At 35.8% G+C, this 141,728-nt stretch overlaps 15 protein-coding genes, 3 long non-coding RNA genes and 2 pseudogenes across 24 annotated transcripts in view; 9 read left to right on the top strand and 11 right to left on the bottom strand.

The window, feature by feature from the left end:
- LOC125185617 (fructokinase-2-like) overlaps positions 1-1,704 on the top strand; it is a 2,664-nt gene extending 960 nt beyond the window's left edge. Inside the window, exons 2-4 of the mRNA XM_048082174.2 lie at positions 734-1,066; positions 1,151-1,267; positions 1,347-1,704. Coding sequence (XP_047938131.1) covers positions 734-1,066; positions 1,151-1,267; positions 1,347-1,481 — 585 coding nt within the window. The 3' untranslated portion in view covers positions 1,482-1,704. The remainder of the gene's footprint in view (positions 1-733; positions 1,067-1,150; positions 1,268-1,346) is intronic.
- A 4,006-nt stretch (positions 1,705-5,710) lies between these two features.
- STO (B-box zinc finger family protein) lies at positions 5,711-7,767 on the bottom strand. Its single transcript, XM_048126807.2, has 3 exons — positions 7,182-7,767; positions 6,302-6,610; positions 5,711-6,146 (listed from the first exon to the last, which is right to left on the bottom strand). The coding sequence occupies exons 1-3, from the start codon at positions 7,362-7,364 to the stop codon at positions 5,916-5,918; spliced, it is 723 nt and encodes a 240-aa protein (XP_047982764.1). The 5' UTR covers positions 7,365-7,767; the 3' UTR covers positions 5,711-5,915.
- A 10,445-nt stretch (positions 7,768-18,212) lies between these two features.
- On the bottom strand, positions 18,213-19,384 carry LOC148933332 (uncharacterized). Its single transcript, XM_089059823.1, is given in 4 exon segments — positions 18,213-18,421; positions 18,627-18,962; positions 18,964-19,223; positions 19,318-19,384. Coding segments are annotated over 4 exon segments (762 nt in total). The 3' UTR covers positions 18,213-18,322.
- Positions 19,385-19,609: 225 nt separating this feature from the next.
- On the bottom strand, positions 19,610-23,140 carry LOC148933331 (uncharacterized). The gene is made up of 3 exons (XM_089059822.1): positions 20,889-23,140; positions 20,494-20,817; positions 19,610-20,408 (listed from the first exon to the last, which is right to left on the bottom strand). The coding sequence occupies exons 1-3, from the start codon at positions 23,138-23,140 to the stop codon at positions 19,610-19,612; spliced, it is 3,375 nt and encodes a 1,124-aa protein (XP_088915948.1).
- An 8,163-nt stretch (positions 23,141-31,303) lies between these two features.
- On the top strand, positions 31,304-32,157 carry LOC148933330 (uncharacterized). The gene is made up of 2 exons (XR_016134442.1): positions 31,304-31,642; positions 31,819-32,157. It is a non-coding gene; the product is annotated as an uncharacterized LOC148933330 (long non-coding RNA).
- A 3,673-nt stretch (positions 32,158-35,830) lies between these two features.
- Positions 35,831-39,296, bottom strand: LOC125223208 (putative transcription factor PosF21). Its single transcript, XM_048126231.2, has 5 exons — positions 39,099-39,296; positions 37,977-38,665; positions 37,356-37,488; positions 36,845-36,929; positions 35,831-36,400 (listed from the first exon to the last, which is right to left on the bottom strand). Exons 2-5 carry the CDS (start codon positions 38,654-38,656, stop codon positions 36,060-36,062), a joined length of 1,239 nt encoding a protein of 412 aa, XP_047982188.1. The 5' UTR covers positions 38,657-38,665; positions 39,099-39,296; the 3' UTR covers positions 35,831-36,059.
- Positions 39,297-40,904: 1,608 nt separating this feature from the next.
- LOC148933329 (uncharacterized) lies at positions 40,905-48,053 on the top strand (annotated as a pseudogene).
- Positions 48,054-48,637: 584 nt separating this feature from the next.
- Positions 48,638-50,483, top strand: LOC148933328 (uncharacterized). The gene is made up of 2 exons (XR_016134855.1): positions 48,638-48,839; positions 50,095-50,483. It is a non-coding gene; the product is annotated as an uncharacterized LOC148933328 (long non-coding RNA).
- A 5,664-nt stretch (positions 50,484-56,147) lies between these two features.
- On the top strand, positions 56,148-62,455 carry LOC125219962 (3beta-hydroxysteroid-dehydrogenase/decarboxylase-like; annotated as a pseudogene). The gene is made up of 12 exons (XR_016137074.1): positions 56,148-56,568; positions 57,141-57,230; positions 57,323-57,456; positions 57,537-57,707; positions 57,971-58,087; positions 58,173-58,252; positions 59,007-59,196; positions 60,279-60,396; positions 60,773-60,947; positions 61,276-61,432; positions 61,838-61,904; positions 61,992-62,455. The product of XR_016137074.1 is annotated as a 3beta-hydroxysteroid-dehydrogenase/decarboxylase-like (transcript).
- Positions 62,456-65,236: 2,781 nt separating this feature from the next.
- SKIP16 (SKP1/ASK-interacting protein 16) lies at positions 65,237-68,500 on the top strand. Of its 2 annotated transcripts, none has more exons than XM_048127154.2 (5): positions 65,237-65,606; positions 65,939-66,661; positions 67,033-67,251; positions 67,372-67,478; positions 68,208-68,500. In XM_048127154.2, the coding sequence occupies exons 1-5, from the start codon at positions 65,403-65,405 to the stop codon at positions 68,284-68,286; spliced, it is 1,332 nt and encodes a 443-aa protein (XP_047983111.1). In that variant the 5' UTR covers positions 65,237-65,402; the 3' UTR covers positions 68,287-68,500. The 2 variants fall into 2 exon arrangements, with proteins under 2 accessions (XP_047983111.1, XP_047983112.1); XM_048127155.2 differs by having other exon boundaries at positions 65,478-65,606; positions 65,943-66,661.
- Positions 68,501-68,851: 351 nt separating this feature from the next.
- LOC125219423 (S-adenosyl-L-methionine-dependent methyltransferases superfamily protein) lies at positions 68,852-71,171 on the bottom strand. Its single transcript, XM_048121397.2, has 5 exons — positions 70,861-71,171; positions 69,785-69,927; positions 69,522-69,703; positions 69,291-69,404; positions 68,852-69,213 (listed from the first exon to the last, which is right to left on the bottom strand). The coding sequence occupies exons 1-5, from the start codon at positions 71,092-71,094 to the stop codon at positions 69,086-69,088; spliced, it is 801 nt and encodes a 266-aa protein (XP_047977354.1). The 5' UTR covers positions 71,095-71,171; the 3' UTR covers positions 68,852-69,085.
- Positions 71,172-73,070: 1,899 nt separating this feature from the next.
- On the bottom strand, positions 73,071-77,222 carry LOC125222774 (apyrase 2-like). Its single transcript, XM_048125576.2, has 11 exons — positions 77,062-77,222; positions 76,727-76,779; positions 76,184-76,617; positions 75,341-75,469; positions 75,179-75,235; positions 74,994-75,086; positions 74,628-74,833; positions 74,347-74,438; positions 73,810-74,024; positions 73,538-73,727; positions 73,071-73,449 (listed from the first exon to the last, which is right to left on the bottom strand). Exons 2-11 carry the CDS (start codon positions 76,746-76,748, stop codon positions 73,334-73,336), a joined length of 1,554 nt encoding a protein of 517 aa, XP_047981533.1. The 5' UTR covers positions 76,749-76,779; positions 77,062-77,222; the 3' UTR covers positions 73,071-73,333.
- Positions 77,223-79,658: 2,436 nt separating this feature from the next.
- On the bottom strand, positions 79,659-81,205 carry LOC125219021 (large ribosomal subunit protein eL38z/eL38y-like). The gene is made up of 3 exons (XM_048120864.2): positions 81,115-81,205; positions 80,057-80,240; positions 79,659-79,869 (listed from the first exon to the last, which is right to left on the bottom strand). The coding sequence occupies exons 1-3, from the start codon at positions 81,115-81,117 to the stop codon at positions 79,847-79,849; spliced, it is 210 nt and encodes a 69-aa protein (XP_047976821.1). The 5' UTR covers positions 81,118-81,205; the 3' UTR covers positions 79,659-79,846.
- A 2,496-nt stretch (positions 81,206-83,701) lies between these two features.
- LOC125219167 (uncharacterized) lies at positions 83,702-87,529 on the bottom strand. Of its 2 annotated transcripts, XM_089066623.1 has the most exons (12): positions 87,512-87,529; positions 86,460-86,660; positions 85,533-85,720; positions 85,382-85,442; positions 85,249-85,297; positions 85,012-85,066; positions 84,857-84,944; positions 84,682-84,800; positions 84,482-84,607; positions 84,309-84,402; positions 84,064-84,218; positions 83,702-83,964 (listed from the first exon to the last, which is right to left on the bottom strand). In XM_089066623.1, the coding sequence occupies exons 2-12, from the start codon at positions 86,647-86,649 to the stop codon at positions 83,905-83,907; spliced, it is 1,185 nt and encodes a 394-aa protein (XP_088922749.1). In that variant the 5' UTR covers positions 86,650-86,660; positions 87,512-87,529; the 3' UTR covers positions 83,702-83,904. The 2 variants fall into 2 exon arrangements, with proteins under 2 accessions (XP_088922749.1, XP_047977022.2); XM_048121065.2 differs by lacking the exon at positions 87,512-87,529 and having other exon boundaries at positions 86,460-86,727.
- Positions 87,530-89,980: 2,451 nt separating this feature from the next.
- On the bottom strand, positions 89,981-92,911 carry LOC125221156 (uncharacterized). The gene is made up of 5 exons (XM_048123281.2): positions 92,767-92,911; positions 92,626-92,677; positions 92,411-92,518; positions 90,252-90,888; positions 89,981-90,148 (listed from the first exon to the last, which is right to left on the bottom strand). Exons 1-5 carry the CDS (start codon positions 92,909-92,911, stop codon positions 90,128-90,130), a joined length of 963 nt encoding a protein of 320 aa, XP_047979238.2. The 3' UTR covers positions 89,981-90,127.
- A 3,587-nt stretch (positions 92,912-96,498) lies between these two features.
- LOC148933327 (uncharacterized) lies at positions 96,499-97,768 on the top strand. The gene is made up of 4 exons (XR_016136992.1): positions 96,499-96,587; positions 96,673-96,752; positions 96,874-96,954; positions 97,480-97,768. It is a non-coding gene; the product is annotated as an uncharacterized LOC148933327 (long non-coding RNA).
- Positions 97,769-97,905: 137 nt separating this feature from the next.
- LOC125218911 (uncharacterized) lies at positions 97,906-99,503 on the top strand. Its single transcript, XM_048120715.2, has 4 exons — positions 97,906-98,080; positions 98,299-98,308; positions 98,399-98,436; positions 98,988-99,503. Exons 1-4 carry the CDS (start codon positions 97,952-97,954, stop codon positions 99,132-99,134), a joined length of 324 nt encoding a protein of 107 aa, XP_047976672.2. The 5' UTR covers positions 97,906-97,951; the 3' UTR covers positions 99,135-99,503.
- A 2,913-nt stretch (positions 99,504-102,416) lies between these two features.
- LOC125185106 (uncharacterized) lies at positions 102,417-106,770 on the bottom strand. Of its 4 annotated transcripts, none has more exons than XM_048081588.2 (7): positions 106,216-106,770; positions 104,807-104,906; positions 104,535-104,597; positions 104,049-104,136; positions 103,527-103,609; positions 103,220-103,281; positions 102,417-102,869 (listed from the first exon to the last, which is right to left on the bottom strand). In XM_048081588.2, exons 1-7 carry the CDS (start codon positions 106,371-106,373, stop codon positions 102,761-102,763), a joined length of 663 nt encoding a protein of 220 aa, XP_047937545.1. In that variant the 5' UTR covers positions 106,374-106,770; the 3' UTR covers positions 102,417-102,760. The 4 variants fall into 4 exon arrangements, with proteins under 4 accessions (XP_047937545.1, XP_047937542.1, XP_047937546.1 ...); XM_048081585.2 differs by having other exon boundaries at positions 104,535-104,627; positions 106,216-106,769; XM_048081589.2 differs by having other exon boundaries at positions 104,807-104,897; positions 106,216-106,763.
- A 9,706-nt stretch (positions 106,771-116,476) lies between these two features.
- Positions 116,477-117,995, top strand: LOC125219794 (uncharacterized). Its single transcript, XM_048121861.2, has 5 exons — positions 116,477-116,714; positions 116,837-116,908; positions 117,055-117,135; positions 117,387-117,443; positions 117,771-117,995. Exons 1-5 carry the CDS (start codon positions 116,543-116,545, stop codon positions 117,866-117,868), a joined length of 480 nt encoding a protein of 159 aa, XP_047977818.2. The 5' UTR covers positions 116,477-116,542; the 3' UTR covers positions 117,869-117,995.
- Positions 117,996-118,996: 1,001 nt separating this feature from the next.
- On the bottom strand, positions 118,997-123,653 carry LOC125223515 (putative GPI-anchored protein At1g61900). The gene is made up of 8 exons (XM_048126692.2): positions 123,361-123,653; positions 122,558-122,690; positions 121,289-122,140; positions 120,323-120,568; positions 120,202-120,216; positions 119,533-119,673; positions 119,392-119,439; positions 118,997-119,305 (listed from the first exon to the last, which is right to left on the bottom strand). Exons 2-8 carry the CDS (start codon positions 122,589-122,591, stop codon positions 119,211-119,213), a joined length of 1,431 nt encoding a protein of 476 aa, XP_047982649.1. The 5' UTR covers positions 122,592-122,690; positions 123,361-123,653; the 3' UTR covers positions 118,997-119,210.
- Between the last annotated feature and the right edge of the window lie 18,075 nt (positions 123,654-141,728).

The raw sequence follows: 141,728 nt of genomic DNA, 5'->3' as shown, positions 1-141,728 counted from the left end.
GATACAATCTTGCAAATCGAACAGCCCTACTCTCGTTGTCCCCTAAAAATAGATATTCATTCTTTTTAGTCTGTTGCTTAAAAATAGATGCTTTCTTGTTTAGAAAAAAATAAATTTTTCTATAGTAAGATGAGATTCATTTTTCACTAACTCACTTTTTTCTTCTCTTACTTTACCAATTTTGTATTAAAACTAATTCCATTTCAAATATATCTATATTTCAGGGACAAATATTTTTTCATTTAAAGTACAAAATAAAAATCTACGACTACTAGTACTTAGTTTTGTAAATGAAATTAGCTTAATCTTCTGACCTCGATCTGATTTATCTGCAAAAAGAAATGTACTACGATGGATACGAGTAACAATATGTAGAGTAATGTGATTAGGATAGCTCTTTCTCACCCACAAAATTGGAACAAGAAAATAAGGAACTACTACTAATTTGTCTTCATCTGTGCTTTGTTGAAATCTGAAAAAATCTGATTCCAATGATATAGATAAGCACCGACTTCATTTGTAATTTTTCTGGAATCTACATATATATGGGACATCAGAATATTGGTGAAGCATTTGTCCTTGCATAGAAAGGGAAATAGTATAGGAAAAAAATGTGGGGAGTGGTGCTATATTCCAGCAATTAGGCCGCCTAATTCTAGCACAATTTGATTTACAAGTCATTTATTGATGCAATGGCTAATTAATTGTAGTACTAATTATTTGTTGAGGGCAGGGCAAGATTTTCCACTATGGATCAATCAGCTTGATTGTGGAGCCATGTAGATCAGCCCACATGAAGGCCATGGATGAGGCTAAGAAAGCTGGGGCATTGCTGTCATATGATCCCAACCTCCGCCTTCCCCTGTGGCCGTCTCCCGAGTACGCCAAGGAGCAGATCTTGAGCATCTGGAACAAGGCGGACCTGATCAAGGTCAGCGACAACGAGCTCGAATTCCTCACCGGGAGCAGCAAGGTTGATGATGAAACTGCAATGTCCTTGTGGCACCCCAACTTGAAGCTCCTCTTGGTCACACTCGGCGAAAAGGGATGCAATTACTATGGCAAGGTAGGCTACCATTCAATTAGAAAATCAATGGCGCGAGTGGAATCATCTGACCTAAAATGTGTGTTGTCGTTTGTTGGAATTTAGAACTTCAAAGGACATGTGGCCGGCTATGGTGTGCACGCAGTTGACACCACCGGGGCAGGTGATTCTTTCGTGGGAGCCCTCCTCGCGAAGATTGTTGATGACCTTTCCATCATCCAGGTAAAATCCGCGCTACTATGAATTCCATCTTATGCATGTACGATTGTACGACTATAAAAGCTTTTCTTCCCTCGTGTAGGATGAGGCCAAGTTGAAGGAAGTGTTGAAATACGCCTGTGCCTGCGGCGCCATAACCACGACCCAGAAGGGCGCCATCCCTGCTCTGCCTACCCCTGCCGCCGTGCTTCAACTTCTCAAAACCGGAGCAAAATAGGCACACCGTTTGAGTATATTACAGTTTCATTTTGGTTTATTAAGAGTTTTGAAATTGGTTTAACTATGAACCCTTTTTTTTTCTTTCTCTTTTGCATTTCTCTGTATTTTTTCTTGAGTTTATATTTCAATGATTTCACACAAATGCTGCTGAGGCATTTCTAAATTGTGAGTTACTAGTTTCATAAAAAATAAAAGTGGCAGCACATACATTTTTATGCGAATTACTTTCACCTAAACAATGTGCATCATTCATCGTTTGATGTTTACTCAACCATTTCTTTGATTACAAAAAAACATTAACTGACCATCACTATATCTAATTAAAGGAAAAACATGAAAAAAGTCATCAAATATATAAACCAAACATCACCAAATCAGAAACTATACAAGTCAAGTGATTATATGAACAACAGCTTACTAAATCATTTAGGGCATGTTTGGTTGCCAGGATTCTGTCTGGAAAAGTAATCTGATTCCTTAAATTTTAAATTCTTGTGTTTGTTTCAGTTTTTAATCAAACTGGGAAAGTAATCAGAATCCGAGAACAAGGAAAGTTAGTACAATTTTCCAGGATTTTGAATCCTAGCTTTTCTTAGTTATTCTTTTTCCCAGTTTTAGGATTCTTACATATATAATGCAATATAGTATAGTTTTTATTATTATTATTATTATTCTTATTATTATTATTATTATTATTATTATTATTATTATTATTATTATTATTTACAATGTTTTAAAAATAATTTTAAATATAAATCATACTACTTAATTTTAGAAAATAAATAACTATGATTAAATTTATCATAATTATAACTTATTTTATAATAATTCATAATAATAATTAATAATTTATAAAATAATTAAAATATAATTATATAATATAAATCGTATGATAAATAATTATTATTATTTTTATAAATTAATAATTAATCAATAAAGTTATAGTATGATAAATAATTATTATTATTTTTATAAATTAATAATTAATCAATAAAGTTATAGTGTAATTTTCATTTATTAAATTTATTCACTTGTAACATCCTCAAATATTATAATTATAATACTAATTATTATTATTATTATTATAATAATAAATGAGTATAATATTTCAAACTATAATTATATGTATTATTTTATATTATGATAGATAATCCATATTTAAACTATGTAATAATAAATATAATAATATAATTATTATTATTTGTAATTAATAGTTTATTAAGAATTTTATATTATTATTCTTTTTTATAAATAAAAAATAATAAGTATAATTTTAGTTTGGTGTTTAAATTAAATATAAATTTAAAATCTTGATATTTTCCAAACACAGGAAAGTAAAGTTACTAGGAATCATATTCCCGGGATTCATTTTCCTAGGAATCATTTTCCTTGCCAACTTTACTTTCCCGTCAACCAAACATGGCCTTAATGCTATATCAAATAAGCTCGTTAGTTTCATTGTTCCGTCTCAACGATATTAATTTTGCTCGGATCTGAAGGTTAGTTTTCCCCAGTTGCAAAAACGAAGTTGAAGATTGTTCTAACAGCTGCACGAGAAAATACTAGTAGTACTAATGCATGGACTAATAGTACAAAACAAAACTTCCATGTAAGATTTGCTCTAGATATATCTAGAGTCCTATTAACCACAAATTCACCCTTAAAGACCGAACTAGAGACCAAATTAGCGCCACTCATTTTTCTTAATCTTATGGTTATGATTAATTTATAATTAATTTAATATTTTATTAAATAAAAACGTTTTTTTTTTAGATTTTTTAAAAAAAATAAATTTTTTTTAATTTTTTTTAATTTTTTTTAATTTTTTTTAAAAAAATTAATTTTTTTTTTAATATTACTTCATTCTGTTAGTTTATTGCTTCATTTGTTCATGCTATTACTTTATTCTGTTAGTTTATTACTTCATTCCGTTAGTTTATTACTTCATTCAGTCATGTTATTACTTCATTCCATTAGTTTACTTCATAATGTGTTATGACATAATTATCTTTCAGTTGGATTTAGGGTTATTACTTCATTCCGTTAGTTTATCACTTCATTCAGTCATGTTATTACTTCATTCTATTAGTTTAGTACTTCATTCTGTTAGTTTATTACTTTATTCAGTCATGCTATTACTTCATTCCGTTAGTTTATTACTTCATTCAGTTATGTTATTACTTCATTTCATTATTTTATTACTTCATTTCATTAGTTTATTACTTCATTTTATTAGTTTATTAACTTCATAATGTGTTATGACATAATTATCTTTCAGTTGAAGTAAATTCAGTATATAATGAATGCGAAAAATTACTTCATAACATACATTCATTTAGTTCATTATATAGTGAATATTGTTCATTATTTACTTCAGAAAGTTTTTATCGAATAAAAAAAAATTTACAAAAATTTTTAAAAAAAATTGAAAACATTTTTATTTAATAAAATATTAAATTAATTCTAAATTAATCATAATCATAAGATAAAGAAAAATGAGTGACCCAAATTTGGTCTCTAGTTCGGTCTTTAAGAAGGGTTCGACATTGATCACAACTCTATCTTTCAATATTTAATCAAATACAAAAGCTAGTAAACTTTGCTAGAACCAGTGTTTTAAAAACCGGACCGGACCGGCCGGTTCGACTGGTTGGACCACGAACCGGTAAGTAGTAACACCACATTTACCACTCCACCACAATGCTTTGAGTGATATGATATGAACATTAACCAAATTTTTATATTAAACATGATAAATTTTTATTTACACTAACTTATAATCCAAATTTAATAAATAATTATTAATTATATTATCTATAACTATATTTAGCACTCACTAAATTTTAATATTATTTATACATAATAAGTTATACATAAGGTTTAATATTTTTATATATTATTAATTGCATTTTGTTGTTTATTGAATCTTAATGTATATAGTATGCATTTACATTTTATATATATGTTATATTATTTCTTCAAATAAAACATATTTTGAAAAAAAAATTGAATTTTATTTGTTTTTATCATAAAATATCAACAAAATCTTAGTGTATTTAAAATATATTTTATTATAAAAAATATTAGTATAAATTTAATATTCAATATATTTTACTACTATTCTTTGTGTAATATATTTTTATATAAGTATACATGATGTTAAACGTGTTTTAGTGATAAATTATTAATTACATTTATTATTCATTATTTAATATATATTTTATATATTATATATTTAATTATATATGTTTATAATAATATTCTGGTCGACCAGTGGTTCGACCAGTAAACCGGTTGAACCAGTGAACCGGTAACGACGTCGGTTCGCCGGCCGGTCCGATTTTTAAAACATTGGCTAGAACTTAATAGCTTGATGTTGAATACTCAATGTGTTACTCCATTCACCTGAAATAGTCATCCATTGATAGACATGCTAAGCAGATCACAGATCAAGCTGATACAACACTGCAAGATATATTTATGGTATATAACCCTTTACATTAATGGAGTGAAAACTAATTTAAAATTTTATATAAATATATTGAGAGTCATCAAATTACTCTAGCTCGATTTTTATTGAGCAGTTGGACTAGATGAATGGTAGTAGTTCGGATTAAATTTTGCATGAGGTCACTCAGTGTTAATTTATTTATGAGAAATTAGAGTGGTGATTCGTTTATTACTAGTAGCAAATTGCAATAAAAGACATGTAGAGTTTGAAAATTGGTTGGCCAGAGTATAGAATAGAGTGATATAGAACAAAATAATGTAAAATATTTTTAAAGCTTAAATCAAGTATAGAGTCTAATATTCATTTTGAAATAAATTAAAGCTTAGTAACTAACTGATACAAATATCATAATCTAGTAATCTTTAAGAGTTGCCAATATTTAGCACAACACTTAAATCAGACGCGAACATGCACAAAATTATTAAAATTGGGTCAAACCGTGTTAGTTTTAGTTTTACGAGTGATATTTTCTTTGTTCCAATCAGGTCAAAGAGGGGTTGTCTGTGTCGGAATGCCTTCCACATTGAGGATGCTCTTAGTTTTACAAGTGATATTCTCTTGGATGAATTTAACTCAATAGTTCTGGTCTTAGACAAGCCATATGGATCAGTCTTGATTTTTCTCTATGACAGGGTTGACATAAAATCTAACTCAACAACAAAATCTCAAAAGAATCAAGCAAAAGAACAGAAAAAAAAGGGTAGAAAACTTAGACAAAAAACAAAAAGATCATCTCCTACAAAGATATAAAGTACTAACAAATGATATAAGTGAAATATGAGAAAAGGGGGTCACCAGAAACATCATTCAACTACATCAAACATGCAAGAAATCTCATTTACACACTACAAATATGCCTAACCAACTATATATGAGTTTTTGGTTTGAGAGTTAAGACATATTTTTGTGATCATCAAGATTTCAACCAAGATCAGGAACGGTGAAGAACTCCTCATCATCATCAGGAACTTCTATTCTCGGCTTCTTGTGAGGACTGTACGATTTCGGTTGTCTGAAAGAGATCATGCTACTTAGCTGAGACGTCGGAAGCTGAGGCACCTCTGCTGCTGATAAAACCTCCGGACATACTTGCTCGCCAAAGTAGCTAATGTCCGTGAGCCAGTCGAGCTCAGTGAAGTCTGGCTGCTCCTTCTGATCAAGACAAACGTGAGCGATATGAGTGAAACAGGCGGTTTCTACATGAATGAATTAGTATTCTTGATATCTAGTGTGTTATAGTATTAATTAAAAATTTATTTTTGAGTTGAATTTCTACAATAATCGCTAAGAAAAGTGGATATTCTTACCTTATCTGATGGAGAGTAGTCAGAAAACTGCAGCAGTTCATCAACACCCCACGACGAAGATGTGAGTCCAGAAACATGGAGTGGGGTGGATTTCTGACCAATTTGTTGTGAGATCGATTTTGGGGGCTTCGGGTCCAACTCACTCTTGACATCACCCTCGTTGCAAGCGTTTCCTAAAGCCACTCTGATCCCAGTTGCTAAGAAGCGTTGGTGGTTTGCAGCACGGCTGTTGGCTGAATGGATGGGCTCGTCGCAGTCCTTGCAGAAGAGGGCTCTGTCCTCGACACAGAATATGAAGGCCGGCTTGTCCTACATGTGGTCAAGCACAAGTGCAAGTTAGCATGTGGAGCAACAGAAAGGCCGTCTTTACAGAACACCGGATTGAAAACAAAGATAAAATAGTAGGACATATACAAAGCATTTCATTTGTATGAAGTAGTTAATCATGCTTGTTGATAAAAAAAAATAGCTTAATATCCAATTTTAAGGTATGATTCTTTGCAATACATTGATTACATCTTGAAGATCTGTGTAAAATTTTAGATTAATTTGAAAACACCTCAAAAGTCTCCTTTTATCTTCACTTTGTAGTATTATCACATCATTTTAACAAAGCAAATCATATGCAAATCTGTGATTAGAGAAAAGATTATGGTGCACAAATTAAGGGCCATCAACTCATAGCTCCCACCTAATCAAACAAGCCAATCTTACAAATCAAACAACTAGTTAATCAAACTCAATCTCATAAATATATAAACATAGAGCTTTGTAGCTGCCACGTCATCACAAAACAGAATTGAAACCCTCAGCATCAAAATCATACAAATTAAAGCAAAAGGGATGAACTAATTAGTGCAGAAAATCAAGAATTGCATACCTGGCAAATATCACAACGAGGGAGCTTGTTGGAGAGGCACTGAAGCAGAAGCCTCTGGTGCTTGCTAGCAAGCTTGTTCGCAGCGTGAACTTCGACGTCGCATTTCGCACACAGCGCCGCCTCGTCAGCGCAGCAGATCACCGTCGCCGGCGCCTTCTCACACACATCGCACTGAATCTTCATCTTCTCGTCTCTTCTCCGCTCAAAGATCAGATTTTTACAGCAACCCTTTTCACAATATGGACCAAAAACAAAATCCCATATGCTCAAATCCCTCAAAATTGATTCTTTTGCAAAGAATTTCACTCACAAACCAGATATTTGATGAGGGGTCTTGTCAAAGGTCAAAAGGGTGTATTATCCAGCAAAAGATATTCCGATTGAAATCAAGAATTGAGACAAGGAAAAGCTCAAGTAACTGAACTGTTTTTGAAAAAAAAGGGGAGAAACTGAGTTAAAAGGAAGAATCTTGGAAGGAAGAAGAGAAGCCTTGTTGATTGGGGGAAAACTGAATTGGAAGATAAGGCTTTAGATTTCGCGTATCAAATGCTAGAACGTAGTTGAGACAGCGCGGCACTACGTCGGAAGAGAGAGAAAATGGACCTTTTGCATGTGTGGCTGTGAAAGAAGGATGATATTAGTGGCCTGAATTGATTGATATTATTTTAATAAATTTATGGAAAATTTATTACTTTGTGATTCATTTGCATGGTCAATTAATTGATCAACCCTACTTGCACACATTTATTTATTTGAAGGAGACATGGGGAGACTTGGTTCAATCTAGATTGTAGGATTTGGATCTCTCAACTCTTTGGGGATGATGAGGATATGATATATTTTAGTTGGGTTTTTTTAGTCTAAAATTGTGGTTAAGTAAATTATGAACCACACAGTTGAAGATATTTATTTAGAAAATGAGAAAAATAAAGGATCTTTGTGTTAATATAAATAAAAACTTCAATAAAAAAAATAATTGTCATAGAAATCCAATACTCCATTTAGGAAAGTAGTCATTGTGTGGACATGTGGAAGAAAGACAATCTCACCATTAATGGATAACCTAAAAAATGAGCAATTATACTTTTGATTATACTATAAGGTTTGTGTTAAAATGACAACCACCCTTAAAATGACAACGTGACAATGCTTATACAGCAATATTATAAACGCTACACAGCAATATCCAACACATTAGACAGCAATCTATAGATTGTTGTCTAATGTGTTGGATATTGCTGTTCAAGAAAAATTGTTGTTTAAAGACCACAAAATTGCTGCCCGTCTTTTTTGGTTTTTTTTTTTTTTTTGCCACGTGGCAGCTTATTATTCGTCCACGTGTACAAATGATTGGCTAGAAATGGTGGTATGGTGTTATTTTAAGGGGTGGTGGCACCCTTACATGCCCCTATACTATAATGTATATTCATGCACACTTAAATTATCTTTTGCTTATTACTACTATTTTGCATTATATATATATAGGAATGTGTTAATATGACAATTCAATTTAAGATGACAACATACCACTAATTATAGCCATCCGATCTTGAAATCCAACCGCTATAAGCCTGCCACGTGGCAAACTGAATTAATTAAAAAAAATTACGGAAGGGTATATTAGAAAATCAGATTAGAATCAGTTTCTCTCGCCCTTAATTCACGTATTTCTTTATTTTCAGTATCACAAAATCGCGTTCAATCTGGAAGGAAGATATTCACGCAATCGTTGTATCAATCAATTCATTCATCACATTCAATCTTCACGACAACAACATCAGTGAATTATGTCCTTCAATCACTGTAATTCGTTCTCTAAATCCAGAACGAATCATTCAATTCGTTCTCTCAATTTCGATGATCAAATCGAATCCAGAACCGCAATTCGAATCAAATCTAGAACGAATCCTTCAATCAGTGCAACAATACGATCGAACTTCAATTGGTGCGGAGATTGATGATCCCGCTCCTCCTCAATTGGTGAATTCAGAAACGAATTACATTTCTCTGAACTTGCAATTGCATATTTGTGTTACAATTGCGTTGGTGAATACTAATTGATGTTCAAATTCATTATAATTCATTTATGAACCCATTGATTGCTGCTCATATTCGTTTTGATTTGTTTTTTATTAAGTTCTTATGGTCATACTCTGTTTTTTACGAGGTTGCTGCATTATGTAGTACATATTGCATTGTTCTATATGGCTAACTGCATTCAATTTCAGGTTAGGAAAGCAGTTCTGCAAGCCGATTGGTGTCCATGAAGGAGAAGGCCGTGAAGCTAAATTACCCCTAAACTGCAATATCATATACCTTATTCAACAATTCGGACTCTGTTTCTAATCTTAAATCAGATCCGTCCAAGGTCGTGAAGCTGATGACCAAACCATTGCGTCGTGTGGAAAATGTGGAGAAATGTGTCCTCGTGACTCTATGAATTGTGGTAGAGGAATAAGATAGAACTTAGTTCGTTTCGAAGTACTTGAAGATCGTAATCGTATTTGTTTTTTCCTTACTAGATTGCAGTTTAAGTCCATGAATATTGCATTGTTATCACTCAGTATTTTCAAATGACACATTACTTTATTGAATTTGTTCATGATGTAGTTTATTGGAACGATTGCAAATTGTTCTCAAAGTATAGCTTACTATTGCTTTGTGGTGTTCAGATTTCACTTAATTACATTATTATTTGCACTACATGATACAATTAAATAGCTTGGGAAGAGTCTTTTGATGGTGATAGTGCGATCATTGATTCATTTTCAGCTGGAATTGAAGAGCTTGGGAAGAGTTTTTTTGACAAAAATCCTTGAACTATCTTTAGCTGACAAGCATAAAAGTGTTGAGTATTTGTATTTTCTCAAAAAGCCGATTGTGGTTGAAGTACAGATACCATCAGTTGCAAGTGATTATGCAAGCCATGTGGTGTCCATGAAGGAGAAGGCTATAGTTGAACAACAAACCATGGTGTTGGTGTGTAAAAAATGTGGAGAATTAGGTTACCATGACTCTAGGAATTGTAGCCCACAAAAGAAAAATAGAATAGTCATTTTGTTGTACTTTAGCCATTTTTAAGTACAAATTTTTACATTACCAGATTGCAGTATTGTTCATTAAATATTGCAGTATTACTACGACGATATTGCAGTTTACTTATTATTTTAATAAGTTTTGTTCCTAATTTAGTTTAATGAAAGGTTGCAAACCATACTATTGGCTTCGATCTATTACTTTACTAATTTCACACCACAATAGAATTAATTATTAATTTTATGCTATTGTTTCCAAGTTGCCGTCCATTTCAATAATTAATGTAACTTCAATAATTTTTAAGTACATATTTTTACATTACCAAATTGCAGTGTTACTCATTGAATATTGCAGTGTTACCACGACGATATTGCAGTTTACATATTATTTTAATAGTTTTTGTTCCTGGTGTAGTTTAATGAAACGATTGCACAACACTCTATTTACTTCAATCTATTACTTTACTAATTTCACACCACAGTAGGATTAATTATTAATTTTATACTATTGTTCGTGTTCCCACATTGCATTTCATTTCCGTAATTAGTGTTTGTTGACGAGAGCTATTTCGTTTGTATCGAGATTGCAGTACACCGCTATATGAGTTTCTGTGCACCTAATAACTAATTGTTGTATAATTTTATGACGTATTCCTTAGTTAGATTTAATCTTAAGCATGCAAATATTTTATAAGTAATGGACATCAAAACAACTATGGAAGAAAAAAAAACAATTCAAATTACATCACCAACATTGTCTACATCATAATAAAACCACCATTTTTCAGTACGAGCAACTACCAAATATACATCAACCAAATCAGAATTCATGTTCAAAACACCAAGAGTTAACATCAACTTCGTCGATGTGCTTGCAATCAGTCTCAGGCCCTCCTATAGGTAGGCCACAAGCTAATGGATTGAAATAAGCTACAAGCCAATACCCGAGTCTCGGAGGTATGCAATTCAATTTGAAGTTGATTAGGGCACCAAAGCCATTTCCATAATATCCCTCTTCTGCTTCAAGTTAAGTATTCCATGACATTCACAGACAATTCCGGCTCAGGGCCTTCACCCCCTTATTTACTTTCACCAAAACTACAAAAAACGAAGAGTATTTCCATCATGATAACCAAATATTGAAATATTGTAAATGATGCACTGCAATATTGTAAATGATACACTGCACTATTTGATGATAAACATACTGCAATATTGTAAATTATGCACTGCAATATCAATATCACATACTCCCTCCGTCCCAAGATAAGTGACCTACTTCTTTTGGGCACGGGATTTAAGGAATGGTATTTAAATAAGTTAAAGTGGAGAGAGTAAAGTATGAGAGGGGGAAAAGTAGAGGAGAGAAGAGTGAATAAAGTAGGTGGAGAATAAAGTAAGAGAGATGACTTTTTGCTAAAAATGGAAATATGTCACTTATAGTGGGACACCCCAAAAAGGAATACAAGTCACTTATCTTGGGACGGAGGGAGTATTTAACAAGCACAACTCAGTACAGTTTAGGCATGCAACTATACAAATTTGTAAAAGATGAAATATATGAAATTGGAATTGCAAGATGCACATCATAATACACATGAATTCAAAATAGGGTACAATGCACTACACAAAATCCACAAATCAGTCAGGGCACAAGAAGCATAGAGTAAGCAACATAATTCATATTCATCAATGTTTTGTAATAATCAAAGTTTAGTAATACTTAATATAATACATAACTCAGAATTTTCAATAGTTTGAGAAAGCAAACAATTGGGTCATGGATCGAAATTGAGAAACCAGACATTCAAAGAATAACCACAAACATGCAATATATAATGTATTAGTATGCAATCATAAGACATGCTATTTTTCAAAACAAACATGAACAAAACAAAATAGAATAACAAGCCTACCAAAATGAACATAAATAAACAAAATCTGCTAAATTAAAGTAATTAGCTAGCAGAAAAAACAGAAAAGAAAAAGAATCAAGCACAAAATCCACAAATCAGATAGCAAGCAAAAGGCATACAACAAGCAACATAATTCAGATTCATCAATGTTTAATTATCAATAGTTTGAAAGAACAAGCAATTGAGTCATGAATAAGGATTGAGAAAGCAAACATAATTAGAAACTAATCGACTCAGAATTGAGAAACACAAATCCTCCAATTGCGCCACTAAACAGAGTAACTCAGAAATTTACATAGGTGTAGTCGGAGAAACAAGCAGCTAAACTCCGTTCACAATCGCCAACAAAAATCCTTCGTTTCGCCAAGCAAATCCCTACTAATCGTCGGTGAAATTGGATTTTCGAGGGTTTCCTTTCGATTCACCGTCGCCGTCCCTTTGTAATCGCGATTATTCACCGATCGTTGATGGCAATTAACTTTTGGTTTAAGATCGCCGATTCTCGAAGTAGTTGCGGCTGGAATTCGTCAATTCTCGAAGTAGTTGTGGCTGGAAATCGCTGATTCTCGAAGTAGTTGTGGCTGGAAATCACCGTTTCACGGCGTAGAGGCGGAGGCGGCAGATTTTGTGTGAGATTTTCAGAATTTTAGGGTTTCTATCGATTGTTTGAGGGTGGAAGAAGAAATAATTGCGGCATAGAGGAAGAGAGAAGGAGAGAATGTAGAGAATGGCGTGATTGTGAGGAATATCCCCCAATCTGATTTGATTTTTAAATTTATGAAATGACCAAAATGCCCCCGACAGCAATTCGTAATACATTAGACAGCAATCTCGTGAAACTTAATCTTGGGCGTTGGATTTCCAGAACCTATAGCTGATATTAGTAGTAGGGTGTTATTTTATCTATGGTGGCATCATAGTGTGCCCCTATATATATATATATATATATAACTAAGTTTGATATTAAAAGCTACAATGTTTCATTAAATTATATAGTTATATGGAAGGATTTAGACAAAACACAAATATCATATAGTAACAATTTGTTCGTTTTTTTGCATTATGCTTTCTCATATACAGAAATATATATCCCATACCCCTTTTAATAATAACTTCGACTTGTGAAGGGTATTTGGACTTTGGTCTTCCCCAAAAAGGAAAGAAATTTGATAAATAAATTAAATATAAAATTATGCAAAAAGCTTATTACACTATTGTTGCGTGGTTCGTTTTTCTTCAATTTAATTTTATAAATTTTTTTAATCTACTGTATTATTTATGTGAGTTTTGTATTTACTGTGATATTCGCTCTAGACTGGCAAGTAGCACGTCTGCGTAAATCTCGCATTTTGTCTTTTTCCAATTTATTCATTAATAGTAGTACTAGTACTTTAGTAATTTATATTTACATTCCATGTGGATCTACACTACAAAAATCTTGTGATTTAGCAACGGACATTTCCGCTACTAAATAAGTTAATTCCGTTGCTAAATCACGTTAGCAACGGATTAGTAGCAGATAGTGTCCGCCGCTAAAAACCTTGCTGCCAAATGGCTTGCAGCATACACCATCCGCTGCTAAGTTTTAGCAACGGATTTCCGACAAAGAGTATCCGCTACTAAATGGTGATCAAATCAAAAACGAAAATGAATCAGGTTTAGCAACAGATATATCCGTTGCTAGTACTAGCGGATCAGTAGCGGAGTTAGATTAGCAACGGATATAGTCCGCTCCTGGATTATTTTTATTTTTATTTTTATATTTCTATTCTGTTGCTATTCCGTTGCTAATTTTAAAATTATATTACAGAAAAATTATTTTATTTCTTATCCAGTTACGGCAACCTGTTTACTACAACCCAACATTTCAACAAATAAATCACAATAATTCTTTGTAGCAAAAGATAATAATAGATATACTAATAAGTATTTTGAAAATTACATGAAGTTCGATGCTGTCATAACTCTAAAATATAGATGATAGTGAATCTCAAAAGAGTCAAACTCATAATTCTTCAGAATCATGACTACGAGATTGAAGCACAGAATAACTCGAGTTGTGGGACTGATGGGACATGAACTGGTCCATCTTCTCATATAGAATCTTCATATCCTCTTCTAATTTCATTCTCTTCTCGCGCTCTTCATTGAATTTTTCTTCCATCTCTTCAAGTTTGCGGTCCACTTGATGACTTGTCCCTCCAACATTGTGGGTAGAGGAATTATCTACAAGGCATGGTCCGAGGTCTCCGGTTCCAACCATCCTCCTCTTTTTGTCGAGACGGCCTCCCATAACTTGATTTACAAAAATATCATTCAAGTTGGCATTCTCGCCTTGAGCAGCAGCAAGCTCTTTGACCTTCGCCTAGTTAATATAAATGAAAATAAATGTTATATGAATTATCAATTGAATATATCTACATAATGCTAACGTAATACTCTAATACTATTTATATAAATTCTTAATTTAAAACGATTAGTTATTAAAATAAAGTCGCTACAACAACATATGCATTAATTCTTTTGTAATAGTCACATGAAGAAGTTCTTATTCTGCCTAAATCTTGGAGAAAGTTCAAAAGGTTAATTAAGTGTAGGTAAAAGATTAACTAAATCATAACATAATCACTTTTTCTGTGGGTTCAGAGCTAGACATAGCAACCTTGAAGCTTGCACCATTCTATAATGTAAAATGTTAAGTACGATTTGCACCATTGTATATATATATCTAAATACATATATACATATTTATAACTTACAGCTATATCGGCAGTCCTCTTATATGTGAATTCCCCATTCTTGCAATGTAGTGTCAAGAATGATTCATACGAAACTTCAGCAACGGGAACACCTTTTTCTTTTGCCTATTTATTAAAAATATAATAAAACAAACATTATTGCCAAATGAATTTCATATATATATATATATATATATATATATATATATATATATATATATATATAACACTTACCAACTTTTGAGCTTTTGATGCAACTGAAGTTGAGCCTCCGTAATTCTTACTGTATCCGGTTCCGGGACCATCGGGCTCGGAAAGTCTGGCCTTTTTTGCAAGTATCGATTTATGCATCACGTCGGGATCCTTCCAATGCTCTAGTAATCCTTTCCACATCACTTCTGATACGTAACCCGGTCTTGCTTTATTAGGAGCGTTAAACTTTTTTAAGCTGGTAATAAAGGACGAGAATCTGATTGCAGCTTTCTTTTTCCAAAGGACCCACACCTCCTGCTCCCATGAATCGGGCCAGAAATATGATTTCTGTAGAAAAATAAAAAATAAAAATATATTTGTAGGCAATATCCAAAAGTCAATAAAGCAATTCAAAATCAGAACACAAGTGAGAAAATACATAGATGTGTAAAATGCTATGCAAATGAAATTTAAAAACAAGAATGTAATCAAACTGTACAAATCAGATAGTATTACATTTGCTATATTTGGAAGTAAACCATGTCAGTAACATAAACAAATCAATTAAAATACTCCAACCATCCAAAAATAGTACGTAAAAGTCAAATCTAAGGTCTAAACAAACTGCACATATATGCACATTCTATGATTGCAAATGCTGTAAAAATTGTACTCCATATTCTCACACACCACACATTATATCAATTGCAAATAATCACCAATTTCAAATCTGGATTCTTGATTTATGAATCTGCTAAATTAATCAAACTAATACTTACTCGAAACTCCTCAAAGTAACCATTCTTAACGTCATCTGGGGTTTTAGCCCAGGTAAAACCCGTTGGATTTCGGATTTGGTGAAATGATGAGGTAATTTTACTTGCCATTTGCCAATGGGTCAATAATTTCCTACAATATTTTAATATTAGTTAATATATAATAACAAGAATCTTAATTAATAGTCAACATAACAAACCCAGAGTGCGGATCCCTTTCAATTTTTATCCTCCTATCAGGCACTACATGGTCATCATCTTCCATGTCATCGACATTCTCGTGGATGTTTCGTTCGGTTGATCTCATTTGAGAGGACTCGCCGGTGATAGTGTGATGGCCACGACGATGATACATATCTACATCACTGCAAAAACATAAGTGAACATTAGTAAATATTCATGTGTTTCTGGTCAAGCCACTCCCCACAAGAAAAGAAAGGAATAGAAATAAACTAAATAGAAAAGAATTGCAGCGGCAGATTGCAACACTGCAGCAGTTCATAATTCAACTCTCTCATAATGTACTAAAGTTCTAATCCCTAGTGTACTCTTCGGATGGCTTTTTAAACACAAAACATCATTCTAGTTAACCAAAAACTAAAATCAGTAAGAAACAATAATCATAATTAAGCAAAAGTGCCAACTAAACATAAATTCCCCAATAGAATTGATCGAACAAAAACTATAACCCTTTTGCCATACATTCTAAAATTGGTGCTTCTCTTTGGGAACACTCATTCACAAGCAATGCAAAATTTAGATGAGCACTGCGGGAAAGATAGAGATAGGGAGAGGGGGAGAAAAAACCGTGAGAGGAGAAGCAGGGATGCGGAAGATGACGACGAGGAGGCCTCGTCGGCGGCGTCGAGGAGGCGGCGGCGGCGTCGAGGACCCAGCAGTTGCGTTGAGAGAGGCAGTGGAGTTGATGCGACTTAGGAGGAAGGCAGAGTCGTGCGTTGCGTTGTGGTGTGAGTTGGGTTAATTATATTAGTATCTAATTAATACTCTAATTATGTTCCACAATTTCCAATTGATTTATACAATCTTCTATCGTGTTGACAAAATCAATAAAAGAAATAAAATATAATTTTATTTGCAGCTTAAACAAAAACATCAGCTAATTAAATGACATAAAACTAATTAAAAAATTATTTAAAAATTGTATATTTGTTTTGGATTTGATCGTGTGAATATTTGTTACAAATTTCTTTACGTCACTTATTTTTATTGCTATTCAATTAACAAATCTAATATCATAAATAACTCAATTAAATTTAAAATTTAAAGATATTATACACATATATAGATTATGGAAAATATTAAATTTGAACTTAAATGTCTACAAATTTAAGAAAAATATATTATTTTATTTAAAAATTGTACTCCCTCCGTTACATGATAGTTGAGTTATTTTTCTATTTTAGTAGTATCGTTTCCCTTTTTAGCAAAAAGCAACATCTTTTCCCTCTACTACTCAATTCATTCTCTTACTTTATTAATATTCTCTTTACTTTTCCCTCTTACCTATTTTATTATCTCTTCATTTAATATACTTTAATATCTCTTCCTTAATATCCATAACAAAAAAAAATGACTTTACTACCACGGGAAAATATTTATTTTAGATAAAACTCAAAATCATGTGAAAATTTGTTATGAATTTCCTATGTCACTTCTTTTGTATTACTACTATTAAGTAATAACTAAATTAATTCATATATAATTCAATTAAATTTAAAATTTAGGGGTATTTTGTACGTGTACAGTTTATGTACGTTTATCTTTATTTGGATAACAATAAACTTACATAAACTTACATAAATACGAATTAACTTAAAATAAACTATGCTAATCATTCCGTAATAATTTAAGAAAATATTAAATTTTAAATTAAATATCTTCAAATTAAAAAAAAAATTATTCTAACAAAAAATTGTATATTTATTTTGCAAATGCTGTAAAAATTTGTATATCAAATGCAAATAATCACCAAATTCAAATCTGGATTCTTGATATATGAATCTGCTAAATTAATTTTGAATCACATTTGTTTCATGGGTTTAAACTATAGTATAACAATCTGAGCTATATGAATATGAATAAAAGAATCGGAGAATTTGGGAAGGTGAACCGCACTATTTTTGTACTAACTTTTTTTCCTAACGTATGCAATTGATGAACTTATGAAATAAACTAGGTAATCTATCAGATCAAAATATTTCTTTAAATGGAAAATAAATTTTAAAATACTATATAAGCAAAACAATCTCTGCAATTACATAAACAATAATCTCAAATCAATAAATTTTTATGACAAAAAGTAAACGAAAAAAAAAGTGAAAAGCAAATTTTATGCTTATAAGACAATTTCCTGCGGTATCCGCACATTTCGGTTATTGAGAAGCAGAGTTGTGCGCACAACCCATACACCAACTCATTAAAGAGCCGATTTAACATTCCAAACAGATCAGACCACACCAATTCCTATTTACTTTCCTCCTTTTGTCCTTCCAATACAAACTCAACATACAAATTTTTCAGAGCTATTACAACTGTAGTGATCAGTGGCCCCATTATTGCTCCCTGCTAAAGTGAAGCAAACAGCAAACATCATTTAACAGATCATCTGTCGAAGATCATCTTACATAGGATGTTCCATAATCATTGTCTAAACGATGCATGATCTGATGTAGTTTAACAGAGCTAATGAAACCATGGAAAGTGATGTTGAATTGTCTATCAAAGTATAAGTAACAAACAACAGCAGACAAAGACAGAAGTAAACTACCTCCAATGCAGAGTCAAACAATGTCATCCCACCGATGATGCTGAGACCCGTAAGATAAGCACTATGACCAGGAATATCCTCCTGTATCTCTATAGTTCCATACTCCACAAGCGCAAGATGAATGATGGACAACGTGATTGCCAATAAATATCTTCCCTCGAACACCAACTGCAGCGTTGCTGGTATTGTCGAGATCCAATGGGGAAACAGAGGCAGCAAACAGCTCACAAACGCCATCACAGTTGACATATACAAAAAGTGTATTGAGAATAATCTGAAGATAAGCCAAGTCATGCATCCTTGATAGAAGGCAATCTCAACGGTTGCTAACAGCTAGAACTCCCGAGATGGCCTTATCCAGCACTTCAACACACCGGTCTCTTGCAGAAGGTGTGATGGGGAACATATATATCACTTGCTCGGTAACTCCACCAGACTCCGATGTGATCAGATAATACAACACCCAAAAAAACACCATGGATTGTGAAACAAAGTTGAGCAGCCCTGCAGCACCGGAGAGAATGGAGCTCCAAACCAAGAACACTAGCTTAGCGCTTCCACCTAGAACAGACGTGCTACTGACGGCGTGATCACAAACTGCTTGATCCCAACGACAAATTCAGTCATGTTATACTGCATTGCCAAGGAATCAATCTGATCCGACACAGTCTCGTAGAGCTTGGTCGAATACATATGCACCGGAAAAAATAGGAAATAGATATATCAAGAACAAGATCAAAGGGATATATATTTGACATATACTACTGTTATCAAAATTTATGCTGATAAAAAAAAATCAAGTACAAGATCAATGGATTATGTGGAAGTTTAAACTATAAATTTCATTCATTTAGCAAAATCCACAATGAATGCTAGTAAAATAAAAAAGAGAGAAAAAAATTATCCATATAGTGAAAAAAATAAAAACTGACAGCAACAGCTCCTGCTCTAGAATCATCATCTATATCTCATACATTATGATATTACTCATCATCTATATCAATATTTTCATCATCAGAAAATACTATATCTTCATCCGAAGGGTATTCATCAACATCATTGATATCTATCATCCCACCATTTGGATGAAGTATTGGAGTATCATCACCAATTGCTAGATTCATATCTAACAAAGGCACAAGCATTTCATCCTCTTGGAACGGTGGCTCTATTGTTGATGTTGTCGGGTTCGGAAGTTCAACCTTAGACCTTGCTTTCACCTTACACACTTCCCACCAATCCTTTTTTACCTGATTCGTGCTAGGATACGAGCAATAATACACTTGGGTGGCTTGATTTGCTAAGACAAATGGCTCATACTTATTATACTTACGCGTGTGGTTTATAGAAACCAATTTGAAATCCTTATGAACCACTGTCCCAGAAGTTGATGGATCAAACCATTCACATTTAAATAATGTGGTCCTTTTGATTGGCATACTAGGATAATCTAACACACAAACCTCAATCAATCGGCCATAAAAATCCATCTCATCAGTGCCAAATATTTCACCCTTTATACAAACTCCACTATTCATAGTAGCTCGACGTGACTGATATGATAGTGTATGAAATCTATACCCATTAATAACATATCCATGATATGTTTTAACCTCTAACAAAGGTCCTTTGGAAAGATCCTGGATATATTTGTTCACATCATTCGGTGGCTGACATCTTACAAATCTTTTGAACCAATCAGCAAATTGTGTGTCAACAAGATTTCCTAACTCAGAATGTGATAGCCTTGGATTTGATCTTATCATTTCATCTTCAAACAATCTTTCAAAAAAAGTAAAAGAATACGAGTTAGATATTTACTAGTGTGCATTTGAAGATAAAATTAGGAAGATACGATATTACTCACTTCAGATATGTAGTTGTGACCTCAGGACAATTGAGTAGAATGTATGTATGCGCAGCATTGTATTCTCTAGTATCCATGTATCTAACTGACATTTTCCCAAGTGGGCGTCCCGCATGTTTGAAAACCGAAATAACATCGGGCCCCTCAAGAACACTATTACTTTCTCCGCCATAATTACGAGGCTCGTTCCTTATCTTTGTTTTCACATGATCCTCGAAATAATATGAACAAAATGTAGAAACTTCTTCTACCAAATAAGCATTGCATATGGATCCTTCAACTCGTGCTTTGTTCTTGACATTGTTTTTTAACCTCCTAAGGTACCTATAGGACAAATTATATAAAAATATTTTAAGATATTATATTTGTATGTTTATATAAATATCAATTTATACCTCTCAAATGGATACATCCATCGAAACTGAACTGGCCCAGCAAGACGAGCTTCATCGGCTAAATGAACTGGCAGATGCTCCATTGAGTCAAAGAAACTAGGTGGGAAAATACGTTCAAGATTGCACAAAATTATTGGAATGTTATCACTTAGCCTACCCATATCTTCAATTCTTATTGCTCTAGACGTCAAGTCCTTGAAAAATAGACATAACTCTGTGATAGCCTTCCAAACATTTTGAGGAAGAAGTTCACGAAACGCAACAGGTAGTATGCGTTGCATGAACACATGACAATCATGACTTTTCATTCCAAACATCTTTAGCTTCCTCAAATCAACACATCTACCCATATTAGACACATATCCGTCTGGAAATCGAAGACCTCTGACCCATTCACACAAGACTTTCTTTTCACGGTTGTCAAGGGTGTATGAAGCTTTTGGAAACTTCCCAGTCTCCTCGTTACGCTTTAATTCAGGTCTGGCACAATATTTATCGAGCTCTTCTCTCGACTTTGATGTGTCCTTAGTCTTCCCTTGGACGTTAAGCACGGTATTAAATACATTATCAAAGACATTTTTTTCAACGTGCATTACATCCAAATTATGTCGAATCAATAGTTCCTTCCAGTAAGGGAGATCCCAGAAGATGCTTCTTTTCTTCCATCCAGATCTAGCACGACTTGAGACAATCTTGTTCATGTCATTGAAGTCATCCATCACTCTTACCAAACCTAATGTATCTATCTCGTTCAAGATTTCTTCTCCTGACTTTGGTTCTGGTGGGCCATCTAGGATCATCGTGTTTTTACGGAATGCTTTTTTATTCTTTCGAAATGGATGATTAGTAGGTAAGAATTTTCGATGATTGTCAAACCATGATTGTTTACCACTTCTCTCTAAAGTAAACGCATCAGTGTTTTCCATGCAATGAGGACAAGCTAATCTTCCAGCTGTACTCCATCCAGACAACATAGAATATGCTGGAAAATCGCTTATGGTCCACATCAAAATTGCTCGCATTTGAAAATTTTGCTTCAATGAAATATCATAGGTAGGCACACCCACTTCCCACAATTGTTTCAGTTCATCTATTAATGGTTGTAGAAAAACATCCAACTTATCTTTAGGATTACGCGGCCCGGGAACTAACACTGTGAGGAACATGAAATGTTCCTTCATACATAGCCAAGGAGGAAGATTGTAAGGTGTTAAGATAACTGGCCACGAGGAGTACTGTTTCCCTGATTGGCCAAATGGTTGAAACCCATCCGTTGAAAGTCCTAATCGCACATTACGGCAATCTGAAGCAAATTCGGGGAATGTATTGTTAATGTGCTTCCACGCAGGAGAGTCTGCTGGATGTCGCATAACTCCATCATCAGTAGATGAAGAATGCCAACGCATTTCTTCAGCTGTGGCTTTGGATGCATATAGTCTTTGCAATCGAGGAGTCAGAGGAAAATAATACATCTTTGCTTTAGCCACCTGTTTGTTTTTATCCGCTATAGAACCAACATTTTGGTCTTGAAAGCGTGATTCGCCACAATGTCTGCATGTGTGTAACAAACTGTCGTCTCGCCAAAAAATCATACAATTATTTGGACAACAGTCAATTTTTTCAACCGGTAATCCTATGCCACGCAATAATTTTTTTGTGCTATAAAAGCTATTTGGCAATAAGTCATCATCACTTGGAAACCCTTCTTTGATCAGTTCTGTGACTCGATCATAACATTTCTCAGGCCAATGAAACTCTGCTTTCAAACTCATTAGTCGAACCACATATGACAACTGTGAATGTTTCTTGCAACCAGGCCACAACTCATTATCAGCAGCATTTAGCATATCATAAAGTTTCTGCGCATCAGGATGCGGTGGCTCATCCATGTTCTCATTGTTAAACTGAGGACCGGCAGCATCTAAAACCATCGTATGATATGTGCTTGGTGCTTCATCATTTATTTCCATACAAGAATTTCTAGTTGATTGGCTTGATGTTTCACCTTGGAACCTCCATATGTGGTAATTCTTTACAAAACCAAACTTAGAAATGTGAAATCGAACATCATCTGTCGATCTATATAGCTTATTATCGCACTTTCTACACGGGCACTTAATTTTGTCATTATCCATATAAGCTGGTTTACTCCTTGCAAATGTAATGAAACTTTCAAGCCCTTCTAAAAAATCAGGATTAAAACCAAAGTCGGGATGGTACCGCCTATACATCCACTCTCGATTTGAAGTCATTATTATATTTCCTGATCAGTAATTCAGAGCATCATATTAATTCCTAGTCAATAAGGTAGGCATGTTGTACAAACTCTTAACTAATTAGCATTCAAACACATAATTTATCAAGCTTAAAATAGAAACGATCAACAGTCAAACACATTAAATCAGAATGTAACATCAAGGCCACGAAATCACCTCACTTCAAAGCCACAAAATCACCTCACTTCACAACAAATTGGGTCGGTGAAGCCGACAAGGCTTCACCCCAAGCCTAACCACCATCTACACCCTAAAGCATGTTTCTATAAACAATTTACTCAGTACCATTACCACTATTTTCATCATGGTACAAAAAAACATAAACACAAAAGATAAAGATGCTAACCTTTGTGATAAACTCTTCTCTCAATCTGGTGCAGTTCTAAAATGTCCCAAAACAACTTAGAAGATTGAAGAGGCAGATTGCAACACTGCACAGTTTAGAATTCAACTATCTCATAATGTACTCAAGTTTTAATCCATAATGTACTCTTCGGATGACTTTCTAAATATTACCAAAAACATCTTTCTAGTAACCAAAAACCGAAATCAGTAACAAACAATAATCCTAATTAAGCAAAAGTGCGAATTAAACATAAATTCCATAATAGTATTGATCGAACATAACTTATAACCCTTTTGCCATACATTCTAAAATTGGTGCTTCTCTTTGGCCTTATTCAAAACATGAGGGAACACCACAATCACAAGCAAGTAATTGAATATGCAAAATTTAGATGAGCACTGTGGGTAGATAGAGATAGAGATAGAGAGTGGGGGAGAAAAAAACCGTGAGAGGAGAAGCAGGGATGGGCGGAATACGACGAGGAGGAGGAGGCGGCGGCGGCGGCGGCTTTGAGGACGCTGCAGTTGCGTCGTGAGAAGCAGTGGAGTCGACGGCGTAGGAGGAAGGGTTACAGTCTGTTCTATGTGGTGTACGTGTGATGAGTGAATTATATTAGAATAATTAATACTCTTTCCATTAAAATAATTGATTTATATCAATCTTATATATCACGTTGGAGATATAATTTTATTTGTAGCTTAAGCAAAACACGTCAGACAATTAAATGACATAAAACTAATTAAAATATTATTTTAATTAAGAATTGTATATTTGTTTTGGATTTGATCGTGGGAAAATTTGTTATAAATTTCCTTATATCACTTCTTTCTATTGCTATTCTATTAACAAAACTAATATTATAAATAATTCAATTAAATTGATAATTTAAGGGTATTATTCGCATACAAAGTTTATGGAAAATATTAGTAAATTTTATCTTAAATATCTACAAATTTAAGATTATTTTATTTAAAAATTGTACTCCCTCCGCTCCATGCTCCATAATAGTTGAGTCATCTTTCTATTTTAATAGCTAATATGTTCCACCATAGTAAAATCGTTTCCCTTTTTAATAAAAATCAACATCTTTTCCTCTTTCTCTTACTTTATTAATGTTCTCTTTATTTTTCTCTCTTTACTACTCCACTTTATTATCTCTTCATTTAATATATTTTGATATCTCTTTCTTAATATCGGTGACAAAATGAAATGACTTTACTACCGCAGAACGAAGGGAAAATATTTATTTAAGATCAAACTCAAAATTATATGAAAATTTGTTATGAATTTCCTATGTCACTTCTTTTGTATTACTAATATTAACTAATAACAAAAATAATTCATATATAATTCAATAAATTTAAAACTTAGGGGTATTATGTACGTGTACATTTTATGTACATTTATCTTTATTTGGATAACAATCAACTTACACAAATTGTACATACATAATCAAATTTTTTCAACATTCTCCATTGAAAATAGATTTATAAATACGAATTAACTTTAAATAAATTATGCTAATCATTCCGTAATAATTTAAGAAAGTATTAAATTTTAAATTGAATATCTTCAAATTCAAGAAAAAATAATTATTCTGACTAAAAATTGTATACTTATTTTGGATCAAACTCGAAATCGTGAAATTTTGTTAATTATAAATTTCCGAAGTAACTACTTTTGGATTGCTTTTAATTAATAATCCCTCCATCCGTGAAATGTTGTCCAGTTTTGCTATTTCGGTCCGTCCGTGAAAAGTTGTCCATTTTGCTTTGTTTTTTTTTTTCATTTTTGTACATGGACTCCACTTTCCACTAACTCTTTGCACCACATTCTATTATAAAACTAATATATATGTACGAGACCCACATTCTGCTAACCCATTTCAACTCACTTTTCTACATATTTCTTAAAATTTGTGCTGATTCAAACTTTGACAATATTTCATGGACGGAGCGAGTAACAAAACTAATTCATAAATAATTCAATTAAATTTTAAATTAAGTGGTATTATTCTAGCAGCAGAATAGTAGCGGATATTTTCCCTGCTGTAACATACTAACGGATAGGAATCCGTTGCTAAATTTATTAATTTCAAAATTTTGATTTTTTCAATACAAAATAATAATAGCAGCGGATATGTCTGCTACTCTTTTCTAGCGGATGCAAATCCGTTGCTATATTCATTAAATCTTTTAATTAATAAATAAATAATTATTAGTAACGGATTTATCTGCTACTAATTACTAGCAGGCACTGATCCGCCACCGTATCCGTTACTAAATGTGGCGCGCTGTTATGCCGCCAAATATTAATGAAAATCCGCTACTAAATCCGCTACTAACGATGGCGACGGACGTTCCGCTACAAAGTCCGCTACTAGTAGTGTCAGATCAGAGTCCGCTGCTAAATTCCGTTGCTAAATCGCGAAATTTTTGTAGTGCTAGGTGTATATATGGAGTCGTATGTAAGGCGGTATTTTTTCACCTTTTCTTGCAACTTATAATAATTCTACAAAGATGACAGAACATCTTGTAAATATATCAAATTCAACGGTAAATTATCTTCTTTCTTGAAATGAGGCAAATAATTGTGTAGTACTATACATATTTCATGCAAGGTTAAATTAAATGATGATTTCAGTTCTCTTTAAAGAAATTAGCTGAAAATTTATTTTATAATAGGATATAGTATGATCCCCATAATTTTGATCTCTGGTGAAACGTCAGCATCATCAAACAATATTTTGGCATAGCTATTAATGATGTACAATAAAGTGTATGGTGGTGAATCACATTTTGCATTTACAAGCTTGGCACAGCTGTTTCAAGTGGACACCACACCACATCATATATTGAAAGACTCACATTTTTATTAGGGAGTGGTGGTGAGAGAATAAAATATCAAGATGACGTATTGACGACTTGTATCCTTCAAAGCCAAAGAGTAATTAGTAGTACATGATAAATAACAAACCATTTTGTTTCATCAAATACCCATTGATGAGGCCCGTTTAACACTGTATTTGAGTAGTGGGCTTCACTGATTAGCCCAATATGCATTGGGCTATGATAAAAGAATTATGATCAGTTAATAAATATCTTAAATTGATAATTGGCAACTATGTCAGCATGAAGACATCTAGATGTCAACTAAATGTAGTTGATATACAAATATATTTGTGTTACATCCACTATATAGCCACTATATAGGTGGTTGACAGTTATCAATTTAAGATAGTTCAATTTAAGATAGTTGTCAACCTAATAGAACCCTCTAAACATAAAATACACACATATATTTTTTATAGATGACATTTTAAGACTTACATATATGAATAATACATCCATACAAATATGTATAATATATATCATATCAATATTGCATGCAAGAAGAAGGCTTCTTTGTGGATTTAAGGTGTGGAAGAAAACACCTAAAAGCAACAACTTCACCACTTGTTCCACTCCACGGGCAAGCCACCGTCACCCTGTAAACCCTAACTCCAACCCTAGTTCGAACCGCGGACCCGGCCTGGCGGCTCACACCCTTGAAAGAGCTCTTCATCTTCTGCTTGAAGGTGTCGCTGTTGGCGCCGCCATTGATGAGATGGTAGCTGCTCAAAACAACCCTCCTTGCCTGCAAATATTCGCCATCGCGACGCCCAAAGCTCAGGCTGTTTTCTCTCTCGAGAAGGATTTCATTCTGTTTTTGGGTTGGAGGAGAGATCATTGGGCCGACTTTGTTCTTCCTCAACATCATGTTTGGCTTTGGGAGAAGCAATAGAAATTTCAGAATCTTTTCCTTTGCCTTGGCCATTGCTCTACATCTTTCACACAATCTTGCGTGGTTGTATATATATACTGAGTTTATTTCAATTTAGTTGAATAGTAGTTGAATTTTCGATTTGACACAATATTATCTGTTTTGTCTTAGGTTATGGAGTACTATATAAAATCATCTTTTTTAATACTAGCTACGTCGTTGAGTGAAATAATTATATACTCTATCCATCTTCCAATTGCAATAACTTAGATGGGTTTTAGGTGTTGAATAATCAGATATTGAACATTGGAGAAGATTGTTTATTCACTGAATTATATTTTGAGGATACAATGTATATTGGTATTTATAGGGCAAGAAATATAAATGCATCTAGGGACTAGACAACTTGGAACTCTTCATTATAAATACTATCTCCCCTTTCCAATAGGTTGGGAATTCCTAATTCTCTTTCCAACATCCTTGAGACACCCAAATTCTATTTCCAACACTCCCCCTCAAGTTAAGTAACGGGATTTCCGATACTTAACTTGCCGAGTGCTACTGAGAAATCTCTTGCACCAACTGCCTTTGTCAAAATATCTGCGAGTTGATCTTTGGATCGAACAAATGGAAATTCAACAATTCCTGCCTCAATTTTTTCTTTGATGAAGTGTCTGTCAACTTCAACGTGTTTTGTTCGATCATGTTGAACTGGATTTTCTGATATACTGATGGCAGCCTTGTTATCGCAGAAGAGCTGACATGTTTTCTGTGGTAACAATGCTAATTCCTCCATTAGTCTTCTTAGCCACAATACTTCTGTCAATCCATTCCTAATTCCTCTGAATTCTGCTTCTGCACTTGAGAGTGCCACAACTTTCTGTTTCTTACTCTTCCAGGTAACCAAGTTTCCGCCAACGAATGTAAAGTAGCCAGAGGTTGATCTTCTATCAACGGGATTCCCTGCCCAGTCTGCATCTGTGTACCCATGGATTTCTAAATGATCATTCTTCTTGAACATTATACCGTGATCAAATGTTCTTTTTAGATACCTCACTATCCTTAGCGCTGCTTCAAGATGTTCATGTTGGGGTTGATGCATGAACTGACTTACTATACTGACTGCGTATGCAATATCAGGTCTAGTATGAGACAAGTAGATTAATTTCCCAACAAGCCTTTGGTACCGCTCTCTGTCTGTTAGTTGAGCACCTTCCTTGATCTGCAAGCCATGGTTGACAATGATGGGTGTTTCTGCTGGCTTACAATCCACCATCCCTATTTCCGCCAATAGGTCAAGAATATATTTTCTCTGGTTAATGAAGATTCCTTTTCTTGATCTTAATACTTCTACTCCAAGAAAGTATTTTAGTGCTCCTAAATCCTTCATCTCAAATTCAGTTGCCAAGTTTTTCTTGAGTTGAGCAATCTCCTCTTCATCATTTCCTGTTATGATCATATCGTCAACATAGATCAGTAGGCAAGTAATCTTATCTCCTTTCCTCTTTAGGAACAATGTGTGATCTGCGTTGCTTTGTTGATAATCATATTTCTTCATAGCCGCACCAAATCTCCCGAACCATGCTCTTGGAGATTGTTTCAGTCCATACAGTGTCTTCTTTAGTCGGCACACTTCTCCCTCTTTGAAGTCTCCTTCGAAACCAGGAGGGCTCTCCATATAGACTTCTTTCTTCAATTCTCCATGTAGAAAGGCATTTGTAACGTCGAATTGATATAAAGGCCAATCTTTGTTTGCCGCAACGGAGAGCAATACTCGAACTGTATCCATCTTGGCTACCGGGGAAAAAGTCTCTGAGTAATCCACGCCATAAGTCTGAGTGTATCCTTTTGCAACCAATCGAGCTTTGTATCTTTCAATGGACCCATCTGGTCTTCGTTTAATTGTGAATACCCATCTACATCCTACTGCACGTTTCCCTTCTGGGAGCAAACATTTTTCCCAAGTGTGGTTCCTTGCCAGTGCTTTCAATTCTATTTGCATTGCTTCTCTCCACTTTTTACTCTTCATGGCTTCTTCAACTGACTGAGGAATCTCCTCTTCCTCATACAGTGCTTCTTCAAAAGCCTTGGCCATTTTTGTCAAGTTTGCCCTGGCTATATTCCCAACTGAATATCTTGCTTTCCCTCCCCTTTCCGGCGAATATCTTTTGGGTGGGACACCACGATTAATCCGTCGAGGTAGAACATATTGTCCAGTATCTCCATCTACTGGGTAGCATTCAGGAGAATTATCAGTAATAACAGGAATTTCAATTGCAGTATTGTTTACCTCAGGTATCGGAGGGGTTATCGGTGGGTCACTGCGCTCCACGGGTTGTATATTGTTCAAGACTTGCTCGGGGGCAATATTAGCCGGCTCAGTTGGATTCTCAGTAGGATCCGCTGTGTATGGCATAGGTGACCAACTTAGGAAGTCAATCATATTCTCCTCCCCCTGACTCGTAAGTTGGGAACCATAAAAGAACTCACTTTCCAAAAATTGACAGTTCATTGTGGTAATGATCTGTCGACTGTTAGGGTCGTAACATCGATATCCTTTCTGGTTTATACCATATCCCACAAACACACATTTAAGGGCACAAGGAGAGAGTTTGGTACGGTCATTTTTGGGAATATGTACAAATACTGAACATCCAAAAACACGGGGTTTTAGAGATAAAGTAGATGGGACTGTGGCTAAGGAAGATAAGGCTTGGAGAGGAGATTTCATGCTTAGGGTGCGAGTAGGAAGGCGATTGAGAAGGTAAATGGAAGTAGCAACAGCTTCTAACCAGAAATATTTTGGTACCTTTGAATCAAGAAGGAGAGCTCTAGTCATTTCAAGGACAACCCTATTTTTTCGCTCGGCTACCCCATTTTGTTCAGGTGTATAGGCACAAGATGTTTGATGTAATAACCCTTTTTCGGCACAAAAAACTTTCATTTTTGAGTTCACGAATTCCCCACCATTATCGGACCTAAGAATTTGGATCTTAGTTTGGAACTGGGTAAGAATCATAGAGTAAAAATCGACAAACTTAGAAAAGACATCGGATTTATTTTTTAAAAAATAGACCCATGTCATTCTAGTGCAATCATCAATGAATAGGACAAAATAACGGAACCCATGTCCCCCAACAATAGGAGACGGACCCCACACATCAGAATGTATTAAAGAAAACACAGAATCAGCTCTAGTATCAGAAGAAGGAAAAGATTGTCTATGACTCTTAGCCAAAACACAAGTCTCGCAATTAAAAGCCGAAGTCGAAACAAGACCAGGAAATAAAACTTTCAAATAACCTAGAGATGGATGTCCGAACCGCCTATGCCACAACATGGGGTCCTGTTCTGAAGTTCCTTGAGCTAACATCACTTTGCACGATTGAGCAATCTCATCCACATAGTACAACCCGTGGTTCTCAGTGCCACGCCCAATAATTGCTCCCGTCCGAATACCCTGTAAAACACAAAATGTAGGATGCATCAAAAGGGTGCAATCAAGTTCCTTTGTTACTTGGCTGACAGACATCAATTTTTGGCACAGAGATGGAACATAAAGACAATTGGACAGAGTTAAAGATGGAGAAATTCGAATAGTGCCAGCGCCCTCCACCCGAGCTAGTTCTCCGCTGGCAGTTTCAACATATTTTCGCCGTGACGTTGTTAAGCTACATAAATCTGCCAAGTCATACGTCATAGTATCAGTAGCACCGCAATCAAAAATCCATCTTTTATCTTTCTTACCCCCAGTAGACTGTACATTACACAATCGAGCTATAGAAGAATCATCCATGGTAGACCAATTTTTATGTCCTAAAACAGGATTTAAAAAACATTGGTTGGCAGGTTCGGATTTATTTGGATTTTGGGGTTCAGTTTGGTAAGTATTGACTGAATGGGGCATTTTTTCGAATTTTCCGGAACTTGGGGGGGTTCTGGGTAAAGTATGGGGGGGATTTTGTAATAAAGGGGACAAATGAGGGTTTGGGATTAAAATCCCAAACCCAATACCTTCACTTGCGTTCCCACACCGCGCTCTTGCTATCTCCACCGTCGCCCCCGCATCGCCATCGCCATCGCCTTCGACCGTTGCCCACCACCCACCTCCGATTGGCTCTTCAATCGTCATTCTGGGGTCGTTGCCGGCGTAGGTAGCCTTTTGGCTGCCCGCCGTGGCGACGGCTCCAGTACTTTCCTCCCGCCGGTAACCGTGTAGCTGTGGTGGCTGCTGATTCCGGGCGTGTGGTGGGGCTGGTGGTCTGTTCTGAGTAGGTGGTGGTGGCTGACAGAATCGAGCTCCAAGGCCGGCCCCAATTCTTGCTTCCCCTGATTCGACGGTCGGTGTAACCGACGGCTTCCAAACCGCGGTACGCCTTTCTTGTTTGACGATGCCAAAAGCTTCGTCAGCTGTTGTATCATCCCCAAACTTGAGGATTTCTCTCTGGAGGCTGTCGTATTTGTTGTTGAGGAGTTTGAATCCTATTGAAACTGATTCAATTGATTTGGCCATTTGAATTGGATATCACTTGATTTTGGTTAGCAGGTTTGAGATTGGAAAAAAAAGGAACCGTATATTGCTAGATCTTGGCCGGAGGGCTGGAAAGGTACTGAACGATGATGAAGAAAAATTCTGAGTTCGAGCTTTCTGATTTTGGATTGAAAAAAAAAAAAATTAGGATCGAAACATTGCTCGTGATACCATGTTGAATAATCAGATATTGAACATTGGAGAAGATTGTTTATTCACTGAATTATATTTTGAGGATACAATGTATATTGGTATTTATAGGGCAAGAAATATAAATGCATCTAGGGACTAGACAACTTGGAACTCTTCATTATAAATACTATCTCCCCTTTCCAATAGGTTGGGAATTCCTAATTCTCTTTCCAACATCCTTGAGACACCCAAATTCTATTTCCAACATTAGGTGTTTATCAATATTAACTATAGTTAAAATGTCAAAAGGTAATAGTATAATTGATTATAGTACTATATAAAAGTTGCTTGATTGAACAAACTTCCTGATTTTTTCAGCCATTTTACCATTTTCTCATTAATTTCAAAATGAGCGCATATAACTTCAATGAATTATATTTTATCCGTACGTCTCAGGTTAATTTATTGACTAATTTGGTGGTTGAACCGTTTCTCGGAAATTAGTGAAATGTTAATCCCATTTTAAACAATTTTTAACATTAGGTTGGTAGTTTTGGTTGCAACCATGCATCCATACTTTATAAGACCAATCGTTCCAACGTATTTGACTATTATTTACAAGTAATATTGACACGATATCTCGTACAAGAGTTAGAACGATCATAAGTACGGAGTATATCTATTTTGATGTGATTTAGTTGCTGACATAAAATGATACTCCTTCCATCTCTTATAATCTACATTTGATCTGGTACGGGTTTTAATAAATGTAATAAAAAGTGAGTTGAAACGTTAGTGTCATGTGGATCCTACTTTCATATATTAATTTTATAATAAAATGAGAGTGAGAATGAGTTAGTGGAATGTTGGGTCCACTACCAAGAATGGTAAAAATGAAAGGTGATAATTTTTAGGGACGGACGAAAATAAAAATAAGTGACAAATTTTCAGTAACGGAGGGAGTAAAATCCATGGTACGAAGGGTCACAGTCTCAAGTATCATATTCCTTCCGTCCACCAATATAAGACCATATTTGACTGGATACGAGTTTTAAGAAATATAGTAGAAAGTGAGTTAAAAACTTAAAATGGTTAGTGGAAGGTCATTCCTACTTTTATATACTCCATCTGCCCCAAATGAAACATTTTCCTTTTTGAGTTGTCCCAATAAAAATGAAACATTTCCTAAAATAGAAACACCACTATCTATACCTTTTCTTCTCTCTTACTCTACTCTCTTTTTATTAACTCACAAAACAACACCGCATAAAATCTCTTGCCGAAAACCAAATGTTGCATATTTATTGGGACGGATGGAATATTAATTTTATAATAAAATATGAGTCAAATGAAAAGTTTATTGGTGGACGGACGAAAATGGCAAAATGAAAAGTTTATAGGTGAACGAAGGGAGTAGTAATTCATAAATGTAATGTTAATTTAAGTTGTGCTAGCAAATAATTCAAATTTTCTTAAACAAATTAACTTCAAATTGTGATAATTTACTCCTCCCTCCGTCCCATTTTAAGAGTCACATTTTGCCATAAAAGTCCATCCCAGTTAGGGCATCCACAATGGGACGCCCTAAGCGACGCCCTATGCACCACCACGTCAGCATTTTATCCTCCTCCTATTCCACCTGCAGAGGCGGACTATAGCCCGCCCTAAGCATTTTTCTATTATTTGAATATTTAAATACTTCAAAATTTGGAAAACTAACTTCATTTCATTAAAATTCAAACATTACAATACGAAAAAAAAAAACTACAATTTCTCAACGGCGGCGGTTGCGGTTCCGGTTCCAAACTTCTTCAATCATGTCGGTCATGAGCTGAGTATGGTCTTGTTGGTTGCGCATTGAGGCCTATCGCTGTAGAACCGCACCGAAGCCAGTCGGTAATCCTCGAGTGACAGGCGAGGTCGCCGTGCTGGAGCTAGATCCGGCTTCATCATCCACCCAATTGGTGACATGTCCACGTTCTTGTTCGACTATCATGTTATGCATGATGATGCACGCATACATGACGTCGGCGATGACGTCCTTGTACCAGAAACGCGCCGGACCTTTCACGATTGCCCACCGCGATTAGAGCACCCCAAAAGCCCGCTGCACATCCTTCCGCGCAGACTCCTGCTTTGCCGCAAACAAGACTCTCCTCTCACCAATTGGGCAGCTGATCGTCTTCAAAAAAACAGGACACCTAGGGTATATGCCATTGGCCAAGTAGTACCCCATATGATGTGTGCGGCCGTTGGCAGTGAACTGAATGGCCAGACCGCGACCCCTGCACTGATCGGCGAATAGGGTGGACGAGTTGAGGACGTTGATGTCGTTGTTCGACCTGGCTACACCAAAGTAGGCATGTCAGATCCAGAGGCGGTGGTCAGCGACGGCTTCTAGGATCATCGTCGGGTGGCTGCCCTTGTAGCCGCTAGTAAATTGGCCTCTCCAGGCCGTCGGGCAGTTCTTCCACTGCCAGTGCATACAGTCGATGCTCCCTAACATCCCAGGGAAGCCGTGCACCGTCTCGTGCATCCGCATCAGGCTCTGGCAATCGTCAGCAGCCGGGCGTCGCAAATATGTGTCGCCAAAAGCCTGCACAACTAACTTACAAAATTTCTTCAGACATTCGCGGCCAGTTGTATCCCCAACGTGGAGGTACTCGTCGAACATATCCGCTGTTGTGCCGTAGGCCAACTGGCGGATCGCAACCGTGCACTTCTGCAACAGCGTAAGTCCGGGTCTGCCGATCCCGTCTTCTCGATACTGGAAGTACTCATCACGGCCCTCCAACGTGTGCACAATGCGGAGAGAAAGATCTCGGCTCATTCTAAAACGGCGGTGAAAAACATTCGGGCCCCACCTTGGATTCTCGGCAAAATAATCTGCGAACAAACGTTCGTGCGCTACGTCGTGCTCGCGGGGGACAAACGTCCGACGTCGTATCGGGCGAGGGACCCGCGCCTCCGCCTCCGCCGCCGCCTGCTCCCGCTGCATTTGTGCCAAGCATTCCGCCTTGGCTTCATTAACGGCATCGAACAAGGCTCGAGTCAAGGCCCGTCTGCAGCCATCCGATGTACTCAAATCGTAGTCGTCGGGATTCATTTTTGAGTCGATGAGAGAGAATAATTGAAGAGAAATTGAAGGGATGTGAAATTGGAGTGTGTGAAATGGTAGTGAATAGTAGTGTTTAAATAAGAAAAAAAAATTCAAAAAATTCAAAAAAAAAAAAGGAAACGCGTGCCCATCGTCCGCGTCGTCCACAGTGGCGGACGATGGGTATCCTCCGCGCACCGTCCGCGGACGATGGTTAAACCATCGTCCGCCCCATTGCGGATGCCCTTAAGAGTCACATTTAGAATTTTCCATATTTGGTCATACAATTTTACCCTATTGTTCATCAAAATATTATTATCTATATTAAAATAAATCAAAACAAAAACAAAAAATCAAAAAGTCAAAAAGCGACCCACCTTCAACCAACTCAATTCATTTATTACACACTCCATCATCTCACTTAATTTATTACATACACACTTCACTATCTCACTTCATTTATTACGCACCCACCATCTCACTTCATTAAATTTCTTAAAACTCGTGGCATAAGTAAATGGCACTTGGGAGCAGTTGATAATTAACCTACCTAACTTTGATAAACTTTGCAAAACTAGTTGAACTGGTACGTGTCACGCATATGGACTCTAGAGGAATTACCATGGTTGAATTTTGATTGGTTGGATTGGATGAGAGAAATTATTTGACTTATGGATCGAGTTATTTGCTATTCATGAGGACTTTAATCAGAAACAAATACATGCTTTTAACGTCTAAATTCTAATCGTTAAAAGCCTCTCGAGATGAAGGCTGAAAAATACACACACACACACAGAGTCATGTAAAGTATATGAGTTTTACTACAAACATAAGAGTCGGTAAAAGAACCTCAATACTCTAGGTGAGAACAATGAAACAAATATCAAGTGAATTCAAATTGAATAAACTGCCTACTGAAATCAATATTGTGTATTTTTACCTAAACCAGACTACCAAAAAAGTAACTGTGCTAAAGATTAATGACATATACGGCTTTCCACCCGAAAACACATGCCTGTATCCATACCTAATCCTTCGATGATGAGTTGGGGGCACGTTCCTTTTCCAGTGGAGATTGCGTAGAATTTCTAAGCTTCATGTCCGCACTCTGCGATAGCTGCTGCTCCTGCTGAAACTGGTGGAGCTGACGCTGCTGAAATTGGTGCTGTTGCTGCTTCTGAGAATGCAGCTGGAGCTGCTGAAGTTGTTGAGCCGTTAACATTGTGTTCATTGAGTGGTTGTTGGAGAAATATTGCTGATTAGCTCCATAGGACGCAGGAAAGCTCATCATAGTTCCACCATTAGACATTGGCTGACCAGTCAAAACCTTGAGATGTTGAATTTCTTCTTTCAACGCATCATTCAAAGCTGAAATTCGAGTGCAAGAGAATATCTGTTAGTTTTTATTGTGTAATATACGGCTTGGAAATATCAATCCAGTATTACAAATACATTCCTATTCAATATTCTAAGAAGCAAAATAGTTTGTTACGTGGTTATCTTTAAGAGTCGCATATCAAACTTTTTTACACATAGATTCATAGTATAATTTATTCACCCAAACCAACACACCGAGACTGATAAGATATAATAAGAGTAAATTATCTCTGACCATTATCGAAAAACTTATACTCCTACCAGATTACCAGTTACTTCTTGCAAAACAAAAATTAAGGCCAGTACTTCACTTCCTTCTCGAACTCATTTTGCACCTTCTTATTTCAATTGTTTCAAGCTAGATAGGACAGAGCGTGCAAGAAACAGAAGGATAAAAGTGTACTTTTAGATACAGTTAAGCAAAGATATTTTTACCATCTTGTAAATGCACTTGTTGTTCCATCGTCTGCAAGCGTAATTTGAGTTCACTATTTTCAGCTGTAAGACCATTTGTATCTCTCTGCGTAAAAGTTCAAGAAACAGTTGTCATTCTATAGAGATACAAAAATATGAGAACCGAAAAACAAAACAGAGAAGCATGCATGATTACATGGGCAAAAAGTACAATAACCAAAGAAGAACTGTGCAATTCTGTCATTTCAGCCAAGCCAAATCACATTCTTTTCCAGATAATATGCAATACCACTCATTAAAACATAAACCAATTTTTTACACTGCATATTATTCGTTAAACTCTTCCTTTATTCCATCACCCATTTACATAATCTTAATCCATCTATTGTCTAGTGGTGAAGCTTCAGTCAATAAGCATATGCCTCAGAGGATGTTTATTTATTTCGGCAGAGTAGGAAAGTGGGATTTTGACCAGTTGAGCCAGAAGCCAGCATATAATAGCAATTGATATAGGAAAGAGGGTTAAAATCACCTGCAGTAGAGTTAACTGTGCAGACAACGAAGTCGCTTCTGTTTGCAGAGTCTGCACTTTCCTTTCAAGTTCAGCGATATACCTCATCTTCCGTTCCTTTGATCTTGCTGCTGACTGCCTATTTGCCCAAATCCTATTACATGAAAGCATGAGACATGCTAGTCAGATAATATTGACACATTCTTACAAATCATAACAGGGAATGTGCCTATAGTAACTGAAAAGCTAATATAGTACTACAAAATAGAAAGACATAAATAAAGGCTACTGGGAATTCAGGTCAACTATAAATATGTATTGGAATAATTATTCACATGCTTAATTTTAATGTTATCTCCAACTCAATCCAAACAAAGATAATAAACAAATGAAGGCTGCAAACTTATAATTCCATAAATTGCAGTACTACAGATTAAGAAAATAGACAAAACTTATATCACCAACCAAAATGTAAATTTAGACAGATGCAGAAAAAGTAAAGATCCTAATCTTGATTAAATAGTATTAAATGCACATTACTGCAATAAATTGACTAAACCAGAGAAAGTAATATTAAATTTGCAAATCTATCATGGAATAAAGGTAAGGAAACATACTACTCAGCGAGAATGACGATGTTACCTCTTAGCACGCTTTGGATCAACAAGAGCAAGCTCAGCGAGCTTAGCAGCAGACATGGCCTTCTTGGCATCTGCAGAAGCTGGATCTTCTGAACCAGACATGAACATCTCAGATTTAATAGTAGTCGAACCATCCATCGACTGGCTATGCTGATGCCTAATCCTTGGTTTCTCACTTAAAGATTGATTAGCTGCTCCAAAAGGACCAGACGAAAGACCTTGCTGCGCTGCCATTGCATTAGACGATTCACCAGCTTCGAACGATGAAGTTGCTGACGTAGAATTGAACTTATCCATGTCAAGATACATAGAAAACAAGTCATCCTCAGTATCATCGGAAAACGAGGGCCCATCCAATCCACCAACAACGCCCAAATCACTGTCAAAGCTAATATCATCCGGAAGGGTAAGAATCTCGGAGTGAGCACGTCGATGACCCATATGCTTTGGTGGATTGTCGGGCATGCGGCTTATATCATGACTAAATTGCCTGGAATCCGAAGGCACGCCATGACCAAAATGACCCTGCTCCGATGAACTGCCCGGCCCTAGCGGAGGCAAACTCGACAAACCAGTCTGCTCCGGCTTGGCATTGTAACTACTCCCAGGCGGTGGGAAAACAGAGTACCTCCCCGAGGGCGGAAGTATGTTCCCATGGTGAGACTTCTCCTTATCCATCATCCACAACCTCTAAAGCCAAACGCAGTTTACACAAGAAGCTCAGAAGACTACAAACATCAAATTTCTCGGAAATGACCGCTCTAATTCTCCTAAATCTCCTAAATCTCCTAAATTTGAATCGTAGCTAATAAAAACCCTAAACAAGTAGAGTAAGATTTCTATGTTAACAGTAAATAGGTAGAGTAAATCATCAAAGAAGCTAAATCGGAAACCCTAGGCGCAAATACAACCAATCACATGAACAAAGCAGAGATCTGCTTACTCAATAATCTTCAAATAAACTTTTACACTTAAAAAATTAAATCACAACATTAATACAGGGAATGTGTACATGAATCGCAGAAAGCTGATGCATTATTTTAAAAAAACTCATGAAAGCAACAAGGATAGCAGGAAAACCGGAAAAAAAAAATTAAAAAAAAAGAGACAGGAAAGTGCTTACAACAAACAGAATAAGTTTCTAGTAATTCTTTTTTTGTCACTCCGATTAGATCTCAAAAGGAGTATGAAGCGCGGGGAATCCGGAGCAGCTTTCTCACATGAGAAAGAGAGAAGACAAATCGGCTTTCACATGGTCAGAAGATTAGGAAGCTTCAATGAGACGATGAATATATATACATATATATACACACACACACATTGTGTGTATGAGTGTGTTCTCATTAAAAAGGGGTCGATTATTTAATAAAAGTGACGTGGTGATATGGGCAGGATATATCCTCTGGGGTATGGACAATGGGTCCATTAATTTTAAAATATACTACTACTCCTACTACTAATTATTTTATTTTCTCAATTTCATAGTAATTATTTTTTAATAACAGCTGTTTTTATAAGATCAATACTTGGTTTGTATTTCTCAACATATTTCTATAAATTGAAAAGCGAGATTTTGAATTATTTTCTTGTGGAATAGATTAGTAAGGTATGTTTATTAATCGTTGTAAATTAATTAGGAAGTAATCCATAACTATTTTACAGCATTATTTTTAAATTTGGATTCTCTATTTTAAGTAGGTTGGTCATGTGTGTTAATAATCATCCAAGTTAGATGTTAAAAGATATTTCAAAAGATTTACAAGTAAGATCAAATTCATTGACGCAAATCTTTCTATCTGTAATAAAATTCGGATTTGTACGAACATTTTATTTAAATATTAATAGAATTTTAAATTTAAAAGGTGGAAAAATTCACATAAAGTAGCTTCTTGGATTGTGAATAACAATAATAAATTATTACCTCTGTCTATTCATTGACGCCAATCTTTCTATCTGTAATAAATTTCAGATTAATACGGACATTTTATTTAAATATTACTCAAATGGAACCTTAAATTTAAAGGATGAAAAAATCGCATAAAGTAGCTGCTTGGATTGAGAATAACAAGAGTGAATTAATACCTCCGACCTCCGTCTAGAAACTTTCCTAGCAACAAAAGTTTTGATCACAATCGATAAAGTAAAAAGTATAGAAAGAAAAAAATTATTGACAAAAAAGTATTATGACAGAAATTATTAAAAATTATTAAGTATTAGAGTATTAATGGAGAATAAATCTCGACCCGACCATTCATGAGTCATACGAGGGAATGGAATAAGGGTCTACCGATCTAGAGTTCCTTGTCTTGTTATTTTCTGTAGCTAAATTAAATGAAGTGACTGACCTACTACTCGCTAGTAGGGAAGGAACGAGGAGCTAAGTAGCTAGTTGTCTTGAAGCTATCTCTTACTTGTTCTTGCTTGCTTGATGTTACTTCCTTGCACTCTTAAGTCAATCTCATTAGGACACTCACAATGGAGGCCTTAAATCCGGAGCCCATTTCAGAGCTTATCTCCATTTTTATTGTCACGCTAGCAACCCGTTTTCTTATAATGAGAGCCCATCTCATGAGGCCTATCTCATTTCCACATCATCATCAGTATTTTCTTTTATTTTTAATGTCAATATCTAAATAATATAAATTAAAATACATAATAAATTAACTCTTTGATGTATTACAATATTGGAAAAAAGAATATAACAAGAAGTAAATTTCAATAAAATTATCGTCGGAATCGGAAGAGGAATTAAAAGACGTTTCAAGTGACAAAAAATAGTAAGCAGAGAAGAATGTGGGTGTGTGAAATGAATGTGATTGTAAGGTATTTATAATAGGAGAAGAAATTTAATAAATTAATTTTTTGAAAAATTTGATTATTGGCTCGGCGCCCCGCAATGGGGGCCTATCTTGGGGCCGATTGAGAGCAGATGGCGGATCGGCTGAGGCGTATGATGTTGGGGAGGGGGGGCATTGGTGAGTGTTGATAAACTCCCTCTCCGCAGTGGGAGCCAATCGACGGTTATGGGATGGTCGATCGCTCGGCCTTTTTCAATCGGCCACCATAGTAAATGCTCTTAGAGACAAAAAAGTTATTAAAAATAGAAATAGACTATTTTTAAAATACACACTAAAATGAGGCTGAGCGATCGGTCACCGTAGTGAATGCTCTTAGAGATAAAAAAAAAGTTATTTAAAAAGGAAGTAGACTATTTTAAAGTGAATTACTTTCTATTTTTTAAAAACGAAGTGAATAGAACAATTTTTAAATTAAAAAAAAATGGAAAAATTGGCACAAATTAGCTACCTGTATCGAGACTATGGAAATTTACATACTCACCCATCCCACATAAGTTAAACATATTTTTTTTGGGGTTGTCTCATTATAAGTGGCATATTTCCTTTTATGATAATAAAGGAACATTCTATCTTTCTCTTACTTTATCTTCTTTTCTATTTTTTCTCAATATTTTTTTTCTCACTCTTATTTTATTCTTTTTTATTTAACCACTAAATATCATTATCTAAAAATTTGCGCCAAAAAAAATGTGTGATCACATATAATGGGACGAAAAGATTACTACAATGTACTATGTCCTCCCGCCACATTACAATCTACAATAACCCATTTTTTTGTGCTAGCACTCATTATGGGAGTTATGATCTGGTGTAGAAAAAAGAAGAAACTAATGATGTGGTTGAAACATCCATTGTAGATGCCCTAACAACATATGAGGATGAGAGAGTATATTTTTCTTTTTTGAACGTCATTTAGTATCTTATGTCAAATTTTATTCATAAATAATTGGATTTTCCAGCTATTTTTTGAAGAAAAAAAATATCCCAAAAATCCATTTACAAGTTTTAGATTTTTTCAACTTTTACACAAAAATGCTACACTAGTATTTTTATCAATTCTACTCTATTTCCTCTCACATATTTCTCTCCATTAATTTTCTCTCATTTTTGTCATTTCTAAGTAAATTATTAGCCTTTAAATACATTAACTTTTTAAATTTTTTGATTTTTTCTCAAAAATTTATTTTTGAATCTAAATATGACCTTTGAGTTATTCTGATTTTTCTCCAGAAATTATTTTTTTCAAATTGAAGGTGAAATGTTCATCATAAATGTCAATGTGGCAAAAGGTGGTGATCATTAAAGGGGCGAGTACTTTTTTTAATACAAGAATGTAAGTTTTCTATGTGTGTGTTGGCCAAGCCGTGGACTGGTTGATGCTTGGACCAAAGGTTACGAAGCCGACTCCACTGTAGTACGGCCTTTAAAATTTATGTTTATTTGTCAATAAGAAAAAGATGATGTAATTTATTTGTAAATACATAAACTTTTGAGCTTTTCTAGAAATTCCCTCGAACATAGAGATTTTTTTAAAATGACTTAAATTATTCCCCCCCCCCCCCTAATAGTAGAGACTAGAGACTCTCTCCATCCTCCGAAAATAGACTAGTTTTACCATTTTGTGTCGTTGCCATTAGACCAAGTCTAAATAAAAAGTTTTTAATTAATTATATATCACTAATAATGTAGACCCCACAATCCACTAACAATACTACCACCATATTTTTCCTCTCTCTTATTTTTTCACATATTTTTTTTATTAGGACGGTCCTTAATAAATGTCTCATTTCACTTTTACTACTTTTAGTAAATAGACCTCATATTTCACTACTCATTCTACTCACAATTATTATAAAACTAATATTCCATTCATCCCAAACTAGTTGAGGCATTTCTTTTGGACACATTATTTAAGAATTGAGTGGTAAAGGTTAAAGTGGAAAGAGTAAAAGTAAGAGAGAGGATAAAGTAAGATAGATGAATAGAGATTTATGAGAGAAGATAGACTTTTTGCCAAAAAAAAAAAAGAAATGACTCAATTACTGTAGGACATTCTAAAAATGAATACTCCCTCGTCCCCGTAGTAGATGTCACACTTGGGAGTTGAAACGTGATTTTAGGAGGTGTTATTTTGTGTGTTAAGTGGAAAGAGAAAATAATATAGGTGTTATTTTGTGTGTTAAGTGGAAAGAGAAAATAATATATTTATATTAATGTGAGAGAGAACTTTTTTCAAAAAAGGAAATGTGACATCTTTTGTGGGACAAACTAAAACGGAAAGTGAGACATCTATTATGGGACGGAGGAAGTACGACTCAACTATCTTGGGACGGAGATAATATATAAAAGTAGGGAGGGGTCTACATCCCATTAACTTTTTCCAACCACTTTCTTCCACAAAGTTAAACAATTTCTTAAAATCCGCACCGATCAAGTATGAGACATTTAATGAGGACCAGAGGGAGTATTACATAAACGGATCCAGTCTAGGCCAAGCCACCTCCAGTGGGACTTGCCGGTGCTGGACCCTGTAACCCCACCATTAGTGCTGCCCCACAAAGTTTGAGTGTGACTGAGACTGAAACTTTTGAGATGGAAAGAAATGTACCGATGAAGAGGAGAAAGGCAATGTAAGGAATTTCATAAATGATTAATAGCTAAAAAATACGTCAACTTTTTAATCAATTCAAATTTTTATCATAAATTTTAATTGCAGTGAAAAATATATTACAAGCCCAAAATTGGTCCTTATTAGGAGTACTTTATAAAAGTGAAAATATGATCGATCTTTCTAAATCAGATAGGGATGTCAATCGGGCTAACCCGTTCGGGTTCGGGCCAGCCCACTCGGGTCGCCGGGCTATTTGGGTGCGGGTCATTCGGGTTATGGATTTTTCGGGTCATAAATTTTCAACCCTAACCCTAACCCTAACTCGTCGGGTTTTGGGCTAACCCATCGGACTATTCGGGCCTAAAAGCTTTCGAAAATAATCTCTTGTATCAAAATTTTCTTTTTATAATTTTAAATTTTAGATACTTTTTTTTAAGTTTAGAATCATATAAAATCTTCAAATTTTCATAGTTTTCTTCAATTATACTTGAAAAGAAACATTTCATCTCGATCAACTACAATATAAATTAAAGTTTGTGTTCGTGTCATTATTATGGCATTGTTCATAACTAATTCTTTATGAAAATTAAAAATCATACCTTACATGAATCATTATTAAAATGATAAATATATTAAGATTTTGATGGGTTAGTTCTTAATTTTGTCTTTATTGGTTTTGGTGGTGGTAAGACACTAGTGTAGGGGTGGCAAATCGTGCGTGTCGGGTCGTTATCGTGTCGACACGATAACGACACGAACACGATAACAACAAACACGAACACGACCCGATAAGAAAACCTCAAACACGAACACGAACACGAACACGACCCGTTACCCTCATAGACGAACACGACACGAACACATTAACGACACGAACCGTTTCGGGTCAACACGACACGAACACGACATGAACCCATTAATGACACGAAAATAAGTATTGAAAAATGAAAATAATAAGAATAATAGTATTAAAATATTATGTGTTAACGGATAACACGAACACGACACGAACACGCATTGTTAACGGATAACACGAACCCGACACGAACACGACATGAAATTTTCGTGTCCTTAATGGGTCGACCCGATAAGGACACGAACACGATAAGGTCTGACCCAAACCCATTAATTTCGTGCCGGTTCGTGTCGTGTTATCGTGTCGTGTCAAAAATTGTCAGCCCTACACTAGTGGCAGATGATGGGACGGTGCAATAATGAGTTGAGATGGAACTTGAAAGCTGATATTGTGGGAAAAGTGTAGAATGAAGATTGAATAAGACTAATGATTGTGTAGAATGAAGATTGGGGATTCAAAAATATAAAAAACCCCTAAAACTTAATATTTTATAATTTAAACTCACAACCCGTTCGGGCCGACCCGTTTAACCCGCCAACCCATTCGGGCCAACCCGTTTAGCCCATTTTGTATTCGGGTAATAAAATTAAAGCCCTAATCCGCTCATATTATCGGGTTGTTCGAGCCGGCCCACGGATTTCGGGTTGAATTAACATCCCTAAAATCAGGGGTTGAATTCTATAGCCCGGGCCCTAATCATTTTCAATTTCAATTTCAAAATTCTAAAAAAGTGCTCTTATTGGAATATATTGGAATATATTACAAGAAAATAGGCTATCACAATATTTAACTTATGACACTTTATAAAAGACATCATCTAAAATATCCTATCAATACACATTCCTTTTGCTACATTTATATCAAATAATGTTATAAAATGCAAACTCATAAATTATATACACTCCAAATTTTTTAACACAATATCAACAGAGTATAAAATTTCAAGATTTTGAGTCAACACAATCTCAATACAATGTCAACACAATTTCAACACAGCATCAACCGTTGACATTGTATTCACATTTTTTGTTGCTATTATTTTATCATCTATTGATATTTTCCAATGTTCCAAATCATAGTTTGGAGTTTGTACGATATTTAGAATTTGCATTTGATCACATTTCTTCACTTATATACGTAAAAAGGTTTGTATATATTCTATATAAAAATTAATTTAACTTAATTAATCTAACTATTATTTTTTCAATAATCATAATTAAAAAAAAACTCTGTCCATGATTCAGTTATTGTTAAAAAATTAGAAGCACTGTGAATAAAATATTACTCAAATAACAGTAATTATGACTAACAATTTGAACAATAATTAGCACTGATTTGGATTAAGATATACTTTTGCTCAATAATATCATTATTTTTATTTGGAGATCATACGTGATTAAGATATACTTTTGCTCAATAATTTAACTTACCACGTCAATCATTCTTTATATAATTCTAAATTTGCACTTCATCTTTTGTCCCAAAATAGGACTTTCAATTTTTAAATTGAATATTGGGCTTCACAACAAATTATCAATATTATACAACTAATTAGCGTAAGCCACGGAGCCCTAACAGAATTATCCATCTTCTCTTAGTCTTGAATCACAAAAAAGATTTCATAGCCCACTAATTAGTTTTTGTTTATGTAGTAGCTTGCTAAATGATTTTTGTTTCTGTAATGTTTATTACGTAAGAGTTTCTCGATCACAATTAACTTATCATTACCTTCTTTTCATGACAGACGCCACATTTCATTTTTGCACTCATTTGTTCTTTATATTATTGTCTATGTTATTTTACTTTTTTTTATTTTATTTTTTTATTATTATTTTTTAAAAACGAGTACAAAAATGAAGCGTGACTTGACAACTGCTATGGGCGGAGGGAGTATCATTTAATGAAATAGAGATGATGTGATTGAATGGTTGTCCAATGTATGGTAAAGCTTGACATTAATTTTAACAATCTTGATTAGTTCTTGGTACATAGACAGTGGACATATTACAATGAAGCTACTTTCCTAATGAATTCCTTAACTGTTCTTAGATTAGTGCAGATTAATATTAGTATAAAATAAAAATGTTTATACATGTTTAGTATTTTATCTTATTATTCATTATTTAATCTACTAAGTTGTACTCAAGTGAGATATTTTTTTATTCAGATATTTTTAAAAAATGATAATAAATAGTTAAAGTGGAGAGAGTAAAACTACCTGATTAATCTTATAAAATAAAAATGTTTATATATGCTTAGTATTTTATCTTATTATTGTTTATCTAATTTACTAAGTTGTACTTTCTTCGGAACTTACTTCAATTTCGGTTCGAGATATTTCGGAACCAGGACTGACAGTTTCGAACCTCAATCGGTTGTTGCTAAACCTTGGGCATGTCTACTTCACCCTAGTTGTTATCCTTCTCTACACATCTTCAATTAAGTTCAAAAGACATCTCACATGTCATTGCTTTTCTTTGTCTCCTCTCTCTCTCGGTTTAACATCTCATCCATCTTTTTTTTCGTCTTCATTTATGATTACATAGACTCCTAATTAATTTAGGCTTTTGTAGCTTTGTTTGTTGCATAAGAGTTTCTATGCTAATTATTTTTGTTGTATATTTGAGTTCCATAACCTCAAGCTAAAATCGATCATAATTTCATTGGTATTAGAATTTAATTTGCATTCTAAAATATTTTGGAGCCCCTAGAATTTCAGTTAAAGCAAAATAGAAAAAAATCGACCAACCAAAATCACTAAAATTAAACATGAAACAAGTCCCAAATGAAGTTGTTTTTGTGGTCCTCATAAGTTGAAAAATAAATCCGCACACTAAAAATTTCTCTAGTACTTGGAGATAATATTTTGGTTATTTTTGGTGTTTTAATGTTTTTGTTATAGGATGTTGACAAGTTGAGTTTTAACACATAATGGACTTTTAATGCTGCTACTTAGCTAATGAATTTATTAACTCAAATTGAGTATGATAAATCTTACAGAATGTGTTTAGCATTGTATCTTGTTATTCGTTTTCTAATTTGCTACTTTAATTTATTATCAATTATAGGCTTGGTAGGAATTTACTGAAACAAGATGGATAAAGATAAGAGTGAGAGGAATATCAAAATCAACTTCAATATTTTGTGGACTATGCTTTTCGCAATGCAAGCATGAATGACAAGATATTATGTCCATGCAAATGTTGCCAGATGAGTATATTTGTGAGTAGAGCTGAAATATTTAAATATTTGACAGTTGATGGATTTATTAGAGGGTACACCCAATGAATAGCTCATGGAGAACTTCCAAGTATTCTTTCTTCTAGACGGGAAAATTAACATTATACTTTTGGCGATGATAATATGTGGGGTTTGGTTCATGATGCCTTTGAAGTTTTAAATGAAGATGGATGCACAAAAGAATCTACAAGATCTCATATAAATGCAAAAATTGCAAATAGGCAAGCAAAAAAGTTTTAACGATTGATTGATGGTTCACAACAATAATTGTACGAAGGATGTGTTAAATTCTCAAAACCATCGTTCATAATCCATTTTGCACTTAAAAGTGTATTGGGAGATGAATAATAAAGTAATTGATATGTTTTTGGAATTATTTAGAGAAATTTTTTCAGATGTCATGATTGGCCTACCAAAATCTTACTCTAAAACGAGAAATTGATGAAAGAATTAAGATTCGGCTATGAAAAACTGATGCGATGTCATGGTTGGCCTACCGAAATTTTACTCTAAAATGAAAAATTGACGAAAGAATTAAGATTCAGCTATGAAAAACTGATGCTTATTCAAATAAAGATCTCATGCATGAGAAAAGAAAGAATGCTAAAAAATGTGGTATTTCCACTCAAATCAAGGTTGCAAATCTGATATCCCTAGATGCATGAGCCATATTCTATAGCCTAAGCCTACTATTTACACTTGAAATTTTCTATTAAATCATTGGGGATACTACATCCGTCTAAAAATTTAGAAGTTTTTTTAATTTTGGCCGTCCACAAAAAATAGACCAATTTCTATATATAGAAAGTTTTAAACATTTAAATAGTAGTACTAATAATGTGGAACTCACAATCCAACTAACACTACTTATCTCTTATTTTTTTTCTTCTTTCTTACTTTACCAATTGCACATTAATCTCGTGTCATATACATTAATTATGTATATTTTTGGTGGACGGAGGTAGTATTTTTGTGGGCAAACTTTTATATCATAATTTGACTTATGTAGATGAGTATGTCTTTATGGCATAGACACGGATTGTTCATTTGGTAATACCGTAAGAGTGTTGTTAGTTTCTCTAGATACTTTATGGCACTTCCCTTTCTAATTTCTTGCAAATCTACAAATCATTTTCATTGGCAGTATTTGCTTCTCTTTTCTCTCTAGATTGTCTTTCAAGAACCTGTTGATATTCTTACGTGAACCAGATGCCAATCTCGTCACGAAATGAGAAGCTTTTCTCCAATTTTCTCTCTCTTCTAGTGAGAATGAATAACACCCAATTGTCAGTATACCTGGTGAGTTATGGCTATCCATATTGGCTGTGATTAACTGTTTTCGGGTGGCTTTTTAGTTGTCGAGTGTTCCTTTGGACTTGGTTTTTGTTGTGGTTGTTAGGTTGTGCTTTGTGTGTTGGTTTTGTGGCGATTCTTTACTTTTGAGGAGCTTTATACTTGTTCTAAGTTCTAACATTTGTACATTTACTCACCACTCTTTGAATGGTTTGAGTTTCATTTTTGGAAATAGTTTGAGTTTTTATTTTTTCCAAAAAGGATTCAAATTTATTAGTTCTAATTGAGTGTGGTCTTCACGCATCTTCCTCTAAAAAATATCTAATGATGAATTTTAGGATTCCAAGTCCAATTTTGATGTGAATCATAATGTTAAAGTATATATAGGCTTCATATATATGCCTCTCAAATTGAAATTCTGCCTAATTATGCATTAATTTATAATCATATAATTATAAATTCACAATACATGAATTAACAAATATCGTAGATAAACCCCCGAATTGGCGAATAGTGTGATATCCCTCATGTCATGTGGCTACAAGAATTGAAAGAATTTTGCTACTCTTGACATTTGGAATGAACCTTTTGTCATTTGTCAAGGCCCAAGGGTAACAATAAATTAACATCTGATCATGTTTTTTTAATCTAGGGAATTTCATTGAAGTACAAAAATATTATAATCTCATCTATAGACAACATGAGTTTTATCATATAGTATTTAATTAGAAACTACAGTAAATGGTTAAGTAGAAGATAGAGAAAAATAAATGTGAGAAATATTCTATAAATTGAAATGGACTGTATTGATAAAACTAAAAAAAGAAACTATTTTTCATGGATAATAAAATATAATTTTAATTATATATTTAATATTTTTATAAGAATATTTTTCTTACAACACTAATCAGATACTCTTATTTCATTCTTACAATGTAGACATAAGAGCATCCGCAATGGTCGGCTAGCGACCGGCTAGCCGATTCGTCGCGCTGGCCGATCGGCTAGCCGAACCATTGCAGTCGGCCAGCGCAAAATCGGCGAGCGGATCGGCGTGGGCTCGCCGATCGCTCGTCGCTGGCCGAAACGCTAGCCGATCGGCTAGCCGCCATTGTGGAGGCCCGATCGGCCAGCGATCGGCTAGCGCCGATTTTCAGATTTTTTTTTTTTTTTAAATCATATATAAACGCGATTTTCGTTTCATTTTCATTTGCACCACTTGTTTTAACGAGTTTTCTCTCTCTCTAACTTTCTGTTCAAGAGCATCATCGAGCGATAATGTACGCCCAACGCGTTTGTGGGATGTCGGATGCGTTTCCGAGAGATAATGTACGCCTGCATTATCCTGCACAACATGATCGTCGAAGACGAAGGCGTACAACTGACTAGTTGGGTCAGTGACGATGAAGCCGGTCCAAGCCACGGAACGGCCACCCCTAGTGTACGACAGGGGGTACCCCTCGATGAAGCCGGCCGACTCAAGGAATTTGCCAGCATGCGCCAAGTGGATGCTCATATTCAACTCCAAAAGGATATAATTGAAGAGTTGTGGGTACGGAGGACTGTACGACGATAGTTTTTTTTCTTTATTATGCATGTACTTTTTTTTTAATCTATGTAACTTTTTTAAATGCAATTAATGAATTTTCCCGTACACGTGTCTAAATTTAATTCCGTATTTTAATCGTAATTTTAATTCCGTAAATGTAGTATATTTTGAATTATTTTTATTGCGGCTGGCCTATGGCTGGCCTAAATCTGACGTGGCAGGTGGTTTTTTTAGTGTTGCTGACGTGGCAGAGGAGAGAATGGCTGGCCTATGCACCATTGCGGATGCTCTAATGATTAGTGGAATAATTAACTATGGAACATGTGGCTCGATATCAGAGAATGTTCAGGGATCAAAGTTTTCTGTAGAAATTAAATAAGGATACCCCTTTTATCTGCTGGGAAATATAAAGAAATTAACGCTAGAAAAGATTTGGAATCTTCTTAGCAAAGGTATTTTCTAGGAAACGCCAAAAAGCATGGGATCTTCTTACCAAATGTATTTTCAAAAAAACGCCAAAAAGCATTAAAAGTTGATAAAAGGAATATTGATCCATAAAATCATTAATTTTTATTTAATTTGAATATTTTTCTTGACTTTTAAAAATTATTTAAATATGAGTTTTTTCCTTTTAAAATCAAAAACTTTCCTCGAATTCCGATTTTTCCCATGAACTTTGAGATTTGTTTTTAAAACCACAAACTTTCATTTCGGTTGATATTTCCCTACCCAACCCGAATAACCCATTTTCGGTCAGAAGTTGTCCCACGTGGACTGCCGCAAAAATGACATGGAACCCGGAATTTTCACCCTAAAACGATGTCGTTTTCAACCCAATTCCATTTAAACAATTACAGAAATCTCCTAAACCCTAAAATCGGTTTCTTCATCCATCCTCACTTCAAATTCAGCCATATTCGTTCATCATCACTTCGAAATCAGATGTCTCCGTTCCATCTCAGGTAGGCGAATCAATTTTATGAGTTTTTGGGTATTGGTGTTACTTTCTATCTTCTAAGGGCGCGGGTGGTACGCCTATAATCAACTGAAAAGGCACTGTGTAGAAGTGTTTCCATCGTTTGGTAGAGGTGAAACAAAGTAGCTGACCCGACATTCCTCCGCCGGGTTTCACTCCTACATATACTATATTCACTCAAATCGTGTCAACACTATCACGGTGGAAGAGAGGTATTAGAGAGACGATTTTTGCGATTGCGCTGAAAGTGTGGGTTTATCCCATTTTTACCCTGTCGGTTTATCCGAGTCGGCAACCATCTTCGCACGGATTTTCTCCCATTGACGGCGGGCAATTTCGTTTTCTCCTCAAATTCCGACCGACGGCCATACGGAGATTCAATTCCTACACGAGTGCGTTCCACATCTTCGATTCAAGTTCCGATCTGTTGAGTATGTGTAATTAATATAGTTTCCGTGGATTTGTTGCTGTGATTCGTCGATTTGTATATGAAATTTTCTTCAATTTAGCCTAAGAATCGCAATTGAAAATCCTCAAATATGCAAGAGAGAAAGGAAGAAGATTGATGAATGAAGAGCCCTAACTTTTCAATGTTGCTTTTTTGTTTAAGTGTGCTCTATAAAGTATATGGATGAAAAGCCCCAAATTTGTGAATATTATTTCAATACAATGTTATTTAAGTTTTATTTTGCCAAATGTTTAAATTTGCCTATTTTATTTTTCCAAATGTTTAAATTGTGACAAGTAAACACTTTAAATGACAAATAGGATTAAAATTCACACGTAGACAATCGGATTTGGCCGTTGACCCGCCGGGGGAAATATCAACCGAAATGAAAGTTTGTGGTTTTAAAAACAAATCTCAAAGTTCATGGGAAAAACCGGAATTCGGGGAAAGTTTTTGGTTTTAAAAGCAAAAAACCTTTAAATATCACAAATTTTATATTTCGTGTGCTATTTTCGAATCCATTCCGAATAAGATATTTTTAGCTAAAATTAATTTAATGTGGAAAACCGTGAAGCCATGTATGACGTTTATTGGAAGGGATCACCTACAACAAATCCTAAAACAAATCCGAAAACACACTCACAACAAATTAAAATAATCTTATAAACATGAGCAATTTTAATAAATGATGGTGGAGTCCATTTTATTTTGTTGAAAGTGTGTTTTAGGGTTTGTTGTAGGCAATGGCGGATCCAGAATAGAAAACTCGTGGAGTCGGACAGAATGCAAAATATATTATACGGAATATATATTTTATTAAAATAATTATTTATTTTAAATAATATTTAAATGGAGTATATTTTTTTAAAGAAATACATTTTAATTTAAGTAATACTATTATCTACAATAGTTGATTCTCACAAATTTATTGTTTGTATTTTAAAGTATTTTAATTTTAAATATATATGTCATGCAATTTACTAATACTATTGTGTTGGTTATTTTTTTTTAAAAAAAAATTCAAAGTATACAGTAATAAGCAAATACAGAAGACCAATCCTAAACAAACATAGGAGGGATCACTTAAATTAATTGCAATAAATTACTACTAATATGTAGTAGTATTTTTTTATGACTTAATATGTGATAGGATACGGAATGAATTTCCGTGACACCAAATTTGAAAATTGATAATATTAAAGTATATGAACATAAATAATAATGAATATACTATACATATTTGATGATTTTCAAATAAAAAAATATCCGAGAAGAAGCAGCATTAACTAAAAAAACTTTTTTATTTAAGCCTAAATCCCCACTATCTCAATTTTTAAGCCCAAATCAGATTTCAAAACACGATGCATCTTCTTCCCCAAATTTTTTTCTTCTGCAAAATTCTCAGCTCTCCTCTTTCTTTGTACTAAATTACTTATCGAAATCTTATAATTTTTTTTATCTACGGTGATGATGTATATATATATATCTCTTCTTTTCTTTGTTTCTCTAATTTTTAGTTTCATCGTCTTATCTCCTTCGGTTCTGTGGAGAAGGTTGTCGTGGGGTCGGAGGCAGGGTTTTTGAGGTCGGCAGGCCGAGTAGTGGTATTTTCCGGTGGCATTCATGGACCAACGGTGGGGTCGGCCGACCCCGCGTGACCCCACCTGGATCTGCTGATGGTTGTAGGTGATCCCTTCGGCCATTTAGATATTGCGATTGATCTGTTATAAAAAAAATATCACACAAAATATAAAATTTGTACTCCCTCCGTCCCCCATAATTTGTTACCATTTGACCCGGCACGGATTTTAAGAAATGTAATAGAAAGTGGGTTGAAAAAGTTGGTGGCATGTGGGTCCTAATTTTATATATTACTCCCTTCGTTCTGCGGTAGTAGAGACGTTTCTTTTCGGCACGGGATTTAAGAAAAATTGTGTTAAGTGAGTTAAATATAAGAAGAATAAAGTAAAAAGTGAAAAAGGTAGAGAGATGAAGAAAGATTAAATTAAGAGAGAGTAGTAAGAGATAAGAAATGTGTTGACTTTTGCTATAAAAGGAAATGACTCGACTACTATGGAACGTACCGAAATGGCAAAATGACTCAACTACCACGGAACGGAGGGAGTAGTTTTATAATAAAATGCGAGTGAGAATGAGTTAGTGGAATATGGGGTCCACTACCAAAAATGGTAAAAGTGAAAGGTGACATATTTTTAGGGACGGACGAAAAAGGAAATAGGTGACAAATTTTCAGGGACGAAATGAGTAATATTTAGGAAATATCAAAATTGGATAAATGTGGTTTTAGCCATATAAATTAACTAGGGTGTGTTTGGAAACATGAAATTGGAGCTATGGAATTGGAATTGGAGGCTCCAATTACAATTCCAACATCACAAAAATATATGAATTGCAATTGAATTATAATTCCAAAATTTTAAATTCCATGATTTGAATTCCATATCAAAAGTAGAAAATTGGAATTCCAAACAGTCATAAAATTTGATAGCTTCACTATCCATTTCATATATTTTCACATACTTCACACACTATACAAATTTCACACACACACACACACACACTTCACACATTTCACACACTTCACACGTTTCACACACTACACACAACACACAAATTTCACACACACTACACACACACATTTCACACGTTTCACACACTACACGCACTATACACATTTCACACACTTCACACACTACACAAATTTCACACATTTCCCGCATTCCACACATATACATAAATTTCACACACTATATGCATTTCACACACAACACACATTTCACACACTACACACACCACACATTTCACACATCTCTAGACTACACAAATTTCACACACTACACACGTTTTACAAATTTCACACACACTACACACATTTCAAACACTACACAAATTTCACACATTTCACATACTACACACACTAGACACATTTCACACACTACATAAATTTCACACATTTCATACTATACCAACACTACACAAAATACACACGCTACATACACTATATGCATAAATGCACATACTACACACATGACACAAATTTTACACAAAATACACACACTACGCACACTATACCCAAAAAATACACACACTATTCACAAACTAAAATTTCAAATTTGGTTTAGTTTAAACTTTTGGAAAATTTCAGTTTATTTTATTTGGATCAGAAAAAAATCTAAAACTGAAAAAAAATATCCAAAAATCGGATGCTTGAAATGTTAGTGTGTGAAATTTGTGTATTGTGTGCAATGTGTGAAATTTGTGCAGTGTGTGAAATGTGTGAAGTGTGTGTAGTGTGTGAAATTTATGTAGTGTGTGAAATTTGTGTAGCGTGTGTTGTGTGTGAAATTTGTGTAGCGTGTGTTGTGTGTGAAATGTGTGAAATTTGTGTAGCATGCCAAGTGTATGAAATGTGTGTAGTGTGTGTAGCGTGTGAAACGTGAATAGTGTGTGAAATGTGTGTAGTGTGTATAGTGTGTGCAGTGTGTGTAGTGTGTGCGGTGTGTGTGTATAGTATGTGTATTTTGAGTGAAGTATGTGCGAGTGTGTATTTTGTGTGTGTGTACAGTGTGTGTGCACAATTATTCAAATTCAATTTCATATCAATTACTTCACTTTACCAAACATAGGATTTGGAATTGAATTAGAATCCTTCCAATTCAATTCCATAAAATTCCAATTCTAATTCAATTCCAATTTAAATTTCGTGTACCAAACGGAGCCTAAACAACTGTTAGGAAAATATTTTTATTTGTTGGATATATTTATAGAATGACTTCATGCACAAATCTAATGAAGTTGGTATATGATTGTGGATTATAATATTACTCTGTCCGTCTTATCTAAAATGATTGATTTTTCTTGGTAAGTGGTTGAGAAAAATGATAATAAATAATTAAAGTAGGGGAGAAAGTAAAGTAAAGTAAGAGAATAATATAGATACGACTCTTTTCTATATTATCTCTCTTTCTTTACTTTCTCTTTCACTTTAACTACTTATTATCATATTTACAAAATAATGATAAAAAAGAAATCAAATCACTTGAGATGAGACTGAGGGAATATAAAACTTCAATTTAAGAGGAACTTAAAAATGCTTTAAAAAACCTGGATTAGCCAAAAAGTTGATCAACTCAAAAAATTTGTAACCGATAATTATTTTCACAAATAAATTAGTCAAACTAAAATTGCAATCCGGATCTCCTAATGCATTTTCTAATTCATCTCGTACTCGATCCCTCACATACATGAGAGTGTACCCCACTATAATATAATATGTTTGTGAGGGGTGAGGTAGGAGATGAATTAGGGAATGCATTTGGTGATCCGGAGCTGCTAAAATTGTAGCAGTAACAGTATTGCAAAAGAGAAAAACTTCAATAGAGAAAGAAAAGTTCAGTCGAGTGACCACTTGATTCCGGCGGAGGCCACAGCACAAGATCCATCCCTTCCCCACGCCCCCCTCCAATCTCCTCATCTCTCTCATCCGCGGCCGATTCCTCGAAAATGCCGAAAGAAAGCGGCAAACACTCGAAAACCTGCGTCGTATTGGGCGGCCGGGGATTTATCGGCCGCGCATTGGTGGATCGTCTCCTCAAACTCGGTAATTGGAACGTCCGAGTCGCCGATTCTCACAAGTCTCCGGAGCTCAAGCCGTCGGAGCCGCTCCTGACCGATGCGATCGCATCCGGCCGCGCCGCTTATTTCCAGGTTGATGTGCGCGATAAATCTCAAATCGTGGAAGGTACTCATTCAGAGCTTCAATTGTGATGTGCAATGTTGGAAACGTGGAGTACTTAGTGGATGAGTGTGGAATTATTCTTTGAAGTGATTAGTTTTGATCGTTAATTGAACCTGCATGGCTGTATAAGTATGATCGATGCGATTATATGTGGAGTTTGGATGGATATATGTTGATGGTATCGAAAATCGAAATTCAGCATAGGATGTTTCGGAATTAACTCTACTTATAAATTAGTATGTAGTTAAGCTGTTGAATTTGGTGCATACGTTGGGATAGAAAGATGACTATACTTTACTGTTATATTCAATTTACTTACAATAAAATGGACATGAAAATTTTGATCAGGATCTCCAGAGAGAAATCTACTGGAAGCAATAATTGGTGATTGCTTTTATTTATTTCTTTCAGTAAGTTTAGTAACTTATTTTAGATACAGTTTTGCCTTGCTTTATATTTTATCTATGTTCTCATTTGACAATTTCTTATGCTAATGCATCTTTGTAGTTTTGAAAAGCTAGAACTTCCATTGGTCTAATGTTGTAGCTTAGTAACATCTTGTCATATCTGTGCAGCTTTGAGAGGGGTATCAGTTGTATTTTTTACTGACTCTATGGATTTATTTCCCCAAGATTTTTATCTTTGCTACAAAGTAATCGTTCAAGGTAATTTCTGATTTAGCAGGTAATAGAATAATTAATGTGGTTTCCTGGCATTTCATCTTGTTCTGATGTCCTTATTTGCCACAACTCCTCAGGTGTAAAGAATGTAGTGAAGGCTTGTCGAGAATGCGGAATTAAACGGCTAATATACAATAGTTCTGCTGATGTAGTTTTTGATGAGGTCCATGACATATGTGGCGGAGATGAATCCTTGCCATATTCTGGGCAAGTATGTGTCTTACTGAAACTCTGAGGCTTTCTTTTACTCTCTCCATCTCTCTCACATTTGTCATGAACTCTATCCTGCAGTTCTGGGATATGGTTGCTGACCTTAGGACTCAAGCTGAGGCGCTGATATTGTCTGCAAATGGCATTGACGACCTCTTAACTTGTGCAATTCGTCCTTGTAATGTATTTGGACCTGGAGATCCACAACTCATTCCCTTGCTGGTGAATATGGTAAAATCCAATTGGGATAAGGTGCGGAAGCTACATTGCTATCTCACAAAGATTCGCAAAAAGATTATCATTTATCTTTTATTTTCTGTTTAGTTCTTCATTAAGTAGATGCCATGTGTTTCTCTAGATCATTTGACTACTGAGTGATCAAATGCATGCTTCTGCTAGCTATATTGGAAAATTATTCATAATATTTTATCCGTTTTTCCTTTGTCGCATGTTTTATTTATTAACTGAGTTAGGTATGTATTTTTTAGAATTAGTAATAGGCTTTCTCATTTCAGTTTATTATAGGAAGTGGAAACAATCTGTCGGACTTCACGTATATTGATAATGTTGCTCATGCCCACATCTGTGCTGAAGAATCTCTGGGTGCTCAGATGGATACCGTGTCTGGCAAGGTATGCTCAAAACTGAGCTGTTCTTTTTTCTGTCAATCACTCTCACTTGTTGTGAAAGAATATTTTCTGCTGAAATATATTGCAGGCCTTCTTTATAACGAATCTGGAGCCAGTGAATATTCGAGAATTTGCATTTAATTTCCTAGAGCGCTTAGGCTACCCGAGGTAATATTCTCTCATTGAATGTTAGATGCTACGAACTTTCCAGAAAGGTTCATTTCTTCTTCAGTTCTATGATGAGTATGCATTTCTTCACCTGTCTCATAGATACATTGAGGCTTTTTACAAACTAGGATGCTCCCTTTAGACAATATATAAATGGTCTTGGATCTTACAATCCTTCTAAATATTAAAAAATTTAAACAGGGAGAATGGACTGTTAGACCTTCATTTCCTACATTCACAGAAAATATGACCATCGCAAGAGAATAAGTCTTATGTGGACTGTTAGACCATCATCTTTAATCTGTTGGCTTTGAACAATTAACGTTGTTATCGAGCAAGTTTTCTAAGATAACAACTTCACCTTGATACGAAAGGTCTAGCATCCGGATGAGTGACTACACTTGGAAGGAGAATGGAACTTTTTCAGTTAATAATATGAATAATTTTCAAAATTAATGTGTCACACCTTTTTACATTTCTATGTCCCTTTCTTTTATCTGCTAGCTGTCAGAGATGGAAGTCCTGGCCTCCACCTTATATTTATCCCCTATTCCCTTACCCCATTGTTCATAATGAGAAAGTGAAACTGTAGGTGTTTTCTTGGAGCGATATATATGGACAACCTCTTTTCTTGATGTTTCATTGTATTGCTTGTGTTGCCATTTATTATCCAATTTGTTGTCCCTCTTGGTCATCAGTTGGGCTGAATGCTCTCATTATTTGATCACTTGCATTTGTACATATCTGGTTGCAGGCCTTTCATTAATATCCCGACTCACATATCTGAGCATATATTTTCTTTTATAAAATTGCTTCATCGGAAGTCAGATTCCAAAAGGCTTGATCCATCCATCTCTATTTACAAGTTAGCTTCATGCACAAGGACATTTAGTTGTCTTGCTGCTCAGGAACATATTAAGTACTCACCAGTTGTTTCCCAGAAGGTAAATTTTTCCATTCTCTCTCATTAAAAACTAGTAGTATATCTCCTACTATAATTTGTATTAAGAAGAAATTTTCTTTTCTTATTCTCGTTTGAAGTACCTACTACCTAGAAGAGCTAAGTGCAAGCTATATATTAGCTTTACTGCTCAAACAATGTTGGCTTGAACTTGTGAAGGTTGGCTTGGTCTTATCCATATGAATTGCAGATGTCAACAAGTTTGTATGTAAAACCATTAGATGAAAAAGTAATCCCAGTTGATATGGGGAAAAGTAGGATGGATTTAAAACTCTCTCAAAGAATAATTCTTGCTTGGCAAGGGGACTTGTACATGTTGTCAGCAAGTCCCCACTGTTAATTTCTTCAACAGGATAGTCAAGTTATTCCATGTTCTGCTGTTGTGTACTCTTCTCCATACTGATGACTGATTATGGTGGCGAGTAACCTATGAGTGCGTCCAATTGTTTGCAAGAAGTGTATTGAGATGGATATCGACACCAACATAGGTGCTGAGTGCATGATTTGACCATCTTAATATACTCTTAAGAGATGGCTGCATGCAAGACTCTGACGGTGTATCTGGATCCTATAGCTCAATACACTTAAAAAACATGGAAACCTTCCTCTTTATAGTAAGAACAGAACATTTGGTTGCCAAGGAGCAAGCTTGAAAGCCTTGAATAAGTTATGACCTTAAAGATACAAACCTCATTACATATGCATGTATCTATAGAGCTAGACTAAGTTCATTGTTTCTCTAAGCAAGTTGTTGTAAAAATTTGTGATAGGTTGGTAGTTTTCCTTTACAGGACTAACATCAGGCTGAAAATTTTGAAGTTGAACTACTATTCTTTAAGTCACTCTTTTATTTGTCATCACATATAGAAGATAGAGCTTTGTGAACTATTATGTATAGTTTTTCTTGCTTATTATGGTTTGTATAATGAAGATTTCCTGTTTAACAATTTATTTTATCAACTTGTCGTTTGTCCAGTAGCTTGGGAAGTTCACATCCCAAGTCTGAGTACAGTTGAGCACCAAATAAATACATTAAAGTGGGGCTTGTTGACTTGTTTTTCACAGGAAGCGATGAGACTAACTGTTGATTCATTTTCCAATTTGGCCGTAGAGCCAGCTTTTATGAGATACGGATGCAGCGATGAACCATCCAAAATAGAAAAGCAGTTAGGCGGTGTACAAGGTTGGTTCTATATTCCAGTCCTTGGTATTGCAGCGCAGTCATATATTTTTTTTCTCGACTTGGAGATTTCTCCAATATGTCTATTCCATTAGATGGTTTTTGGAACTTGAAATCCCTTTTAATCAATGACCTTGCTAATTCAATTGAACGTCTATCATTATTTAAATGCGATTCACTAGTTGAATCTATGGCTCAATGGTTAGCATACGAACTTCTTTTTCTTCTGTGAGCTGAAATATCTCAATTTGTCCTAGTATGTGCCTTGATTAAGCTTTGCATAGAATGCAACCCCACTTATTTATTCCAAAAAGAGTTTTTGGGTAATGTTTTTCAGTTATTTTTGTCACTTTGGTGATGCTGTGCTATTTTGCTGCAGTTGCAGATATTTTGCTGTGGCGTGATGAGAAGAAGACCTTTATATGTTTTGCATTGCTTGGTTTTATGTATCACTGGTTTTTCCTGTCTGGGTATACTTTTATTTCATCTCTTTCCCTACTGCTGCTGCTAACCATCGTGTTGCTTTGTGGGCACCATGTTCTATCATCATCTGTGTAAGTTAAATGTAACTATCCTTTTTCTATGCACGTTAGATACCCTTCTGCTAGTTTCTTCTCTTGCATATGGGGTTGTTCTGTGCTGCTGTTTTAATGATATGCATACTAAATATAATTCTGTAGCAATGTCCATCCTGTGTTCATTATTATACTTTGTTTTTAGACTTTTTCTGAATTAAACAACTGCATCTGATCGATTGGCAGGTTACATTATTTTCTACTCTTAAAAAAACACTTGGCACTATTGTGTAATTCCTAGTTGATGTGAGAAGTCTTTGTTTTTTGTTGAATCCATGTTGGATTATTTACTACACATATACTACAGATATGGATCCACAATTCCTAGATTACCATCATCATGTTTTGAGATCTCAGAAGTTGATGTGAGAAGCCTTTTCTTCGCGATGAAATGCATGTGGGATAAGGTGGAATTCCTAATCAAGTCATTGGCTCAAGGAGAAGATTGGTTTATCTTTTTTAAGGTATGTAATTGCTGAACTTGTCCTAATTTGAGGTGGTTTGTAAGCTTTCACATTTGAAGTAGAATGATTTGAACATTGAATGGTAGTTGATATTTTTCAAATTGCCATGCTTTCTTGAATAAGCATTTGGTAACAGCCTTTTCATCTAGGAGCTTCATTTGTTCCTGGACTGCTCATGTTGATTGTTTCTTATTTGATTGCTTGTGATCTGGAAGTTGCTCATATAACTGACGAGGCACATATATATATTGCTTAGAGTAATCTTTCCTGTTTTATGTCCTTTTTTGTAATCTCCAATGTATTGCCAACGTAAAACATTTAAGACAAGTGGATATTTGTATTGTTTTGTCCAAAAATAGTTTTCTTATGATATTGTTATGAAGATTATTTTTCTGTCTATTACAGGTTGCGTGTTTCATGTATGTTTTCAAGTGGATTGTTTCCCAGTACTTGGTCCAGGCCATTGGTATTGGTATGTCTTTTGATTAACTACGCTTGATGTTGGTTTTTGAATTTTGATATCCTATAATGATTTCTGTTCATGGTCAATCAACTGCAGCTTTGGTCTTTGTGTTCAGTTTGTGTTTCGTGTACGAACAATACGAGGAAAAAATAGACGAGATAGCAGTAATTGTATACACGATTGCCAGTAAGTTAACTATCTTGCTGGCTAGCAAATTGCCAAAACCTAACTCTAGCTATAATCCTTTGACGAGAAGGGATCTAAATGTAGGTTGTTAGATGGCAGGCAATAAGATCTTCGTTGTCCCTGTCTTTTTGTAATCTTAAGCTGTAACTCTATAATCATTTTTGTAGATATGTAGTGTAAATTCTTTACATTATTACGATGATATACTACCACCATAGATACCTAAGATTTGCATCTCTTGCTCTAATTTGAGGTGCTGGTAGTATATTTCTTTGGAAATGTGTTGCAAATAGTGTGAATGACACAAATAGTTATTTTTTTATGCTCTTGGCCTCTATTTGAATTGATCATATGAATGCATGGATTTCGAATCATGAATGAGTTTATTATAGATTTGTTTGCACCAAGTTCTATTTTTATTTGATCAACCCATGTGTGATGCGCAACAGGCGACACTTGCAATGTGTACACACTTTTGTATTACTCCCTCCATTCCAAGGTAGTTGAGACATTTCTTTTAGGCATGAGATGTAAGAAATTGATGTGTTAAAGGTTAAAGTGGAAAGACTAAAGTAAGTGATCAAGGTCTTTCAAGTCTGATTAAACGTTAGTAAAACTATTCATAATTGAAAAAGTGTTTTCATTTTAAATGAATGACAAGTGAAGGAGCTTATGATATGGTATCAAGATATTCTATTTTAATTTCGAATAAAAAAGAGGAAATTTTGGCAGTTGCAAAATTATGCTATCTTGACTCAATATTGATTATGATAATTTTTGGAGTCTATAGACAACTCAAAGGATCTATAGGTGGACATTAGACAAAACTATCAATCCAACCAAACTCACAAATATAACTAAAAAATAAAAATTATCTTTATTTGTGACTTGTGAGATGGGGATGACTTTCAACGGTGGAGATCAAGGACACGCCATACGTACAACCAGATTTACTCATAACCTTGATGTGTGCAAGGTTATGCATGTAAATAAATATTTAAATCAGATTTGGTTTGTCCGCTTCCTAATTGGATGATACAGTGATTTTTGGAAGATAACAATCTTGATAGTCAAAGGCCTAGAACATATTGGAACATGTTACTATCAAATAATTCTGTCAAAGTCGTGGCTCATTGATGTCAATTAATGATACTCTACGTGGCCAAATAGGGTTTGGTACAACTAAATATGTACAGTTGAGTGAAAATAAATGATGTTTTAGATTATTTAATAGTAGAAAAAAAAAGTACTACTAATTTCCATGAGTCTTATTCTTATTTACACATGAATAATGAAATGTGTGTGTAGGTAAAGTGGAATAGCTTGAAGCGGACAAGGAATCCTATTATCATCGAAGCTACTATTGAAATTTTCTTTTCCCTATTGAAAGGAAATGAATCAACTTGACTGAGAATCCGAAAAATGAATACGTCTTTCATAGGTTGGAATGAAGTTTGTATTATTTTTTTCGTCTTTCAAAAAATCGTCGTATATATGCCCAGTAACTCGCTCTTATAGACAAATTATGGTCCAATTTTTCTTCTTCTCAAGGTTGTTACATTTTCTTTTTCAACAATTGAAGTCGTATGTTAAACCGTCCTAATCAATAGTGTGATTAATACATGTTCAAATCTAAGAAATCGATGTCAACAGGTCGTACTCAACTCTCTTTTTTCAATTCTTAGAATTTTTATGTGATTCTATAGAATGTTACATCAAACTCAAGCAATCAAGTGCTAGAATTATTAGTGTGGGTCGTGGGGCATATATATGAATATATTTAAAGATCTGTTATTAATTTTGTATTTATAAAATAGAGATTTTAACTAAAAAATAGAAGCACGAGAATTGTTACATAAGTTGGCAGGAGTACTTGTTAAACACATACACTTTTCATTGCTATATAATATATATATATATATATAGCGGCTGTGTGTGCGATTCATTGTAAAACAATTTATACTATGTTTAATTTAACTAACATACGTTTCTGCTATATTATTTTTTCTTACTTTACTTTCTCTTCACTTTAACTACTTATTATCATCTTCACAAAACAACGGCCGAAAAGAAGCGCATCACTTATAGTGGGACAGAGGAAGTATGTAACACAATAAAATTGATATTTTTGGCATTTATCAGTACTATAAGTTCGATATACCAATATTTCGGTATTTTATTTTTCACTCATAATTGTGTATGTTGTGTGCTTATAATATATGTTGTGTATGTACCATGTGTTATAATAGTTTGTATTATGTGTGCACTACATGTGTATAGAGTGTGTGTTGTGTGTGTGCATGCTATGTGTATTGTGTAAACTATATGTATTTGTGAATTGTGAGTGTGTGAATGCTATGTGAGTATTGTGTGCGTGCGTGTCATGTGTGTATATGCAGCAATATGTGTTGTCTATATGGTATGTATCGTGTGTGTCAATGTGTGTGCACGCGCGCAATGTATATATATGTAGTGTGTTGTGTGCATGCGAGTTATGTTTGCATGTGAGTTATGTGCAGTGCGTATACTATGTTTGTTTGTATTGTGTGTGATACAGGAAGATGTTCCTTTAATACTTATGGCTCTCGGGAGTCTCTTTGTAGGATACTTTGGTTAATTTTATACCTATTTAGAATTTCAATAGTTTTTAATATAAAATTAAATTATAGAATTAAAAAAATTGAAATTGTAATTAATTTTAAATATATAGTACCACTATATTTTATACTCCTTCCGTCCGTCATTAGGAGTCTCGGTCACTTTTGTACACTCATTTTGTAAAAATAATAATAAATAGTTAAAGTGGGGAAATGGTAAAGTAAGTGAGAGAATAATGTTGAGAAAAGTCTTATATAAGTTATTATCTCTCTTACTTTACCATTTCTCCACTTAAACTATTTATTATCATTTTTACAAAACGAGTGCGCAAAAGTGACTGAGAGACATACGGAGGGAGTAGTAGATTATAATTCCAATACTCAATTTCATAATACTCCCAAATGAATCTAATTATAAAAAACCAAAATATTGAAGTAGGGGCCTTCCGTTAGAGATCGCGTGCTTCTGCGGCAATACCCAATAGAGTGATGAACGCTAACAACTCCTTAGTTAAAATGAGAGCAACACCATTATCATTATTATAAGTTAGTAAATGTTTAAAAATAAATCAGAAATTGTGTGAATTGCGACATGAACACGACCAGAACCAGGCCCTCAATTAAAATCATTTTCACCAACATAAAAAGAGACAGTCACCGTATTTCTCCCCCAATTGACCCCTTTTGATTTCCTGCAAATTCAACCAATCGATTGCCCAAAACCATGGGTTTGGAGAACGTAAGCGGCCTCGCGATGCATGTTATCCTCTCCAAATCGGGCCCTACCGAAGCCGCCGCCGTCGCCTGCCTCGGCAAGCGCTTTCGCGCCTGGGCCTCCGATGACCTCTTATGGGCCCAGTTCTGCTCACACGAGCTCGATCTCACCTCCCCTCTCGATCCTGACGACAATCCCGCCCCTTCATTCAAGGTCCCTTTTTTAATTGGGTTTTTATTTTATCTATTACCACTTTTTTCCTACTTCAGTTGTAATTTTGAGTTACTTTTTTTGTGAATTTGAGTCACTGGGTTGATAAAGATGCTTGCTCCTGATTAGGTGGAAATGAGTGGGATTTTTTTATGAAAATGTATTTTGATGAAGCAGGAATACCTTCATTATATAGCTCTATTGAAAACAAAAGGAATACCCTTCATTAAAATTTCGATGAATGTTTTCTAGGTTTAGCTTGAATTTTGAATTTGCTGCTTGTTCCTTTTTCTATATAATTTTGAAGTGGAGAAAATTGTGCCTTTTGTGTGTAGGCAGCTTATCAAGCATGGCGGGAGAGTTTTTCGATGTATCCATGGCCACTTGTCTTACGGGTTAGAAGGTGCTGGGGCAGAATTAAGGCATGGTTGGCAGTAAACTTTCCGGAGGCTTTGCCAACTCTGCGCAAAGGCGCATCAGAAGATGCGATTGAGGATTTTGAGAAGGCTTTGAAAGTTAAACTGCCTCTCCCTACTAGGGTGCTCTACCGATTTTGTGATGGTCAAGAGCTACCGGATGAGGGCTCGAGTGGAGGGATGCCGTCGAGTTTATTGGGTATAATTGGTGGCTACACTCTATATGATCACTTGGTGAATGTGTTTTTGTTACCCTTGAGCCAAATCATACTTGACACGAAGAGTATTATGGATCAAATCGGGCTGAGCAGTAGATCCAAGTATATTGTAGTGGCAGCTTCTGCTACTTACAGTGAAAAGCTTTTCTTTTTGAACTGTGGCAGTGGCCAGCTTTTCGTTGGCACAAGGAATCTTGTGACGGATGGGGAGATGCTTCCTTGTGTTCCGGATACATTGATCAGTTCTGTGCATGATCGATCAGGAAGCCAGCAGCAGGATGCCATGCTTTTGTGGCTTGAAGAACATGGTCGTCGGTTGGAAGAGGGCATTATTAAAGTTCGCCAACAAAGGAAAATGCGAAGTATCAATTTGTTCCCGGAAGAGCCACCCCTCTGTACGTCTGCTATAACAAATGGTGTTAAGGTAGCTGATCAAATATATTATAGTTCCCTAATAACCTGGCTGCAGTTTAGTGTGGAAAATTCCCCCTTTTATGGGATTCTGAAGAATGCAACTGTTTTCATTCTAGCATAAAAAATAGTTTTTGATTGATGTGTAATAATCTACTATCATTTATTCATTTGATTTTATATTTCGCTAAATCACTATGGTCCTGTTCATGATATAAAAAAAACTCACTGAAAAGGATGATTTAGAGTGTTTGTATAGTGTTGTTTTGCTGAGCTCTGCTGAATATGCTTTACAGTCATGATTTGCTGGAATGTGTAATTACTGCTATAACCAACCATTGATTAGCTAGTTAGTTTGCTAATGATTTTCTCGTTTTGTTTAAGGTTCGTGCTTCTGCTGCATTTCTGCCTGAGTTCAGCAACCTCCAAGATGAATTAGAGAAGTTTCTGTTTGCATATTCAATTCGCATGTCTCTTTCACCCGATGGCTGTGTCATCAATGGGTTGACCTTCAGTTCTTGCCAATTGTATTGGAGACAGTGGATTATACGTGCTAATGATACAATTGTCTCTAATGTAAATGGGGAAGCGGTGATTGGGAAGGTTGGTTTTGTCAATTGCTCTTGAGATCCCTTTCAATGCCAGAAATGATAGAGTACATGTGTCTTCAATTATCAGCCTAGATTTTGCAAATATTTTAGCTCTACATATTGTATCTTGCAGTTTCCACTACTTCGTCCTGGTGAGGCAGAGTTTGTTTATGAGAGTTGTACATCTCTACGTGCATCCAAAGGATCAGTCGAAGGCTCTTTTACTTTTGTTCCCGGAAGGTACACAATAATCCTTATCAAGTACTCCCTCCGTCCCACCGTAGTTGAGGCATATCTTTTTGGTCCAGGATTTAAGAAAATGTTGTTTAGTGAGTTAATTGAAAAGAGAATAAAGTATGAGAAATGACTCCACTATAGTGGAACTGCTAAAAAAGGAATAATACTCAACTACCACGGAACAGAATGAGTACAATTTTGTGGATTAGACATTTCTATAGAGTGCACACGACGTCTTCTCATCTATCATCATCCCAGCATAAAGATTTAGATGGTTTTGTCATTCCCACTTCATTTGTTTCTATAGTCTGAGACACATCAGTTATAAATTTTTCTGAGATTTTATTGATGTTTTTGCATTATCTGAAAAGACTTTAACTAGAGTTGGATAAAAAGGGAAGATTTACACGTCTGCTTCTGCTCCTTGACCTCTCCATAAGGAGAGATTATTAGCCCATAATGAAAAATTATGCTCTACTCATTCTTGTAGCTACAAAAGCATCCTTTGATCTTTTTACGGAAGGGAGATTTTTTGCTTGCTTAACTATAAGAAAATATGTGAAAGATGATAGAAAGAAGAAAACAAGGATGGAAAAGCTATCCTTTGATCTTCAAAGTATGAGAGATTTTCTTGAACAACTTGTGTACAGAGTCTTACAAGAATTTGAAATTGAAGTAATATTCAATAAAACAACAATTTAAAATGTTGGTGTTTGGTTACTATGTCTTCAGATTAGTTGATCCAGAAGGTGCCCCATTCCCCGTGGAAGTAGCTCGATTTCCCCTTCAGCTTCCAGACTACATATTCTGATGAACATACTTGCGATGCAACTTTGTTATGTTATATGATATGCTCAACATTCTTTCATTGTTGAAGCTTGGTGTATCCTTTTCCTTTTTATTTGTAAGGAATGTGTGATTTTGATTGTTGGTAGAATGATGGTGTAATTGCTTTTTAGTATACTTACATCATTTGGGGAGTATATCTTTTTGGCTAAAAGTCCTCCATTTGGCCACCTGGTTTAGCCTTGTTTGCTTCACATTGCTGTTACACAGATATACTCGCTCCGTCCCACAAGAATATGCAACTCTTTCCTTTTTAGTCTGTCCCACGAGAATATGCATTTTTTAATTTTAGAATTCTTTTCTGTCTAATAAGGTGGTACTTATTATTCTCCACCAACAATAATGAGTGCAGAAAATGAAAAGTCTCTATTAAGATGGAAACGGGGGTATATATCATATCGTTTTACTAGAACGAGAGGAAAACAAAGATGGTGTATATAAAATGTTGTGATAATTGTCATGGATTTTATGTCATTGGAGTTCATCCTTACATACATAGCAATCTTACATTAGAAATAACCAATTAACAATTTCGAAATACCAATAATCATTATCTTCATGAGTTCTAAGTCAGCTGAAAATTACAAGTTGAAAAGAGGAAAAAAATTGCATAGTTCTACTGGTTTGGAGAGAATGGAATGGCAAAGGAGGATAATGAAATGTGGATTTAAATATTGAACAAGATTGCGAAATTTGAAAGGCCATCTAGCTTTGGAGAATTTAAGTAAATTTCTATATGACTTAACACGACTTCTTCAATATCTCTATATCTTCACCAAAACATATATAGCAACGCGGGAACTGCGATAATCGGGATGCCATTGGCCTTCATCAACTCGCCCAACAACGAATTCTTTACGAGCAGCTTCCAAGAAGTATTCCAGGATAGCATCTGTTTACATTACATCAACCAAAATCATGAGACAGTTTACCGAACCTGTCACAAAAATAATAGGAACCGAGCAATACCATTGCGAAGCTCCCCAGCCAAGACGACAGTCGTGTGCTTCCCACAAAGTTCTACAAGCGTTTCCATCAGATCAACCACAGCTCCTTCGCTGTATACAACATCTGAGCCAATCACTGTCATAATTGTTTTCCGAAGTCAGCAATTTTCTTTCTACAACGATAGTATTTTTCACACACCCCTTTACGCCATAGGTCGTGAGTCAAGATATATTGGATAGAGGGAGTACTAACCAAAATCAGGTGAAGGGTCAGTGAAATCCTTGTCGAGATCATCTCCCCATGTTAGTTCTTCCACTCTTGCAGACCCTCGGATGTCTCCATAGAGATTGGTCTCAACGTTCTTTTTCAGTAGCTTCAGTCGATCAGGCAGGTCGGTCAGAATTGCATGAGCTCCTAATAAAGCAGCAATGCAGCTGAAAATTGAAACCATGGCTCAAAAAGTTTCACTAAGCTTGCTAAGTGTCAAAAAAGCGAATACAACTGATGAAATTTACCCGACTAATCCACAGCCGGAGCCCAACTCAACAACATTCTTCCCTTGGAGCGAAATCTTTCCAGATTCAACAGAGTGTTCTAGAAACTTCCCAAGAATAATGCCACTGTCCCACATCACAGACCCAGTTACTCCAGGAGTGCCCTGCAGATGAAAATAGAAATGCTTTTGAATTTCATTAATTGAGGGACTGATGAGTCCAGAATAAACATCTGGATCAATGTGTGATTATATGCCATGAGCAAACATTGAAGCTTTGTTGGCAGTTCAGTAGTTAACTGCTTCCAATAGGGAGGGTTAGAAAAGGGAAAAACTTACTCCCTCTGTCCCCTAAAAATAGTTTTCTCTTTTTGGTCCGTCCCCTAAAAATTGAAACTTCCTATTTTAGGAAATCTCTTTCTATCAGATCCATATTCCACTATCACACTTTTCTTTCTATCTCTCTTATTTTACCAATTTTGCATTAAATCTTGTTTCAAAAATTCTTATTTTTAGGAGACGGAGGGAGTATTATTTCCCCAATTTCGATATGCTTACTAGTTTCCCCAATTGAGCGATATAGTATAATGACACATACTCCCTCCATCCGCCAATAAGAGTCATTTCTTGGCGGCACGTGTTTTAAGAAATGTTAAGAAAAGTGAGTGAAATAAAGTTAGTGAAATATGACCCACTTATATATACTTTTAGTAATAAATGAAATGTGAGTAGAACGAATTAGTGAAATTTGAGACCTATTACCATTTATAGTAAAAATGAACTGGGACTCCTATTTATGGACGGACTAAAATGGAAAAATAAGACTCCTTTTCGCGGACAGACGGCCTAGAATGGAAAAATGAGACTGAGGGGAGTATATTATTGATAAAATCCCCAGAAACATTTATATAAATTCAGTTGGGTGTATTAGAGTAGAAAAAATTATTCCAAAAAAAAAGAAATCGCGAATTGAGCCCTAAAACCCCAAAATGAAAAATCACAGAAACAGTTTCATGAATTGAGCCCTAAAAATGCCCTCAAACAAAATCTCAGTAACAGAAATAAAAGAGGAAGAGGAAGAGGAAGAAGAAGCCGAACCAGAGAAGATGGGGACTGGAGAATGGAGAGAGAACGGCCACAAGCGTCGATTTTGAGTTGAAGAGATGATTGACTCACAAAAGCATTGTTTTTGGAGAAGATGGGCTGCTGGATTGCCCACAGCAGCATAATTTCTTCTTCACAATCGATTACTAATTTGACTTGGCCCTTATACAACCCCAGCTCTGCCACTACGTTCTCCTCCTCCGGTGGTTCCTCTGCTATTCCCGCCATCGGTAGTTGAAGCCTCGAAAAGTGTTGATTGATTTTCAATTGTCAGATTAATCCTTTCGTTTTCACTATTTTTTCATTTCTGCTCCATTTATTCTTAAAAATAACAATTTTTGTAGAAAACAGATTTATTATAAGGAATGTTAATTTATATACGCTTTAGTGAATAATGTAAATTATTAATTTTATCAATATAAGATAAATAAAATATTGTGCAGGAGTGATATATTTGTATTAAAAAATTTCGAGATTTAGAATTCTAGGAGTATAAAATTTTAAGTGACATACCACAATAAAAATATATGCTATTTTTAAAATACTAAATATATAAAAACACTGTTTTTCTATTCAATGGTTTAGTGTTTTACACTTTTAGCATATAGTACTTCCTGTGATATAGTGATATTAAAAATGAAACATTTTATCTTACTAAAAATAATGACACATTTAAAATAAAAATATCATTCTATATTTTCTCTTTACTTATTTCATAATACAAATCTATAGTATAAAATCACATATTGGAAAACAAAGGTCTCATATTAAATATTATTTCCGTCTTAAGATAAATAAAACATTTTTTTTTGGCATATAATTTAAGGAATTGATACTGAAAAAGATAAAGTAAAGAGAAAAAAAGTATGAAAGAGAAAAATAGAGAAATAAAGAAAGAATAAAGTAGATAGATAATAAAATAAGATAGAGAAGTAAAGAAAGAATAAAATAGATAAATAATAAAATAAGAGAGAATTGTTTGAGGAGAAATGACTTATTATAGTTGGACATCTCCGAACAGAAATATGACGGAAGGAGCAGGAATAATGGAGTATATTTCTTTTTCTATCTTGGAATGGAGGGTAGGAAAAATGGAGTAAATTCCTCTCTCTTAGATATCTGCCCTATCACTTACATGACCTCTACAGACAAATCTGATATTAGTGGGTGCAATAAACAAAATCAACAAATCACCAATTATCGATAAATAGTCAAAAAAAATACCTTGAAATTTTATCATATGTTCTCCAGCTTTAAAAATCAGTTAGAAAAAGTATTTGTCTTAAATTATTTCATGGGGAAAATTTAAGGTTGCTTATGTTATGGGCCACTATCCACACTTATATAGAGAAGTTAGGATCATCACCAAGCCGATGTGGGATAATGATTTGGAGAATTTAACACGCCCTCTCACGTGTGTGCCGGAATGATACATCGGACTTCCATCACGTGGGTAGGCAAGAGAAGAGATAAATAGATAAACCATCATCGACTTGGAACCTGGCTCTGATACCATATTAGAAATAGATCACTCACCCCTTAAAATGCCTCATAAGGGGGAGGGTTATCCACACTTATATAGAGAAGCTAGGATCATCACCAAGCCGATGTGGGATAATGATTCGGAGAATTTAATAAGGGGTGAGTGGCCCATTTCTAATATGGTATCAGAGCAGGACCCAAGTCGATGATGGTTTATCTCTTTATCTCTCCTCTTGCCTATCCACGTGATGGAAGTCCGATGTGTCATTCCGGCCCACACGTGAGGGGGCGTGTTAAATTCTCCAAATCATTGTCTCAAATCGGCTTGATGATGATCCTAGCTTCTCTATATAAGTGTGGATACTCCTCCCCCTTATGAGGTTTTTAAGGGGCGAGTGGTCCATTTCTAATAAATATATTGTTCATAATCCAATGTTTTTAATCAACCAAACAATATTGTTTACTTTAAGAATAAACATTGTTTAATTCATCATCCAGTCCACGAGTGATTTTTCGGCTTCCATAAAATTTCACCAAAAAAGTTATCATAGAATAATTAAGAATAGATTCAAGCTTTGCATTTACAAATATTGGACACATGTCAAGAAAATTTGTAAATCAACCATCAACAAGAATTGTGCCGTTCACAAATTGATTAGATCAGTCAAGCTTGTATACATTGAGAAATAGGAAGCTACAATATGCAGCAAAAATAATCAAGCTCAATAAAAGATTGGCGAATTCATTAACACGACAAAAAAATGCTGAATTTATCAGTACAGTGCACAAAAACCCGTAATAATTTCACTAAGCTATTCCTAAGTTTCAAATACTTATTTTTCAATCTTTAACTAAAAATAAACTTCGAATATATTGAATCACAAATTTCTTACCAAAAAGTCCGATTCCAAAAGCTATACTCGCAAACCAGTTGCAGAATATGCACTCAGATCAATATGATGTTCTAGCCGGGAAGACGTAGTAGTTAGGTGGCCGACGACACAGCCTCAATGGCACTGCCCAATGGCCATGCTGCTTCGACCAGTGAATTCTGGTATTTAACTTTTTTCACTAATGTAATCTTTTGCCAGGGATCAATGCCTGCCACATGAAAAACATGATCAAATTTTGGTCGTATTCTACCTGCTTATGTGTTAGAATTAACAAAAACAATGATGCAGTTACTGACCTAATCCATCCACAAGCAGAGTAACCTGATAAACAAGGTCCATGCACAAGAACGGAAGGTTTTCTGGTTTCACACGAGAATATGTAACTTTGGCATCTTCAAGACGAGTTTGGCAAGCTTGTTTAGCTGCCTCCTCGAAATCAGATGGACGAACTGTGGCAACAGCCAGGCTTGGGTCAACAAAACCCGCCTACATATCAAAATACCAAGATTCAATGGCAAGAATGTGCTAATTGTGTTGAGCAGAAATATGTAGAGGTAGTAGTATTTACCTCAGCGGCTCTGTCGAAGAAAAATGAAGCCACAAACAAATTCTTCTGGCCATCACCTCCCCCGCCATTCCAAACACCCCCAAATGTGCATTTCATATGGGTACAAGACTCGTTGACTTTTAGAGCCTTTATAGCTGCCTCCCTACATTTGCTGTGGCTGGAACCAGAGGGCAAAGCAGAAGCCTTATACTCTGTTGGGCCATATTTGTAAAAATCTAGAAAATGAACGATATATCATTATCAGGACATTTCCTCAGCATTGAGAAAAAGAAATTCACTCTTTCATATGTTCTTCTCAACAGATATGAAGTATAACCGACAAATTCTTCAATAGTACTTGTTTCAATATTATGGCATTATAACCTTCCACACAATATTATGGCAAAGCTCATAATTCTACAGTATAGCATTGATGAAACTAGTCGCCCTAACTATTCTATTGGTATTTCAAAGGTTACTCGGACTGATCTAATATGCAGGCCATTTACAATTTTTCAAAATCACATAAAGAATCAAGATAAGTAGGCTTTTACAGACCATCATAGCCCTCCAGTATACATGGATTCCCAGAGTCTTGAGTAGTTTTTAAAATCTCAGCTCGAGCAGCCAGTAAACCATAATGTAGGTAACTGCAAGCCAGAAACAATGACTCCATCAGAAATAAAATATTATCGAGACCATTAAATACTTCCATATGTGTCTTATCATAACATTTTAAACATTAAGGCAACAAAAAGATTAAACAAAAACCACCATGATTAACAGCATGCATGAAAGATGAGAGGTAAGAATAAAAGATAACATTAAGGGCTACATACCTGTGAATATAGAGATAATATTTTCTTCCCTTGAGATACATTTGTTGCACATAGGACTCCTCTCCACCAGACACCTTAGGAGCTTTAGCAGCATCTGACTCTGAGATGGCATATGCCATTTGAACAGAGCCACCCCCAAGATCAACCACTCCAACAGTACTTGAGTACTCTTTGCCCAAATTTCCCAATAGATAGTTAATGGTCACCTGTAAACATGTAACAGTATATACAAGTTCTCAGAGAACAATGTATTCAATATTGAAGAGTTTAGCACATTGGCTTCTCACAACCATCAATCTTACAAATGGCAGAAAAAATATCCAACACTCAAATGGAGTATAAGAAAGTATGTCTCGACGTGCATACCCATTGGTAAGCACCTTCCTGGTTCCCATCCAAAACTGTGACCCAGTCAGCCTTTGACTTAAAGGAGCTTTTTTTCTTTAAATAATCCCTCACCTATGCAAAAGATTAGAGGAGTAACTAGAACGATCTAGGAGAAAGGAAAGAAAAGGACAATTTCACTAAGAACTTTTGGAGCATGTAGTTACTGCTTGTAAAATCCTGTCAGATGCATCACCTTCCAACTGCCTTAGACCAGCAGTAGCCTGCATGAACATGATTGGTACAATTTAATTTTAAGGGGATATAAGTTAATAAAGTAAGATATTCACGCATACTTTAGCAGAAAATGTCATCCCCTATGGCCTTACCCCAACTTTAACTGGAGTAATGGACCGCAGCTCTTGAGGAACTGCTGCTTCAGCCTTTTCAAGTAAATCTGAGAGTGATCTTGCAGCAGCCTCAGAGTCCTTTGCATACGCACTCAGACCCGGTTGCCGCTACAATTGAAAGTCAATATCCAGTCTAATGTCAGGAAGAGAGAAAAAAAAAGCCAGATCAAGATGCATAGGCTCTGAAAAAAGCAAAACTGTTTATTTCCACTAATATATATGAAGCTTTGACTGATTAAATCTGAGGCTTTAATTGCTACTAGGTCTTGAGTTCAACCATGAACTCTGCAATACTAGTGTATTTTGGTAGAAGTCTGGATCAACATTCTTCTCGACATAAATTCTCAAAACTGAAATATTTCAACTTCACCTTTATTTATTGTTTTTCAAAGTGTTGGATATGTGTACCTAAACAGAAACAAGAGGTACCCAGTACCCACCTAAAAAAATATAGTACTTTCATATAATTAACTTCTCCTACAAAGAAACTTAAGGTTAAAACACAAATCAACTGTTGTGGCTCAAGATAAAGAATCCAGGATGCCATATCTTAACATAGGATTCCTTCAGGGAATTATCGCAAGTGTTTGCTAATCCTTTCATTCATCTAGCCTGTTCCATATCGTAATCTCCCCCGTCACTGTAATGTACCACCACCTAAAGAAAAACCTAAGCATTTTCTCTCCAGGAGTGGAGGTATCCATACATGACTGCGGCATTCTTCCAACATACCCGTTCAGTCAAAAGTCACATTAACCAATTATTCAACCCTAGATGCCAAAATTGAACAGAATACAGTTATAATAGGACTATAGAGATAACCTGCTCAAACAGCTCAAGTTCTTCACCCATAGGAACAAGATCTAGCTGCTTGTTAAAGCAGAAGACGTGCACCCGACTACCAGAGCTTCCAGCATCAAAGATGACCGCATATTTCTTAGACATGAAGTTGGGAGCGAACTTTCTAGAGATAGAATCGGGAGACGAATTCGAGGGCATGAGAAATAGCACAAATGAGATCAGCAGGAGAGGGACAAAAACCAATAGCATCGCACCACGCCATCTCTGGAACTTGTCAGAAAAGGTCTCGTGCTGCCGGTTTCGTTTCAAAACCTTCTCCATCTGAACTTGCTGCTGCGCATCCAAAAGCTCAGCAGCCGACGGCGAACGAAATCGAATCTGGCCGTTCCCCCCACCAGACTTCAACGGCTGTGTGTCCTGCACCGACTCCAGCTCTTCCTCCTCGTCGCCTTTCCCTTCAAATCAGATACTCAATTGGTAGAGCTAAGAAAGCAGAAAGCAGAATCAAACAGAGATTCATTCTTCAGAAAGTTTTAAAGCCATAAAGTGTAGATTTCTGCTTACAAAATGATTTAGCTCCTTCCATCCACAACTCTACCCAATCCACGCGGATCCGTCTGGATACAAACATTCAAGCTAGATATAAATAATCACGATCGTATTGATCAAATCACACAAAATTAACAAAACAACAAAGTGAAAAACTCGATTTCATATTGCAAAATCACTCCGCCAACAATAGAGTTCGTGATCTAACAAGATCTGACCTCACTTCTTCCAATTACACAAATCCAATTGTTCCTCGACCAAATCGATCATTTGCATCAAGTAAATTAAAGTAAAGACGAACAACTCAATAGATGGAAATTGAAACCACCATATCAGAAGAGATAATTGACCTGAAATTAATTCGACGGAAGCAGTGGAGAGAGGATCTCTCTCTCTCTAGAACAGCAACAGAGGAGAAGATTGAACGGTACTCCTCTGTGAAGTGTTAGTTTTGGAGAGGGTGCATGAACAATTGAGTGAGTTGAAGAAGACGCAAAGTGAGAGACGGAAAATGCCCAAATTGTTTAATTAACGGCTACACAAATAGAAACGCGTTTCACTAGATATTTTTTACAATTAAACGCTTCTTCGTCCGTACCAAGAGAGTATGGTTGAAATCATAAAATATATAAGGTCATCCGCAACACTATCGCGCCGATAATTCGGTCTTGTCCCGACGGGATGAGCCATTTGCGTGACTTCGATGCAAGTGGCCCGTCGCGTGAAGGGGCAAATCCCTCTTTATAAAAAATTATCGTTTTTAACCCATTTTTTTATCCTCAATTCATTTAAAATCATCGATAAATTCCCACTTCATCATACTCTCTTATCTACATTATTCTCTCTTACTTTACTTTTTCTCCACTTTAACTATTTATTATGATTTTTTCAAAATGAGTGCAATAAAGAAGTGACTCAGCTATAAGGGAACGAGTGAGAGTATCATTTTTTCATACCAAAAAAACTCTCTATATCTTCATCTCTCTCTCATTTTCCTATCAGCAATTTCCTTCTCATTATTGCATATACAAGCATTCGAAAGATGCTTTTAGTATACTAAACTCTAACAATCTCCACTTACACCGAAAACAGCTTTCAAGTATATCAAAACTGTAAAATCCTCCCACTTATACTGAAGCAGATCTAGGTCAATCGAACACCTAATCTTTTCACGTGATGTTCAAACGTCCTAGCTGAAAGTGCCTTTGTGAATGGATCTGTCATGTTGTTTTCTGATGCGATCTTGACCACTTCAATGTCTCATCTCCGCACTACATCACGAATAATGTAATATTTCCTTTCTATGTGTTTGTTTGCCTTGTGGGCACGTAGTTCCCTTGAGTTTGCCACAGCACCGGAGTTATCACAATAATGCTTTTGGGTATACTCGGAAGCACATTCAAATCAATAAGAAAGTTTTTGAACCATAATGCTTCCTTTGCGGCTTATGATGCTGCCACATATTCAGCTTCCATGGTAGAGTCCGCGATGCATTTTTGCTCCACCTCCTAAAGCAAACACATATCCAAAGGTTGATTTCCTCGAATTCCGATTAACCTGAAAGTCTGAATCGGTGTAACCCAAAGGATACATCTCAGATAAAGTAGGAAATGAAAAAGGTAGAAAGATGAAGACATAATAAAGTAAAAGAGAGTAAAGTGAGGAGAAATGTGATGACTTTTTACTAAAATGTGAAATGACTCTTCTACTATGAAACGTACCAAAATCATAAAATGATTCAACTACTATGGAACTGAGAGAGTATAAGAATTGACATTAATACTTGTTTACTAATTATTTAAATTTAAAATATAATTCAATTGGTATTATTTCAACCATTAGATCTCTTTATCTAATGACTAAGAATTAGTCTTAGTTTAAAATTGTTAATTAGTTAGCAATTGATCATAATTTCTATCATCATCTTCTTAAAAAAAATTAATTAAAGAATATATATTGGCCTGCAAAAAGAGATAAAATATTTTAAGATAGAAAGAAAAAATCAAGTTGAGGGATCGTAATGTATAATACAAATTAACACTCTTCGTGCAAGAGATTCTGCGGCTTATAAATGGAGAGGGGATAATTATATATGATATGATAAACTTTTTGATAGTATGGGCAATATTTGTAGTATATAATTGTTCATATTTTATTTTATTTCTATATTATTTATAGTTTAAACATATGAATGAAATCAATCACGGAATACTAATTTCATTTCTTTTATATTTCTTGTGCTTACCAAGCCCAAGAAATCTTCATTCTATTATACCAAAAAGTCCATAATAGATTAAACTCACGAGCTAAAACAAAAGTTATTGTTGCTTACAATTCGTACAAGTTGTTATAATTGATTAAACTTATATCGCACACATTATGATACCATTATTTTAAATTTTTTAATACATTGGTCGTAGTTAAAAACACGATTCGGGTACTTGAAAACAATTTTCTATTAGTTTGGCTTTTATGATTTTACGTTTTAACAGAAACCACATCATATAAATCACAATTAGTTTATTTTCGTTCAACGTTAAAAACTTGAACAGCCGCACACCTCAAGTCAATCACAAAGTCCAATTTTATGAACGATCATTTGGATACCATAAAATTTGAATTGTGTTAGTACAATTTAAATTCAAGAAAATTGTATTCTAATTTCAAATTCCTTGTGTGCAAAGCGTTTTGTTGTATGTTGATGTACAGAATGTGTATATTACGTGCAATATGCATTGTATTTGAAAAGCATCCAAGTTTTACAGCTATATGAAATTCCAACATTTATTTTCTCATTGAAGAATTGAGAAAATTTGGAATTGAATTAAATTTCAAGTATAAACATTTTTGTGCTGCCAAATAGTAATTGATTTGGATCCATATCGACACTAATTTCATGGCACTAAACAGACTTAAAATGTAACTGTAAGTTAAAATTTAACAAATCTAAGAGAATAAAGGATGATTTTTAATCCATATGCTGGTAAGAACGTCAGAAACAGTGCAAAAGAAAAAGCTCACCATAAATATTCCCAAACCCTATTTAAACAGTGTTTAAATCAAATATTAAGAAAAAGCTCAAGCAAAATCACTTGCAAAAGTGCTACAACAATCCAAAGGCGGCACGTTGCAGCTTCAAAGGTCCTGCACGTTCAGACCTAAAAATACAGTAAACGAAAACATTTTAAGTTAGGCATTCGTAAGATGATAACCGTATGTGTTTTGTTTTGCAGTTGCACAATTTCATCCAATCTTAAAATCTAAATAGGTGCTACCATCATGGTTTTTGATAGGATAACAAATTTAAGTTATTCAAATAGTAAGAGCAATGCTGGAAAGTTATACCTGGTGGAAGGGATTGCTTCAACTTGTCAGCCTTCTCGAGGTCAAATACACAGAGGGTGTAGAGGTATTTCGAGCACCTGACCTTGAACTTGACAACATCTTTACTCTTCTTGATCTTCACAGACTGAGCATCCTTTCTCCTGGCTGTGAGCAGGAAGTCCTTTATCTCATGAATCTGCTTCGGCTGTTGATAACAAGATAACCAAACCAGAGCCATTAAAATCCAAGGTACTAAAAAATATTGAATGAATAGGCACATCCACAGAGACATACACCAGAAAAAATGTTTGTAGAACAAAACTTAAACACTAGGGGATTGTTCAATTTGCAAGATTGTATCTCAAGTTTAAATATGCAATGTGTTTGATTCATGAGATTGAATCTCACAACTCATTCCTAGATGGATAATCATGTCATAATTAGTCATAGCACAACACTCGAACTAAATAATCTCACAACTTAATCCTAGATTATATCTTGGTTATCTTGGTAGTACTATTTTATCAAGGAAACCGAACACCACCAAGTATACTAGCAAGGCTAGATCAGCTGTAGTACATAGGCAAAAATAAGTGCTGCAGTTTATAAAGAAAACATCAAAACTGACAAATATGGATCACTACCACAGCAAATGAAGCGGATGTGCATCAATTTTAGGGTTGTATCTACATTTTCTATTCAAAACACAGAGCTGCAATACCTTCATTCCTTTTCGTTTCAACACAATCAGAAATATCAAACTGATAGCTAATAGAAAACACCAATCTCTTATCTGTTGCAACAAAATCAAGATCTTTCGCACAAATTAAGCTTATTAAACTTGATTCAAGCTCGAATCACATGGTTGACTATACTAGCGAGACCATAACTGACTTCACTCCATCACATTCAATTTCTGAAACCTATACATCTAAGTTTTTCACATAAACGGCAGTTGCAAAACATATTAAGAACAAATAAACAACACAAAAAAATCATGGAAAAATAGAGAAAACACGAACAGATTTCAGCTCAACACGTAAAATTCATGAAAGTAGCTTGGATTGAAAGGAGAGTACCATTTTCGGCAGGGTAGCTCGGATGCAAACGAAGAAGAATGAGCAGCCTCCAAACCCTAGCTTCGTAACCGTTGATCTGTTTACGCTTATATATACCACAGAATCTGAAGAAATGATACCTTAATGGGCCTTAACTTAAACAAGGCCCAATATTACTACAGGACCCAAATTACAAATTTTTTATGTTGGAATATAAGTCCTAATTTCATACCCGTATAGCACGGCATATTGTATTTCATTACATTAAATTATTAGTTTAAATTTGTTTAAAAAATAAGTAATATCTATATGTAAAAATTTAGTAAATTTACAAATAATACCATACACAAACATTGTTTGTGATAATAAACTTTAAATTGAACACTTCCTAGTCGAACTTCATTTCATTGCAATATAATGACCCTATACGCTAAAAACCCAAACCTTGAAACCTAAATCCTAAACCCTTAACTTTAAAATAAACTCATCATGACCAACAAATGAGTCAAATATCAATAAAATTCTCCCTTCGTCCTAGTTTAATTTTACTTTGTTGATCACTAATTCTATTTTGGGGGTTTTAGATCTGTATTCGATATCTTACATTGGGTTGGCCTACTTGATAATCCTTACTGATAGTAGAGGTTTTTTTACCTGAACCTTGGTTGTAAACCTGTTTATATGCTCATATCAAGAAAGTGCTTTACAATGGGGTACGTGAACGGTAAACAAAAAAAATCTTGCTTGCAATCATCCTAGCATCTATTTATCCAACGGTATTATTTATTGGAGCCGAAGTAGTGTTTTGTTGAAGCTAGACTTGTATTCTATCTAATTAAATAATTGCGTTTCACAGGTGCAAGAAATGAAATAGAAGGAATGGAATACATATACGATAGAAAATATAAATTATAATTTAATTTAATTATCGATTACCAATTTTATATTTATTTCAAAATATTTAAAATTTAAATCCTAAACCCTAAACTCTATATCATAACAATTTGCAAAACATTTGACTTTCCTCGCTAAGACATAGTAGTATTTTATAGCAATTATTTGCACGACCCATTGTATATATGAAATTATTATGCAAAAAGATGGAATATAAATAAAATTCATTCATTAAATATAACCTGTAAATATTGATTAAAATATTTTTGATATCTAATACAAAAACAACAAACACAACAATGAATCACCAAGAATATGTTACGTGTACTTCAATAGTGAAACAACGTTAATAAGAAATATGGGTCTCATTTACCTTTTTGGCACTAACTTCACATTATCGATTAATTAATTGATATGGGAAATGATATCATTGTACAAAATCTAAAATTAAGAAAATGTATATAATAAGAATTTAAACAAAAAAACATAAAGTGATAAAACTGAATCAATTTGAGATTAAAATAACGCAAATACATACTCCGATATATTTTGACTATAACACTTTTGGATCTCTATTACAACTTCAAAATTTTATAATGTTCAAAATATTAATGTAGAATAATAAATCACAAATTATAACGTTAAATGCATAAAATATATATGACCATAAAAGTAATAATCATATATGAGTATGAAAACAATTTGAGTATGAAAACAATCTGAGTGAGTGTAATGTAACTGACTTATAGTAAATGTTGAGGCTACTGATATGTATGTCCTTTGAATTTCCTCATTAAATGTATATCATTCATCTTCTAGAAAATAATAGTAACTCTCTATTTTGGAAACTGCCGCATTGAATCCATACATTGAAATATTGCTTTGATGTAAATAATAAAGAAAATCAATTTCAGCGATGTTTAAAAAATAAAAATCGTAACTGCTAAATTTTGTTTTACAACTTTCCACCAATTGTACTTAAAATTGTACTACAAATAATTAGTCTTTTCATTTTTCAGTATTTATGATATTCAATGGAAGGCGTGAAATGATTTAACGCATGGGAAGGCAGCGTCTAGATTTTTATTCATAAATGTCTAGATTATGGAGTAGTTTTTATTCTTAAATCAGTTTTATCAAAATTATATAGTTTTAAATCTTAAATGACAGTTTTGTAAATATTCCTAAAACTCTCCTTTTATATACGTGTATAGATATCATTAATCATAGAAAATATTTTTTGATAATTGGGTCTCAAAATAAATGGGCATATATAGTTTATTTAGGAGAAATAAGACATATATTTAGTTAGAGAATTAGTCACGAGTTGTGTTGGATTGATTGATTTTTGGACCTAATAGAAGTAAAAACGACAAGTTTTTTGGTAAAAAAATATAGTGATTACACAATATTATTGGTGAATAGACAAAAATAACAACTAAGTGCCCGTTCGGTTCCCAAGATAACTTTTATCTTCTCCATTCACATTTTTAACAAAATTTTAGCTAACAATTGTAGATTTAGGTCTGTTTTGGCCCATTTGAATGGACTCCTTCTCCCCTAATCTCATGACTATCCATCTCACCTCACCCCCTCCTACTAATTAGTCCATCTCCCTCTACTCATTATTCTCCTCTCCACCCTACTCTACAATCATACATAAGACTAATTTAATCCTAGCCAAGGTCTATTTTAGTGTATTTTACACTACATCTCAAGACAATTTTGTTTCATGAACCGAACAGCAAATGTGCACGGAGTCGGAGAGTACATTAAATTACATACATAAAACATTACTACAAAATAAAATAAACGCATATATATAAAAAACAACCACCTCCAGCGATGACATCTCAAGTTTCGACGTCGTTTCACTTCATCAATACAACGTCTTTCGTGTCGGGTCCGAGAGAGCGACTAGTGTCTCCAACCCTTTGTGTATCCATCAATCGCATACGGCTCCAAAAATCCTATAAACTGCGAACTCAATTGCTTTAGTTGGTCAACTGAACGACTTCATCGCTACAAATTCAAATCTCATCAATGCCTTCAGATTCCAGCAAGAAAAAATTATACCTTACTTCCATCTACAGACCACCGTGCGCCATAGCCCCTGTCGTTCCTGATCTCAAAGACGGTCCCATGCGGTCGAACAATGTGCATGTTCATCCAGCTACACTCAGCCAGCAGGCGACTGATGATCTCCGCAGCATGCCTATTCTTGTCTTCGTCTGCAGTCGTAAGCCCAGATGAAGAACTATTAAGGTTCAAAACGACGTGTAATTTGTAATTTCATCGCCACATTCTCAAGGGGAACTGACCGCTTCCATGTAACAGGCCCCAGTATCCTTCGCTGCTTCGGTTGACATGCTTTGCTAGAGCTCTGGCACCGTTTGTGAGGATTGAACCTTTAACCTCGATCCACAAAAAGACAGAATGCGTAACCAACCCTTAACTACCAAAGGTGAGAAGAAATTCTAGGCTACAATCATACATCGGGATTATGTGGTGACAAAAATGTGGAGAGCAGGGTTGATGGCGCTGGAGGAAGTAACTCCGGATTTGATCCCACGGTCTCTACGAATCCCAGAAGTTTCTGCACTCCACCGCAGCCCAGACCCTGCCAAAATGCATGATCCAATAAAGGCATATCGACTTCTTGAAAATCAGTAATTCCATATATAGAATGCTTACTGAGAGTATGGAGGCAGCGATAACACGAAGCTGAGAGGTTGGTGCTTGAACATATATAGCAAGAACGCCATTCGATCTTTCCTTTTCTTCTGAGTAGAAATTTCTGTAGATTTGGACACCTGAATGAATCTTATCAGCAATAGCATAAATAATAGTTATTCACTGAAGCTGCTACCTTCTTCGATGCTTGTCACGCCCGGTAGGATATTTGCCAGATTTTCGACTTCCAGCATCTCGCGGAATGAGGAATATTGCCGGACATACTGAAAGGCTCGAGCTTTAGTACAGGATAATTCGTTCAATAAAGAAAATGTACAGAATTCCCAGCACCTGAACTTGAAGTGTTAAACACTTGTTGATGAGAAGTACGTGTCCAGCTCGGATTCTGCCCAAGAAACAAGATACTTCATGAGATTTAACAGAAAGCTTCCAGAAAGAAACAAAACTTCCCCCCTACGAACATAATTTAGAACTCCATAATCGACACTTTTCTTCGGTATAATTGTCACGTTTCTTTAGAATAATTGTCACATATACGGAACGACACGGGACTAGAGCATGCAATACCTCTTGTAGTCACCAACTGCACATCTTCCTTCGATTGTTTTTAGACCATCTGCATACAAGGGAAAACTCTTTCAAAAAGTGAAAAGATCATAGAAACAAAACGAACAGAGAGTAAAATACAAGTGATGAATACCACTGAGCAGAGAGAAGAAAGGCTCCTGAACATGAAGATCAAAGTTTACTTCCCTGACCAGCTACAGAAACTCACTGTTAGCACTGAAAAAAAAAAGTTTCTCTGCACCATCGGAAAAGAAGTAACATAATGAACATGATCTCAGTCTTACACTTAGTAAAGCAGAACCCTTTTCTGCAACCATCTTATTCCATTCTTCATCTTTCTTCCTACGGTTCGGTTCTTCATGAGCTGGTATAAATTCTTGACATGTGCATAAGACTCCAGAAGATATGGACTGGTATAGAGACAATGCTAGTCGCTTGTATAAAGGATACAATGGAACTCCTTCAGAAACATCTGATTACAGAGCTCACACACCATTAGCATCTGAAGGACAGTAAAGAACTTACAGATAGCAAATCCAATATGCATTTTATTTTATTTTTACCATATCACTTCACCCATTTCATCAATAATGTGTCATTGTACCCAAAATCAAATTTTCTCAAATATTATTTTCACTTGAAATATCCTGCAAAAGCCTGTCCTTCGAACATCTAAGAGTCCAAGTCCCTCTATCTGAATTAGGAAAGTCATTTGTATGCCAACTAAAACTGCTAATGTACATCTGTATATCTAGAATAACAAGAAAACAAGAGTTTCACACAATACAAAATGTGCTTGTATAAACAGCAAATCACATATTGATCAATATTTAGAATGGCTAATTGGCTCAAAACATACAAATTTTGAGCCATTTTTGCTTTTACTCTTAAAACTTGCACAAATTACTATAAAAGATGTCCAAAATACACATGCTTTACTCTTTTCTAGATTTTCTCACAAATCCCAAATTAACTGACATTGAATATATATACGTCCCAAAATAAACAAACTTGGCCTATTTTGGATTTGAATTGAAGAAACAAACACTCAAACACACACATATGTAAGAGTATATAACAGAGAACAAGCTTTGCCAATAATAGAAACAGAGAGATGGGCATGAAAAGAGTGCAACTGCTTATGCGAAGAGTACAACGGTAGACGGAATCGGTGAAAAGATTGTAAATTTAAGAAGAGAGCAGCAAAATACCGGCGTCAGTGTAAAGGGGATTTGATGGGTCGTCTCTGAGGAGGTGGGCGCAGTATTCATTGGAGAGACCGGTTTGAATCTTGCCTTGTATGGAGGAAATGAGGGTGAATTTCAGTAGCTCTTCTATGCAGTCTTTCAGCTCCACCGGCGGGACACCCGGAGACGGCGGCGGGTGTTCGTGCTCCTCCATATCTATGCCAGCTGTCAATTTAAGCCCAGCCTCCATGAATAAATATTTATAAAGCCATTGAATAGCTCATACTTTTATTTTTGACAATAAGTCCAAAATGATAAAACTTCCCACTCCCATAAGAATATACATAATTTAAACACGAATTTTAATACATAACTAGTATCATGCCGGTCCTATGCACAGATTAATATATTCTTAAAATATTAATTTTTAATTTTAAATTAATTAAATAAATTAGAATCAATATTAATAATGAATAATATAAATAACAATTTTAGTTATATGAAAATAAAAAAATCTATACAAATCAATATTAAAGCCTAAAATTTAAAACAAATCACATAATATAAGTCGTCTGTCTCACCTAAAACTACAATAAAATAAGGAACAAACTCAATTTGTAATGCACAAAATCAATAATCAATATGTATTAAAACGATCATCCGTAGATCAAAGCATAAGATGTATGAGACACATGAAAGTACATAATCGAACAATTCACACCACATGATTTTGTGGAGCTTTCCTAGCCATCCAAATCAAGAAGATAAAACTATAGTGACTATAGATTAACATCAATAAAAGTGACAAATAGAGAATAAAAATATTTATTTACCTAAGAATGGAGAGGAAGGTGAATATGTCTATTGGAGGTTAATATATACAATATAAATGATTCCATGAATGTAACCAAAGCATCAATAAGAAACAAATCCAAAACTCAACCTGTTAATTTCACCAAAATCAAATACAAATATAGTAGTAATTGTATACTATCAAAACAAAGAAATGAATATTAGAGAAATATAAGTAACCCATAGCCAAATTTGAGGAAAACACCGAGTAGAGGAAGAATAACCACGATAATGTCGATGAAAGTTGTTGTTCCCATTTCATCGTCGCTGCGGAGGTTTCTGGCGACATTATCGCGTCTTGTTTCATGAATCTTTAAGAAAGCTTTTCCCTTTTCCAGTTCGTTTCACGGGCGTTGGAGAGTAAGAAATGAAATTACTTTGTTTTGCTTCACTCAAATAAGTAATTTGTTAAAATACCTTTTGGTTGATGATGTCGCAGCAAGACTTGGATACCTTGTCTCCTATGGGCGATATTGCTGTCATGGGCATTTGGGAATTATTGCCGCATTCTAATATGTAATTCTAGCTCAGGCTAAATCAGATTGTTGAATCAACGCTAATTGAATTAAATTATCTTGGCTAATCTGATGTGGATCCAAGTATTGTAAGGTCCATTTCCCAAGGATTTACCCAATTTGGATGCTTGATCTAGGTATTTTTTTTGTGAGAATTGATTTTCTATTTTATCAATAAAGGGCAACCCAACAAGAAATAAGAAAGCTAAGATAAACAAGAAGGAAATAACATTGGATAAGGTGGAAATTGTGATACATAGTCATTGATGAAGCAAGCTAAGGCACTTACAACATAACTAACATGCATCCATGGCTAGATCTTCAAGGGAACCACAAACCTCAAAGCATACCTCTACTTGATCCATGCTTGAACTAGCAATTGATGGAAATCCCATGCTTGAACTAGCAATTGATGGATTCAAGCAACCTAAATCTAGGAATTGGATAGAAACCCTCTCCAAGAGGAAACAAAGCTCTCAAGCATATAATTCAGCAAAAACCTCCAGAAAAGAAATGACATCAAGAGGTATTTATACTATGGGTCCAAAAATAGAAAGTTGGCCCACAAAATCTAAAAAATCGGCATAATCGCCCGGTCGGGCGTTTTTCACATGCCAAAATGCCCGGCCCGGGCGTTTTCCCTGTCCCCGGGCGTTTTGCACAGTAAAAAATGCCCGGCCGGGCGTTTTTCCCGAAGCTCCCGGCCTTCTCTGCGCGACTTCCGTAAAACCACCATAACTCCCTCATTCGGACTCCGATTGGGATGTGCAAGATACCCACACGAAGCTGTTTCCAAGACGAAGACAATGGTGGCAGTTTCATAGCTTTCGGATATCATCTCGATAGGACGGATTTCGGTTGAATCCAGCTGTAGCTGAAATCCTTGACGCACGGCCTCCATAATCGTATCATAATCTCCCTCTCACTCACAAACATGGAAAACTAATCTCCACTACTAAAAAGAAACGTGAAAAACCAACTAAGTAGGATTATATATTTATTAGAATTAATTTCTAAATTTTATATTAATTGCATTTACATCCCTCAGCATAAAATGATTATTCAAAACCTCCCAAAACTCTCCTTTTATATATTGTATAGATTAAAATATTATTAATAAATAATGAGTTCCATTTCAATAGAGAATTTTTTTTAAAAAATTGAAAAGTAAATATTCTTGTGAGACACATTGTTTCTTACTCTATCATGTGCAATAATTTATTCATTCTAGCAAAAGAGGTTGAAACCCCAAGTCCAAGGGTCCTATATTCCAGTTTGACAGTTGTGTGAGAGGTGTTTAATCAAAATACACACTAATCTACTAAAAGGGAGGGTTGTAATTCATTACCCTAACAAAAGCCCACCTGGAAGGCATCACATTTGTGCTGAGAAATGTAGCAACTACACGACAATAGTGAAAATCGATCCTTGCTCATTCTTGCAACTGTGCCTCAGCCAAAACTAATTGAATTGCCCCTGCAAGCAATTTATTCATGTACATAATGGATGCATATGCAGTACAAGAACGTGCTTGTCGATGTCATATTATATGCATATATTATTGCATAATATGTTACTAGTACTAATTAAGAACAAAAGGAGGGAGATGGAACCCCTAATTGGATAGACGTAGACACGGTCGGTGCCTCAAGCTCCTCAATTGCAAACAAAAATCCATCTTGATTTGATAAAAACCAAAGGCGATGTGAGTCGATCATTGAAGAAATATAGGCGCACCTCGGTGTCCCCGATAAATAATTATGTTTTTCATTCAATTATATAATCTTTTATATTAATTATGTTAATTTTAATTTTAAGAAAATTTTCATTATATAAATATGAGTTTAATTATTACTCTCTTCATCTACGAAAAATAGTCTCATTTAAAAAAATGGAAAGTTTCTCTATCATTCGTTTCTCACTTTTTGTATCTCTCGTACTTTACACACTTTTTCTCCTTATCTATTTTACTTTGCCCACTTTTTCTCCTCTTCCCTCACATTGGCAGCTAAGGAAAACCTTAACATGTTTTTTAGTCTTTCTTCGATTAATTTCATACATATCACTAAAAAAAAGTTCAATTACTGATGATGACTAGTCCCTCAGTGGTTACCGACGAATACAACGAATTACCGACGAAATTTTTCGTAGCTTAAAAAGGTACCGACGAGTAAATTGGAATTACCATATGGAAAATTATGTGATATTGGTACATTAATGCAACGTTACAATATTAATCCAATCCAAAGGATTAACTATTTTTACATTGAACAGATCTTACAAATTAAGCCATCTAAATCAAGATGTTGCTAGTGGCTCATGATTTTAAGAGTCTCGTTGAATCTCCTGCAACGTTACAAGAAAATGGATTATGCACTAGCAATGATAATGAGACTTATAACATTTCCTAAATTTAAAAGGCAAAGGAGAGAAAGGAAGAGAGTAATACCATATGTTTGAGAGCCATATCTAGTGAGTTCTTAGACATCAACCGTCCAAAGCCAGAGCTCTCATTCAAGGAACCATTGAGCTTAATCTTAGGCTGCCTCTCTTCGACGTTACAACTCCTTGACCTCTCATTCATCGATCCGTTCAGTTTGATTTTCGACCGTTGATCCTCAGCATTCAACATTCTCGCATTCATTAACCTGTCCACCATCTTGCTCCCCACAATTTGCACCCGGTTTCCACCACCACCACCACCACCACTACTCTGATTGCTTGCATTCCCATCGCTCTCGGACTTTCTCCCCCTTGTCACACACGGGGAGCACGACTGCCTCCTGGTGATCTTTGTGCTCGTGTTTGCATTTGGATCCTGCTTTTGTGGGCCCAGTAAATTATGATATGCTGGTCTTCCTCGGGTAGTGGATGCAGGCCTATTTGTGGTCCTCAAATTAGGTGGGGTCTCATTCGAAACCCCGGGGACCAGTGACCTAGCACTGGAGTGGGGATCCACTCGAGTGCTTCTTGATGTGTTTGACCTACTTTCTTTTGGAAAGCTCGACTTGTCTAGCGGTACGGAGGTTGCTTTTGGTTTCTGGCTTACCATTGGAGCAATTTTCATGTTTCTCTTGTCGATAAATGGTGATACACTCGGCCTCCTGGTCGGGGTCTTGTGTCGTTGGGGAGGTTTGGACTTCAGAGGTGTAGGTATGTTGTTAGTAGTTGTCTTGTTACCTTCTAATTTTCCTGCAAACTGATAGATGAGGTAGGATTTATTAATAAGTAGTACAAGAATATTAAGTGTTTCAAAAATATTCCAAACTCTTTATAAAAAGATCTAAATATACCAACTTTCTAGCGTTTTGTTGACAACCAATTTTGATCAAATTAAAACGAGAGATTTCGGAAAAAGGGGCTCAATTCGCAGACCTTTCGAAATTTAGGATTAAATTCGCTTACCTTTCGAAATATGGGATCGTGGCATGCGAATTTTTCGGAATAAGGAATTTTCGATTTTTTACGTGTTTTGTTTTCTTTTTTCTTGTTATTGCTCTAACAATATTTACAATGGACCAAATTATCCCTAATATTTCACCACAATTTTAATTTTTTACTCCAATTTTATTTTCACCAATGTCTACGGATCACAGTTAAGCACCACTGCCTCCTCCCTTAGCTGCCGTCTACCTGTTTCTCTCCCACTTCCGATCCATCTAAAAGAATCAATTACAAAAACTCAAATTCCCCCACCCTCTTTGCAGTTGGATTAGCAGTTGGATGGTTTATGCAATTGTGAAGGAATTTGGCCTTGGTGGGCAGAGCAATCGGACTGGGAGATAGAGGGATTAAGAAATGGAGCATTCAGTGTTCGAGGCGGCGAAGGGGAAGCTGAAGGTCGTTGGAATTGCCGGCGTCGGGATTCATAATGTGGATCTGCAGGCGGCGACAGAGTTCGGGTGTTTGGTGGTGAATGCGCCGACGGCGAACACGATCGTAGTGGCGGAGCATGGGATCGCTCTGCTTGCTGGCATTGGCGAAGTTGGCGTCGTGAGTTCTCATCACTTGCTTCGTAAAGTCGACGGAGGAGACGATGAGGAAGTGGAGCTCGCCGAGCTGGAGATGCATCAGGGGGCCTTGTGGGCGGAGCATGAGATGGAGGTTTCCGATGAGATGGATGAGTTGAAGTGGGAATTAAGAAAATAAAATTGGAATAAAAAAATACTCCATTACACAATTTAGGGATAATTTGGTCCATTCATAAATATTGTGGGACCAATAATAAGAAAAAGAAAACAAAACACATAAAAAAAAAATCGAAAATCCTTTATTTCGAAAAATTCGCATGCCACGATCCCATATTCCGAAAGGTCAGCGAATTTAATCCTAAATTTCGAAAGGCCTGCGAATTGAGCCCCTTTTTCCGAAATCTCTCAATTAAAACTAACATGGATAATATTTATTTGCATAGCTAACGTTTTCACAAAATATATAGTTTCATAAGAACATGCTACGATGCTACTAACTTTATATCATACGTATCTTTTTTATATTTAATGATTGAATGACCTTTCTAAACCCAAAACCACTTTCTTGGATTCGAATCATAGATCTCATTTCAAAGCGTGCAAGAAAAGTTGATAAAAATCAGAAATAAAATTTACCCTTGAAATAGGCTGGATGATTGGTATCTCTCTTTGCAAGACTAGTTCTTTGCCATTTGTTTCCATCTCAAGTGATGGAAATAGAGGCGTCGCTGGAGGCGATTTCAGCCTTCATAAACGTTCACAAAATCAAAACAAAAAACAAATTTTATTTGAAACATTGAATATAACAAATTGAGAGTTGATTAGCATATAATAAAATGGATTCATCATTACCAGTTGTAATCATTTTTGCAAGTCTCATTAATTCTGTTCAATCCAAAGCTTCCTGCACTTGATTCAAAAACCAACTTAATCACAACACACTCACACACACACACATTTATATATAGCTCTCTAGTTAGTTTCTGAACCCACCGTTTGGCTCAAAGTCATCAGAAATAGGGTGAAGAAGGCTTGGAGATTGATCTTTTTCGCGTTTTTTAAGGTCCCGGAAAAAGGAAAGCTCCTCATCTCTGTCCTTGAAGCAATTCGAAATCCCTCTTGCTTCTCTTCTGTTCATCTCTCTCTTGTTTATTCAGTTTATGATCTTAACGATTCCTACTAATTGAACATTTAAATACTCCATATTTCGGAGCTAACAATATTTTTTGGTCGTTGTGATGGGAAAATATAATTAAGTAAGTTTTTTAATAATGTAATCGCGATTAATAAATTACTATACACCTATTTATATTTTTATCACATCGATATATAACTATAAAATGTTAAGATTAATAAACTTTGCATTATTGGAATATAGCATGCCTTTTTATTTGCACTCTATAAAGGATCAAACAGATCTCTGTTGTTGCCGGCTGAATGTGTTTTACTAGCACTTAAAAGAAATGGGAAGAATAGTGTGAAATAATATTATACTTTTGTTGACAAAGTAATCCAGTTCTTTTATTAATGCATTTGGCACATTTGTGAGCATTGCAGGCTGTAGCTATGTAGATTCTCTAATATTTTTCAAACAACGCTAAAGTTCTTACTTACTCCAAAATTACGAATCTCTTTAAGGATTTAATTTAATTATTCCCATCAAATTTTATAGGAGTCTAATTTTAGTTATATTGACTATGAATAAAATTTTGCACATATCACCATCGGTTCTACGGCCATGCCCGTATAACAGGTACATGAACTCGATCTTTGCGCAAATCTTGCATATGATCGTAGCCCCGATGGTGGTTGTGGGTACCCAATAACCCAATTCGAGTATCCGCACTTGATACCCTGCAATACTCACACCTGACTCCTTTACCTTTTTTAAATCTATTTTTGGCTTTAATTTACTCACTTTTAATGAATATATGTACGAAATTGAAGCCTTCAAATTTAATGTAACATTCTATATGGTTGGATTTTAGGCCATCCACAATGCAGAGCAAAAATATTGGAGGTGGTGGTGGAGAGACTTGGGACGCGCTCGGTAACGTTGGAGAGGCTTGGGGCTGCGCCCGTTTGCGGCCCGTCCTGGTGTTGCGGGTGCATGGCCCGGACCCCAACTCTATTTTTTTTAATTAAAAATTGATTTTTTTTGGCTTATTTAAACTCCACAACATTTATATTCCTTCTACATTATTCCTATAAAATTTTCGAAATATAATTGTTCAACATTTTCATTTTTTAGGAATTGTAATTTTTGAATTTTTAGGACTTAGTATAATTTTTAATTTCTAGGGTTTGTAATTTTTTTTATAGAGTTTGTAATTTATAATTTTCAATTGAATAATGGATTTTCCGAAATATAAATGTTCAACGTTTTCAATTTTAAGAGTAAACTATTTTGAAGTTATGAATAGTGCAATTTAATGTTTGTGGATGAATGAGGCCTGGATGGCACCTGTAAGTTTGTCAGAGCTGTGGAATGACGCTGAAAATATGAGGAATGATGGCGTGGAGGGGACGGATTTGGCCCCGGGACGAGGTTGTGGATGCCCTTAGAGCATGATTAACGCTGCCGGACGAACCGCATCTGGGTCCCGGCCCGCGACCTAGCGCGTTGGAGGGGAGGGAGACGCGGCCTGAGCCGCGCCTGGTGAAGGAGAAGAGTCCTAGGGCTACGCCCGGTTACGTCCTGGCATGGCCTCCCGGGCCAGGCCGCAATTCAATTTTTTTTAAATGGAATTTTTTTTAAGTTGTTGCACATACATACCTTCAGTAGTTTCGAGTTGAGGAGAGGAATAGTTGACAGAAATGGAAGTAGAGAAAGAAAATGAAAAAGAGAAGGGAAGAAGATGACTGCGTAGGGGAAGAGACGAGGGGAAGAAGAGAAAGGAGAAAACTTTAGGTTTAATATATTTAATGGGTTGGGCTTTATTTCAATTTTATGTACTTAAGTATTTGTTCAATTTTGACCTTTTTAATGTATTTTTTTTTAATTTTGAATTTCTATGTTTGTAATTTTTAATTTCCGAACGAAGAATGAATTTTTCGTGTTATAATTGCTTAACGTTTTCTATTTTACGAGTATAATAGCTTAAAGTTGTGAATAGTGCAATTTAATAGCTGGGCATGGATGGAGCCTGCTGTGTTATGAGAGTTCTGGCCTGACCCTGAAAATTAAAAGAATGATGACGTGGAGGGGACTTGGGGCTTGGATCCAAGTCAGGTTAATGATGCTCTTAGGTTTACAGTTTGCATACCTTATGGTACTTGAATTGTGGCATCTCCTACTTGATCAGTTGCGATTAAGTAAAGGGTGTTACTGTTACTGAGCTCCTAGGTGCCACCACTATCTCCGCCCACCACCACTACTGTTGCTCATCACCAGTATCATTTGTGCTCTAAATAGACGGGTGACTAGGATTTCAAGTACCGATTGTCATGGCCTTGGACTTGGATCTTGGCAATTGATCTTTGGGCTGTTCATTAGGTTTGGTTGTTACGAAGTCATGACTGACACGTGACGAAATCCACGTCGTGAACGAACCTAGACGCACAACATGTCCAGATACGTCTGTCCAGGTTTAGCCTCCAGCTCCATCACTGGCACTCGTAACGATTTGTAACCCCTGTGATTATATCCTAGCGATCATGACAGAATTAAAGTCTGTGTTGGCCCTGCAGTGGACTGAGCTAATAAATAGGTTAGTCATTCCATACATTAAACACAACACTATAAGTATTTTCTGCATTCATAAACTCTCTCTCTCTCCTTTGTGCATTGTTCTTCCGTCGAAGTTCTGCCCTCACCTCCATCCAGTTCGTCGGAGCTGCTGATAGCGGTGCTGCTACATCAGAGATGAAAAGTCGTTTATCTTTGGTGACGACACGCCAATTTGAGAGCACTACCTGGACATATCTCGTCTTGTGACAGAGGCCTCCTTGGCTCGGGTTATTACTGCATTTACGGTTTTATTATTTCGAGTTTGTAGTTGCAATTTCATTTTATTTTTTATTGTGTGTTCATTCTTTTGAGTTGTACGGTACCCGGTTAGTTTTCTTGTACCCAGAGCCAAAACAACAACAAGACATTATCAGATAATGAAACAAAAGTTATAGCTCCACAATCATGATCACGCCTGACATAATAATGGAGTGTGTTCCCTCTGCCATTTTGATCCAGCACAATTCAAGAAAAAATAATGTAAAATTGATTGAAAAAATTAATAAAATGTGTCCTCTATTATGTTTTTCATTTATATTCATTCCTTATTAATAGTGTTTTTCATTTATGTTCATTCCTTATTAATAGTGAAAAGGTATCAGATTGCGTCTTAATCTAGAGATCTACCAAAATATTATTAAAATTTAGAGAAAATTGACATACAAACTTCAAAGTTCAAGATATAGAATTTCAATATATTTTACCTTAGCAAAATAGTAAATGGAGTACTTCCTCCATTTCCTCCATTTCATAGTAATGGAGGCGTTTCTTTTTAGCACGAATATTAAGAAAAATTGTGTTATGTGAGTTAAGTAAAAGAAGAATAAAATGAAAATAAAAAAGGTGGAGAGATAAAAGGGAAAAGAAGTAAAAGAAAGTAAAGTACGTGTGTAAAAATGTGTTGATTTTTACTAAAATGAGAAATGACTATATTAATATGGAACGTATCAAAACGACGAAATAAGTATTAATTTAGGATAAATTTACGATAAACCCACAATGAAAAAGAAAACTTTTGAGTATCGAGGATTTGATTTTGACTCCGACCGACTCGGTTTCATACTTTCATACAATCAAGACCTAAGTCTAATCCAACTCTTCAATTCTTAGCAAAGAAAGTGAAAAATTTGTGAAAATGATGCGAACGAGGTTTTTGTGGTTTGGTGTAGGTTTCGCCTCTGCTTCTGGAGCTATTGCACAGTTTGTGGTTAAGGATTTGTGGACGGACCGCACCTCCCTTTTTGATCAGGTGAAATTACATGCTCAAATCTAATCTTTTATAAATGTCATTCTATTTGCTTGAACTAGCATTGACTTGTTCACACGCGTGTATAAATTTCTCAATTTTTTTATTGTTAATGTTTGTGCAGTTGACAGAAAAGTTCAATTCGTTGGATACGCGAGTGTCTAATTTGGAGTCTGTGATCTCCAAAAAACCTACTTCCCCTCAGGTTTTGTTTGCATTAATGTTTATTCACTGTATTTGTAGAATGGAACTGTAGGAATAAGTACAGTTTTAACTTGAAAGCAAATGCTCCATCCGTCCGCCATTTATAGTCCAATTTGTTTCGGCACGAGTTTTAAGAAATTATTTTACTTGGTGAAGAAAAATGAGGAAATGAGTAAGGAATGTGGGCCCCACTTTTATACATTTTTATAGTCAAATGTGAGTGTAATAATTTAGTTGAATGGTGGGATCCACCTACCTAATGTGACTTTAAATCGCGGACATCTCAAAATAGTAAAATAGCAAAATTGGTTAAAGAATGTGGTGTGTATCTCAATTACAGCTATTGACCTATCTCTTCTATGAATTAAACCATTATGTGATGGAATATATCTAATATCTTTTCTTGATGTTTGGGGTAGATAGATTATGGTTTCTTATACCATAACCAGTTAACAACTGATTTTAATTTTCCTCAGATTCTTTGGTTTATCTGCATGAAAACTTACAGCAATTATATTTCTTGTAGGATGAAGGGAATCTTGAATGAAGCTTCTGGTTTCTTGCAGCATGATCATACTCATGTTCTAGTTTCTACCGTTCCTTTTGAAGATTGAACGAGCAATAAATACGCATTTACATTACTTTTTTCATCAGGAAGATCTTTTTGTATGACTAACATTTTGATATCTACTCATAGTCGTATTCACTTTGTCACATACATTGCGCTCTCGATGTCATTTACTTTGTTATACTTTGATATAAACTCACTAACTTGTGCTTTGTGAGTTTGATTATGGCATCATTAATTCCTCTCCCTTGTTGCAGTAGCATGGATGGCCTGTTAATAAAGTAATTAAATACCACTATAATGTTGTTTGGGAATTTTGTACAACATCTGAACTATGCTACATGAGAATGATTTTTGTCCATCGAGTGGCCTGTACAAATTAATTTAACTATTTTGACTGAAATTGCTATATTATTTCAAAAGTCCAGCTATGTGCTGCAGAGTAAGTGCAAACTTTTCCATCTCCGAGACACTGCCATTCACATGTTTGAATAGTTGTATTCCATCGGCTGGCCATACAAGGAGTTTGCCAGAGGCTATTCTGCTATTGTATGAGCAGGTAATCGTTATATCGGTGTTCTTAACTTACAAAACTAGTTCTTCACTCATTACTTCGAATTCGTTGTGATTATTCATACCTTTTTCTCACTGTTTATTTATTTTTAAGAAGGTGGACTTCTGTTTTGAAACAAAGAATGTTTTACTGCTACTTCGTTAACTATTGATTGCTGTCTCCATGTGATAAAGAGTAACCTAATAGCCTATTACTTCTGCAAGGTTGTAAATGGTACTGTTCATAACACGATGCTTTGTTCGTGTGCTTTCTGCTCCTCTTGAAGCAACCAATTCTTACTAAAAGATGTATTCCATGTTCTAGGCCGCATAGGAGCCATATTCGTGCAACAACATGCCCAGGTATATCTGTAAATACTGCTAACTGCACTAGAGAACAAATACCACATAGAATGCTGTCAGTTTTCATTTTTTGTTAAGATGAAAGGGTGAGAGCAATAGCTATACTAATACTTAGACTCTAGTAATGGTCATTTGTAAAATTATAACCTCCTCTGTATTTCTTCAATTAATTTAAAGGGTCTAATTCTTAACAGCAACGCTCATATGTGTACTCCCTGCTGTGGTCATGTTTGATCCTGTTAAAATTCGCCATGAAAAAGGTTGAAATCCTTCTGATAATATTTCCTTCAGCTAATCTATGCACTATGCGAGTATTCGGTTTGCAAGATTTTATCTCAGGATTAAATAATATATATTGTGTTTGGTTCCTGAGATTGAATCTCACTACTCAATCTAGATGGATAATTATGTGATAATTGTCATAGCTAACCCTCTCCAACTAAAATAATCTCACAACTCACTCTTAGACTACATCTGATAATATTTTGTATAACAAATCGAACAATCTTTAGAGCTTTTAAAGTTTTATAATCACTTCAAAGTCTGTGCAGAGGTTAAAAGCTTCCAAAGTAGAGAATCAAAGGAAGAGATTAATCACCTGCTTCAGAACTGGCAACTCTTATGCACTTCAAGGCAAGCATCCTATGAATGACATGCTTTGCGATCCTTGTTCCACCAAAGGTTCCCAATGTTATTAAAAAACGGCTATGGCGATGCTGTTGCGCCATTGCACGGCGGGTTTCGAAAAAAACGTCCTCGCCACAAAAGGATATGGAAATATTTTGTGGGGATCGCCATTTGCCGCTGCGAGTGAGGCGTCATGGCCTTTATGGCATCTTTTTGCTTGGGCAGCCCCAAAACCTCAACCCAATCAACCAAATGACACTTATTGAATGCATATATTGAATACATGTTCTTTTAAAGATCATTACCGTACCGATCAAGCACTTTTCAATTACATTCTTTGTGATGTTCTTAATTGACTTGGTCTCCAAAGTTTGTGTAGCCCTATTTTTGCTTCTGCTCTTTGCTGGGACATTCTTTATAAATTGAAATATACCAATCATACCATCAAACAAAGACTGTCCATTATGTCCAAACAATGGTCTTGCAACAACGCTCATAATCATGATTTTAGAAATAAACTTCTTGTTTTTGCATGTTTTATATGGCTCATCCTCAACGTGGTTTTTATTGTGCATGTCTTTAAATTTGATTATTTTAAAACCTTATTAAATTCCAAGGCTTCTATTGTGAATCGTAGCGTTAATAGTTTATTGAGATATACTATTAAATCAAGTCTTCTTGTTGATGTATGAACCATAATAAGTTAGGGTAGACAATTTTTGGCACAACACAATAATCCAACACGAATACCCACGCAGTTTACTAGACACGAGCACATAAGTTTTGGATTTGGATCCTTTTCGGGTTGACCAATAAGAACACGATGATTTCGGGTTGAGTTTGGGTTATCCCTTAAGAAATAAAATTATTATATTAATTAAAAAAATATTATACTGTAACTTTATTATTGGATTTAAATCATGATAAACTTTTAATCATATATTACTCCATTTTGTCTGATAGAAATAACTCTTTCGTCCGTCCCCATAGAAATAGTTTGTAACCGCTAGAATATGCACTTTTGGTTGGACACATATTTTAATGCATAGTTTCTAATGAGTCTCACCTCATTAGAGATAAAAAAAAGTTTCCAAATTTAGAAATTGCATATTCATGTGGGACGTGAGAAAAAGAAAAGAGTGCATATTCTTGTGGGACGAAGAGAGTAATGTGAAAGAGACAAAGAAATGTTTTCATAAATAGATGTGGATTATTTCTATAGGAATAGGACGGATAAAAAAGGAAATTCAGCATATTTCTATGGAGAAAGTATTTTATCCTATAATATCAGGTTTTAATCGTGTAATATTATGTTCTGGTCGTTATCGTGCCGTGTCATAGAAACTTTATCCATTTTCGGTCGTCCCATAAAAATAACACAATTCTTTTTTTTGGCAACTAATTTCTCTCTAATGAGTTGAGCTCCATTCTTCACTAATAATACTTCTCAATTATTTTGACGTGACATGATAACTTGACACGAACACGCACAAAGTTAATGGGTTGGGACATGATAAGAACTTGAAATCTTCGGCTTGGGTTAGGATTTGACCTTATTGAATTGAGTCATTATCAGATCCTGTCGATAACGGGTGGACCCAATAATGACCCAATCACACGATTTGTCAGCCCTAATAATAAGGCATGTTTTAACTCATCCCCCAACTGTTGACTTACTACAGCCTAAGCCAACAACAAGGGTTCTATGTTAACCCTCCTAGTGTAATGCAAACTCTAGAGTAAAGTTACATAAAGATGGGCAAGTTTGCTTTGTTTCACCTCTAACTCATTATTTTTTGGCTGTTAACCAAAATTTTGTATACTGCACAACTTGTTATTGTAGCTCGGATGAGAAATTTATTGACACTTTTATTTTACTTTTAGGTTGTTTTTACTTTTCCCAACTTTAGAACTGGCTCTGTAAATTGTGGTGAATTGTGAATTGAAAGGATTATTTAGAGGTGATTACAGCTTGTTGTTGCAGATGAATGTGGCGCCATTTTGTAGTTGTAAATGAAAACTCAAATATGCCGCCATATTTTTGTGAATATAATCACATAATTGATATTATTTGAAAATTTTAATCACGTAGCTTTATTTACATTGCTTTGATCCATGTAGTTTAGTTCATTATTTTGAGTATGTGTTATGTAAAAATCGAACACAAGTTTGTATATATAACCAGTAAATCTAAAGAAATTAAAATCATGAAATTGATGTTTAGAAATTTAAACTATTGGCTAGAATTTTCAAATGCGACAATTGTAATAAAAATACAAAAATAATTCACATCACTATTAGTATCAATTTGTCTAGAACTTTTCCATTAGAAGAGGTAAATGAAAAGGTAAAAAAATAAAACTACCACATATATTTTTTTTTATTCAAATTCATTCTTCAATATAAATGGTATTTGAAAAAGTATTATAGTATCTTCTTCAATTTTGAAAAGATATATTAATATACATAATAAAATTGCATAAAATTATGGTAGTCCTTTCATCTTATTCAAGATGACCCATCCCCCCCCTCCCCCTTTTTTTTATTTATGCCAACCAAGATGTCTCATAAAAATAAAAACACTTTTATTTCTACTTTATCATCTCTCTTTTTTAATTTCTCATAATTTAACACACCTAATAAAATTGCATAAAATTATGTGTCATCCTAAGAATGAATCATCTTCTTTGGGATAGAAGGAGTAGTTATTTTATTTACCTTTATCAATTTACCTTCTTCCCTTAGAATTCACTAATTTTAGAATGTATACTTACCCTTTTAATTTGAAGTGGTAATGAGAGAGATATATCTTCTCAATTTACCAATTTTCTTTGAAGATGTTGTAATGAAATCCAAGGGAAGAATGTAAAAATGAAACAAAAATATACTTCCATACCACAAAAATATCAACCACATTTTACCTTTTATTAAAAAGGTAAAAATAATGTATACATTCTTAAATACTCTTTCCATCAGAGAAATAATTTTTATGAAGAAGAAGTAAATATATTACTATATGAGATAATGAGAATATATAAAAGAATACCGTAACTTAAAAATATTCTCCAATAGTTAAAAAGAATAAATAATTAAAATATGCAATACGTGCATGCATAAAGATGAATTAGACAAATGAATTAACATGTTTTTCATATTTTACCTTTTGTATGTGAAAGAGGTAAAAATATCACTTTAAAATTGAAGAATGTATGCAAACAATTTTTTTTTTTGAAGAGGTAAATATATTACCATATGAGAATATATTAAAGAATACCATAACTGAAAAATATACTCCAATAGTTAAAAAGAATAAATAATTAAAATATGCAACACGCGAATGTATAAAGATGAGGTAGACAAACGAATTAACATGTTTTTCATATTTTTTGAAATTATGTAATGAAGTAGTCTCCGAACATAGACAAATTCAATGTATTAAACAACATCAAACAAAATAAAATTCTTAAAATCCAACCAAATATTTTCATGATGCTTGCTTGTTGCACCATGTAGTCTCGACTCAATATTTCAAAGTTCAACAAGATGCTTTGAGAGATTTTGTTCCACCATTTTCCAACACATTCAGATCTCAAATAGTAATTACCTCTGCTGATAAACATGATAGGAAAGATGCAAGTCTATCAATCCATCTTTTTAATCTCGAGCATCAGCAATGTGCAGCTTTCTCGATGATCGATCACAGTTGGATAGGGAAGTTTGGCGAAGAAAGGATGGAGTTCGCCAGCTCTTCGTCCAGCTTAGGTAGCTCAGCCATTTTCTTCATCGCTGGCCCCATCTCGGCCAAGCTACATACATTGCAAGAAGATCAGAAAAGATTCCAAAATTAAGGCCAACTACAAGAATCAATGGTTTCTTTTGCAATCTACATAGAAGAAAAATGTTTATTTTTTTGGCTTTTCTTAAACTCACATTGAGCAAAAAAAGGACTAAGACTAATTTACTAAAAAGAATGAGCTAAGGCCTGTAGCTATAGTCCTCATTGGCCAATTCGTGTACTATATATTCGTTTCTATAGATAATTCTACACGACAGATAAAATGCCAGGAACGAATTATTTTTTAAGACATAGACTGACAACGAATGCAAGTATTGGAATGCATCAAATGAAAATCAAGAATCAGAGTGTAAGTCCTACTTGGTTAAGATTTTAGAGATGTTTTCTCGAGCTTGACTCAGAAGCCCAATGTTTTGGCGTAGCTGTAAAACACGAAAGAGAGATACATTAGCCACGTTCGTCAAGAAATTTCCCCTTAGACAGATTCTCAGGTAGCAAATAGTACTATGCAAAATGAAGTGAACAAATGAGACAGTTTCAAATATGTAACTATTAACTATTGGCATCAATTTGTAGACATAATGAAGATATGTATAGTCAAAGATAGTTTAGGATAATCCCAAGTTAATTCAACGCTATTGAAGTTAATTAAACATTAAAAGTTTACCTGAAGAGTCGAATGATTTTTCGATATTTGTTTCAAAGCCAACGCATTTTCCAGAAGAAGCTGCTTAGTGGCTCCAGCTAAATCTGTCCACATAATAGAAGTGTATAAGGAAGACTGCGTGCAGATTTGATATTTCGACATTCCATGACCTCGGTCAAAATGGAAATGCTAGTTACCCTCTACTAATAATTAAGGCCCATCTAAAACACATACATATATATTCAACTTATATGTCTACACTGCTCATTTACAATCTCACGTTGCTTCAGGAACATGTCCTGGCATACCACGGGGCCTATTAGTTGTTGACTAACCACCAAAATACAGTCCAGAGTAATATGAAAAAAGGAAGTGGAAACAAAGCAGAATCAAAGCGTAGATGAGTTTGAGCTGCTTAATAAAACCATGCCTTTCTAGATTCATTCCATTGATGCAATATGTATGCTGAATGAACAAACTAATATATCTTGATTCTAAACCATATAAAACTGATCTTTCAGAGAAGAAGCTAAGTTAGCTAACCATTTTCTGGGATGTTTCCCGCAGCTTGAGATGCACCCGATTGGATGGACAATCGAGAAGGCCTTACAGTAGAGTGAATGAAGTTTTCCTGACAAAAAAAACATATCAAGCCTTGGGAGTCTAGTTAAAAGGTATATTAGAGGAACCCAAAATTTTTAATAATTTTTTAAACTAGTTAAAAGTTTGAATTTTGGAAAATTTTAGAAAAGAAAGAACTCATTAAGGAACTATTTGGTTTTTTTTTATAATCAAGCCATCCAATTCAGAATAATAGTTTGAAATATCAAATTAAGCAAAAAATTCAGGTGTGTGCAAGAAATAATGCCCCTACTAGTATTAATCTTTGCAGCTCTCAGAGTTTTCCACTTTAAGAAATTGGAGATATGCATAAACAGATTATGAAAGGTAACTTTGAAAAAGGAAAAAATCAATTCAAGGCTACTTCTATAGTGGCTTGAGATAATGAACCTGAGGGGAAGTACTTACCCTTCGTTCTTTGCTATTCCTTACACTGAGATCGTCCTTCCATCTCTTGCTGATTCCCTTCTTCTGCAGAGTCGAATGAGTCACTCCAGTTCGCTAACGACAATCAATTCATCACTACCTACTACTTAAGACTACTCATGGAGATTCATTCTGCATTATCTTTTATGACACTTTCTGTTCTTACTATGTACTTCGTTTTCTAATTTTTCGAATCTTGATTTATAAATACGAGAATACAGTTATGCGACATTGAGAAGATGGATAAAACTCACAGCTATCCATCTGCAGCGCAAAGCCACATCTCGAACAGTCTTGGTCTTTAGCAGCACAGCGATGTTTGCATAATCGAACACGGATGAGTCCCTGCCATTTCTAGAGTAAATCAAAATGTGTTGTGTGAACCATAAATTGTTATAAGCTTCAAAACAAATAGATAATCTAGAAAAATAAGATTATCAATATCAGAGGGTTGAGTTCTGGCATTTAATCTCACCAATTGTCTTGATTTTGTTTCTAGCCATTGATCATTAAACAGTTAATATAAAAAATCCCACAAAATGCGGTTAAATTTACGCGTGATTACGCAGGATTCGATGACGTAAGTACTAACAGTTGACGACACGATAACGACAAAACACAGTTGACGACACAATAATGGCAAAACACAGTTGGCGACACAATAATGGCAAAACACAGTTGGCGACACAATAACGACAAAACACGATCTGATTATGAACGGTTTTCAAATGGGAAGATTTATGACAGAGAAACACCAACCCCAAAAACATAATCCGAACCTGCATCAGATAATCGAATCTACATATCCTCCAATCCCTCAAGAAATCAACCCCCAAGCACAAAAAAGTTACATAAATTCATATAACTAATTTGAAAACTACTATAAGAGAATTGAAGATCCCAAGTAAATACCACCTAAATACAGCAATTTTTAAATAGGCAACTTTAGAAATCACAAGAGAAATAAATTGAACAACTTAGCAAGTGTTTAATCTTCACTACGATGTTCGATCCACAGCCTACACATCGATCACACAATCAGAAGTAAAATGAGCATCCATCAAAAGTTACAAAGTAAAAAAAAAAAAGATTAAAAAGCCAATAAAATGTTCAAAAGCAAAGTTCTCCAAGGCTGACCTAGAAACATCCACACTGTTTATGTAAACCTAAAACATAGATCCAAAACCACACAACCAACAGATCTCCTCTTCACAAAATACAGCAAATCAAATGCAACATTTTTCTAACAGTGGACCAAGATTCCTTCAAACCAAACTAACCTTTAACACAACAAAACAAATTAAAATTTGTTCAAACAGCAATGCACACACACAAGAAAACATCAGAAATCCCATATCCCCAGAAACAAAGATGCAAACTTCGATACAAATTTCCAACAAAGGTACAAACTTTCCTAAAGATTCTCAACAGAGATGCAAACTTTCCTACAAATCTTCAACAAAGATGCAAACTTTTCGACAAATCTTCAACAAAGATGCAAACTTTCCCACAAAATTTTTCAACAAAAAGATGCAAACTTTCCTACAAATTTTCAACAAAGATGCAAACTTTCCCACAAAATTTTTCAACAAAAAGATGCAAACTTTCCTACAAATTTTCAACAAAAAATATTCAACAAAGATGCAAAAAAGGGGGGCTTTACTGGGCCAAATAATCCACCAAGAAGGCATGCTCCTCAGTAGTCCAATTCATGGAAATGGTCTTCTGATGCTTAAATATTGGTATACCCCACTCTCCATGCACAGAGGCGCCATTGTTGTAGGAAGAAGCAGAGATGTGAGCTTGGTTGTAGCTAGCCATGGAAACACAAACATGCACCAACAAAGATTAAAAATTTAAATTTATTTAGGACTGAACTCGATTTTTCTTATCAAGATTTTTGGTGTGTGTTGTAAGGATTGTTTTTCTTTGTAGCCTTCAAAAGATTCTTTAAGCTACTGAAAGAAAATTGAAGTGGTGGGAAGGTGAAGAAGAGGGGTGGGAGAGGTAATAAAAGCAAGATGGAATCTCAATTGCACGTAGAAAATAAAATGAAATAAATAATATTATAGCAATACAATTAAATGGAAGCCAACTTTTGTGTGCCTATTTAAATTTTTGTAGCAAGCGTGTGAATAGTGAACGTCTCTTCATATTTCTAAACACATGATACATGTGCACACATATACATATACATATACATATACATATACATATACATATACATATACGTTATATATGAATATGAGTATGAAATGTAACAAGAAATTAATGCAGAATTTAGATAAAAAAATTACATATTCTTGAAATAAAAAAGAGATTTTATTTATTGACTACAAGGCAAATGATGAAATAGATGTATGGCCTGTTGTTTTCTAAAATGGAATTTGACAGTTGGATTGGAATTGAAATTGTGGGATTAGAGAGAAGAGAAAATAAGGATATTTCCTTTGGAGCAAAATGGCAAAGTGGGGGCTGGCACATTGACTGTATGCTGTTTTTATTTATAATTTTTACAAGTGATATAAATTTATTTCCTTTTATAAAGATGAAATAATGAGAGGCTTCTCTATACTCTGTCACGAGTACGTAGTTACTGGCCAGAGGAATATAGTCAGTCAGATACTGTGGGATGTGATAGAAAACTGACATTTCAGTTTGTAATAATATGAATATCATTGGACTTTAATAAATTATTTTCACTTTCAATTTCACATAACTTCAACAAAAAAGTTTCACGGATTTTTGGTCTTTCCTTGCCAACTAAATCAAACTTAAAGGTTCTTTTTCCCTAGTTTGGATTTACATGTATTCATTGCAGATTTGGGATCTTTTTCATTTTGCGGTAAATATATATGTGCATATAATATCTATATGAGGTAAATAGACATGATTATGAGTTTCAGTAAGCAACGACGTCAACATGGGTGGACGCAGAAAAAAAATATGTAGGACCTATATATTCCAAATACTAAAAGAAAGTATATTTTTGAACGATTTAGATTATTAATAGTCTTTTGCATAACAATTTGCACAAACTTTAGAAAAAAGTTTAAAAATTTGATTAAAAAAATATTACTATAAAAAATGAGTTGCTTTGGGGCTTAAGTCCCTCGTCTCCATCACTCAGCTACACACAAGACTAATTGGCCATCGCACGTGAATAAGATGGTCACGAGCATCGAACATGTGTGTACTTGTGCACTAAGAGCATCTCCAATCATTTAAACTAAACTCAAACTCATTTTAGTGCAAATGTCACATCAAATATGAATTTATTACTCCAACCATTTACGCTAAACTTAAACTTTAAAGAATATTCTATATTATGCCTTTTTTACAAAATTTGAAAAAAATTTAGGTTTTGATTTAAATACAACCTTAAAATAGTTTTATTTTTCTCAAAAATAAAAAATGAGACTGGTTTTTGAGTACTATTGGAGCTAAATACCTCTCTCATTTTAGGTTTTAGTGTACCTTGGCGTATACTAAAATCTAAAATAGAGTAGGCAATTAGGTACTCTAAAACCAATCTCATTTTTTATTTTGAGTAAAATATATGCATCTTTAAGTTTACACTAAAATAACCCAAAACACTTTTTCAAATTTTATGAGTAAAACAGATAGATAATAAAGAGAATATTATTTTAAATGTGAGTTTTTTTTTTCTTCAAATTTGAGCTTGGTGTAAATAGTTGGAGTAAATAACTATTTAATGTGAAATTTATATTAAAATGGATTTGAGTTTAGTGTAAATAATTGAACCTTCTTTAAATAATTAAATTAGCAGCGAGTCCAACCCACTCGTTAATTATACGTGTAAGTGAACTTCAATTCAACATGTTATTTAAAATCAATGAAATTAGTTTTTATTTAATTTATTTTGTTTTCCTCATTGATATCAGTCGAACGAAATTTTCATTTCACTTACGCCGTCCGTATTCATCTTATTTCTGATTCATATTCAAGCTATGAAAATATTCTCTGATCCGTGATGTTCATCTATAAAGAAGATAACAACAAATATTTCAAGTATCTTAAAAGTTGAACGAAATCTTTCTTAAAATTTGGGAGAAGATTAGTCCCTATAAAAAGTTACTCTCTCCGTCTTAATATAGTTGGAACATTTCTTATAATGTTTTATCCAAAGCACGCAACAAATATATGTCTACTATGAAGTTAGAACAACTAGAAATACACTGAAAATGAAAAAAAAAAAATTATCCAAGAAAATTTAAGTTGGTTATATTATATAAATTTTAAATTTTAATTACTTAATTTTAATATTTGAATTAGGTAGTTTAAGATTTTAATAATATATTTTATTATGGAGTAATTTTAAATATTTATGTATTTTAGTTTTGATTTGATCTAGTATTTATTTAAAACATATAATTGCAAATTAACAAAAATAATTAAATAAAAGGCAAATAGTAAAGCCACAAGTATTGGTCAAATTCCGGTCAATTCTGTAACTTTAAAAAATAACCAATTAAATCATAACTTTGACTAATTGTAAATTGTCCATGAAATTAAATTTGGATAGAATCAAGCATGACATGAACATAATACATCAATATTTCAAAAACTCTAAAAACATGCTCAATTATGGCGTCCACGTCATTTTTGACAATTATGGAATAGACTAGAAATTTACCAATTTTTTTGGCTATTTGCCCTAAAATAAATCTGAGATGAGACAAGGGAAAAATATAGTGTGGATCCCAAATAAGGAATGACTATTGGTCGGTTAAAAGATATGCGATACATATATATACACCATTATACCATAGATAATTTTTGAATTCTGGACGTATTTATTAAAAAGAATTGTCTTATTAATTGAGCTTAGTTTCAATTGTCTTAACAAATGAATTAGCCACACTGTAAATTGCACTTTTTTTTTTATAAAATAGTTTATGGCGTGCAAGTAGAATAAGAGTTTCATTTTTAATGTATGGTGAAAATGGTGAGTTGTGACCATATATAGTCGAGTATATTAAGATATTCTATTTAATACTCGGACAGAAAATTTGACATTTCTAAAATAAATTGAAACGGAAAGCGTGAAACTGTTGATGGTCTTGACAAAAGAAGTACATATATAGCATAGCCCCTTTTAATGTAAACAATTATCATGTGGTATTAAGTGTACGTGAATATTTCATGAAGTTGCTAAGATACTTTATTTTTTCGAAAAATGTTTCAAAATTCCAAAGGAAAAAGAAGATACTAGATGGGATATGGCTGTATAACTGAAGTGGAGGAGCTACTTCATGGGCATATATGGAACCCAATTTGCTTAGAATAAAGATAGTATAAACATAATAAACCATAAATCAAATTAGGAAATCGTGGGTAATAATTAGCTTTTGTGGGGGCAAAATATTTGTAGCAATTTGTAATCCAGAGGAATTTGAATACATTCTAAAATCTTATATTGACAATGTTGTAAAAAGCAAGTCTTTGAACGTTATATTAAAGCTCTCTTATCCCTATTTTAAGGTTACCGTTAAAATTTATTATTGGAAAATTTTAACAAATTGCTAGTTTTTTAAATTGAAATGTTGATTTTATAAGTACATTATTTTCCATAATATATACTAGTAATATAAAGTAGGTGAGTTGTTCAAACAAAGATGGAAATGCCACGTTAATTCGACAATATATTTGCTGGAATAAGTTGTTTTGTGGAATGACGTAATTTGATGCCACCCAAGCAAACAAGACCAAATAGAACGAACCATTTCACATATCATGGCGACTTAAAATGTTAGACGTTGAATCAAAACTAATGCTACCTTCGTTTCTTAGAAATAAAATTTTAAAAACGACGCTAGTTTTAATGCAAAATTAAAAAAATAAGATAAAGAAGGAGAAAAAAAAAATAAAACGTAAAAAAGAATAAGGAAAAAAATAGTAAAGTTAATGTTAATTGATTATGGGGTCCTGTCCTAAAATAAAATAATTTCTATTTTTGAGAAATGAACGGAGTATTGACTAGCATTAACACTTTTTTTTTATATGTATGCTTATGAATTATTATTATAGTTTAGACACGAAAATCTGGAATCGTCGCCCATATAGTTATTTATTTTATATATTTAGGTTGCATTTTATATTTTTCCATTTTAAAAACAAAAATATGGTATCGTTTGTCCAAAACTCCAAATTTATTGCTAAGTTACTAAGTGGTGAGGTGAATCATGTTCTCTTTCATCATCTATAATTAATCACTATTTTTACTAATAGTAACTGAGTCTGATACTCTTTCTCTACCAAGTTAAAACCTTTAATAGTTATACTAGTTTTTTGTTAAATTCGATATTGTCACAAGATAATAGTCAATAGATTGTGAATGGATGGAGTGTTTCTAATTATTCCTACATTTTTTTCAATTAGATGTACGTAAATTGATATCCTTAATTATCTCGATTGGGAAAATCAATTACACTGTAAACATTCATTCTTTGATATTAGAGCATTCATAGCAGTCGATCCTTGACCATCTTATCACTTAACCATTAATAATTCTATATCAATTTTTATCACATTTCTTATTTAGTAGACAACACTTACGACCATTCATTTTTAATCATCCATTCCCTTCAGTATTTCATTTATACAATTAAACAAAAAAAATTTATTAATACAACTTCATTGAAAACCAAAAATTATATTATAAATTCCAACAAATAAAAGAGTACATAAATATCTAAAATAAAAATTAGATGATAAAATTTTAAAAATAAAATATTAAATATTCTAAAAATTAAAAAATAACTCCTCCGCGGGCGGGGGCGGATCGGTATGCCAAACTTTTGTTTGAGGCACAAGCTGCCCATGTTCAAATAATTGGAGCGCATTCATATTTTTATTGCTAGCGTCGGCATTAATGGCGTTCAAGAAATATCTGAATAAAATATTCGGTTTGTAAGGGGAGGAGGGAGGAGCTTGACGCTCTGCTCGGATTTGTCCTCTGCGGCTAGTTTTAGCAGCCTTGCACTCTTGTATACTGGATAGTGTCAAATTTCCCAATTGCGGCAAGCAATTGCATATTAATGTGGAAGACGTCCATGCTCCACGTGCTTTTTAGGGTTTCAAGGACGCTAGACATACTTTAGTCTTCACTTTCACCTCTATTTATATAGTTTCAGTATAGGCTAGGTTAGCGATCCATAGATGAATTGGATTGAGCTAGCCCATTGGATAATTACTAATTAAATCAATCGACCAATGATTTAATATGTATACAGTGGAATACTCCTCCCGTTCTATAGTAATAGAGTCATTTTGCCATTTTGGTACGTTCCATAGTAATAGAGTCATTTCTCTTTTTAGTAAAAGTCAACACAATTTTTCCACACCTACTTTACTCTCTCTTACTTTTTTCTCTCTCTTCATCTCTCTGCCTTTTTCATTTTTCACTTTATACTCCCTTTACTTAACTCACCTAACACAATTTTTCTTAATCTCCGTGCCGAAAATAAACGTCTCCATTACTAAGGAGCGGAGGAAGTATTATTTTTGACAACTATAGAAAATAGTATTGAACTCTCATTCAATCCCAAATTACAAAGAACCGGGTTCCGTTTTGATTTATAATTAAATTTAACTGGTCAGTTTTACTGAATAATAAAATCTTTTTCCAAACACCAATCATACTACACTTGGCACAATGTTATTAATATTCTTGGGCCATGTTAGGTTGGCGGGAAAGTAAAGTTGACAATGAAAATGATTCCTGAAAAAATGAATCCGCGGGAATATGATTCACAATAACTTTACTTTCCTGTGTTTGGAAATATCAAAATTTTAAATTTTATATGTTTTAAACACCAAACTAAAAATATACTTATTATTATTTTATTTATAAAGAAGAAGAAGAATAAAAATTTTAACAAATTATTAATTTCAAATGATAATAATTATATTATTATATTTATTATTACGATGAGTAGTTTAAATATGGATCATCCATCACAATATATAATAATACAATTATATTTATAGTTACATGGAGTATTATAATCATAAATGATTATAATAATAATAATTATTATTATTATATTTATGAATATTATAATTTAATATTTTTTTTTAATTTAAAATTTCACTATGATTTTATTGAACAATTATTAATTTATAAAATAATTATTAGTATTTACTATTATAATTTATATTATATAAATATATTGTAATTATTTAATAAATTATTAATTATTATTTTTAAATTTTTTTTAATAATAATAATAATAATAATATATTGCATTAAATATGTAAGAATCCTAAAACTGGGAAAAAGAATACCTAAGAAAAGTTAGGATTTAGAATCTTGGAAATGTGTACTAACTTTCCTTGTTCTTGGGATTCTGATTACATTTCCAATTTGATTAAAAATCGAAACAAACAAAGGAATTTAAAATTTAAGAAATCAGATTAATTTTCCAGACATAATCTTGACAACCAAACATGGCCTTGATGTATTCTAGTCATTTAATAACTATCACTCAAGATATCATGTTTTGGGTTATGAAAAACACACGCTTATTGATAAGTCAAAATGACGTATGATCAAATGAACATATATTCATATTATGTACAAAGATTAAGAAGTACTAAACTCCCAAGATCGCATCATTCATTAGATAATAATAAAGAATACATTCTCATTTTAGATATATTCAGTTCTTTACCACAACAGTTTTTTATCGGTCCAACACTCCAACTTTTCGCGATAGATAGCCATAACCTATTTAGGTCGTGAAAATGTTTTTCTTCTACAAGGTCTGGCCAAGTCCCTTAATGCGGAGACATGTTCCATTATTCGGCCTTCAATGCAAAAACCTTATACTAATTTATTTAATGCATAAATGACATTATACAAACTATTATATTAATGTATTTTTATCTCAATATAAGGGTTTGAGGTAGATGGGAAGTTTCTCGTATACGTGCATGAGTAACCGTAGAAGTATTGTTCGCTCGAAGCAACTTTTAGTATACTAACCCCAGCAGTGGCTTCCAGGGTAGCACGGACTCGTCCTCGAAACGGACGAAGCACAAGGCTAGTGGCCATTAGCCCATTATTCGTCTGTTAGGAGCCAAGCGACGGCGAGGTTGCAAGCCAATTCGCCGAAGCCGATGCAGGGAGGGGACGATGCCAGGCGGCCCCCTCCGTAGCTGTGACTGACTAGATGATGTCTCTTTGGTTCGCAGCTACAACGACCGACGCTTCTTGGATGACAACATTCCAACTTCGAGCATATTGCCAAGTAATAGAGATTCTCATGACTCAATTGGGGCTCCCCTTGATGCTGTCGACCTTTCGTTTATGCCACCACAACCGCCGAACGAGTAATTTGTTAAGATTCTTATTATGTACATTTTTAAATTTCTAGAATTTAAATTATAGTTTATTTTTAAATTTCGAAGATATTAATTACGACATTTTAAAATTTCTAGGATATTAATTTTGTATTTTTCAATTAGGTATTTTTTTTAGGATTTGAATTATGTATTTTTCAATTATGCAATTTTAAGTAATTAATGTATTTTAAATGAAATGTTTTTTATTTAGTTATAGTTTTTAATTGAAAAGGTTAAATAGTGAGACCTATGAATAGTTAAAAGATGAGATGGATTGAAAATGGAGGGTTACAAAAATTGGAGTCTAGAGATGGAATGGAGATGGAGTTGCTGATGCTTTTAACTATTCATTAAATATTATATTTATTTTTTTTTTTAATTATTGTTAGGTTCTTGATTTACATACTCAAGAGATGGAGAAACGTTTAAAAAAACAAATAGAATAGAATTGCTTATTTGCATGGGTCGCATCAATTGCGTATTTGCGTTAGCCCAAAAAACTCATTTGGTAGCTTCGATGTTCTTCTTATAGAAACTTTATCCGGATAACTACTCGTCTACTAAATGTATGACTCTTCATTGTCAACTTAAAACTTATATAAGTCACATAATTGATAAAGTTGAATTCGCCAATATTGAAGATGGGGGAAATCTAGCAAATATTTAAGTATCTACCAAAAGAGATAAAGTTTTCCCATTGGTGTATCGTTTGATTCGGTTGACACAGATCCTCTCGGTTGCAACGTCTATCGAGAGAGTATTTTCTTCAATAAAACTTATTAAGACAAATTTGTGAAATAGAATGGGAGATTAATAGAAGGATGCTATCTTAATTATATATATTGAGAGATAAATTTTCAAAAAATTCGAAAATGAGACTATTCTTCGACAATTTCAAGGTATGATTGTCGGAAACAGTTATCAACTAGTGTGACATATAAACATGCGTTGCATGTAAAATTAAATATTTTAATAATATATTTTTTTAAAATTTCTACACCTGTTTGTTTAAATTATTGGATCAGCCAATGTACACAACACACGCAATACACACTACATACATACACTACAGTCACTCATTCACAGGATGCTACGCATATATACAAGCACCCACTATAAGCACACTATACCCCCCCGCCCCCACGCACAAAATACTCACTAAATATACACACACGTTGTATATATATTGAATATTTTCTTAGTTTTCTCTCTTTTTCATATTCCTTATTTTAGTTTTTATTTGATTTTATTTTTTCCCCTTAAGTTCCATTCTCTATTCTTCAATTATAAATATGTTTTCTTATATTTTATTACTTTTTATGTATTTTTATCATTATTAATATTTTACTTTCTATTTTTCTCATATTACGTCTTTGCTTTTTATTGTAAAAAATTATTCTAGTTTCTATTCATTTCTTTATAATGTACATGACGAGATTAAGTTTGCATGCACAGTTATGTATACGAATTAATTAGTTTTTCCAAAAAAACAATAATTTATGTACTTTTAACGTTTAAAAACAACGAAACTTAGATTGTTTTTTGATGAATTTCCTCCCGAAAATAAAAGATAACATTTGTTAAGGCTAAAACCAATATAGATATTGGCAAGACGTGCCATGCAACAAAAGGAATTTAATTTTATTTGGGAGATTTATTCGACTTTATTATTTGGCTGATATATAACTGTACGTTAATTAATTACTACCTCCGTCCCCCAAATTTTGACACACTTTGATCCGACATGGATTTTAAGAAATGTAATGAAAAGTGAGTTGAAAAAGTTAGTGGGATCGGATGTGTGTCCTACTTTTAAAGTATTAGTTTTATAATAAAATGTGAGTATGGGTGAGTTAGTGGAATATGAGGTCCACTACCAAAATTGGTAAAAAGTGAAATGTGTCAAAATTTGTGGACGGACCGAAATACTAGTAAACTGTATCGAAATTTGGGGGACGGATGTGGTAAAAAAAACCAAGTTGGGTTAATTCAAAGTAAACAAAGCTCACGGAGCTGTTCTTAAAATTAGGTAATTAACGTCCCTATAATTATGGGGGTTTATTTATTTAACCAGTCCACTCTATACTGCTAATATCTTTTTGGTTATGTTCATAATAGTTTATTTCTGCAGAATTCGGTGGAAAATGTTCAAGAATATCTCAATGTAGCGTGAAAGTCTCAAACAAATTCTTCATTCGTTTTGGATTGGTGTTCAAGGTTGATTTTCAACATTCAAAATTTGCTTCTTTTGATTAGTATAAGATATAGTGAAACGAATTACTATCCCAAAATAAATATTTTTATGATATGAAATCATATTTTCTGTATTTTGATATTGGATTGTATTTTTTGATTTGGTGACAGAAATTATATCTGATTATGGATTTCGAAGATTCAATATCATATTTTTGTCAAGATTTTAATATCTTCTGCTCATAATAATTTCTATGAATTTTTTCATCCATTGACATGTAATCTTTTATTTTTTTTGTGGTTTTAGTTCATATTGTTTCTCAAGCATATACACACATTATATGAGTCTCAAACAATTTTTTATTGATGTGAATTGCTTGTTTAAGGTTGATTTTCAGCATCCAAAATCTGCTGAAATTCAAAAGGATATGATTCGAGAAGGCGTTAGATTATGGCCTATTCCAGTTGATGTTGAACCGGTTTATCCGGCTTTCTTAAGAGAATCAATGTACGACGACGTTGATGATGATACGCTTGCACAAGTCTCATCTTGTGGAGCGGATGCATCTGATTTTCAATCCGGATTTTATGATTTTGATTGTGAGTTTCATTAAATAATCTATCGAATTATAGATTTTTGCATATAATTAGTGATCTCGCAAAGATCTTCTCACTGAACTCATTATATAATTAGTGATCCCACATATGTTCATGTCTTACAGATTTGACGGTGTCTCAGTTGATTGGAAAAGATCTTCTAGCTGAACTCATTATACATGGATTTCTTGGTCTAGGTAAACTATGTTTTCATTTTAATTATATCATACTATCTATTTGTATTTTTTTTTTATTGCATAGCTAGTTTTTCTTTGATTGTGAAAATTGATAGCACCAATTTATGATTCAATGATAATCCTAAAATGATAATCCTAAATTTCAGGCTCACTGCAATTTACAATGCCCCAGTCTTCGGATAATAAAGTGACTTCTTTCGTTGATTTTTCATCATCGAAAACAAGCAGTAATGTTGCTTCAAACTCTAACCCTATGTAGTATGCTTTATTTAGTCTAGCTTCCTCATTCTTAGAATTCAAATGTAGCACTTGTAGAGGAAATTTCTCATTTAGACATCAAATACTTGTTTAATGCCTAACATAATTCACACATGAGTGCACTATTTACAAGCACACCTATTTCAAAAAAATCTATATTTCTTGATTTTTATTAAATTTTTTACCATTGTTTAACACATAAATTTCTACTATTTTATAGACATAAAGTTTGATTATGGGCATCAATTTGAAGCTTCCGATTTCGATTCCGATAAAGGTAGCATTATTATTCTGTCTTTGAAAATAGAAACTTCTAAAATAGCACGGATTTTAATATATAATTGGTAATATAAGACGGAGATACAAATAAGTGATTGAATTATGTTTAGTGAAGAATAAGTCTCACTCTTTAAAGAGAGAAATGTTTCCTAAAATAGAAAGTATTAAGAGTTTTTTTTTGAGGGACAGACCAAAATGAACGTAGTTTATATTTTAAAAAAAATTAATACTCCGTATATTTGTTATTCAGAATATCTTTGTCCTATTTGTCACATTTATAGTACTCTTTTAACTTGTCTTTCAACTTGGACTCTTGATATGTCAGAATACCAGAGCAATTCCGAAAATGTCGAAGTTGATGAGGACGAGGAGTGGGTGAAATTGGATGAAGATTTCAACGATGAAGATTGGGAAATTATATAAGACAAACAGGAAAGGGAGAAATCGGATGAAGGTTGTTTAGGTATATTTGTTTTCAGAAGTAATTGGTGAATCCTGGTTTGAGAAGTTGCTATATTTTTGGACTGTTTCTGATTTCCAAATGAATTTTTAGAATCATAAATGTATCCCAAGTAAAAATCATTTTGAGGATATCTTTTTACCCTATTTTGAGATGACAAATTTCCATGTTTACAAAAGGAGATGACTTCAAATGGTTGATTATGTAGGAAGAAAAAATAGCTCATTTTTTGCTGGCTTTAAGTACAAAAATATCAACTATAGTGAAAAAAAAATTAGTACTACCTCCGTAGATTGTATACTTGAAGAATGACATAAAATTTTAGGAAGTATTGTTTTGTATAGGGGTGTCAAAAGAGATATCGGGAATTGGATACCCGATATCCGAACCCGAAATATCAGGTAATTGGATACCCAATACCCGATTTTTTGGATTTCGGGATCGGGTTCAGGTAATAGATTTTTAGATTATTGGGTCCGGGTAACTCGATATCCGATCGGGTATACCCAAATTACCCGATTTTTTAAATTTCTTTTAAATTCAAAAAATTATGTATCTATTTTATTATTTAAAAATTCAAATGTACTTCCGATATCCTTCACTCTTAAGTCACATTTAGGATTAATGTATGAATTGTGATGTTTATTATGGATGGATGATGGATGTTATAACTTATGACTTTTTTATTTCTAATAATTTGTAGTTTTTTTTTTAATCTTAAACTCGACCTAGTTTAAGTTTATATTAAATTCGAACTACAAGTTTGTATTTCTAAAATTTTGTAGTTAATTTTTTTTAAAAAAATTAATAAAAAAATATATAAAAATTCCACAATCAGGACTGGATACCCGATTTTTGAGACTGGATACTCGAAATCATTTTCGGATCGGATATCCGCGAGTACCCAATTTGACAAGCTTAGTTTTCTTGGCCAACATGGAATTTTATGCACTTTTATTTTGTGATAGCTTGGTTGAGACAAACCAAAAAGAAAAATGAGTCATGTGGGACGGAGGAAGTAGTATATTTATATTAAAGTGAGTTTTTTCCAAAAAAAAGAAAAGAAATGTGACATCTTTTGTGGGATAAACTAAAAAGGAAAGTGTGAAATCTATTATGAGACGGAAGGAGCAATACAAGAGAATAACTAATTGAAAAACAAAAGTAAAAATGATAGTCATAATAAAAAATATAAAAGGAACAATGAAAAGAAAGAGAAACAAATCTATTACTACTATACATGAAACAAGCTTAACATATACACCTACTCTCTTCCGATCACAAGACACAAATTTAAACCCTTCTTCACACAGAAGGGCTCCCAGATAAGCTAAACAGTATTGTACTGACAAAAATCGAAAGAATGGAAACAAAGAGATCCGCACCGACTCCTCGGTACCCTGTTTTCGACAACATAATTATTCAAGTGTTAGAATCACAGAACAAAAAGAAACTATGCTGAGATGATTGACAGAGAAATACGCACCAGGATTGCCCAAATTCTGCGATGTAGGTAGCGCAGGCAACGACATCTCTGTATATGCGAACAGATCTTATTATAGAATGTTCATTTGAACAAATTAAACGGAAAGATTGATCTGGTGACTGATGAAAAAAAATTGGTTACCAGGAGCGCAAAGTGACATTGATGTGATGGACGATGATGATGGCCATGGTGCTGCAATATTGTCCCGTAAATCACAAGTGAAGCTGAATCCAGACGAGTTATAATATATCATGTCTGCAGGAAGGCTCCCGAGCAAACATCCTACAAAATTGGTCACAGAAAAATTATTTCACCAACACATGAACTAAATTATAGTGGAAGACAAATAGGCAATATAAAAACACCACAGAAAATTAGAAGTATTATATTGCTTGAGTTTTCTTTGGTATGTAGCTAGAAAGCAAGAGTTATACGATATAAATGGTTTACAATGTCTATTATTTTGGTAAATGGTTTATGTGTACGCAATAAGTCTCTTTTAAAAATATCTTGAAACATCAGAGGGTTTTTTCCATCAAGCTCAAACCTCAGTGGACGTGTTCAATTACTAGAAGGTAGTATGCATTTATATTCCTAATACGAGCGAAACTGAAGTAGCCCGGTAACTGAGCTTATGTAAATCTTGAAATCAGGAATCCGTGACCATATGATAAGAGTATGACTGAAGCCATCAATCCCTTATACTATATGATGAGATTATACCAACGAGATGCAATTTCTATTACTATATAAAACATCATATATAAAATATTTGGCAAAACAGAACATAGAAAGGGTGGCTTTATGTACCTTCAGGTCCATACGCTGCTCCAACAAAGCACAGAAACAGATAAGAGAGAAGAACAAATTAGCATATCACCAACCACATCATCATAAGAAAGTGCATAGTGGAAACAATTCAGATTCTCACCTTGGAGACTAAAGTCTTTTAAGTCCACATCACAAAGCTCATAAACATTTGTCATCACACCAGCCTTTTGCAGCATGGCACCAAACATGGTTGCACATATAATTGCTTGCTTGTTCGTTATCAACATTTGTTTCTGTATCCCTGCTATGTAAGTATTTAGTGTGCTGCAACATGATGGACTTGGTGCAGCAACATTGCGGCATGCATCAATTACCTCTATTGGGTGTTTCATGTCCAAAGGACAAGCTGCACATAAGGAAAGAATCAATAACAGGTGTCATACAACCAAGAATCTTAATTGTTTGTGAACTAACATGAAAGTGAAAAATGGCTCAAGATAAAGCAATATAGAAATTCAAAATTTCTGCATAGTTGCTGAACTAACCGGTCTAAGAATCATATCCCTCATTTGGTAAATCTGATATTATGTTTGCGTTGTGAGAGATTAATTTACATGCCACTCATTTAATCATGCGACTCTATCATTTCATTTACTTCAGTTTTCCATTCCAGAAATGGTTTCATACATGAGAAACTATGAATCTAGGGCAGCATCATTTATAACTTTGCCATATAGATACATTACTAAATCTAAGCATCCATGCTTCACAAAAAGCTAGCTTTAATAAGAATAAAATGAAGCTACCAACTCAAGCATGAATAGGCACATTGAAGTTATGATGTAATTAATCATAAGAAAACCATAAAAAAACAAAATGAAATACTCATTTTAAATTTAAGGTTATAATATGAAGGCCTTCGACCACCCAAAAGCATTCAAAGATTTGATCAAATTCATAAATTTATAAGCAAATTGATGATCTGAATAGTGAATAATCACCGGGCATCTTAATGGTAAGATTACTTATCCGCAAGAATTAGAATATTGATACAAGCAGAAAATAAGAAACCTTTTAATACAAGCTCCGTATCAAGCATTGCAATATATATCAGCCCGATACACACCTTTGTTAACCTTGCAAGCAGAAAATATTCTGAATGCTTTGTTTGCATTTTCATGAGGAAGTTTCCTTGAAATCCATGAAAGAACCACTCCTTTGCAATCACTAATTATGTCAACGTGATTAGAAAGTCCAACTGCATCTTTATTATCATTCATGAATGATTGAACTCCAGATAGTTTGAGGGAAGCCTCCATTATAACTGGCTGACAAATCGACCGACAGCATTCCTTAAGAGGATCAATTGTACTGCAAGCATCCAATAATTTGCTTGTGTTCACAGTTTTCTCAAAAGTGGTTACGTCCTTCACAGGACAGGTGCCACCAGTCAGATTCGTGGATTTCGCAGAGCATATTATTGGTATTGAATTGTTTGCTCCTCTGCTCGCTAATATACTGACAATATCTTTAAAACAATCGTCTGCGACTGCATTTTGTAAAACTAGATTATCAGAACTGGTACTGTAGAATCCCTGGAATATGTGAAGCAAACTATTGAACTGCGGGCAGCATATAACATTTGCTACTACTCCTGCTAATGGGTGGATGCAGTCCGACGCTGTGATCTCCATGATACTTGAAATGGCAGAAAAATTTACAGGACACCGTCCAGTCAAGACTGGCTCGTAGGTGGTTGGATAGGTGGGATACATTGGAGGCAAAGAACCACCCGGAAATGAATAATGTGGAATGACAGCTGGTGATATGTCAATGGGTTTAAAAATACCACTTTTAGGTGGGCTAGCAAGCAAAGATGCTGAAGAGACATCACTGGGGGCTAGCATCTTCAGCGCCAGCACATCACTAATGTTACACAGCCAGATAGCAAACTGTATCAGCCAACAACACCAAGAGCCTGCAACCATAAGAAACATGTATTTACAATAGCAAGATTGTATGTTGTTTGTTTAATAACTCTAACATTTTTTTGTCACTGTATAGTATAGCACAAAGCGCAGGCTCACATGGATCTTTGAAAGGCATATACTATATATTTTGTGGGCAGATCACCATAAGCCATTGCCAACATTGATATACATAAGAAACAGCCACAGAATTACATCATTTACAAAACCTGTCCCACTATCGAGATGCAACAAATTCTTCAAATCATTTGGTTGTTCACAATACAAGAAATTTATGAGATGCACATGCACAGTAGCATATGCTGGGATAGTACAAATGACATTCTTATATCAGTCTTAAAGGTCGTGCAAATCTGCAAATTAGATGGTTAAGACCAAAATTATGCAGAGAATACGATATCTCTTACCCTTGAGCCGCGTTGCCGTCTTAACACCATCCATAAGACCCCCTAACCGTCAGGCAACATGGAGAGTTGTGATATAACCTCCAGGGCTGTTAACAGTTATAAATAAGGGGTATCAAAATCAGTACACTGATACCTGCAAAACAATTTCCAGCAAAGATAAGTTCAAACGATCATACAAACCGACATATAAACACATTAATAAAAACGGAAACAAGAGACCGTAAACAACTAATCTGACAACATAAACCAAAATATGTTGTCATGAGATTCATTTTCTAGCTGCTACTCTTCTCGGCTGATAATCCTTGCTCTTAGTGTACCATAACCTGATAACCCTTAACTTTATCCCTTACATAAATTTTAACACATTCACTGAAATATAACCAAAGTTCACAATCATCTATTATAAGTAAAAAATACTAAAAATTCTTAAATCTTAGATTCTGAGTCACTGGAAACCCCAAAATAAGAGAGGGAGTCAATATCGCAAACAAATTAATACCATATCAAACCCAAATCCAGGGAGGAAACGAAAACCTATACTTCAATCTATTATCTCGCATCACTCTATTACCTAAAAAATTATCACTTCCCATACAAAATTGAGGAAATCCACAACCCTAAACCACTGGAACAATTCCTCACGAAAAAATTCAAAGCACAGAATAAGAGCTAAAATGAAGCTTAGACACACCACACAAGATCCAGCACTAACTACCAAATCAACGCAAGCTCACAAACAGAAATTCACAAGACCTAGAACTGCGTGTTCAACCAGAAAAAATGTGGCTCCCCTAAAATACCTGGAGAATCGGAATCGGCGGAAATTCACGAGATCAGTCGTCATAAATGAAGCAGATTCAAGGCTCCAAAACCACGCCCCACGAATCCATATAGTAAAATTAACTGAATGAGCAGCTCCTCAGTGACAATAGAAAACCAAGGAAAAAGGGGGATAACCCTAGACGAATTTGGGAAAGTTGAGCTGAATGATTTTTATGGGGATTAAGTGTGAAACTACTGCTTAAGCTTTCCTCTCTATGGCTATGGACTTCTATTTTTCTTTTTCTTTTTCTTTTTCTTTTTCTTTTACCTGCTTGTATTTATATTCTTTTTGTTGCAGTTTCAATTATACTTCAAATTTCTTATTCTTCGCAAAATAATGACAGTGGAAATTGGTGGGCCATCTAACCAATGCCATTTGCTACACGTGATCTTTCTGTGGCCCGCCTGAGGGGCATCTCAATGCAGCTCCGTCTGGGGCGGCTGCCCGACGGGGCTGCATTGCATCTCCTTAGAGTGTCCACTATAGTTAGCCGGGCCAAGGCATAAAATGTGGTCAGACCACAAAATTGTGGTCGGGCCACCAATGCCCATGTTTCCACTATAGTGGACATGACCAAGCCACCCAAAAATTTATTTTTTCCATTTTGTTTATATTTTTATTCTACTGCAATAAAATTTATTGCACTATAATAATTGAAAAACATGCATACGAACTAAAATTTAAACAAAATGTTCGTTGTATTATACAAAGGGGTAAAATTATACAACGAAAATTTTTGACTTCTCATAAACTACATTCCCAACGCATATCACGCTCTACGCCCTGCTCCCCTACGATTCCAAACCTCTTCTACCATATCAGCCTGCAGTGTCGTATGTGATGTTTCCCTCCGTATATCAGCGAACCGTTGGATCAAGTATGCATTACTACGCGGTACACCCATCTGCAGTGGGGCGGTTGCAACACCGTGACTCGTACTTGCACCCTCTTCCGGTGCCCAGTTCTCTGCAGAATATCCTTCGTCCTCTATTATCATATTGTGCAATATGATACATGCATACATGATGGAGGCGATATCATTTTCGTGCCATTGTCGAACCGGGCACCGTAGAATGGCCCATCGCGCTTGGAGGACACCAAAAGCACGCTCAACATCCTTCCTAGCACTCTCTTGTTTGGCCGCAAAATAGGATTGTTTCGGCCCAACCGGCTGCCGGATCGTCTTGAGAAACACGGGCCAACGAGGGTATATCCCATCGGCTAAGTAGTATGCCCTGTTGTACTGCGTCCCGTTGGCCATGAATCTGACTGTCGGACCCTCACCCTGACACTCATCATTGAAGAGATGAGATGAATCCAGTACGTTGATGTCGTTGTTCGACCCTGCGACACCAAAATAGGCATGCCAGATTCGCAATCGGTAGTCAGCAACAGCTTCCAGTATCATTGTTGGGTGTCTTCCTTTGAATCCAGATGTGAACTGCCCCTTCCAAGCAACCGGGCAGTTCCTCCACTCCTAGTGCATGCAATCGATGCTGCCCAACATCCCCGGAAAATTATGCACTCGCCCGTGCAAATCTATCAATCTCTGGCACTCATTGGCATTTGGCTTCCGTAGATACTCCGGACCGAAGATGGCCTGGATACAATTACAAAACTGCCTCAGCGCTGTCAGGGCAGTTGTTTCACCCAACTGTAGGTATTCGTCGAACATATCAGCGGGTCCGGCATAGGTAAGATGCCTAATTGCAGCGGTACACTTCTGATATGTCGACAACCCGGGTCGGCCGCTAGCATCATTGCGCAATGTGAAGCATCTGTACCGCTGCGCCAATGTAGTCGCTATATGGATGAATAGCCGTTGCGACATTCTGAAGCGGCGACGGAAAATCTCTGCTGGGTAACGAGGGTTATCGCCAAAGTAGTCTTCCATCAACCGCTGGTGTGCCCCGACATGGTCATGCCAGATGGTCCGCCGATGATAGAATGGGCGAACGGCCGCTGCCACCGCCGCCGCCTCCTCCTCTTCTGCTTCCCGTTGCACCTCTTGAACGAGTTCATCGAACTCCCTATCCACCAATTGTTGGAACTCATCGTCGGAACTCAATTTTCAAAAGTAGAATTGGTGATAAAATGAAAAGAGTGGAGATTGGAATGGTGTAAAAAATTGGGGAAAAATGGGTATATTTGTAGAAGTAATTAAAAAAAAAAAATCTGAAATAGGGGAGCCGCGGCCCGTGGCCAATGCAATAGGAGGGCAGCGGCTCGCGCCCAAGCGCCGCAGCCAGGCCACGATCGTGGCAAGCCCACGTCCACCTCCCCCCCCCGCCCGGCTGCCCACCCCCATCTCTATAGGGAGCCGCGGCTCGCCTATAGTGGACACTCTTATGGCCACCTGGTAGAACGCCCCAAACCTCGGTCGATTCGCCGGCTGACCGGCAGTACTTGTGGCTGCAATCGTGTGATTTACTTCTTCTTTTTGGTTTTTATTCATTTAAAAGATATACTAGGACTTCCTCTGTTCCATAGTAGTGGAGGCGTTTCTTTTCGGTACGGAGATTAAGAAAAATTGTGTTAGGTGAGTCAAGTAAAGAGAGAATAAAATAGAAAATGAAAAAGGTAGAGAGATGAAGAGAGAAAAAAGTAAAGTAGATGTGGAAAAATGTGTTGACTTTTACTAAAAAGGGAAATGACTTTATTACTATGGAATGTACAAAAATGACAAAATGACTCTATTACTATGGAACGGAGGGAGTATTATTTAAAAGATATACTACTATTAATTAATACTTTCTCCGTCCCACAATAATTTTCCTATTTTGCTATTTCAGTACGTCCCACAATATGTGTCTTATTTTACTTTTTCCATAAGGCTCCATTTGGTACACGGAATTGGAATCGAATTGGAATTCAAATTCTATGGAATTGATTCAATTCAATTCCAAATCCTATGTTTGGTAAAATGAAGTACTCCCTCCGTCCCGCTTAAGATGACACGTTTTCCTTTTTGGTTTGTTCCAACCAAGATGACACATTTCCTTTTTTGGAAACTTTCTCTCTCCAATTAATACACTCAACCACTTTTTCCCACCCCTATTAAAATATTCACATTTCTTTCTCTCTATATTTTAATACTTCCACCCACTTTTTCTCTCTCCAATTAAACACATTAACTAGTTACTCCTAAAATCCCGTGCTGGCTAAGGAATGTGTCATCTTAGCCGGGACGGAAGGAGTAATTGATATGGAATTTTAATTTGAAGAATTTGTGCACACACTATTCACAAAATACAAACTCATATACACTTTACATAAAATACACATACTATACACACAGACAAACAAAATACTCACTTCACAAAATGCACACTCTACACACGCTATACACACACTACACACTATACGCTACACACACTATACACACATCGCACATACCATACACGACACACACTAAACACAAAATACACACACTGCACACAATTTTACACAAAATACACACACTACACAATTTTACACAAAATACACACACTGCACACACTAGACACAAAATACACACATTGCACACTCACTATTCACAAACTGAAATTTCAAATTTAGTTCAGTTTAAACTTTTTTAAAATTTTAATTTTCGATACTGTCCAGTTCGGATCGAAAAATATCTAAAAACTGAAAAAACAAAATTCCAAAAATCGGATGCTTGAAATGTGTGTAGTGTGTATGAAGTGCGTGTAAGGTATGAATTGTGTGTAGTGTGTGTGAAACGTGTGTAGTGTGTGAATAATGTGTAGTATGTGAAGTGTGTGAAATGCGTGTGGTGGATATATAATGAAAATATGTAATTTTATAGTAACTATTTGGAATTCCAATTTTCTACTTTTGACATGAAATTTAAATGTGGAATTGAAAGATTTGGAATTGCACCAAATCCAAATATTTTTGTTGAACCAAACATTAGATTTGGAATTGAAGGCTCCAGTTCAATTCCACACCTCCAATTCCATGTTCACAAACATAGCTTAAATGGTATGTAGGCCCCCACATTCCATCATTTTATTCCACTCACATTTTATTATAAAACAAATATATATGAGTGAGACACAAATTTCACTAACTTATTCAACCCATTTTTTTTATTTCTTAAAACCCGTGCCATAACTAAATAAGACTCATATTGCGGGACGGAGGGAGTACCTACATTTCCTTCTTATATTTCACGTCTTTCACTCTCTCATTTCACAATTTCAAATCTTAATGTTTATCAAAAATGGATCCAAGTTCTCAAGAAGCATTCATGGCATATACATATGTAATAAGATTGGAACAAAAACAAGCAAGGAACTTGGAATAGAGATTTTCTTCCACAATTTTTGCCGATGCGGATTTCAGTGACATAGGAACCGTTCATGCGGGTTCCTTGGAACCAAATGATGGTCTTGGTGTTTGATACTCTGCATACTCATAGATCCGGATCAACGTAGACGTACCTGTCGGCCATTTGTACAGGCACTTCTAGAATGAATGCATCCTCCGAACAAAGATGATCGCGGAGCTCGGAAAAATATTTGTATGTTAGTACTCCCTCTGTCCCGCTTAAGATGACACGTTTTCCCTTTTAGTTTGTCCCAACTAAGATGACACATTTCCTTTTTTGGTAACTTTCTCTCTCCAATTAATACACTGAATCACTTTTTCTCACTCCTATCAAAATATCCATCTTTCTTTATCTCTCTACTTTAATACTTACACTACCTTCTCTCTCTCCAATTAAACACTTTAACCAATAACTCCTAAAACCCCGTGCCGGCTAAGCAATGTGTCATCTTAGCCGGGACGGAGGGAGTAGCATTTTTTTAGTTTTCAATTGTAGTATATTCATCTTTAGTTGTTAGATTTAAATTAATGTCATTTCCTATTTTCAAGTTAGTGGTTTTTTTTCATATTTTCATTTTTAGTTGTTAGATTTAAACTAACATCATCCCTCCCCCACCTTCAACTCAAAGGGTATGGTCGAGTGGCACGACACTCGTCCATCCTTAAATAATCAAATGATCAGGGGATCTATCCTTGTCTTTGGGTATAGAATAGTTTTAAATCCTTGGACTAATTGTCCCACCTATTTAAGTGCCTACAAATCAACGCGGGGAATAGTCACAGGGCCCGTGGATACCCTTGGTAATTACAAAAAAAAAGTACACTATTGAAATGAGAAGCTGGCGTAACAGCTGAAAAATAAGGTTGGAGCTATTTCTTTTGGGGACCACTTAGCATCCACAACAGGAAACCCCCTCCATGTCTCTACCCATCGTCACGTCATTATTTCCATTCTTTTATGCATTAGGCCACAATTCTCACAATGGAATGCCATTTCCTCATGTCTCTCACATTAATTTACACTATTAATTAGTTAGCTATAAAAATTTAAATACCGGGAACAATATAAAAAATAAAATTACTTCATAAAAAAAATTACAAATCCTAGATTTTAAAAAATTATTAATCCTGAAAAATTAAGAAATTAAAAAAATGGTGTATCGAGTACTTCATTCTCCTTTTTTTTGGGGGATATTGGCATCTAATATCACGAAACTTTCAGAAAGTTGGGTTTTTCTCACGAACTTTAAAACTGACAAATAATATCACGAACTTTACCACGTGTTTGTTTTTTCCCACGAATGAAAAAATTCCCACAAATAATACTATGATACCGATTGTTTTTCGTAATTTCTCGACAACAATTTCGAAAGTTTCAAGTTTTTCAATATTTGAAGATAGTTTTTCTTGAAGCACACCCTCAAAAATTGATCTTCAATCTATCAAAATAACATGAATTTTTTCATTCGTGGGAAAAAAATAAACCCAAGGTAAAGTTCGTGATATTATTTGCCAATTTTAAAGTTCGTGGGAAAAACCCAACTTTTTGAAAGTTTCGTGATATTAGATGTCAATTTCCCTTTTTTTTTGGATAGAGGCATGACCTCCAAGATGATTTCAATAACATTATCGAGGAAGGTAATCTTATTCGAAGTTGACAGATTTTTTTAGAGAGATAAATTTTATGAGAGGTCATTGAAGAAATGAATGTGAAATTTTGACTGTATTTATAATATTTTGAAGTTACTGAAGATCGGGTTTTTGCATGTGTGTCGTGAGCACGTGTCCCTCCTTTCAACAAGATTTATAATTTTCCCACTAATGCAACAAATATTAATAAGTATAAGCGGCAAGAGCGGGGTCGAACCACAGGGACCATGGACCTACTCGAGATCGTTTCTACGACACAATCGGAACAGGGGTCGGCTGCTGCCACGCATTCATTGAGTTAAATTAAATCTACTTGACCTGGCGGAATTAAACTGGGCTCTATCTACCTGACCTAGGGGACGGGAGAAGTACGGAAGGAAAATAAAACACGAAAATATTTTTCATCATTTTAATAAAACATGAAAGCAACTAAAGAAAATAATTGAAACTTACTAACCAAGCTAAAGGCTTTCCTAAAATAGGCAGACAAAGTGTAAAAGTAAAGTGGGGACCATTTTTCCCTAAACAGGCTGGGGCTGGCAGAAAGTTGTGAAAAGCAAAAAACAAAAGCAAAAAGCAGATCTGATTATCTAACTAACTCCTACTTCATCTTCTCCAAACAACCAAGTAAAAACAGAGCATGTAACAGAGCTTCAACACCATTGATGAAATAAAACAGAGCATGCTTCAAAACGAGACGTAAACACGAAATTCAAGCTAGAACTACCAGATCTACTCTACCGGGTCAAACAGAAAGAGAAATGAACACAGATTGCCTTGCATGCATCACCTAAACTATCGGATCTCAGAAATCGAGTATGTGAACAACTAAATCTGAACCTCTAAACTACTGGAAATCATGTAAAAAGCATGGATCTAAACATTTAAGCTACCAATTGCAAAAAGCATCCAAGAAACATTAGTAAATAACATCATCAACATAAAAATAAACACCAAAGCTTCATAAAACTGAAAATAAGTCGAGATCCAATGGCGGAGTCGTCAATTCCTCCGATGGAACTCAAGATCTAACTACATCGTCTCAAAAGGCGGTAAAGAAAACAAGAATTCAACGTTGGAGTCATCAATTCCCACGTCGAAAGCATTGAACTAAGTTAAGAAATCAGCAACTAAACTAAACTAAGCTAAGAGAGCGGTGGCGTTAAGCGCCTATGAGAGCTTCCTACCTAAACTACGATAGCGTTAAGCGCTATCTCTTCATTGTGGAAAGCTTCTATTGGTAGAGTGGCTTTAACTTCAACCCTAAGGCAACTTCTTGTCGGTATTTGACCATTTTACCCTTGCAATAATTGAGGATCTTCATGTCAGCACACCATTCTGTCTCCTTGACCAGGTAGATGACTTTTTTACTTCAGCTCCATTCCGCCATTCTGTCTCCTTGACCAAGTAGTGTGCAGGATTGAAGGATCCAAGTCAGTAGGTGACGATTCGTGTGACGCAAGTGAAAAGGGCACTAGAAGGGTGCGATACTGACCAGAATGCATGCCAGAGAAAAGGCTCGAGATGGAGAAGGGGGATAGCTGGGATGATTATTTTACAAGGGCAAAAAGGTCAAAATGCGGGAGAAGTCTACCCTAAAAGCAAGGGCAAGCCTCCCTATAAAAGAAGCCATTTGGAGAGAGAGAAAGAGTTCGGTTCGGAGTTTGACAATCACACTTAGTAGAATTCTCTCTAGAAGATCCATCCTTCAGCATTATCTTACCTCTCGTTCCTCGCCACAGCCATGGTCACTTGACGTCCAAAAGTTTGCCGGAGAAGTCATCAGTCCGCCGTTCCAGCCAGTTATCGTAGCAGTGTAGTAGTATCATCGCCCGGAGTGGCACAAACAATCTTAATCGCTTTCTTAGTTAAAGTTTACTTGTTTTCATCAACTAGTTATTCTGCAAACACTCATCGTTGTTGCTCTTTTGAAGTACTCTGTTATTTTCCAACATTTACATTATGAAGTTTCTATTTCGCATGTCACTTTGGTTCGAGTTTGCTTCATTCTGCCTAGGAAAGTTAGATTTAGTTATTGCTTTCAATTTCTAAGTGTTTTCTTATCGGGAGTTGTTGATTTGAAGTTGTAGCTATGTTTAGTCAAATTTTCGTGCATGAGTTTCTTTTCTGCGCCGTGATTATCACCTTGCATGTCAGCCAGTAGAAGTAAAGTTGCAGTTACCGTTTAATTTAAGTTTAAGCATTTTAATCGATGGATCTTGAGTTTGAATGCATGAATCTGAAGTTTAGTTATGGTGTCTGTGTTCATATGATTTTCGTCAATACTTGGTGAGGAAGAAAACGTCAAAATCAACTTTATTTGGTCTACTTTTGCTTTTAAGTTACTCTTTACTTTAGTTCCCTACTTTTCAGAGGTACTTTCCAGACTTGTCAGAAAGCCCCCAGCCATCAGATACACTTTGTTTTCTAACTTTCCTCTTTTAGTAACTGTCTACTTTCCACATGTCTCTGATATACCTTGTCCCCTACTTTCACGAACACTCCCACATGTCTGTTATTTTCCCGCCTACTAGTCAGTAGAGTACTACCTTATTTCCTGTCTAGGTAAATCTCAACCCAAGCGTGGTAGCTAACCAAACACCCAGGAAAGTCACCACAGTTATCTAAACGTGTCCATCCTCGTGGGATTCGACCCTTACCTCCGCTATACTAATTAGTAAAAGAGGGTTGAGGAAATTTGTTTGAAGTCAGGTCTCGGTCGTCGTATCAACGACTCAGCTGGGTCGGGAATCTCTTCCTGATCAGTTGGATACACTCCAGTTCCATATGCGAAACCATCGAGGACAGAGACCCTAAGCACGACCCTTCAAAATGGCGCCGTTGCCGGGGATGGATGGCGTTCATACCTGTTATTGTGTGTGATCTTTTTGGTGTACATACTGTTTATAATTTTTCTTTTCTTTTTGTTTTCAGTTTATGAGAAGTGGCTCGGCTCCTGGCCAGTGGAGACCAAGGATACTTCCCACAGGAACAATACTCGTTACCACTCGTTCTGGCCTGTCGACAGCACTGTCCGACCTAGGCACGAGTAGCGACGAAGAAAAAGAGGAGCTAGAGTACCAGCTCCCGGAGCTTCCACCCCAGCCAGTAACGACACTAGTGAGGATGGCTGACCATGGTGAGGACGATCCCGAGCTCGCGACACTTACCGCACATGCCGACGGAGATCCCCCACAAGCCATAGTGGTCACCCCAGGCCAGACCGCCTGTGATGTGAAACCCCACGTGATTGCAATCCTACCGACTTACTGTGGGAAGAGTTATGAAGGACCCTACGAATTCTTAAATGAGTTCTGCAAAATCTGTAAGGCACAGAGGCGGCCAGCAGGAGCGAGCGAGGACGATTACAGACTGAAGGCCCTACCTTTTGTCCTAAAAGGAGAGGCCAACACTTGGTTCATGCGCCTGCCAGCCGACTCCATCAATACATGGGCCGACTTCAAGTCAGCATTCCTAGCCGAATTTTTTCCATCTTCGAAGACAAGTGCATTGAAGAGGAAAATATCGTGCATAAGGCAAGAATATGATGAAACCCTGAGCGAGTACTGGGAAAAGTACCTGAGCCTTCTGGAGTCATGCCCCAACCATCGCATGAAGGAGATAGAGGTGCACCACACCTTCTATGAGGGGATGAACAAAGAAACCAAGGATCTGGCAAATTCATCGTCTGGAGGTGATTTCACCCAGTTGAGAGTGAGTGAAGCCAAAAAGGTGCTACGCAAGCTGTTGAATGCGAAGAAGACGTACGACAACGCGAGAGATGGGTACAGCAGAGAAAGGGTAGCGAGTGCTTCGGCTACTGACCAGGAGGAACGGATGGACTTGAAGATGGAGGAATTGAAGAAGGAACTGCTGACTGCAATCAAGCAGAACACTCCACCACCTTCTCCAACTAGAGGCCAAGAAGCCACAGCACTACCGTATGATCAGCCGGACAACTCGCCTGATGTGGAGCAAGCGAATGCCGCGGGTTACTACAATTCCAACGGCAATTGGATTCCGGGAAAACAAAGAGATGCACCGTGGAGGGACCACCAAAATTTCCGATGGGGAGATGGGAATCAGAATCATAATCAAAATTAGGCTCCAAATCAACCCAACCCCCAGCCGAACCAATATCCCAACCGCGGACCAACAAACCCTGACTACCAGTCTAACTGGGTAGGAAGAAACCAGCATCCTCAGAACCAAAACTCTCAAAACCAGAACCCGAACCCTACCTATGTGCCACCCCATCAGCGAAACTACCAAAACCAAAACCACAATCAAAACCAGAACCAGCACCAATTTAACCCAGGGCCTCAACATAACACCCACCACCAAAACCAAAGTCAATACCAGCACAACCACGATCAGTATAACCCCCCTGCCCAGTATCACCAGTACCCACCGAACCAAAACCAACAAAATTTCTCAGGCTACCAGTCAAACCCACCACCTCAGTATAACCAGCATCAGAGCTCGAGCCAATTCCATCACCCAAACAGGTCGAGGAGGTCCGTGGAGGACATGATGGGAGAAATGCTTGCCTCGCAGCAAAGCATTAAAAATGACTTGCAGTCCAGTAATGAAACAATGCAAGGAATGCAAAGTGCCCAGAAGGAGCATAGGGCAAATATGGATATGATGAACAGGCAGTTGGCCCAGCTCGCTAACTCAGTGGGCGAAATGAAGGGAAACTCAGGGAAACTCCCATCTACAGTCCATGTACCTGAGAAGGCAAATGTGAGCAAGATTACACTGCGGTCCGGGACAGCCTATAATGGACCTCAGCTCAAGAACCCTGTTGGGGAGTCTAATGGAGAAAGGGTGCTGAGCGACGTCATTCCAGCGGAAGAGCTCAAGAGGCCTCTGCCTCAGATGGAGGATCCGTTTTTTCTAAGCGAGAAGCCTACCGTGGAACGAAAGGAGGAAGAAACACAACCTGGGAATGAGCAACCGGGAGGAGTAATGCCCACATCGGAACCTCAAGCCCAGGAGGAGCCAAAGGGAATTCCACAAGGACTGACTGGAGAGGCTAAGGGAGAAAAACCGTTCCCATATCGGTTTGTGACGAAGAGGAAGAAAGAAAACCCGGTGGATTTCATGTCGATCTTTGGGAAGCTGGATGTCACTATACCATTCCTCCAAGCCGTGAGACTGCCCCCCCTAGGGAAGTTTATAAAGGAGTTCATAGCTGGGAAAGCCCAGGAGGATGGAAAGATCATGGTGGAAGGAATAGCCTCAGCCATTGTACAGGAGAAGCTACCACCCAAGAGAGACGACCCAGGTATGATCACCCTACCCATAACGATTGGAGATGTGAAAATCGAGCATGCAATGTGTGATTTAGGAGCATCTATCAATGTTATGCCGTTATCCATTTATAATCGGTTAAAAGGGGTAAAATTCTCAAATACTAGGGTGTTAATCCAACTGGCTGATAGGTCGTGTATCAATCCTGAGGGTGTGTTGGAAAATGTGTTGGTCAGGATACAGAACTTTACTTATCCCGCGGATTTTTATGTCATTAAAATGAGTGAACCAGAGGCTAGGGAGTCTAGCGGGATATTGTTAGGAAGACCATTTTTAAGAACGGCTAAGACAATTGTGGATATGGCCGAAGGGACAATATGCATTGACTTTAATGGTGAGAAATTTGTCTTTGACATCAACGAAGCCATGAAGAGACCAATAGATTCTGAAAATCTATGTTATGTTGATGTAATTGACCCCCTAGTCCAAGAATTTCTTGAGACCGAATTATTGCAGGAAAAGCTCCAAGCCTTGGATGTGTATGCCCAGGCTGATGTGGAAGCAGCCGCATGGTGTGATCTGATCAGTTGCCGAGGGTTGACTGACGAAGAGATCGAGGAAGCAATTATGGAATTCTGTCAGAAGTCAGAGCTAGCAGGATCCGTAGGGCCGTGGTACCGGCCAATATGGAGGAAAAATCAGATGCTGAATAGGAACAAGAGGAGGATTCAAAGAAGAACCCTTTACCTACAGACACACTACCCCCGCAAGTGGAGTTGAAAAAATTGCCGGCAACCCTTAAGTATGCCTACCTAGGGGAGGAAGACTCATTCCCCGTAATCATCAACAGCGGGTTGACTGAAGAACAAGAGGCAAGACTACTGACCGTGCTGAGCAAAAACAAGACGGCTATTGGATGGAGCCTTACGGACCTGGTAGGTATAAGCCCGGACGTCTGCATGCACCACATTAGGCTAGAGGATGGAGCCAAGGCGCATAGAGACTCTCAAAGAAAGGTGAACCCAAACATGCGAGAAGAGATACTGAAGGAAATCTTGAAGTTGCTCTCACTGGGCATTATATACTCGGTGCCAGACAGTGAATGGGTTAGCCCAATCCATAGGGTCCCCAAGAAGTCAGGGATCCAGGTGATTAAGAATGAGAGGAATGAACTAGTGCTCACCAGACTAGTTACTGGTTGGCGAATGTGTATAGATTACCGAAGGCTGAACGCTGCAACCAGGAAGGACCACTTCACCCTGCCATTCATCGATCAAATGCTGGAGCGACTGGCTGGGAGGAAGTACTTCTGCTTTTTGGATGGGTACAGTGGATACTTTCAAATCTATGTGGACCCGGAGGACCAGGATAAGACCACGTTCACGTGCCCGTTTGGAACCTATGCGTATAGGCGTATGCCATTTGGCCTATGCAACGCCCCCCGGTACTTTTCAGCGGTGCATGATGAGCATATTCTCGGACTTGATTGAAGATTGTATAGAGATCTTTATGGATGATTTCACCGTCTATGGAGACTCTTTCGACTCGTGCTTGAGACATTTGGATATGGTGCTAGGAAGGTGTCAAGCAAAGAGTCTGGTCTTGAACTTTGAGAAATGCCACTTTATGGTTACAGAAGGAATTGTCCTAGGACACGTGGTGTCGGAAAAAGGGATCCAGGTGGACCAAGCTAAGGTGGATGTCATATCCAAACTACCCTTCCCTACTGATCAGAAAGGAATAAGAGGTTTCCTTGGCCATGCGGGATTTTATCGAAGATTCATCAAGGATTTCGCCAAGATTGCCCAACCACTCACCAGACTTCTCCAGAACGAGGTGGAATTCGTCTTCGACGAGCATTGCAAGGCTGCTTTTAACCTCCTTAAGGAAAAGTTGATTTCTGCACCAATCATTCAGGCTCCTGACTGGGATCACCCCTTCGAGGTGATGTGCGATGCTAGTGACTATGCAGTGGGGGCCGTGCTGGGTCAGAAAATAGACGGAAAAAGGTACGTGATATTCTATGCGTCAAAAACCCTGAATCAAGCCCAACGGAATTATGACACCACCGAGAAGGAGATGTTGGCGGTTGTCTATTCATTCGAGAAGTTTAGGCAGTACCTACTGGGATCCAGAGTCATCGTCTATACTGATCATGCGGCGATCAAGTATCTCATTGCGAAGAAGGAGTCAAAACCTCGACTAATCAGATGGGTGCTGCTTTTACAAGAATTCGACTGGGAGGTAGAAGACAAGAAGGGAGTTGAGAACAAGGTAGCGGACCACTTGAGCAGAATAATACAAGAAGGGAACAGTGAAGATGTAAGGGATCGATTCCCGGAAGAGCATTTATGCGAAGTAATTTTCTCCGCAAGGAAGATCAATTGGGAAGAAGTGATGAGACTTACTGGTCAGGACGCAACAACCAAGGGTAAGGAGAAAATGGGACAGGAACCCTGGTATGCGGACTTGGCAAACTACTTGGTAACAGGAGAGCTGCCAATGGTGCCAAACGTAACAAAGGCTCAGAGTATGAAGATCAAGAGCGAGGCAAGGTATTATTTCTGGGACGACCCATACTTGTGGAAGGCAGGAGCAGACCAGGTCATTAGAAGATGTGTTCCTGACTGGGAGCAACGGGATGTACTGACGCATTGCCACTCCTTGGCATGTGGAGGGCATTTCGGACCTAGGAAGACTGCTAGAAAAGTGCTAGATAGCGGATTCTACTGGCCAACCCTGAATAGAGATGCATACGAGTTCTGCAAGGGTTGTGACCGTTGCCAACTGACCGGTGGAATCTCCGCAAGGGATGAAATGCCGCAAGTTCCAGTGATAGTTTGTGAGGTGTTTGACATCTGGGGTATGGACTTCATGGGTCCTTTTCCCTCATCTTATGGAAACTCCTACATCTTAGTGGCAGTTGACTACGTGTCGAAATGGATAGAGGCCAAGGCCACAAGCACTTGTGAATCCAAAGAAGTCACCAAGTTCCTCAAGAGTCATATATTCAGCCGGTTTGGGATACCAAGAGCAATCATCTCTGATCAAGGGACTCACTTTTGCAACCGAACGGTCGAAGCATTGATGAAGAAGTACGGAGTTCATCACCGCCTATCCAGTCCTTACCACCCCCAAGCCAACGGGCAGGCAGAGATCTCAAACAGGGAAATAAAGAGCATTTTGGAGAAGACAGTCAACCCCTCCAGAAAAGATTGGAGCATGAGGTTGGAAGACGCTCTGTGGGCACATCGGACAGCATACAAAACTCCTATAGGGATGTCCCCCTACCGCATCATCTTTGGGAAGATGTGTCACTTGCCAGTGGGAATTGAGCACCGAGCATACTGGGCAGTACAACAGGTTAATGTGGATGCTAAGGCCTGTAAAGAGGAAAGGAAGCTACAACTACAGGAGCTGGAAGAGCTCAGATTGGAGTCATTCAACTCAGCCATGTGGTACAAGGAGAAAACAAAGATGTGGCACGACAAGAATCTGAGAACCAAGGATCTCCAAGTTGGCCAGAAAGTACTACTCTTCCAGTCAAGATTGAAGCTGATGCCTGGGAAGCTCAAATCAAAATGGGCAGGACCTTATATTATCACTGCATTACGTGCTAATAGAGCGGTCGAGATTTCAGGGAGTATCCCTAACTCCGAACCTTTTGTCGTTAATGGACATAGATTGAAAATATATAGGGAAAATGAAGAGGTGTGTGTAGTGGAAGAAATTCCACTACACTTTAAGAACATCTAAATGACCAGTAGGAAAGGGATTTGAAGTTTCACTTGGTCAGCAGCATAGTATTGTACTTACTGACCGGGTAAAACTTCAAATACCCTTAGTAAGGATGTAAATATTGTAAATAATTGTTATTTTAATTTAAGTCAAGAAAGAAAAACAACAAAAAGATTTTTTTTCGTATCTTAAATATTAATTCGGAGTTCGTACTGACCACGAGAATGCCACTTAGGTGAAACTCTGAATTATATTAAAGAACCTTTTATTTACTTTTTCTATTTCTAGCTAATTGAGAAGAGGGAGTTGAGTAAAGTTTGAATTTGGGTTTGTGCAGCTTTGTAGGCGGGTGCAGAGGCTGGGAGGCGCGTGAAGCAAGGACGTGACAGGCAACGTCCAATCAGCTGCCAGCAAACACAACCGCCTCCACACGAAGCGTCTCAACCGGACGACCGACTGCAACCGGTCAAAACCCTCAACTGCCCACCACCCTATAAAATACCCCACCGCCTACTTCCCTTCACTTTACAAACTCTCACCTGCACTCTCTTTTCCACAACCGCAACCCCCACTCCGAAAACCACCACCCACTACAGAAACTACCGCAAACCACCACCGGCACAGCCATGGCAAAGAAGAAGGCAACCGTCAACCGAGCATCTACCGCTGGCGGGGCCTCGTCTGAACCCCAGACAGCAGCCGAATCAAGGCCGCCAAGCCCACAACGAGCACAACCACCGCCGACGACACAAATTCCGGCGATGGTTCCTTTAGACGCACTGGCGGCGTTTCTAAGCCAACAGGACCCCAACAGAGACTGGACAGCAACCCTAGCCGGATTTGGCTTAACCGGAGGAGTGCCGGCGACATCAAACCCTACCCCAACCATAACCACAGAAAATCCACTCACCACCACCCCAAAAACCTCAATTCCAACGTCCGAAAATATTCCCCCAACAATTGCTGCACAAGCAGAACCCTCCCACCCTTCTCTCATACACCAAACAGAGCCGCTAGACGTCAGCCCTCTTTCCGCCTATCAAGATCCCAACTGGGGAGAAACAGAAGACAAGGAGAGTGGAGGGGTAGCAAGCGAGAGCGAGAAAGGTGAAGCAGAGGAGATTAGGGCCACTGAGATAGATCTGAACGAGACGGCCAGGAAGCAAGGGATAATGACAGAGGAAGAATTTCAAGCGGTTTTAGGCAAAGAGGATCGTATCGTGGTGAACCCTGAAGGGGTGGCTGAGGTACTAGACCTCGCATCCCAGGCAGTAGGGAAGGAGGAAGCAACAAAGAAAGCGGAAAGGTCGGAAGGGGTAGCCCACCAGTCAGTGGAGGTTTCGAGTGATGACGAGAAGACTACTCCTACAAAACCTGGGGAGGAGCCCTCGAATGCTAGCCAGGAGGACACCCAATTGGCAACAGGGACAGTATCAGCAACGCCGACTGACCAGGAGGAGAACACTGACAAGGTGGTTGAGGGTCTGGACCTCGCATCAAAGTCAGTAGGTCGGAAGGAGGCAGCAAGAAGTGATACTAGTACCCGCATGGTGGCCGAGCCTACCGCCCAGGAGGACACTTCAACACAAGCCAACGAGGAAGCAGAGACAATGGATGTCGAAGAAACTAAGAGAATTCAGGAAAGGAAGAGGAAGGGGAAAGCCCCTGTCAAAACGAAACAAGTCATGAAGAAGCAGCGCACTGCCAATGCAAGCATAGTGATCAGAGAGCCGGAAGAGAAAGAGAGATCAAGTGACACAGACTACACTTCCAGCGAGGATTCTGACTCAGAGAGTGATATCTCTCTGGAAGGAGAAGACTATCACGAGCAGCAGCTCCCAGACAACCACCTTGAACTGGTCCACCCTCCGGTAGAGAGGATTGTATACCGACGGTGGAGGGTAACGCTCACTGATGAGCTTATGGAGGACATGAAGCACTACGACACCAAAAAGCTTCAAGATGCATTTGACGACAAGGATGACAGTAGCAAGCAAGTCAAATGCGGAAAGGTACTCCATATACCCTCTTTGGATGAGTTGTCTGTTCGTGATTCTTTCCTGGCCAGTATAGAGGCATTGGGCTTTGAGTGGCTGTTAGATAATAGGGACCCAGAGATATCCGTGATATTAGCAAAGGAGTTTTTCACCACGTTTAGGTTCCAAGTAACCACAGACCTAGACGAGGTGTCAATCTCCTTTAGGATATTCGGTGGTGAACTGTCGATGAGTTTGATAGAGTGGACTGTCAGATTGGAAATGTGTAGCCTGGAGTAGGCTATAGGGCCGGACTGGAGAAGCCGTGAGAGAGGGGTACCGAGGCGTCATATAGAATTTGAGCCCCAGGAAGCCTGGGAGGAGTTAACCCACCCCAATGCTGGCCAGTTCGCCTCCACAAAATCCAGATCCACCCACTTCAACAATTCCATGCTACGGTTGGTGCAACTCTACTTAGGCTACAACCTGCTGGGGCAGAGTAACTCAGCCGCCAGAACGTCCATGACAGAATTGTACCTAGTGTGGTGTGCTAAGCGTGGAAGAAAACTACACTTGGGATTCTGGACAGCCTACCAATGCCATCTAATAGCCACCTACCCAGCCAGAAACTTGTCCCTCTGCAACATCCTAGGAGCTTTCGTACGCAACAACATCATCATAACAGAGGCAGAGGACCTGTCTCCAATGTACATGGTCGACGCTCCTGGCCTATTTGATGTACCCTTCTTTGTCCGCACCAACTTGGTATATTATAGAGAGGGAGTACCCCAGTTCTACCCAATGGGAGAAGCCCCTGGGAGAAGGGCACAACAAGGCCAGGAGGTGCAAGCTGCCCCGATCGACCAAGCGCAGAGGCTGAGGCAAGAGAATCTGGAGCGGGCAGTGACTGAGCTGGCTGAGGAGAATAGACAATCGCGAGCAGAGATGGCGAAACTGACAGCCCTAATGGAGAGCGTACTAAAGGAGTTGGCAAGAGGAAAAGCAAGCAATGAAGCTGGACCAAGCGGACATGGAGGACAAGAAGCTGGAACCACCGGACCTGCTGAGGAAGAACCAACGGACCAACCTGCACAGAACCCTGCCCCAAGAAGGAGCAGGAGGAACATCTGACCGAACCACCCCCAACTGACCAGTTAGTTTTATTTTTATTTTTTTTAAGTCTTTCTTTTGTTTATGTTTTCGTACTTTTATTAAATAGGTAGATTTATGTGTTTTAATTGTATGCAAACCCCATTCATAACACTTAGCCTATTCAATAGTCTAAGTGTGAGAAGTGAAGGGTTTGCTATGGTTATTATGTTTGTCTTTGTGTTTAGTCGTGAGCATGTTACCTCACACTTAGCCTACTGCGTAGTCTAAGTGTGAGGAGTTT

The sequence above is a fragment of the Salvia hispanica genome, chromosome 1 (assembly GCF_029641045.1).
Source record: "Salvia hispanica isolate PSC_SH4W2 chromosome 1, Shi_PSC_v1, whole genome shotgun sequence".
In the NCBI taxonomy this organism is placed as follows: domain Eukaryota; kingdom Viridiplantae; phylum Streptophyta; class Magnoliopsida; order Lamiales; family Lamiaceae; genus Salvia; species Salvia hispanica.
The sequence above is the reverse complement of the archived record's forward strand: the minus strand, read 5'-3'. Positions and strand labels throughout refer to the sequence as shown.

What these genes read in the sequence shown, in the direction of transcription:
- STO (XM_048126807.2), bottom strand. Translation starts at nt 7,364, where the DNA reads ATGAAGATTCAGTGCGATGTGTGTGAGAAGGCGCCGGCGACGGTGATC. An exon ending in CTCGTTGTGATATTTGCCAG is followed by an intron (nt 6,611 to 7,181) that starts GTATGCAATTCT and finishes GACCACATGTAG; the next exon opens with GACAAGCCGGCCTTCATATT. An exon ending in ACTACTCTCCATCAGATAAG is followed by an intron (nt 6,147 to 6,301) that starts GTAAGAATATCC and finishes TGTCTTGATCAG; the next exon opens with AAGGAGCAGCCAGACTTCAC.
- LOC148933331 (XM_089059822.1), bottom strand. Translation starts at nt 23,140, where the DNA reads ATGACTTCAAATCGAGAGTGGATGTATAGGCGGTACCATCCCGACTTT. An exon ending in TGGATGTATCCATTTGAGAG is followed by an intron (nt 20,818 to 20,888) that starts GTATAAATTGAT and finishes TTTGTCCTATAG; the next exon opens with GTACCTTAGGAGGTTAAAAA. An exon ending in GTCACAACTACATATCTGAA is followed by an intron (nt 20,409 to 20,493) that starts GTGAGTAATATC and finishes TTTTTTTGAAAG; the next exon opens with ATTGTTTGAAGATGAAATGA.
- LOC125223208 (XM_048126231.2), bottom strand. Translation starts at nt 38,656, where the DNA reads ATGATGGATAAGGAGAAGTCTCACCATGGGAACATACTTCCGCCCTCG. An exon ending in CACAGTTAACTCTACTGCAG is followed by an intron (nt 36,930 to 37,355) that starts GTGATTTTAACC and finishes ACTTTTACGCAG; the next exon opens with AGAGATACAAATGGTCTTAC. An exon ending in ACAAGTGCATTTACAAGATG is followed by an intron (nt 36,401 to 36,844) that starts GTAAAAATATCT and finishes CTCGAATTTCAG; the next exon opens with CTTTGAATGATGCGTTGAAA.
- SKIP16 (XM_048127154.2), top strand. Translation starts at nt 65,403, where the DNA reads ATGGGTTTGGAGAACGTAAGCGGCCTCGCGATGCATGTTATCCTCTCC. An exon ending in GGGAAGCGGTGATTGGGAAG is followed by an intron (nt 67,252 to 67,371) that starts GTTGGTTTTGTC and finishes TGTATCTTGCAG; the next exon opens with TTTCCACTACTTCGTCCTGG. An exon ending in TTTACTTTTGTTCCCGGAAG is followed by an intron (nt 67,479 to 68,207) that starts GTACACAATAAT and finishes CTATGTCTTCAG; the next exon opens with ATTAGTTGATCCAGAAGGTG.
- LOC125219423 (XM_048121397.2), bottom strand. Translation starts at nt 71,094, where the DNA reads ATGGCGGGAATAGCAGAGGAACCACCGGAGGAGGAGAACGTAGTGGCA. An exon ending in TCCGGCTGTGGATTAGTCGG is followed by an intron (nt 69,704 to 69,784) that starts GTAAATTTCATC and finishes TTCAATTTTCAG; the next exon opens with CTGCATTGCTGCTTTATTAG. An exon ending in TGACCCTTCACCTGATTTTG is followed by an intron (nt 69,405 to 69,521) that starts GTTAGTACTCCC and finishes CAATTATGACAG; the next exon opens with TGATTGGCTCAGATGTTGTA.
- LOC125222774 (XM_048125576.2), bottom strand. Translation starts at nt 76,748, where the DNA reads ATGGAAGGAGCTAAATCATTTT. An exon ending in GGAAGGAGCTAAATCATTTT is followed by an intron (nt 76,618 to 76,726) that starts GTAAGCAGAAAT and finishes TCTGATTTGAAG; the next exon opens with GGAAAGGCGACGAGGAGGAA. An exon ending in TCTGCTTGTGGATGGATTAG is followed by an intron (nt 73,450 to 73,537) that starts GTCAGTAACTGC and finishes TTCATGTGGCAG; the next exon opens with GCATTGATCCCTGGCAAAAG.
- LOC125219021 (XM_048120864.2), bottom strand. An exon ending in GAAGCAATCCCTTCCACCAG is followed by an intron (nt 79,870 to 80,056) that starts GTATAACTTTCC and finishes CTGTATTTTTAG; the next exon opens with GTCTGAACGTGCAGGACCTT.
- LOC125219167 (XM_048121065.2), bottom strand. Translation starts at nt 86,685, where the DNA reads ATGGAGGCTGGGCTTAAATTGACAGCTGGCATAGATATGGAGGAGCAC. An exon ending in GCAGTTGGTGACTACAAGAG is followed by an intron (nt 85,067 to 85,248) that starts GTATTGCATGCT and finishes TTTCTTGGGCAG; the next exon opens with AATCCGAGCTGGACACGTAC. An exon ending in TGTCACCACATAATCCCGAT is followed by an intron (nt 84,403 to 84,481) that starts GTATGATTGTAG and finishes TTGTGGATCGAG; the next exon opens with GTTAAAGGTTCAATCCTCAC.
- LOC125221156 (XM_048123281.2), bottom strand. Translation starts at nt 92,911, where the DNA reads ATGAACAGAAGAGAAGCAAGAGGGATTTCGAATTGCTTCAAGGACAGA. An exon ending in TGCAAAAATGATTACAACTG is followed by an intron (nt 92,519 to 92,625) that starts GTAATGATGAAT and finishes ACGTTTATGAAG; the next exon opens with GCTGAAATCGCCTCCAGCGA. An exon ending in ATATGGCTCTCAAACATATG is followed by an intron (nt 90,149 to 90,251) that starts GTATTACTCTCT and finishes GTAACGTTGCAG; the next exon opens with GAGATTCAACGAGACTCTTA.
- LOC125218911 (XM_048120715.2), top strand. Translation starts at nt 97,952, where the DNA reads ATGTGCTGCAGAGTAAGTGCAAACTTTTCCATCTCCGAGACACTGCCA. An exon ending in TCGTGCAACAACATGCCCAG is followed by an intron (nt 98,437 to 98,987) that starts GTATATCTGTAA and finishes AAGTCTGTGCAG; the next exon opens with AGGTTAAAAGCTTCCAAAGT.
- LOC125185106 (XM_048081585.2), bottom strand. Translation starts at nt 106,373, where the DNA reads ATGGCTAGCTACAACCAAGCTCACATCTCTGCTTCTTCCTACAACAAT. An exon ending in TTGGTGGATTATTTGGCCCA is followed by an intron (nt 104,907 to 106,215) that starts GTAAAGCCCCCC and finishes GATTTACTCTAG; the next exon opens with AAATGGCAGGGACTCATCCG. An exon ending in ATCTCTAAAATCTTAACCAA is followed by an intron (nt 102,870 to 103,219) that starts GTAGGACTTACA and finishes CAATGTATGTAG; the next exon opens with CTTGGCCGAGATGGGGCCAG.
- LOC125219794 (XM_048121861.2), top strand. Translation starts at nt 116,543, where the DNA reads ATGATTCGAGAAGGCGTTAGATTATGGCCTATTCCAGTTGATGTTGAA. An exon ending in CGGATTTTATGATTTTGATT is followed by an intron (nt 116,715 to 116,836) that starts GTGAGTTTCATT and finishes CATGTCTTACAG; the next exon opens with ATTTGACGGTGTCTCAGTTG. An exon ending in CGATTTCGATTCCGATAAAG is followed by an intron (nt 117,444 to 117,770) that starts GTAGCATTATTA and finishes TTGATATGTCAG; the next exon opens with AATACCAGAGCAATTCCGAA.
- LOC125223515 (XM_048126692.2), bottom strand. Translation starts at nt 122,591, where the DNA reads ATGGATGGTGTTAAGACGGCAACGCGGCTCAAGG. An exon ending in GACGGCAACGCGGCTCAAGG is followed by an intron (nt 122,141 to 122,557) that starts GTAAGAGATATC and finishes TTATGGTTGCAG; the next exon opens with GCTCTTGGTGTTGTTGGCTG. An exon ending in GCAGAATTTGGGCAATCCTG is followed by an intron (nt 119,306 to 119,391) that starts GTGCGTATTTCT and finishes TGTCGAAAACAG; the next exon opens with GGTACCGAGGAGTCGGTGCG.